The sequence below is a fragment of the Glandiceps talaboti genome, chromosome 2 (assembly GCF_964340395.1).
Source record: "Glandiceps talaboti chromosome 2, keGlaTala1.1, whole genome shotgun sequence".
In the NCBI taxonomy this organism is placed as follows: domain Eukaryota; kingdom Metazoa; phylum Hemichordata; class Enteropneusta; family Spengelidae; genus Glandiceps; species Glandiceps talaboti.
In genome coordinates this window covers 23,251,457-23,374,827 of record NC_135550.1, presented here as the reverse complement: position 1 = coordinate 23,374,827, position 123,371 = coordinate 23,251,457, and the positions used below count along the sequence as shown (strand labels likewise).

General features: G+C 35.9%; 4 protein-coding genes and 1 long non-coding RNA gene across 5 annotated transcripts; 3 read left to right on the top strand and 2 right to left on the bottom strand.

Moving 5' to 3' along the window:
* Window positions 1–24,558: 24,558 nt before the first annotated feature.
* LOC144453540 (tetratricopeptide repeat protein 9C-like) lies at window positions 24,559–27,879 on the bottom strand. Its single transcript, XM_078144853.1, has 4 exons — window positions 27,798–27,879; window positions 26,740–27,141; window positions 25,679–25,867; window positions 24,559–25,080 (listed from the first exon to the last, which is right to left on the bottom strand). Exons 2-4 carry the CDS (start codon window positions 27,086–27,088, stop codon window positions 24,959–24,961), a joined length of 660 nt encoding a protein of 219 aa, XP_078000979.1. The 5' UTR covers window positions 27,089–27,141; window positions 27,798–27,879; the 3' UTR covers window positions 24,559–24,958.
* Window positions 27,880–28,867: 988 nt separating this feature from the next.
* Window positions 28,868–31,859, top strand: LOC144453373 (uncharacterized). The gene is made up of 2 exons (XR_013482414.1): window positions 28,868–29,371; window positions 30,139–31,859. It is a non-coding gene; the product is annotated as an uncharacterized LOC144453373 (long non-coding RNA).
* A 6,169-nt stretch (window positions 31,860–38,028) lies between these two features.
* On the bottom strand, window positions 38,029–88,495 carry LOC144445718 (zinc finger FYVE domain-containing protein 26-like). The gene is made up of 42 exons (XM_078135364.1): window positions 88,299–88,495; window positions 87,131–87,209; window positions 86,456–86,548; window positions 84,887–85,537; window positions 84,373–84,540; window positions 83,869–83,957; window positions 83,282–83,460; window positions 81,816–82,961; window positions 81,202–81,276; window positions 80,426–80,601; window positions 78,702–79,755; window positions 78,384–78,486; window positions 77,826–78,055; window positions 76,653–76,885; window positions 75,816–75,982; window positions 75,100–75,185; window positions 74,615–74,715; window positions 74,018–74,110; window positions 73,251–73,476; window positions 71,747–72,666; window positions 70,760–70,981; window positions 70,485–70,550; window positions 69,788–69,967; window positions 69,108–69,203; window positions 68,056–68,218; window positions 66,311–66,532; window positions 64,841–65,100; window positions 62,874–63,013; window positions 62,055–62,110; window positions 61,008–61,216; window positions 49,494–49,654; window positions 48,758–48,934; window positions 48,259–48,424; window positions 47,654–47,749; window positions 46,776–46,835; window positions 46,118–46,264; window positions 45,469–45,666; window positions 44,521–44,786; window positions 43,700–43,856; window positions 42,932–42,991; window positions 42,035–42,268; window positions 38,029–41,374 (listed from the first exon to the last, which is right to left on the bottom strand). The coding sequence occupies exons 1-42, from the start codon at window positions 88,493–88,495 to the stop codon at window positions 41,150–41,152; spliced, it is 9,627 nt and encodes a 3,208-aa protein (XP_077991490.1). The 3' UTR covers window positions 38,029–41,149.
* A 6,027-nt stretch (window positions 88,496–94,522) lies between these two features.
* On the top strand, window positions 94,523–104,785 carry LOC144453455 (EH domain-containing protein 1-like). Its single transcript, XM_078144760.1, has 2 exons — window positions 94,523–95,518; window positions 99,031–104,785. The coding sequence occupies exons 1-2, from the start codon at window positions 94,604–94,606 to the stop codon at window positions 99,724–99,726; spliced, it is 1,611 nt and encodes a 536-aa protein (XP_078000886.1). The 5' UTR covers window positions 94,523–94,603; the 3' UTR covers window positions 99,727–104,785.
* A 2,385-nt stretch (window positions 104,786–107,170) lies between these two features.
* On the top strand, window positions 107,171–115,970 carry LOC144453456 (uncharacterized). Its single transcript, XM_078144761.1, has 11 exons — window positions 107,171–107,281; window positions 108,628–109,059; window positions 109,320–109,510; window positions 109,990–110,020; window positions 110,578–110,664; window positions 111,299–111,434; window positions 112,070–112,100; window positions 112,598–112,706; window positions 113,037–113,136; window positions 113,489–113,595; window positions 114,526–115,970. The coding sequence occupies exons 2-11, from the start codon at window positions 108,657–108,659 to the stop codon at window positions 114,729–114,731; spliced, it is 1,401 nt and encodes a 466-aa protein (XP_078000887.1). The 5' UTR covers window positions 107,171–107,281; window positions 108,628–108,656; the 3' UTR covers window positions 114,732–115,970.
* Window positions 115,971–123,371: the final 7,401 nt, after the last annotated feature.

The window sequence follows — 123,371 nt, the reverse complement described above, 5'->3', positions numbered from 1 at the left end:
TCTAGGGATGTATGGACAAAGAAATATTAAGCATACCATGATTCCATGAGTGATATGCAAATTAGGTGTAAAAATGTTCATTTTTGGTCAAAAACTTATATCTCAAAAAGTACTTGGTCACCGAGTCTGAAACTTGGTGACATGTTTCTGATTGTTATTCTTCAAAACATTTTGACAAAATTGGCCCTAGCGACCATGACCACACCCTTAGCAACAACCAAATGGCAGTATATTTTGGTCAAATAACAACATCATATGGTAGGCAAATGAGTAAACATTTTAAAAATGTATGCAAATACCCTAGCAACCATGACCGCGCCCATAGCAACAGCCAAACAGTGGTGTATTTCACAAAGATAACAACAGGGATTAATAGACAAATGAATAAACATTCAAAAAATGTATGCAAATGTGCCTAGCAACAAGACCACGCCCATAGCAACAGCCAAATGATCACATATATTGCAAAGATAACAAAGAGGATTAATAGACAATTAAATAAACATTCAAAAAAGTATGTAAATATGCCTAGCAACAAGACCACGCCCATAGCAACAGCCAAATGATGACATATATTGCGAAGATAACAATGGGGATTAATAGACAATTGAATAAACATTCAAAAAATTATGTAAATATGCCTAGCAACAAGACCACGTCCATAGCAACAGCCAAATGATAGCATATATCGTAAAGATAGCAACATGGTTGGATAGGCAACTGGATAGTCATTCACCAAATGAACACTTATTGTTAGCATGTTAGCATTTTTAAAAACTGTACAGTTGTGCTACAACGCCATTGGCGGTATTTTTTATAGACTATGTTGCAAATACAGTGGATTGAACCTTAGACTGAGATTGAACACAAGACATCTATTTTATGACCTCCTGTTATCAGATACCACACTTGGCATTGATTGTTTGAATTGGGCTTCCAAAGGGTGTTACTCTTTATATACAGTGGTTTTATCAAATTGAGTTTATTTTGAAAATCACAGTTGTGTCTATTCCTTTCACGCTGGTCATTCAAATTTCATTGTAATACCTCATATCGCGATTAAGTCGCAAACAAAATCTAATAATAAGGAAGGCTGTGCTTATGGTGAAAAGAACTGCAGCAGAATATACACAAGGTACAATAAAATATTTAGATTTTACAAAAATCACTTATCTGTAAATAAACAGACAAGTACCATGCTGTAATGATAAAAGAACCACAGATGCAAAGTATATGGCCTTCTACTTATACTATTGCCTGCAGCATTTGGGCTTAGCAGCCATATTTTCCACCATACGTTTCAGCACTTTCCCTTATAACAGCTCACATGGCATTCCATTGACAGCAGCCCTACATTACATTGACAACAGCCAGACAATGTGTGCCAGATGCACAAAATAACAACTTCCTAAAATAGTTTTCTCATTTCCTTTTCTTCCTTTTTCTCAGTTTATTGACTTCTTCAAGTAGGCCATTAGGTCGCAAGCTGTCTATCTGTTGGTTGAATCGTCTTTTCATATGGTCAATTTCAGCTGTAGCCATTTCCTGTAATAAACAATAGAATTGAACCAAATTTCATTATTTCCAGTAAATCTATATCTGAAAATCATAAACACCTACACACATATTTATGATTCTTACTGTCCAGAGTGTCTTCTATGCCAATATTGATAACAACTGGTGCTACATTTTCCTGCTGCTATACTAGTGCATACTTCTAATGCAACTACTGCTTTTTAAAGTATTTATACATAAACAATGCAATACATTTTTAGAAAAATAATATTAATTACTGTATTGAGAAAGCTGATTAAAGAGACACAGACTGTACCTTCTTATTTTTATTTCATAGTGAATATCAGTTAATCATGTTTATCTGTTCACGACATTACAAATTGTACAAATGGCATTCAGTACTGTGTTTCATATTACTGCAGAAACTCTTTATTTACAAATTACATCAATATAAATTATCATAAATTGTCGAGTTTATTACAATATTTATTGCACTTTATGTCAGCTATTACAAATTTCACCTAAATTTATTAAAAATTCCTGCAGTATTACAAATGGCTGGATCGTTATTACATTTTCCTGCAGTGCACCTAGGATCTCAATTACAAACTATACCATTTTTATATTATCTTAGAATACTTTTTAGGTCACAAATAAATTGGAGGATATCATTACCAGCTGTGTTGTCACTCTGTCCCACTTTCTCTCTTCCTCTTCCTTAGCTTGTCTTATCTTATCAGCCCTCACCTAAATGATGAAAATAAAAGTTTTATATAAACCTGGCTTGCTGATCAGGATAACTCAACTTGAATTATGCCTCTCTCATAATGTGACAGGAAACTGCAGAAGTCATGAACAGTTTTGAAGTCTCATAAAGATGTGAATTCACTTGTATATATTTTTGCGAATATGCCATAGCGAGGGCAAGAGAAATTCAGAAGAAATCATGGTATTTATTACAAAACTAACAGTTGATCAGTCAGATGATAATGACAAGGAAAACCAACGTGATGGGCTGAGACTGTGAGTATTATGCAAGCAGCAGATGATCTAGAGATTAGGAAATTTATTTTGAAGGTGAGAAGGTGAAGGTTATTTAGCACACTGACAATGGGGATGGGGGTGTTTGTTTGTTTGTTTGTTTTAGCATGTTGTCTCACCTGTCTTCTTGCTACCTCTGTATCTGAGTAATACTGTGGACATCGCTGGCTTGTTCTGTTGTGACCCTTCTGTTTGCAATTTCCACATGTTGTATTAGCCAGTCGGTCAACTGTTGTTGGCTGTACAGGTGACTTTGCTGGTGTTGAAGATGTGAATGAACTACTACTGGTATGTGACTGACTATAACTGGTTGGTGTGGAGGGAGTTGGTGGGGCAGTACTGGTAGTGGCTGTTGTCCTTCCAAGACTTATGAACAGATATAAATGTAGGAAACACCAAAGTGAGACATGTCTGTGTACATGAATCTAAGTCGAACAATTTTGTGCCATGTTTGATTGAAATATTTAATAGCAGTGTTAAACCACATAGAAACATCCACTTCAGGTCTACCTAGTGGTTGTTACATCAAACCTAAAGATGCTGAATTTGTCTGCACAGGTGTCTTTTAAGTCTTCTGCTATCTTACATGACATGTAGAAAAGAATGCATGTTCAACATTGTTTTTTGTCTTGCCTTGTTTCAGACAATTTTTCCCCCTTTCAAATGATTTCATTAGAATAGACAGCAACGATCTATTTGCTGTTGACATCTATTGTTCACTTGCAATGTAATACCATATTTGCTTGAAAAGACAAAAAGATTCTATAAGCCCATTGTACACAACAGTTCTACAAATGATGTTTTGATCTGATATACAAACAAAAGCACATACCAATGTGTCATATCGGGTAAGTTATCATCATCGCTGTCATCATCAAGAAGACTGATATTGCCAGATCTGACTGACCAAGAGTTTGGCAGGGTTCCAGTTGGTATCCTAGGTGATGTCATGGCAACAGGCATTGATGATGTTCTTGGTGTTACCATGGCTGAAGGTTTAGAGGTAAGAGATGAACCAAATGGTTTTCTTGGGGTAGATGAGGATGGAGTTCTTGTCTGGCCAATATGTACAGATGGTGACCCTATGGAAAGATATAGAATGAAAATCAGGAATTACATTAACAATTTCTTCTGAAAATTATATCTTGACTGGGTAGTACTACATGTACATTATCTTTGCGGAATTACTGTCAACATTTTTTTTAGCACTGCTGTATGACATTGTCATGAGTGCAATGACAGCTTGACTTTTAGAGTAATTTTACACTTCAGAGGGCTTATCAAGGAGAACTCAAAATAGTGTTACAATCATGAAGACCTGTTATGTTCCCATAACAATATATCACAAAGTATTGACTACATTCTAAAATCAATGTCATAGTAGTTGTTTTGTGCATTTCAGCATTTACTTCACAACACACATAGACATACAGCATGAACTGGAATGTACCATACTTGGTATTACAGACCACATACACTAGGTAGCTACTAAGGTACAGCATGTTTTGCACACAACCCATCACAGAACAACTCACTGTGTTCAAGAATGACTCATTACAGACTGGCTTTCTAACAATGACATCAGTTATTTCATTGGGCCCTGACTTGTATTTACAGGTCTAATAACTACAGCACATTTCAAGTTACTGGTCACTGGCTCTGTTTGATACAATCATGCAGAAACAAATAAGAAACTGCATGTTCTACACTAAGATACCAAGATGGCAATTTCTTGCTACATTTTGTCTATTAATTATGAAATAAACCATATAAACATACTGCAATTAGACAGATACGCGAGTGCCAATGTTTTTTTGACATTTGCATGGTGACACTTTAGTTCATTTCATTTGGACAAAACATCACAAGAAACTGTATTCATTCAATCTTGCTATCTTAACAAAGTGTAGCATGTGCAGTTTCTTATTGGTTTCTGCATGGTTGTATCAAACACAGCTGATGAACGGTAAAGTGAAACGAGGAGATGGAAACGAGCGACTGTATTCATACCTGTATGGACAGCACTAGGCCTTGACCTGCTATGCATCTGTCTTCTGTATTCTTCAAGCTGTGAACAAGAAGGAAACATTACAGCTAAAGAGACTGGGTAAATTAGTGAGGTTGGTAGAGACTTGTAATTATTTATTACCCCTTTATGGCTAGAAAGACAACCCTAATAAATCAGATCACCTACAAATTGAGTCTAGAGTATTGAGTAATACAGTTGAGGATTGGGGAGATTATGAATACAAACCTCGATGGTATTTCATTTCAAAGTTGTGAAGTTTTAAAGCTGTCACATTTTATGAGGCTAGCATTTTTCTCATATAGAAATCTACTTGAAATTTGAATATAAGAAGCCTGCTGACAACTTTAAACAATACACATAATTGTATACCCTATAATTTCACTATATCTGGAAACCTAGTAAGAAGTTCAATGAAGATAACAAGTTACTCTTGTCAAAATAAATGGAAAGCTATCGGTAATGCCATTTTACCTGCACTGCCCCAATACTAAATTTCATGAACAGTACTCTCTTAGTGTTTCTACAGTGCAACTTACCTGTCTCTGTGTGTTGATAGCAGCCATCTTAGACTTGCTGGGAGTAGATTCATTCTGTTTTCTCCTACCTAAATCTGAATTACAGTTGTTGTCTTTAACTTTGTTGTTGATGATTGCATGGTATTTTAGTGCTACATCATAGTCTGTATCTTGTTGTGTATGACCAGTGCTTGCACTTCTTGGCTTGTCATTGTTGCATTGTCTTTGTGAATCTCTCCTGTCTGCTGCATTGATCACATCTTGCCATGAAATCCTACTTGTATCTAAGGTTGGTAGTCCACTGTTTGTAGACTTCAATGCTTTAGACGAATCGGATTTTTGTCTCTCACTTTCAAACTCCTTTTGAAGTTGTCTGGCATACTCCAAATCTTGTAAGTACTGGATTTCTGCATTCTTAGCCGAGTGATTGCTACCAGTGATCGATCCACCACCGGAAGTCCCACTCTTGCCTTGTTTATACTCTTCTTGACTCAACTTTAAAACCTTAGCCAGTTGGTCACTTTCATTACCACAGCACATTTCTTTATGGGATTCTACTTCTGTTGATGATTTCTTGCTTTGCTGTTGTTTGGTTTGCATGACTGGAGTTGTATTGGTTCCCTTGCTGCCACTCACTACATCTGAAGTGATTTCTACAATATCACACAACCCCACAGTTGGACTATCATTGCTGGATGTACTCTGTCTGTTAGCTTTAGTACTACTTGTCTGTGATTGGGTAACTGGAATGAACTCATCATCTTCATAAACATACAACGATTCCTGTGAATCTGATTGGTGTACAGAATCCTGTGATTCTGTTAAATCTATCGCCATGTCAACAGCTGAGTCGGTAACATCTTCATCTTTTCTCTGATTTGAGATGCTTTGTGTTTCTGAACTTTGCAATGAGCTCAATTTGGTTGAATTTTGTTCCTTATGTGTATCTTTCACTAGAACGTCATCACCTTGGTTGGCAGTATTTCCATGACAATCTTGAAGACTCAGCTCAAGTGCTCTTTTCAAATGTTCATCTTCATTTGAATCACCACTTTGGTCATCTTTGGTCACGTTGTCTGATAGTGTAGCAACATCAAATGTAGTTTCTTTCATGTCTTTTGACAAGTTGTTCATAGAATTGAGTGGCACCAATATATCTGACTTTTGTGAATCTAACTTTGATTGTGCAGTTGCTGTTCTTGTATTAATGTCATCAATACATGCATCAGGTATGCCTGCATTCAGGAAATCATGACCCTCCTTAACATTTCCATTCCTGTGGTACTGTGGACGATCTGTTTCATTTTGAATAGATGAGTTGTTTTGTACATTCAATGTTGTGTTGAGGGCAGTGTCACTTTCTGGTTTTGTGTCAGCACTACAGGTGGTGGTTGGAGTTGGGAGATGTGCAGTTGACATGCTGGTATCGGAAACATTTAGTTTGAAACTCTCTGGTAAATCTGATCTTCCTTTTACTGGTTTCCCCTTTATAACTACAGCACTAGAAGAGCATGTCTTATCCCCTTCAACAATGGGTACACTTATTTCTGTAGTTATACTATCACTGGTACTGGTTTCTTTTGGCCTTTGTCTTTCATTTAAACTGTTAGAATTAATGCTGCTAGCAACATCTGAACAGCTGGCAGTGTTTGCAATGTTATTCTGACTAGGTGCGTTGGAATCACAGGCATTTTGTACAGTATCAATTTCAAGTCCCTGCACTTTCCCAGCAGATTCTACTTTTTTATCGCCACTGCATTGGTCATAGTTTAAATGCTCATACTGTACAGAAATATCATCATCAACACTGTGCATTGTAGCATCATCCATTGTCAGATCTTCATTCTGTGTACTATGACTATCCCTAGCCATGATTCTGTCCTGTTGACTGAATTCCACCTCTTCATTGTGTGTACCTACACTAGCAATGATGCTATCGTGTAGACTGAGTTCTAAGGCTCTCTTTAGGTCTTCATCTGCACTATCATCCTGTGGTTCCTTTGTTTGGCTTTCTTCTAAACTCAATTGAAGTGCAAGTTTCAATTCTTCATCTTCACTATCATTCATCTTTTCTTTGTCATCATCTGGATCACCCGATTGTTTTGTACGTCGTCTCCCACGTCTTACATTCGTGTGCGCTACTTCTACATTTCTATCTGTAACTTCAACATTCCTCCCTCCCCTTTTTGAACTTCCCTGCCTATATCCAGAACTTCCCCTCTCAATTCTACCGCCACTTTCTTGTACTGCATTTACATTCCTTGAAACACTTGATCTCCCATCAGTTCCCCTGACAACGGTGTCATCTGAGTTGTTTCTTCTCTTCTTTGTAGGTGTCTCTGGACTATATGACTTATTCCTGTGAGAGTCACTGCTATGATCTGAAGTATGTCTTTCTCTCCTTGCAGTGTTTAAACCTGGTAACATTTCACCATGCGCACTACCTTGTCTTGAATTCACATCGCCAAGCTGTCCAGTGGCAATATTATCATTCTGAGAGTTGATTCTTCTTTTCCTAGATCCTCTGCTATCTTGTTGGCTATCTTTCCTAGTTCTGTGTGACTGTCTAACTTCATTGGTAGTCTGTGCTGTACTCAGGGCCAATGCCTACGTGATAATATAGTGAATACAAAAAAGGGCCAGAACATAGTTAGTTTTGTTGTAAAGGTGTAAGTATACACATGTTTTTTTAGTAAAGCAGTATAAATTGTAAATACCATTGAATGAAGATATCAAATATTTGTTGAACAAGATGATCGTAATGTATAGTAACTACACTCCTAAGGTTGACTACACAGCTTAGCTTGCTAAATCTAACTACATGTACTATCAAATCTCTGTGTTAACCTTGTTTTGATAATTGTGTGATTTTTAAAATAAGCACTTTTATTTATAGCATAGGATGAGAGTTCAGCTGAGCTTGATCATTAGCTCATTCCCCACCCCGCCCCCAATCAAATCAAATCCTTACCTAGATGTTAGCTTATGAGAGTTTTAAAACAAGTGTCTTTTCAAATAGCACACCTTTTCCTAAGCTATCACTGTGACAGAAATGGTATCATTGTTTGTCAGAACGAATTATACATACCTGTGCTATCAATGCCGTTTCTGTCTGGGAGTCTGTGGCAAAATCATCACTACTTAATGAAGCATTGTCTAGGTTAGAGGTTCTATTGTCATTTATGTCCCTGTTGGTATTGGCTGCTGTCTTGGAGTTTTGTTCTCTTGGATCATATGATTTAGAGTTGTCCTGTCTTTTCTGTCTTCTGACTGTACCACTGGTGCTTGGTTTAGGGCAATGATTACCACCATTATTACCACCAGGATAAGGGTCATTGTCATCGTCATCACCACCATTGCCATCATTTCCAGTTGTTCTCATTGCACCTTTTGTATAATTGTAAGAGAATGTCTTAAAGTCACAGAAACTGTAATCAACTTCAGGAACAGTTTTGGTATTTACAACTGCCAACATCAGACCATAGACGAATGGAATCTGTTACAAACAGGGAACGTAAACAAATGAATTGGATTATTACCACTTGGCTCAGCATGTTGGAACAGCAGAGACTTGTATTACACACCATGGTTTGATAAGAACAGTTTTATGGCCTCTTTATGTGACGTGAAATGCCAGAGGAACTGGAATTTGCTTGTGACCATGAACTATGGTGTAAAGTGGCCGTAAAACTGTTTTTATCAAACGATGGAATGTAATACAATACTTCCAAGATGCTGTGCCAATAGTTATTAATCCAGTTCAGTTGTTTACAGTCCCTGTTTATGACAGGTTCCATTGTCCAGTCTGATGTCGGCAGTTGTATGTGGACATATCAAAGTTGAAAACATATTCCAAGATGAAGTTGGGGGGGCTGACGTAGACAAAAATACTGTAATGCAAAATGTTATAAGCATATGTACATTTATCAATTTCACTTGAAACCCCACATCACAGCTTTTGTCAGAATACCTTTAGAAGAATCTTCATTACCTGGCCTATGATGCTGTTCATACATTCTTTGTACTTTCTGAGTTTCTTCATCTGTCTCTGTTCTGTAGACGCACACGCCAATATGAACCTTATGGGTGAAAAAAAGCAAGATTATAGTATTATTTAGTTATAACGGTGGCTGTCTACAATTATCATATTTGGTGCTTATGAATATATACCTGAATTATGGATGGATATACCAGGTCTCTACAGGCTATTTAAGTTTCATTTTCCATCAATTCTATATTACACTACATGTATTAACTTTTATGCAGTGACTGTCATTTACTGTTACATCATTCAACATGTTTGGCACACCATTTACAACTGAAAAATTACAACAAACAGGATTCAAAAATAAATTTACAGAATATAGTGGGAGAAATTTATACCTGCATCCATAACTGCCAGAAACCAAACACATCCCAGTGAATTAAATCATGAACTGAAGCTGTCAATTCAGTCTCTACGATTTCTGTTACATAAAAATGGTAGACAGTGTTAATATCAATTCTTGTGAAAATCTTCAGTTGTCCAACATGTTAGAGATACTATAATTACCATCGTTGTTGTTTCAATTTAGTCCTAGTGTAACTGGTATCTCCTCTATCTGTATACTTAGTTCAATAGTTATAACAAGATTATGTCACCATTGTGATTGTTGCATATTTAACTTGTCATTCAGGTACCTGTGTACAATCCAGTTTTCTTACGATAGCAAGAAACCAATACTAGTATCCCAATGTCCACCCATATGACGTTGTCTACAATACCACTCTCTGTTATCTCATAACACATCACCTTTATGTGCATTCCTTCTCCATGATCTAACATTGTCTGAACTCACCAATATACGAGAATGAATATACAGTTGTCTCCTTTTCAAACATTGACTGAGTACAATTCCACAATAAAACAAAAAATTACTCACATAGTTTTATTAAAACCATTTTCTTACAATCCATAGTATCTTTGCAGTATGAAGTTGATATGTCTAGGGGAGGTATCTACCAATGTTTCTTGTGAGGTTCAACTAAAAATTATACTTTGATGTAGCAGAATCAATTGCCTATGTCAAGTACACAAGTACACAATGTCTTACCATCTGCAGTCCTTCCTGGGACAGGCTGATTGACATACATGGACAATGCTCTATCTAGTAACCTCTGTCTTCCCTAGAAGAGGAACAATTACAAAAAATGTTGTAAGGGTGAAATTTAGAAAGAATACCTTTTGTACCCAACCCCTCAATAATGGATTTTTGGTTGGTTACCCTCTTACCCTCACCTCTTTTTTTTTCATAAATTTCATTTAACATGTGACTTAAATAAGTACTATCGTTTAAGAAAAATATTTCAGATGATTTGACACTAAAAACATACATTCTTTGAAATCAAATTGAAACAGAAATTTCAAAAGTAAGTCCAAGGAGATTTTGCCCCATTTGCTTCTTTTTTATGGTTTATTTTATAGGTCTGGCTAAAGTAATATATTTCTGTGATAAAACAAGCGTATTAAGATAAAATTAGATACATCCTAGAGATTTCAGTTAAAATGTTGTGATATTTGTCAAAAAGTGTTGTTTTCATGATTTTGATACAGGCAAAATTTTTGAAGATTGTCAAGTGACCTACAACATCTGTGATGTCACTGGTGGCTTTTAGATGGTGACGGTACATGTTAACATGGGAAGTGACACTGCTTGGAGAGTGATAAAACTAGTGACATTGACGATTTCAAGACATTTGTAGGTGCCTGTATATGTGCAAGAAGAAGGGCTTTCTTTCTCGAAATTGGCAGACAAATCAACATAGTTGAAAATGTATATCGATGGTTTGAAGTGGGACCAAATTTATAGAACAGATTAGCATATGGAAAACATCCAAGCAACATTACTAACCGAATACATTATATATTAACTTAGACTGTAAGGCTTACCTTGTTATATTCGCGAAGATTCTGTATGACTAACAAAGATCTATCTCCATGGTTACGCCGTCTGAATGGAACATTTTGGATGTCGGCAGAGACTGCTTCAGCAAATTTTACTTCGTTGTGGAAATCACTGAAAGAGAACAGGTTCACTTGATTTAAGCATAGGTCTATGATTTAAGGAAGGATATCAAATTACATTGCTAAGTCTTTCACAACTAAAGCAGGAAATTCTAATCGCTTGGCTAGTTACTTTCTCTTACAATTTCTGTGTGACTGTCAAACTGATGATTGCATCTAAGATAAACAAGTATATTATATATCTTAAAACTAGTGTTGGAATGTCAGTATTCATGTAGTACCAGCTGATGGAAAGCCGTCTGGTTTATCTGATTACATTATCTTTTTGTAATTTTTCTGTCAGACACTTATGAGTTACAGGATACTCTATCCAACAGAGTTGTGAGAACTCTAACTGAATTGATGGCAATGTTCTAACTAATGGTAACTTTCATTACTTCAATTACATCTGGCATGAGTAACCATGACACACTACATTAATCTCACCAGCATGATGGTAAGATTAATGTAGGGTATAATGTTATAATATCGTGCTTAGACTCTCTCAGTCCTCGGAGCTTCGCTTTACTAAAATTAATGCTCAATGTATTTGTGAAGCTTGGGGCTTCACGAAAACACGGAGCGTTGCAGTCACACGTCAACAAATGGTTATCTCTATCATGGTCGATGAGGGCGCACAGTACAAGGATATTCGGGTACGGTCATGGAGTACGTTATGTAGATGGTATCTGTACATACAAAATAATTCATTTAGCGTTAATTTTAGTAAAGCGAATCTCTGAGGACTGTGAGAGAGTCTATATCATGCTGTACTGTGTATGAAATAATCCCAATATCCACAAGTTGATATAGGTTTATATTCTCCACATAATTCAAAGCAGTCTTACCTGGTGACCATGTCCACAAAAGGGTTGGCATCCAATTTGTACACAATACCTGTAATGTTTATGGACCATGGTGTATTTAAAAAATGGTTGAAAATATCAAAGCTGTTTGTGAACTGTAACTTACAGCTGTAAGCATGTAACTCCCGATGGACAGAATCAATGTTAATTAATGTCAATATTCATTATTTAAGAATTCTGTATGAACTTGTCTATCTATAATCACTACCGGTACTACCATAGTCATGTGAACGCAAACCAAGAAGTTCATGATTTACTTGTTACTGATCCTTTTTCTTTCTTGTGACACAAATGTTTTGTCATCTCAAACTGTCTCAAACTAACACTCCACTCAGCTCAATACAAGATACAACACAAGGGAAAAGAAGTCATGTTACTATCTTAGATTTATTGCTGACCTCATCACAATCAAAGTGGTTATACACTTCTATCACATAAATACAAAGGAAACTTTGACTGACATCATCTTTGGGGGAAATTGTAATTCTAAACTTTACAAACTGAAGATGTACCAATACCACAATATAATTTGCCACTTTGTTAGTCAAGCACAGACTATGTTATCCAGTGGAATAATTTGTTGTTGTTGTATGACTTTTTGAACACCACCACCACCATCACACATGTGTAGCCATGTAAACAGTTTAAATTTGTCATAGAAAGAGCTTGTTTTGCAACCTCAGTTAGCCATTATTACTTTACTTCATGCAAGCGTAGAATGGGAAATCAAACTTACCAGTTCTTGTTTGAGCATCATTCATTTCAATGGCAGGCACACCACGCTTTGCTCTAGCCATCACATCAAAGTCAGCATAGTTCATCAGATCTTTGTTAACACCTGAAATTGTACAATTAGAAACGATTGTGTAACTTTACAATACCCTACTTATAACAATATTATGTGCAATACACAGCCTGACAAATGATGAACTTTATGGGAAAACATGCCGCATTACAGTGGACCAACCATATCTAGCAATTAATATCTCAATCCTAGCACCAATCAATGAAAGCTTGGTTTGTAATGTGGATTGTATTGTTCACAAAGCTTGTAAATTTCCAAGAAGTTGCAACTTTTATCACCAAATGGATTACTAAAATTTTTTGTTTTTCAAATATTATATGAATGACATATGTAGGTTGGTATGTTTCTTCTTTTTTGTGAATAGTGGTCTACAAATGATAATCAGACATCTTGGAGAGTTAAAAAGATTCATGCCATCTCACTATTTTACCATGGTTTTCAAGCAGGTAAAAACTAAGCCAATATTTCATGATTGGTCAAAGATGACATCGGAGAGTAATTTGGAAATCAGCTTTGTTAGCTTTTTGAGAATTTTGACTGTACATACCAGAGTCATGGAGTTCTATTATCATTGATGTCAACTGCAGTAACCATTGTACAGTCTTTAACCAGGAACCAGTAAAACTAACCAGGAAGCCATCTCTGACTTGTAGTCGTAGCATTTCATTCTGTTCATAGATAACAATATTGTTGACATTTAACAAGAGAGAGAGAGAGAGAGAGAGAGAGAGAGAGAGAGAGAGAGAGAGAGAGAGAGAGAGAGAGAGAGAGAGAGAGAGAGAGAGAGAGAGAGAGAGATTTGAATTGATTTTGTTCTTGACTTTCTATCTGTGTACAGTGTGCTGTGTGTTTTATTTCAAATTTAATTATTTTCAGTACACAATTTAGAAAAATAAATATATGTAGAGGCCTTCTTGGGAGGGTTACCCCCATTATGGTTTACAGGACTACACTCTAAGTTACATACATAAAACAATAAATATCACAAAAGAGTTCTGAATCTTAAGTAAAGAAATTGTTTACAAATAACTCTAAATGATATTATACCAGGATATATACTCACTTGTAAGCTAACTTGTCGTTCTATGGTAGGTTTGGTTTTCATGTCATATACAGACCCTTCCAGTAAATAGAACAAATCACGGAGACCACATAACTGGAAAAGTAATATCAATGACATATCAATGACTTGAGTATCATGTAAAACAATTTATCAACATGCCCTAGTGATCTATATAACCATGCAAAATGAAGCTGGAGTGGGTATTGTTCTTAGATTTAGTTCCTATATCCATGAATACCCATTCTTTTTACCTTGACTTGGTTCATATACCTGTTTGTACCCACACTTCTTACTTTCATAGTTAATGTATGACTTTGTTCCTATACCCATGAGTACCAATACTTCTTACTAATAGTTTTGACTTGGTTCCCATATCCAGAAGTACCCACACTTCTTACCTTCATAGCATTGATGTGGTTCCCATACCCATTAGTACCCACACTTCTTACCCTTCATAGTTTTGACTTGGTTCCTATACCCATGAGTACTCATACTTCTTACCTTCATAGCTTTGACTTGGTTCCAATACCCCATTAGTACCCACACTTCTTACCCTTCATAGCTTTGACTTGGTTCCCAAACCCATTAGTACCCACACTTCTTACCCTTCATAGCTTTGACTTGGTTCCTATACCCATGAGTACTCATACTTCTTACCTTCATAGTTTTGACTTGGTTCCTATACCCCATTAGTACCCACACTTCTTACCCTTCATAGCTTTGACTTGGTTCCAATACCCATTAGTACCTACACTTCTTACCCTTCATAGCTTTGACTTGGTTCCAATACCCATTAGTACCCACACTTCTTACCCTTCATAACTTTGACTTGGTTCCAATACCCATTAGTACCCACACTTCTTACCCTTCATAGCTTTGACTTGGTTCCTATACCCCATTAGTACCCACACTTCTTACCCTTCATAGCTTTGACTTGGTTCCAATACCCATTAGTACCCACACTTCTTACCCTTCATAGCTTTGACTTGGTTCCTATACCCCATTAGTACCCACACTTCTTACCCTTCATAGCTTTGACTTGGTTCCAATACCCATTAGTACCCACACTTCTTACCCTTCATAGCTTTGACTTGGTTCCTATACCCCATTAGTACCCACACTTCTTACCCTTCATAGCTTTGACTTGGTTCCAATACCCATTAGTACCCACACTTCTTACCCTTCATAGCTTTGACTTGGTTCCAATACCCATTATTACCCACACTTCTTACCCTTCATAGCTTTGACTTGGTTCCTATACCCCATTAGTACCCACACTTCTTACCCTTCATAGCTTTGACTTGGTTCCAATACCCATTAGTACCCAAACTTCTTACCCTTCATAGCTTTGACTTGGTTCCAATACCCATTAGTACCCACACTTCTTACCCTTCATAGCTTTGACTTGGTTCCTATACCCCATTAGTACCCACACTTCTTACCCTTCATAGCTTTGACTTGGTTCCAATACCCATTAGTACCCACACTTCTTACCCTTCATAGCTTTGACTTGGTTCCAATACCCATTAGTACCCACACTTCTTACCCTTCATAGCTTTGACTTGGTTCCTATACCCATTAGTACCCACACTTCTTACCTTCATAGCTTTGACTTGGTTCCTATACCTATTTGTCGCCATACTATCTTGCAAGTCATCCCATGTCTTCCTCTCAACCACATGTGGTAAAACCTACAACACAAGCAAACCCAAAACATGTTGTTGTTTTTTTTCAAATCAAATCCTCAGACTCAGAGAAAAGTTCTCATTGGAGAAACATAGGATCTTGATTAGCAAATGTTTGAGAAAATAATGCTGACTGTCAGCAAAATTAATGTAAAACACAAAAGAGAGTCATTCCAAATGTGATTATAATTTACAAACTTATGACAGTAGCCTTTGATTTCAAATGTCACCATATAATTACATGTTAATGCAAGACACTTCACACGCAAGCTCCTATCCTGATGAAACTACTATAAATACCAGTGAAAGTTACATATGATAAGGATGGTATGTCAATACAACCTCAATCATTTATGCCATTGACATCTCATGAGCTATATAAGTACTCTAACCAAATAAACAGGTGCATGCATGGTATACAAAAATATCATGGCAAAGACTTTTCAGATACATGTAGATTTCAAAGTATCAGTGGATGCACATATTAATGTCTTTAACTTTGGTGTCAAACAACCTTCATCAAAGTTACCTGCCATATTCTATCATTGCTCACGTTATGAATGGGCTACATTTCTCAAAGATATATTATCAGGTATGTCACAGGTAACCATAACAACATACTATGCGCAATGATTTTTCAATGTGTGTTTCCAATGATTTACAAACACCAAACCTTGGTGAAAGGTTAAACACGGCTTACAATTTGTCTGTGCTGGATTATTCAATAATTTTCATACAGCAGTATCAGGTCAGAGGTCAAAGGTTATTACTATGATGACTTACCATTTCTCTATCCGGTTGATCCCCATTGTAATATCTAATATCTATATCCCTAGGTACAAGTATCCACATGAAATCTCCCACTGCTAATTCCCGCACAATTGCTGGAATATTCTTTTCTCTAGCCATAGAGAGTAGACGGTTACGCAGTGGTTCTTGTTTGTCAATTAGTAAGCATACAGTTCCAGACCTACATACAGACCTAAAAACAAAGCAATAATAAAATAAATACGGTGAGAGCAAGTCTTCACAAAACACATACATAGTAATCAGTTGAAAGTGACAAGAAGGTACTTCTCAGTTATGAGAGACAGTGATGGATTAATGTACAAAAAATTCCATTTATAGTAACTAATATCTCTCTGTTACACACTTTTTGTTGTATACAATTGCTTCGTATTATTATTATTATACAATTTTTTTAAACAACTAATGCAATTGAAGACGACGGTGCTGTCTGACAAATTTTAATTTCCATCACCTTTACAGTCTAAAGATGTTCTAAGACATACATGTTGTCACTGACCTGTGTTGTTCAGGTGCTGTAGGAATCCTATGGATGGTATATAACCGATCAACTGCCTCATGAAACTGTACACATTTACTTGCAATACGCTTACCAGCATCTTGTAATGCATATCTGTTAAGAAATAGACAATACTATCATATATCAATTATACTCAACGCAAATTTATGACATTTGTAACTCAATAATCACAGACATGAATACAGCCCATTATGAATGCCGGACACTTGACTCAATACATATACTATACCCTAGCCTAAACAAAATGAAGGAGAGAAGAAGCAAGACTGGATTCCACTGAATCATGAAAACATTTGTTTCCAAACATTTAATTAATTGTTATAATGTTCACTACTTCAATCACAAATAACTAGAAACGTACACACCTTGACCGCTGAGCGCCTTCTTTCTGTACAAAACCAAGTTTTTCTAATGTCTTATCCATACTGTCAAATCCACCATAAAAACGACCTGTATCAAGAATAAATTAATGTAAATTCTTGACCTGGAAATATATTAAGTTTACTTTGCAGCTGTTGATGTGCCACAATTAATTACCCTGGTACATCTATGATGACACAACATTGCTATTATGAAATGACTGCATTATTATGAAATACCATAGGTATAGAGATGGTCCCTAAATTTACCAATAAATCAATTTCTATGTATTTGTGTACACCTAATGAGAAATCTTATTTTGGATGCCATAGGTATAGAGATGGTCCCTAAAATTACAAATATATCAATTTTTAAGTGTTCATGTACATCTACCAAGAAATGTTATTTTGGATACCATACCTGCAGTTTTATTGGACAGATCTGTATCAGTGTATTTCTGTGCTCTGTCTTTTACTTCATCGGCCGACATACTGAGAAGTGGTGGATATTCTTCTTTACCACTATTAGGAAGGAGCAAAGACATAAACTGATAAAAATGGCTAGATACTAGCATAATACTGTTTACTTACTGGATAAAACACAATATCAAGCAATGGTGAAGTAGATATCATATAACCAATACTGTACATGATTATTTTGGACACTGAAGATTCTTAAGTAATTCGTTTAAAATATGTAGATTTCCAAAGTGAAAGAAAGAGAACTTGTGAATTAACCGATATATCTGTTGACAATAATCAACAGTTTTACTTCAATACATTATATATAACAATATCCCTGCTAACTACATCAGGTTTACTTGGTGTGAAAATACACACATTTGTTTGACTGGATAAAAACTGGTTATACTTACTTGTGTAAAGCTACTAATAATGCAAATGGTGCTCTGTATGCCTGTAAATAAAAGAATTGAAAGACGGACTATTAATTAACCAGAAAACTTAGAAGTTATGTGGTTTTTCTTTGTCATCTTGGAATTCAAAGGCTGTACTACCTTTACTAAGATTGAGTAATTTTTTGGTAAAAATTGAGGATGGGGACTTAGCTAGATTGTAATGACATCATCGGTCCAGGCTTATCAGGCCTGCCCTAATGAGCGCATACACAATGACGGATCTGTCAGTCTAGGACTGAAAGATGTATTCAAGTGATAAAAATTCATGAAATGTGATAAAAAATTTAATTCACTAACAAAATAAACTCCTCTGGGGACAAGTACTTGTGCGCAAGGCAGGCATATGCATACAATTTATAAGTTTCTCATCAAGAACTTCAAACTTTCTCAATCGACTTTACATTGTAAACTTAAAATGCCTCAACTGTTTTCAATCTCTATTAAACTGTGTTTACCTTTGGAGTGTATGAACTGGCTCTGGGTGCTTCAGCAATGTCTGATGGAAGTAATCACACAAATATATGAGGATTGATTTGTATAGGTATGGAATACAGCAAGATAAAAAAAATGTGGAAATATGGAACTTCACTGGTGATATTCTGAAATAACTTCTTTTAAAATCATCACTGAAATGACTAAGATCATAGATGTGTATGAAGATATATCTGAGCATTGCTCATGGTTTACAGTCAGTGGAATAATCAATTTCAGTTTTGGATTTACTTTTGTAAATTCACTGGTGTCCCCTCTAAATGCAGTGTAACTTTCGCCAACCCTAAGAACACAATCTTTCCACTACCATACCACTAGAGGATGCTGTGACCATACACATTACAGGAATTTTTCACTGCATTTTGACCAATATGTACCAGAAAAACACATTTGTAATATTTTCTTGGCAATCTTGACTCCTTAGAGTAACTTAAATTTTTACCTGTTATATTATGTCGTCTTCTGGATGCCCCCTGATGTATTCTGTGTGAACATTCCTCACACAATGCTAAACCATGTTCACAGTCTTTACAATATACACTAGCCCTTTCAGTTTCACAATCAGCACATACCTGTTGTTGTCTATTTCTCCTTCCACCTGTTGGCAAACCAAAAATCAATAACAACAAACAAATTTGAAGTCATCTAATATTTGCCCTCTGGTTAGAAAAAATACTGTTTAATTTTTTGTTTATACCTGCAGTGTTGTATATAACATTGCCATGATTTATAATGATTTCTCCTTTTTCCCTTTAGATTCACCACAACATTTTCATTTTGACTTGCACAGGTTATAACAAGAGCAGTTTATATAGCATTGGGCTTTCAATCTGTCTTGGTCAACAATCCACACCAGAACGACAAATTCCATAGTTACAGCTGGCCACTAGGTGGCGGTATAATCAGCTGATTATAGACATTCGGTATTTCAATGCACAATGATTGATTTATAAAATATAAGACTCAGGCATACATAAAGTAAAACAATTTCAATGAAAAGGATAAACTAATGAAGGCTTGCAAAAAGTATAACACTTACCCCCTACACGTGGTGTATTTTGCCTATCTTCTCCATTTGCAGCATTTCCTCCTCTTCCCCTCCCTGCAGCACCACCTCCCCTTCCTCCACGTGCACCCCCTCCCCTGCCTCTGTTGCCTATTGCCCCTCTTCCTCTTCCTTCTCTGTCATCTTGTAGAAATCTTTCAACACTATCATCTTCAGTTTCTATACATGAATTGTACAAAAGTCCATGTTACTATGAAATGTCAATGGGGTTCATTTAGGTCAATATCTTTTTTCACTCATAGAAAACATTGATTTGATCAGAGTCTTTGGAGATAGCTGACAGGGAAGCAGAACAACATGTTTATTACTGAACTATGAGTGGAAATAAACCAAACTGATAAAATAAGAACAATGGTACATCAATAATTGCAAAATCAACAAGATGAAAAGTATGGTATTGGTTGTATTTTCCCACAAATGCATTTTAGAAAGGTTTCATTTATTTTTGACTGCCGTTTTAAGCTCAAATTGTACAGGAATCTCCCTGTTTTTCTTTTCACAATCCCTTTTATGTGAAGAGTTTTATTCTGTTTTTATGGCTATGATAAAGATGCAAACCTACCTAATCTGTGCCCCATCCTGACAGCATGACTATGTACAAAGGCACCCACTGGGTCCATTCTGTTGATGTGTTCATAAATGAGTTCATGGTGAAATTTCTCGAGTTTTAATCTTGTGAAACGACTTATAGACAACTCCTTCTTTCCATGGCTAGCTAGAAAGTTTTCCAATTCATCAATAGTTTCAAACGGTGGAGGCTGTCTCTGTTCTTTGCTGAAAACAGGTAGAACATATTAATAAGCAACTAAATTAATGTACTAAAGAGAAGTAAAAGTTACTTTTGAAAGTAAAGTAGATTTACTTACTTATAATGCATTTCAGTAAAATATAGTACCAGGTTTTTTTGGGGAGACAATAATAGTTCCCAACAAAATGTTCTAATGATTGATCAACTGTGCAATGTCCATGAGAATACCCCTTCCAAGATTACCATGATTATCTAGACTCAACTCAAAGATTTAACTAAGGTGAACTTGAACTTGAACATAGCTCTGGAGGGTAACCAGGTAAAACAACGAATTTCAATTGATATATCTACTACTATCACTGCAAATAAAACTTAAATTGTTCCCCACTAGTATCAATATCACAAGTCATTTACTTACTTATTGCTATTGTAAAGTACACCCAAAGCAGCAGCTCTGTGGATGATAGTTTTCTTGGTCCAATTCTGAGTATCTCTACAGTTAGGTTTAGCTGCTGCCTCCTGTTCAGCATCCTTCATACACACTAACATACATGCACACCAAAAGGGATTACTAGTTGTCTCAAAAATAGCATTATCTTCTAGACGAAATCTGCCTTGATAAAATCCCACTGAGTTTTCATCTGCAAGTCTATGCCCTTTGTAATATAACTCGTCAATCTTAGCACCTGGCATTTGTCGTTTGCACATCTAAATCAGAGAAAAGAATGGAAAATTCACATATTTCATGACTTGTATCAGTGGTAACTACATGTATAACAAAACCATCATGATACTAGAAAAAGACATAGTTTGGATCAGACTTCAAATTTAGATGTGAAGACAATTATAGTCTGCCAGAGCTATAGAAAAAGTTTGGCCAATCTGTATGGCTGAGAAGATCACACTAGTGCCTGAATGTGGGATTAAAAATCCTAACCTTTGCAATTTAATATTCATTATTTGTCTCAAGTTGTAGGAACAGGAACTTGGAAGAACGTATTCTGTCGGATATTCTACTTCGCAGAAAAGAAACAAAATTACTAAGAATTTATAATCAGGTACAGCATTATATGATGCAATAAGGTTGCTTTGTTCATGAATATATATGCATTCTTCACTGACAAGTGTTCTCTCGTCGAAAAATTTCATTCTAAAGGTCAAATTGTCAAACAATTTACTACTGTTATTTAAGTGAGCTACTGAGGTAAATATTAAAGTGGCCAAATGGATGAGAGGATTGGACATTTATTTTGGTTTTTTAATTTATGAAACAATTTTATCATGGCTTTCTACTTAAAAATGAATGTAAAATAAGAGACCAAGTCTGTGTTTGTACCTCAATACATTGTAAACAGCTAAAAAATGAGTAAAAAAGTTTGGAACTGTATGTACAATAACAATTTTTTTTTTACACATTTATTAGTATTTCACAATTTATTGAATTACAAACAAGGACTTGGCATATGTTGTTTCACATTGATTGTTCAAGTAGGATGAAGTAAAAGAGTAAAAGAGTTAGAAATTCCTATGGATATAGACTCCTTTCAACCACTGGTGCCACTTTGTGGAATAATCTGCCCTTGACCATGAAAAACCATAGTCATGGTAGATTTACAATACTATTCAATGAATATTACAATTAATGTTTATGCATTTTGATTTGTGATCAGATTTTGTCTCCAGAGAGTCTTTATTTTATTTTAAAGAACACCAGTAAGTCCTTTATTTTAATATACTTTGTCAGTTTTTAGAATCCTTTTATTACTTTTTTTAAACTGTTGTATGGCACATAGAAAGTAAACGTATTGTGAATTTGCGCGGTTAAATGAATAAATTATTATTTATTATTAAATTAGTAAAATAGTAAAATCGCTTTTTAAATTAAAAATCCAAATACATGCCAATCCTCATCCATTAATATCACGTGGTCAATTATATTTGAAGATGTTTAGATCTTATTTTGCATATGAATGCTTTCCTTTCTCTGTATTTATACTCTAGAGGCTATCTATAGTTTTTAAATATCAAGATCTCTCTCAACAAGATTCAAAGCTACAGATATAGCCTCTGGACTATTACTGTATAATAATTAAAATACTTTTGCCGCAAGTTTCTAAGTTTTGCCGTGGTACTTATTAGTGTTTGCTTGTCAAAAGATTTAGTTTGTGTTGTTTTCAAACCGAGTTTTGTGCGTCCATTGATCTAGTATGCATTGTTTACAAATTAGTTTTGTGCTTCCATATATTTAATTTGTGTTGATTCCAAATTAGGTTTTGTATGATTAAAATATTTTTCCAAACTGAGATTTGCACGTTCACAGTTTTGTTACAAGTGTCGTTTCAAATTAAATTGTGCATGTGAAAAAATGTTTTGCCGTCGAAATTTAAATTTAGATGTGAAGTTTTTGTGCTGAAAATTTGTGTTGTGCCTTGTCACTTACGCCGAAGTTACGGGGCACCATGGAAGAATCACACTTCCATGGGGACACCATATAATCTCATATTTACACAGGCGAGAAAGCGACGCGATCTCCAAGCACAAGCCTTCTAAACTTTCGCAGATCATCACTGACAGCAGACTAGTTACATAAGTTAGTAGCTAGTCTAGTCCTGTTTGCAGACGGAGTTGACACCACGTACCACAGACCGGATGGCGTACCCACTCGACGAGTCGATTTATCAGTGTGTATGTATCAGTATGTTGTTTTTACCTCCCACATCACACTGAGCATTCCATCTGATTTCCATGGCATTACAAGCCGATGGTGGGAGGAAGATATGCGACAGTTGACTTACCTCTTTGATGTGATTTATATGAGTACCAGCACAATCATCCACATCTACTGTTACCCAAGGTTTTGCAGTAGTACTCGGATTATATCTACTTCGATTTCGTACGAATATCCTCATGGTTGTCTAAAAATTGAGATGTTTTCAATCCCGCGCGCTGACTACCGTCGAAGTTCATGAAGTTGTGAGACGTCTAGCGTGATCACTGATTGGCTGATTCGAAAAGGTCGCTGATCAATGAGGTCAAAACTATGGAACATACCATTCTTACATGGGGATCTACACTGGAAGCGAGAGAGAGAGAGAGAGAGAGAGAGAGAGAGAGAGAGAGAGAGAGAGAGAGGGGGGGGGGGCATTTAGCCTATCTGTCATCATTCGACTTCTTTTTCATCGATATAATTGACAAAATATATTTGAAACCTGCCACTCTAAATAGACAAACAACTATTGTTTGTTTTTTTAATTAATGTAGATTCATTGGAAACAGAGCTACATAAGTAGACTGACACTGGTCCCCTGAGCGATATTCATAGCTACTTTTGACACAAATTTACTTTGATTTCATATTGGTAAATTTAGTTTTTTCCCCTTTGCACGTGTTTCAAAAATCGTTTAGTGTTCCAAAGATAAGCTAACCCTTCATTCATTTACATGTAAGGTGTGTATAGTGGTTTTACACAATCTCCACATAACTTGCTGTCTTGCAAAATGAAATCAACACATAACAGTCAATTACAGTTCATTGGAATACTACAAGCTTGAACAAGATAGAGATAAGCAACAAACAAGTTTCACACCTTACATCACTAACTTTTTAGACAGGAAGTATTTGAACAGTTCAATGCATTGACAGTGTCAGATAACATATATACTGCTTCCAAGGACATTAGCCGATTCTGGTTCTGATGCCAACTGGGAATCTGGGCACTGAGTGGATGAGTACTGAAAAGTCACACTACCTCATATATATGATACAAGGTCACTCAAGTTACCAGGTGTGTTACTTGTGAGATGGCCATCCCAGGGAACTGAAAATCCTCTATGTTCCAATACAATCATCACAAAACAATCAATAAAAGACTGCCCAAATGTCTAACTGTTTCTGCTAGTCATTTAGATCTATTTCTTAACTATAGATAAATGATGAAGCAGACTATGGAAACAACTAGTACACAATGTCTTACTTTCTGCTCTCAGCAAGAAGGGAGATAGAATGCATGCAAGAAAAACAAAACGATTGAAGTGTTGAAATAACAAACCATTTTATTATTTGTTGTGATGGAATGTAACAGCTAGTGATTACACACCCCTTTAAACCTCCAATTTCTAACCCCTGAATCTGACCACAAACTCTCAAACTATTTGCTCACTGAGGAACTGCATTTTTGTCAAGTGTATACCTTGTAGCTATTTCATTGTATTTTAGGGACAAAGTGTTTTCTTCACTTATTAGCTTTGTCATCTAACTATTTCTAATATTTTCTGTGCAGAAGGGTAGCACATACCACATCATCACCACTTTAGTCAAGAGGGACTGAAAAGTCTGAATGTCACACTAACTCAATATAGGTATCAGCTTTTATTATGAAATCATTCAAAAATTGAAAATATGGAATTACAAAAACAAAAGATTGAAATGACAAATTTCTTTCCCATGTTTAGAAAGGATAACTAGTACATAGAATTCATCTTGTCAATTTAACTGTCCTGTTTCTCTTCAGCAAACTTTTCAAACATTCCTTGGTATCTGGCCTTTTCAGCTTGCTGCCTTTTAGTGATTGCTGAGTCACATAGTTGTAAATACTTCTTGATATTTGGATCTAAAATGACAAAAAAATGTAATATAAAATTAATGTGAGTATGAATATGAATACTGAGAATACATACATGTACTTGTTTTCAATGACACCATACTAACCAATATATCTATGTGTAATACTGTAATACTATTACAATACTGGCAACTGTTAGTATCCTAACAGTATGTAGTCTATTTCTGAAGTTTAAGACAACAAATTCAACTTTCATACACTCATGCTGTATGCAAATCTGTAATGTAAGTGTTTTTTCTAGCGTTGGAACAAAAAATGGGAAATCTGGTACAACTTGCACAGATTTTCTGTATTTTGTACCATCATTTGTTGGGAGCCTTAGTCAAAAAAACTTTGGGTACTTGGGAATACAGAAAGTCATTTGAAATGAAAGTACAAAAAGTAGTACATAATCGAACACAATGGTTTCAGTTGATGATTTCAGAACATAAAATATCAGGACTTTTTTTTGTCAAACAACTCTGTGACCTGTTTTGTAGCTTCACAATCACTGAATGACAAGACAACACCATTAATCCTCTTTCTCTGAGTACCATAAGAACATCGTTACAACACGGGAGGAAGAAGATTAGCTTTAATAACTTGCCTATATTTCCTTTACAGTGACTTTTAGCTTTCAGTAGACTCTCCTTGGAATCTTCATAAGCATTGATGTGATAGAGGACTATACCTCGTCGATATAGAGCCTTAACGTTGTCTGGTTTCTGTGATAATACACAGTTACAATAATGTAATATCTTCTCATAATTTGGATCAGGCACCTGAAGAAGACATGCTGTATATGAAGGTATAATGAAGATTAGAAAATAAGAATTAATCAGATATTTTTCATCAAGCTAAGGGGTTAATATCAGACCCTAATAAAATTAATAAAATAATTAATACAATTTGTATCTAGTGGTCAGGTGTACCTATGAAATTCATCAATATGATGAGGGTCAAAACAGATCAAAAGTTCAATGCTAAAATGTTAAACTTCTTGTGTGTTACAACCTTTGTAATCAATTTGATCTACCAAGCTGATGAACATTTTTGATCAAATTTGAATCATGTACCATGAGTGAAAACAACATTTTTGCTCCTAATATGAACACCAATGAGGTCCTCCCCACTTAGTGATTAAACATGCATACATAATTTTGTTATAATCATACAAAGTAGCCTATCATTCATTGACAATTTCCTGGAACAAGCACTGACTGGGATATCTTTCACTTTCACGTAAATTTAACATACAGGAATGCCTGTTAAAAACACAAGAAAACATTGGCTTGCCTAGGGGAACAGTGAATATAAAAGTGCCTGGAATTATAAATGGGCTCTATAAAGCTGCTCGCACACTACAAAGACTTTTGCTGGCTACCTGCTAAAGCAGTTCTCAAGTGGCTGCTCACAGAAACCACTGAGGTGCTACAGGTTCAGAAACATTTTTTGACACTGGCAATCCACTGCCTGCCTGCCTATCTACAAGGATCAAAATGCTTTGATTTTTGCCTGCGTATTTTTTCAAATGCTGGTTGATCTCATATAGTGTGTTTGCTTTGTGGTATACTGCCAGTGGATCATCAAACTCAGACCCATTGAATCCACTCCCGAGTGAAATGATTTCAAACCATACAAGTGTACACAAATGAAACGATTTCCTACCTGCAAGATTATTGTATAAGTCTGCTTCCACACTTTTCACACGTTTTTTCAATTCTTCTGACATTTCTGATTGTTGCCTTCCTGTCTGTGACTGTTCTAAGAATCCCATGTTTTGTTGCAGCAACTGTAAGTCTTTATTACTTTCGATTCCCTTTAAGTACAATAGTCCTCTGTGATATTTCCCTATTGCAGATTTGTATTCTTTGTTCTTATAACACTGATTTCCTTTCATTTTAAAGTCTTCAGCTTTGGTAAAGTAATCTTCAGGGTTTTTGACAGGTGTCCAGCTTGAATCGTTAGCAGTTGCACTTGTACCACCTGTTTCACTTTTTACTCCACTCGCTGCCATATTCACTGGTAGGACACTTTCAAGTTCTCACTAAATGAAATTTATCTGGGCATCTGTTGAGAAATATGGCACCGTTTTATATCAGACAAAGCATGGGCTTTGAAGACCAATTAGGCTGTACAAGACAAGTCTGCAAGTTCAATTTCTGGTAAATCATAAACATAAATTATAAATGAGCTGCAATGTGAGCTGTGTGATTTATTTCATGGAAATGTATTTACTATCTTACAAGCCCCTGTGTCATCAACGATATTTGTTTGTAGTTATATGTAAAAGTAACAAAAATACTTTCAATAAACTATAATTCATAACGATTGACTCAACAGAACCTTGCTGTCAATGTTTTTATTCTCATTATCATTTTAGGTAAAATTTCATGCTGTGAGCATTTGTACCTACGAAAATTAATTCAGTCATAACCACGTATACTACTGCATACTTTCAGCAAAGCATTACATGTATGTACTACACTACAACGGACAAAGTGAACATAACGGTTACACGTCTGGTCTAGCGCATCGCTACTCTATCTATGACCTTGAAGTGAACGTTCAATAGCTTTTCTCATAGTGCAGCGCAGCATGCCCTTCAAACTGGCTGTGCAGCTGCAGATGTTCTACTCCGAACTATATAATTCACTTCTCACTTCCACATACGAGATTGTGAGCTATATTGGATATGTTCTCATCACATGTGGTGCATAACCTACCAGGTAAGCAGAGCAAATGTCCACGAAATACACACGATCCAGACTGCGCGTTTTAGGTTCTTCGACTTCCGCGATCCGCTCATTCAGATTTGTTATGGCACATGCGCAGTTAACTCAAGTACGACATATTCGACGATGTTCTTTTGTTTATATTCTCCGATACCCTGTCCATACAATACCTTTCGTACTTTCACATGTTTCATGTACAGTAGTTGCCTTCAGACGAAATTACGAACCCTTCAAATCATTCATACCATTTGTTTACAGTCACATAACAATTGTTTGCATTACTACTTAAAATCACTGGACTTCAGAAAACACTGACGAAGTTACGGTGGAGCACTTCAAGGGAAAATCAAGGCAAAAAGGTAGTGTCACTTGTAAGACAAAATTTTGGTCAGTTTATTAAAAACGACTTTTCATGCACTGTCATTATTTTTATTTTTATTTTTGTTTTGGTGTGTGAACTAGGAAAATCGTGAACATCCTTTCCTAGAAGGCCGACAACACAGTGTCATGAAAATTGTGAGATAATTCCTTGTTCTATCAAGAGAGGGGGCTGTCTGCAGTCAATGCACTGGCAATTTCCTGTTTGTGTAGGTATAGGTATCAAATGACTTTATTCTGGTGCTCCTATGGGAGGCATTCAGCTCAGTTTCTAGACATGACTCAGATGTTACACTAGATTATATAACATATAATTATATTTCTATGTGAAACCATAGACACTCCACATGGAGGGTCTATGGTGAAACAAAAGGATCAACTTCCAAAGACCAAGTTACAGACTATGGCGTTTCATTGGGGCCTTTATTATGTACATCTTATTTGACTCGCCTCGACAACTTATTTGGCAACTCGACATCTTATTTGATTCGTCTCGACAACTTATTTGGCAACTCGACATCTTATTTGATTCGTCTCGACAACTTATTTGGCAACTCGACATCTTATTTGATTCGTCTCGATAACTTATTTGACTCGCCTCAACAATTTATTCGGCTCCTCGATACCTTATTTGCCTCAACAACTTATTTGGCTCCTCGATAACTTATTTGACTCGCCTCGACAACTTATTTGAGTCGTCATCTGCATATTCGCCATGTGTACATCTCATTCAAGTACTCTATCGCACGTTCTGCTGGTAGACCTAATTTGAACACCCCAAGTCACTGGAGATGTTTACCATGCCAAATAAGTTATCGAGCATCAGAAAAAGGAGTCGAGTCAAATGTGACATGTATTATTCTTCGAATACTTTTCAGTAGGCTAGAGGTACCGTTGTATCATGACCCGGAAATACATCAGACGGTATGCATACCACTCAGAAACCATACGTTGCTGCTCGAGAGTATCACAAATCTCACAATACAAGACACATCGTCATTATCCATATTTATATCAATAATCAGATATCGATCTGTGGAATATCCTAGAGGCATTCAATCAATTTGTGTCAGGATGGGTGAAACTTGAAAGAAGTGTTTACGTTCGTATGTCCACAATGAACTACGACTCGTACGACGACGACTACTACTACTACTACTAGTAATTGTAGCGAGGCACTGCCACAGGTAAGATTTTCGCCTATGTTTTCAATTGAAAACTAATTTGAAGTGCAGTGGTTATATTTACATAAACTATAGAATTTATATACTATTCCTCATATATGTAGCGTCACTTCACAATGTCAACGAAGGTGCTGACACTATTTTTGAAGGACCACCCTCCGCCTTCCCACATCCCAATCAAGTATTACATTGTGCCAGCAGTTTTGAAGTTGAAAGAAGCATCATTGCTATGTAGCACACATTTAACGAACTCACTTAGTTGTTGTATCACACTGTTGTTTATCATTTAAAAAAAAAAAACCATGTTGATAAGATACATGTCATATGTATACACAAACAGCTGGCACTGATTCAACACACATTCATACATCCCATAATGATCACATCACTTTTATAAGAAACAAATATAGAATACATGTGTGTAGTCTAGTGTTTGAATATGCTTTGCACTCCATGCACAATATAAACAGAAGTCTTTATAATTAATCATCTCTAATCTATGCTGATTAATTGTAATGTTTTTGTATTGCATGATAATATTGAGGATAAATCAATTGTCCCTAATCTTAATTGATTTTGAGATTCTCGTCCTAGAAATTATTGAGTAAAACAAACTGAGATTCACTGTGCCAAGTGTTTTCATGTGAAACAGAAATAAACATGCCATAGATGAATAGAAACAATATTTTACCATAGCTTATTTTGATATAGGCATAAAATATCTAATCAGTATTGTAGTAACCTGCTAACAAAATATCTATTTATTTTAGGTCCTGTATTGTCAGCACTTGATAAAGAAACCACTGAATCCATGAGTGATTGTTGAGATTGGTGGAAAGATAGTAGCAGCTCACTGATTACATGGCTGGTCTTGGTGAATGCTGTGCTCATGGTGTTAAACAAGCCTTAGATGAACCAAAATTAATTAACTGCAATAATAATTGATTAACTGCAACCACAGTTGCAGTTAATCAGGGTACAGACAATATTTTATTGCCATGGTCACAGTTACTCAGTCCACAGGCAATCTTATCATGCCATGGTTACACATGCTCAGTCTACAGACAATCTCACCAGGGTTGCAGTTACTCAGTGTACAGACAATTTTCAAGTTTTGCAATTCCAAAGTTTTATCATTTTCTAGCTCACCGTTTTCAGTACCTTTCTGCCATTTTTCACTGTAATAGAAAGGTGGAGTGCTTTGTTTAATCAATTTAATACATTTAGTTCTGATCTTGCTGGTTATTAAAGCACCCCATTTTTATGCAAAACCAGACATGTCTGTGAATTGTGTTTTGCATATTTTTGTGTGGTGATTATTTGTAAGAAGTTGTTTTTTGTGTGTAACAATTTAGCTGCATTATTATTTTAGCTTGAATTGAGGCATCTGTGAAAATCAAAAACAGCTACATTTGTAGACTAGACTGGGACAATGCCTACTGGTTACTTTATTAGTGACTCTGTGCAAGTCAGACAGTCACTGAACAATCATTGAAACTTAGTGTATGTCAGTCTCTGAATCCCAGTCTATGAATCCAGTTAAAAGAGTATGTGTTAGTTAATCAATGAAAATCGGTGTAAGACGGTTGCTGTATCCATTATGTAAAAAGTATATATTATAGTCAGTCATTGATAATCATTGAAACTCTACCCATGTCAGTCACTGAACTGGATTAAAATGGCCATATGGATATGAGGATTAGCTATTTATTTTGGATTTTAAATTTATAAAACAATGTGAAACAACATATGTTAAGTCCTTTGTTTGTAACTCAAATTCTGAAAGATTAATAAATGTATAACATGTTTGTTATTGTATGTACAATATCAAACTTTTTACACATTATTTTAGCTTTTTACAATGTAATGACTTACATAGACTTGGTCAGTATTATTTCACATTGAAGGAAGCCATGATAACATTGTTTCATAAATTAACAATTCAAAATAAATCCTCATCCATGTATGGCCACTTTAAGGTAGTGTGTATGATTATAGACAAAAATAGCTTGACTGAAGAATTGAAGAGTCTTTTCCTGTGTATTTTAGTCACATCACTATAAAGCAGATATGTGTGTATGCTTTTCTTTAGTGCAATCATACCGTTTCCATGCTATAAACAGTCTAGCATGTTCAAGGTAGTGGTAATCTGCTGTATTCAAAGAATTCTATAAGAAGAACCTATGGAAATCAAGATGGTGGACAATTTGAATTCATATGATTTATCCTCAGTATATTAGTGTGAGCAGCACATTCTACACTGTTGTTACAGTACTTTACTTGAGGATCTGTAGACTGAAAGATCCAGTCTTGTGTAAACTCCTTCATTACATCTGAATGGAATATTGAGTTGCTGCCCTGCAGCTTTATATCCTGAGAATTTGACATGTGTTACTGTTGTTGACTGTGAATGATCATGTAATATTCTGATGTAATACTTACCTTGTTGGGTATGCAAGTTTTTTATATTAAAATATAATTTTCAATTTGATTTATTTCATGTTTCTATACATTATGTAATGTAATGTAATGTAATGTAATGTAATGTAATGTAATGTACTGTAATGAAATGTAATGTAATGTAATGTAATGTAATGTATGGGTGGGTGGGTGGGTGAATGGATGGATGGATGGATGTACATAGGGATGTAGCTAATTTTAAATGTAGCCAGTAAAATGTGAAACATAGGCAGTACTATATTATCTAAGAGTGAGACCAATGATGGAAATATAGTGGTTGAAACAATGATTTTGTAGAGAAATCCGTAAAAAAGGAGTATACTAACCATGCATCCACCTATGGACACATGCTCATATGTATAACTGTGTGTACATGTAAGTTAAGACAATGGGCCACAAGTGAAAATAGGAAGTTAAAAGGAGATAATGAGGGGTTATTTAGAACAACAACTACAACTGTGATTAACTAGAAATATTTATTTATAAGATGAACGCCTGGTGACTTACATTTCATCTTAGCTACTATGTCTACATACTGATGTGATAGGTGTTTAGTACTTTGGCCTTGTATATATTTCAAAACAACACAAATTAATAGGTATGCCCAATTTTATTCAAATATTGCTACCCTTAGTTGACTCTAATTACTAAATGTGGGTCTCAAAATACAGTGGACTCAGGCATAGGTGGCCATTACTTATAAATTCCCAAAGATTTTTTTAATTCTTCATTCAGCCAAAGAGAATACAAGTGAGTGAGTAGGAGTCACTACACAAGTAATGAAAACAACCTCTATAAGGGCACGAGTGTCATCAGTCAGCCTGAAGAAGCATCCATGAAAGGATACAAAACTGAAGTGCAGTAGGATGAAACAGGATACTTTGCCACAAACGATTCTAATTATGCTTTAAGCTAATCAAAAATTCAAGCCAAGTTTTGTCATTGCCAACAATACTTATTGAAATTTAGTAAATACTGTACATGTACCTTTCAACCAGACTGAATATAATACAGTCATTATTGTCGTGAAATTTAAGTCCGGTATAAAACTTCACCTTTTCATTATTAGCATCAATGGTTTAGTAAAAACAGTAAATTCTGTTGAGTCCGTCTCGGTGCATTTCTCAAATTATTAATCTCTATATATAAAGTCTCATTATCTCTGCATGAGAAATATCTGTACCACTGCACTGTCTGTGTTGAAATGGTGCGATGTCCCTCTTTTAAAGTCTCGGTGTCTATTAAACTCGCTACTGGTTTAATTTTATTGCTGGAAAATATGTAGAAGGGAACCTCTCTGATGTCCACTGAGTTTTTTTTCTGACCTCTGCATGGTTTGTTCATATCTTTCCATTCTGCCTGTGGATGGGGATTGTGACACTGTATGTCTCATGTGTAGAGAAGGAACTGGATTTGTCGAGTAATACAACTTTGAAGGCTGACCTGTCAACATAAAACATCAAACAGAACAATGTTGAGTCATCATTTTTAATCTCAAAATGAACATGAAAAAAACACTCAACATAGGAACCAATAGTTGAAATTGGTGACAGAATAGCTATGTAATAGAGCCCTAAGAAATAATAAGGTGTGTGTGTGTGGGGGGGGGGGGGTACTTTTTCCAAATGGGTCCTCAGGGAGGGCCATAGTTTAGAAAATGGAAATTGGTGTGAGGAGCAGAGTGGGTCTCACAGTAGTAATGGGGGAACAACATTACAAGATATTGGTAATAATGTGGTGGAGTTGAGATGTTGACCAATCAGCCCTGGGGTTGTCAGTTGTGCACTCCATCTAGGCTTTGGTAGTTCCGGCCTTCAGCTCAGCCAATAGATCAAAACACAGGCTTTGATACAAACACAAACTGTGATGCCTTTAAAAATTATCAATGTGGTGGGATCTTACTACAGAAAAATTATCTGTTTCTAGTGGGATTGAACCCAGGACCTCCTGACGACTAATCTTGAGCTCTAACAACTATGCCACAGAGAGGCAGTTAAAAATGTTTTTCATTAAAATCTTTTTACAGGGCATGGTCATTTGTTGGAGAAAGAAAATTGAGGGAGGGTCACTTTTTACATCCCCCCCCGGCTAAAAAAAAACATAAGTAGAATTACATGTTTCTCAATTTGACAACTTTCAGTTTGGATATTATTGCTTGCATTACCTGCAATGAATGTAAAACATTTTGGAATTGAAAAATGAAAATAAACACTACTACAACTTTACACTCTACAAAATGGAAAGGGAAATAACAACTCAAAATAACAACATTGGCATTTATCACTCATCATCATCATGTCCCTGTAAACAGATTCACTTGGCAGCTCAGTATCGCATGTATTAATCTCGTTACATTTTCACAGCTGGTTATCTGGGGACATGACCTTAAAAGTTCAAAAGGGTCAAGACAAAATTGTTGGTTCGAAAAAATAAAAACTTCCAAACACTATTTCACTTTCAGTCACTGATGACATTTATCATAATAATTTGTGTTATTTATCACTCAAACATTTGCCACTATTGCACTCTGTACTGAGCCTCAGTATAATACTCATGTAACTACACTAAAGTATGTGCAGACTATTCAACCAAAATTGTTGGGGCTGACAACTAACAGTTAAACAAAACACACAATTTAGTCAACATCAGGAATGTGCTAATGATTACAGTTTAAAGTCACTTGTGAGCTTAGGGACCTGTCAGTTTCTTCAGCCTGGAAGGGGGGGGGGGATTCTTAAATTGGGCCGACAAAAAGTCACTGACCCCCCTATCTGTAAAACCAAAAACAGGCTGACCCCCCGCCCCCATATATATATATATATATATATATATATATATATATATATATATATATATATATATATATATATATATATATATATATATATATATATATATATATATATATATATATATATATATGAAGTTTAATAGCATCTTGACAGTGAAAGGTATGGGAAAACTTTAGCAGGGAATATGTATATCTCATTGGGGGGGAGGGGGGTCCTATGGGGTCTATAAGCCCTGGAGGTTTTTTACTTACATCTTGACAGTAAGAGGGGAGGAGCTTGAGACTGGGATATGTCCATCTCATGTGGGGGGGGGGGGTGTCCAAGGGGGTCTCCCTCTAGAAGCCCTGGAGGATTTTTACTCTTATAAAAGCCATTTTTTAGGCTATTCAGACCCTTTCAAGCAATAACTCAATCCATGCTTTACAAGACAGTACCATCAAGTATCAGAAACTATTCTTTATAACTTACATAGGGTTGAAATATGTTCTTAAAGTTAAACAGTTAAATGGCATCATTAAATACATGTAGTAAAGGTCAGCACATCTACTGGTAGTATCATTGGTAGGGGAGATTTGGAGTTTAAGGCAATGTTAGACTACCTTGGCAAACATTTCACATCTTTAAAAGACAATATCATCTCAAATTACAATTGGGTGAAAATATTTAAGAAAAGTTCAATACCATTATGACAGGTTGTTGGTGCATCTGATTGTTGGTTGAATGCAAGAGTGGCCTCTGGGGGTGAGGGAGTCCTTGGGGTTTTCCCCCTGGCAGATCTGCAGTTTTTGGCTTCTATTAAGACAATGTTTAGGTTATTCATTGCCTTTGAGGTAATATTTCCAAGCTTCGAATAGCTAACGTAAATGTAAGTTTTAAATGAGTTTCCCATGTCACATAAAAATGGCCCTGTAACATTGGTATAGTGGCATTAATATTGCATGTACAGTAAAGTCACTGGTATGTTAGAGAACTTTAGGAATTGTCATACCGAGTGTATAATAGAAACTGGAATCTGATGAGATGTGGTGATTTGTAGTGTCAATAACATGTAGTGTCCAAAATAGAAAGTGTATTAATCCCTTCTGACAAGTTCATAGTGACGAGTAAGGAACATTTTAGATTAACTTCTTTTATAAACTATCTATGAAGATTACCATTACAAAACCTTCAAGTTCACTTTTGCCCCAAAGTGCAATATAAGTGAAGCACTGATTGTGAAACAGCCAAGCATTTACATGACATGTTCTGTAACTAGTGTGGTAGCTAGGTAATACATGTATATGTATATTTATTGTTATGCGTGAACTAATAAGAAATATTAAAGAAATCATGTAAGAAACAGGGAGAAGAACAAATATTGACATGTACCACATTTCAGACAAGGCTATATGCCATTGTAGAAAGAGGATTTTTTTCTTCCATCACAATCCAAAACACAATGACCCCCTATCCACAATTTTGAAAACAGCATGACCCCCCCCCACTGCCAATTTCAAAAACAGGGTGACCCCCTCCCCCCACCCCCAGGCCGAAGGAACTGACCGACCCCTTAATCCTATTCAAGAATGGTGATGGGTCATAAGTAATGGTGTAATTTGGTATTTACGATATTCAAAACTATTATCAATGCTGACGGTATATTTTGAATATGACGATGCCTGAATAGAACTATTAGCTCACAAGTGACACTGACTGTGCTGTGTCACCGTGAACGTACACAGAACGATCGTCAGACAGTAATAATGGACGGGATCACAACAAATAATTAAATAATAAATAGCGTATTGAATATTTAGATAAAGTTTAAATTTCTCTACCTGTGACAAAGTACATGTAATCTCCACAGACTAGACACGCGTGACGTATCCGATACTCTGTTGTTTCCTTCTCGAGATAAAGCGGTAAGCCATCATTAAGTCCTCTCTCCTCTCGGACAGCTCTGTTTGATCTCTTTCTCCAACATATTTAGAACGTATACTTTGGTTATATAACATTTACTTCCGCGTTTCCGGGTCAACATTGTGAGGACCCACCAGTCACTCTTCCAAAAAACTACACAAAACTTTGATGACGCTCTTTGACGTAACAGCAGATTTTGTATGACGCGAAGTGACGTTTGCGCAAGAGAGCACATATTTACTGAAGGGGAGCTAGGGATGCTAAAATATCGCCTACAAGAGAACGTCATACATGTTGACTAAATAAGTTATCGAGGAGCCAAAGAAGTTGTCGAGGCGAGTCAAATAAGTTGTCGAGGAGCCAAAGAAGTTGTCGAGGCAAATAAGTTATCGAGGAGCCAAAGAAGTTGTTGAGACGAATCAAATAAGATGTCGAGTTGCCAAATAAGTTGTCGAGACGAATCAAATAAGATGTCGAGTTGCCAAATAAGTTGTCGAGGCGAGTCAAATAAGATGTCGAGTGGCCAAATAAGTTGTCGAGGCGAGTCAAATAAGATGTCGAGTTGCCAAATAAGTTGTCGAGGCGAGTCAAATAAGATGTACATAATAAAGGCCCCAATGAAACGCCATATACAGACTGTATCCCCTCACTTTTGAATCTTGGTAGTCCTATTGTCTGTAAAATTATTTACTCAATGATTTATTTTTATTTGCACTTTGTATAAAACCTAATAAAAGTTTAACATGAATTTACTGTGAAAGTTTCAGATTTGCTCCTGAAAGTCAAAGTTTTTTAAGCATACATGGGGCTGTATAGGAACTGGTAGGAATTAACTGGATGTAGCACTTTACCCAAAGGGATTCATATTTAATAACGATGTAATTAAGCTCTGAAAGTAGAGTGTCAACATTATAAAAGGGTTATGACAGTGGCAAATCATCTATCGACAAGACAGACAGACCCGAACTAAAATTACTATTGCAACATGTTAATATAAGCTATCAATGGATGTTGATATAATAGTTACTCTCGGAGTAGGGTGGGTGTCTCTGATAACAAGTTTTCCTCTAGTGGCAGCACATTCAACCTCATGTCTAACCATAGACCCTACACTAACGTACTGGTTAGGTTTACTGGACTTCCAGTGTTTATACTGTCTTGAGTATAGGGTGATGATATCCACATCAAAGTAACCAAGGTACTACTTAAAACCTATCACATGCAACAACAATAGTATTAGTTTGTGTCTGTCTTAGTTTGCTATAGCTTGCTTTTTCCATCAGGTGGAATATAAGCAACTCTTTGACAAGAAAACCAATTCCATACAGACAGTAACACACACACACACACACAAAATACATTTTCAGGACCTTGACCTGTGTGTCATAATCAAATCTGCATGGAGAAGGTTATCACAAAGTAACACTAAGTATGGTACAGAACATACACATGTACAAGTGACAACTTGACCATTTCAAATAGCAATTTATTTGTTTTACAAACCTCCACTTTCAATTACAATCAATTGATTTAAACAACACTTGCTTGAATCATGCTTGGTCAAATGATATACAAAATTTGCAATATTTTACATCACAACACAACACATACATTGATACATTTGATGGCACAGTTCATAATTTTGCACAATTGTGCTCTTGTTTGGTGATTTGAGTATGAATTGAAGAATAAGTGTATGCCTCTGTCACTAAAATATTTTGGCAGGTTTGTCAGCAACCTATATGTCTACCTCGTTTTCATCTTGTTTTGCATCTTTTCTGAAAAATATTCACACATTTTGTTCATTGGTTACTGTTTCAGTTTCATCACTGCCCCAAACAACTGAGAACTGACCACAGAAATGAATGTATTAATCAAAACTGAATTTTCTTTTTAACATTTAGTCAGTCATGCACCTGTTAAGGTGCAACAGATATACTAGTAATCACTTGCATTTTTGTAAAGTTTTGCATTGTTGGTGATAAAATATTGGATAATTGTCTCATAAAGACTGACTTAAGAATGTATTCTTGTTTTGGATGTTTTGACACATTCATACAAAGTGAAACCCATTTATAGAGAAGAACAAAATACTTCTGAAAAGAGTGATCACCTGTAAACTAGCAAATAGTCATTCTGGAAAGGAGTGTTGATTGTTACAAATCTACAAATGCATGATTCTTTATAAAGTTGAACAATTTGACTACTATGTTATAACTTTACACCTCACGTAAATTACTACATTGAAGATTATCCAGTGGATATGTGTCTAAAAGCTATTGAGTTGCCTAATCATTTACATGTAATTATGATTTTTTTTCTTCAACAGAAATCACAGAATGTGACTACTGTATTGCAGTATAACTCAAAATATGCTTAGCCTATCCTGAAGCACTATGCAACATAATATAAATGCTTGAATTCCAATCACAAGTCATAATATGCACACATTTCAAAGCTTTACTGGCCAGGTTGATTTGCTACTGTCAACTCTTTTGAAAAGTGCAAATATCAACAATATCAGTATCATTGCAATTAATAACAGTACAAATCAATAACATGCTCTCAACATGTACTTGACCCGTGTGTGCAGAAAACTATCTCATATCAAACTTAATAGAAATATTGCATGATATTTGTGTCCATGCAATCTAAGTTAGTTTATACCATGCACCAGCCAGGTTCAACAAAAAATATGGAATATATACTCTGGTCATTCAATGTCATGACAACATATGTCTACATCATTGGTTCTGCTGTGTTCGAAATATGAGTCAAACATTCAAAATTGCCATTACTTTCCGTAATGTGTAAAAGATATTACTGGCCATGGTGTAATTATATTATTCCCAAAATTTTTCTTCATTCATTCATTCATTCATTCATTCATTCAGCCTTAGTGTTACTACTCATCTAGCAATTCTTAGTGACATGGGCCCCTTAGGTCACTCATATTTTTCTTGGCTGAACAAAGAAAAATATTGGGGAATAATATCTAATTCACTTGTAGTATGCAGGTGGAGATGCGTTAATCAAAAGGACAAGTTATAGCTTCAATTTACCCCTCAAATTTCAACCATTCAATTGTCAAATAAGTATATGTTTGACAACAACTTATACCATGTCACCCAGAAAGATTAATCATTGGTTCTACATTTGTAATATATTAAGTCAAGTGATTATAACGATAAAACTCATGTTGTTTCTTTGCTAAAACCCTTGAAATGTATTTTGAGGCAACTCTTACTTATTTGTGTGTTGAGAGTAGTATTTTATAATTCTACGACTAAATTCTTTTAACAATGTATTGTTTGTAAATGGTTTTGTAGTACCGGGTAGCTTTAGCCAAATTCAGTATTTCCTTATCATATTCATAATCTTAAAGATATACTAGTATAGAAGCTTTTTCCCCACCCCTTTTCTTTTTTCTAGAAATTTCAGATAGAACTACACTGAAATGTAAAAACATATGACTGATTATATATAGGGTATAATGATTGGTCTAATATATATGTCAGTTTACAATATTTATCCATAGCTTCACTTCCTACAATTACGTTCTGTGAAGCAATACAACCATTCCATTACAGTAACAATCATTACTGAAAAGTGGCGAGGATGAAACCTGTGGAGAAGAATATATTGGTGAAACAGAGAGGACTCTGAGAGCCAGAATATGTGAACATCGTAGGCGGAACTGCACATAATCAGGTCTCCAGACATCTATACAAGGACCACCCAGGTCATTCATTCGACCCAGATAATGTAAGAATTTTGGATCGTCAGTCTGGTTTAGGAGAGTGATTAAGGAAGAGATTCATATTTAGACTTTTACAACCTGTTATGAACCGTGATGGGGGACATTTCCAACTACCAAGAATTTTGGACAACTGTCTGAAGTCATGCATGTGCTGTAACTCCAGACAACACTGATGAAGCCATGGTGGATACCTGGCAAAAGCTTTGGTGAGCTACTTGAAAGTTTTGCATATATGTTGTTTATTTGTCTTTAGGCCACTGGCCAAAATGACAATTACATGATTTTATGAAAAACAGAAAACAGTATAATGGGTTGTAAAATGTTGTAGGAACGTATAAACTTATCAAGCAATATCAGGTGTCCATATAAATTTCTTGTCTTAATTCCATAGCTGTATAAACAAAGTTACGAAGATTCCTCAACACAGTTGTGGAATAAAAATAGACCTCAGCAAATTATAGAATTTAACACGTGTTTGAAAACGTCTATAGTAATTTGGTAGAAGACATCTTAAATTTTGATATAATGCTGGACATATGAGTGTAAAATGATATTCGTCTTCGATACCTTCTAAACATATTTCACAAATCCTATCCTCAATATCAATACCAGGATAGTGAAAATTTTCATGAAAATTATATGAAGTTAAATTCATGAACAATCATTAGGTTTTGTGATTCTGAGAATAACTCCATGGTTTCATTGCTATGGTTTTTGTTTTGTGGCTCTGCGTAACAACTCCATGGTTCCACTACTGTGACTACGGTTTTTGTTTAGTGGCTCTGCGTAACAACTCCATGGTTCTTCTACTGTAACTATGGTTTTTGTTTTGTTGCTCTGCGTAACAACTCCATGGTTCCACTACTGTAACTATGGTTTTTGTTTTGTGGCTCTGAGTAGTAACTCCTGCTGTGCTAACTCTCTTTGTCGTTTCTGTTCTTGAGACTGCAGCCATCTTTCACAGATATTTCTAACAGCAGTCTGTCCCACTCTCTGAGCAGCTGTGGCAATTCTCTTGACATCATCAACTCGTTCTGCTTGTACTGCTATCAAATAGGCTGACTTCAGCTTACTGCACAGTATGTATGCATTGATCTATAATAAAGAATTGGACAGAAATGCACTGTGCACTATCAATAAAGTTTCTTTATCCAGAAAAGTCAAAGCCCTTACAACACAACGTGCATGTACATATTTGTCTCAAACTGCAAGCAAAGGTCAAACTTTCAGGAATCAATTGAATAAAACTTTTAATTCACACAACACCAGATACGTTATTTGGTGATGTTTACTGTTTGAGGGAATATTGATAGTAAACTTTCCATTGGTTGATGTTCTACTGGCTTCAATGATTGTCAACAATGATAACATAAATGATAAGAGAAGCCTTGGTTTGTATAAAATCACTTGACCTGAACTGAATACATCAACTGAAGTTCTGGTGAACCACTCCTCCTGCTGCAAGTCATATTTTATACAATATCATAAATGTATGAACTAGAGTAACACTTAATTGCAAACAAATTGTATGAATGGAAGTTTATAATGCAGTCATGCAGTTCAAGCATTGAGCTTTTGATCTGTCAGAATAACAAATTCAAAAGTTTAATACAGCTGACCTCTAGGTGGCAGTATGTTGTTAGATGTTCACCATGTGCGTTACATTACATGACTATTTGCACATGATGTCTACCTTGTGTCTTACTAAAAGTTATATGGTATTGGTATTTCAAAGTCAAGAAATTCTATACACACCTTGCTTGTATCACTTTTTAACATCTTGATAAAGTTGTCCACTTCTTTGGTTTCACCAGCCTCTTCTACCATGATATTAATGCAGCTAGAGATGATATCATCACAGGTTTGGTCATCAGACAGACCTGTGTTTCTGACACATTGTAACATCTGTTGAATCTCTTTGTATTTATGTAGCTGAGCTAACTGTTTACCAGTGTGGATGTACACCAAAGAAGCTGGTAATCGGAAATCCTGTAATAATCATAAAAACAATAGTTCAGAGTTGTCACTTATGAGTTAACATGAGCAAACAACTGCCCCCTCCCCAGCCCTGCTTACAAATGAAAAAATTACTCTTGTCCTTCAATTTACTGTACATACGAGCAGTAATACATAGAACGCATCGCAAATTTTAAGTATTCTTTCCCTGTTGTTCAGACAAATAGTATAAATGTCAAATGTTCTTATACCATATACTTGATTGAGAATCTCCTAGAATAAATGGTAAAACTTTCTATCTCACCCGATTCTAAAAATCACAGAAGAATATATATATTCTGAAATTCAAAATGACTCAAACTAACACTGAGAGATACTATGATTAAAGTTGTTATAACATACTCAAATGACAACATCATCAAATATATACACGGTAAAATTTTCTTTTGTACCCCTTCTGGAGAAAGTGTACAATAGGTAGCAAATATGTTTTGAGCCACTTGACCATAAAGGCCTCCTGAAATTTACTCAATAAGAGTATTATAATTTTGAACATGGCTGAAATGTAAACTAGTTCTCCTTTCAGTTATAGAAGGCTGAACATTTTTATTTCATGAATTAGTTGTAAGTATCTGGTCAGGCCTATGTTATCATTGGAGAGTGGGTACATTAGGCAATCTACCCAAATAAACTTACCTGTATGATTCTGAAGGCCAGGGTAAACCCTTCAGATATGTTGCTACCACTGAGTAAAACCTGTCATAAATAAGAAGCAAGACATAGCTATTTTGGTCACTTCATATGTTACATTGTTCGTTTACTTCAAGAATACCTTCACTAAGTCAGAACCCTTTACCAGGTATATTTCTGTATCAAGCTTCAAACAAAATCTTTGTAAGTTAAATTGAACTGGGTATTAAGTGGCAGTCTTTATACTGCACTCATCTCAAAGTCTAAAAACTTGAAGGAAATTAGCCCCAAAATATTCAATTCAATATGCAGCACTGAAGTCAAAAACACTACATGTATTCCAATCAATGAAATTGAACATAGAAAAATATCAGGAATATCGTTGCCAATAGTGACTAACAATGTATAAAGAAACAGTGAAATATTGCTCTTAGGGCAACAAACTATGATGAAAACATCTCAAGTAAATTAACTCGACATTCATGTGCCTTGTGCAACTTCAGTACTGCATACCAGAGGTGTATATATATGATAGAAGTAAGAAAGTTGGCAGATCACGATATTTACATCCTGAACAATAAGTGGAGACTATTAAACCAAAGGAACCTCAGCCAAACAGAAGAGAGTACATAAATGACAGAACTGAGAAAATTTGCAGATCATGAATGGATATTATGAACACAAAGTGGAAACTTATCAAAGCTACCTAAGTCTAAAGAAAGGGGATACATAAGAGATGCAGGCAGATGAAATGAACACAAAAAGGAAACTTACCAAAGTGACAACCTCAGCTTTGACTTTATTGTTACCAAATAATGTAGGAAGTCCTTTCTTGGGAGCAGAGAGCTGACGTGCACCACTACCTTTACCTGACTGACATCGATGTAAATACTTGGTCACATCAATTTGAAGGGTAATTGTGTTGATATGTCTACATATAAAATTAAACAAACAACTCAATAATCAGTAAAAACATGTTTTGTCTTTAATGTTTACAGCCTGTAATATTCACATTCAAGAGTGAAGCTAAGAATGAACAATTCCCTTCAGGTTATTATTCTCTGTCATTTTGCAGCTTGTCATTATCTCTGAGGCATAAAAACGAGAAGTTAACAAATTTACATGATCAAGCAAATAGCTAGTCCCTATACGGTATAGTTACAATTTTAATACAGTATAGCAAAAGATGAGCATTCACAGGTCAATTTTTACTTGTTCTATTTTTCATTAAAAACATTTCTGAAAACCTAACGTTTGTGTTTTTGATTGATATTCCTAGAACATTAACCATTTTTCATCAAAATAGAGAAATTGAAGGTTTGAGAATATGAAACTGTCAGGCAACATTTTGTTAGACATTACCTTTGTGAGTTCTGAATATGACAACACTGTACAAAGCTGATTCCATCTGTACTAGGAGTTTCAGCATTACAAGTTGGATTATTCCATTTTGATGAGGGATGGTGTATGGAATGTAATCTAATAAGTTCTGATAGTAACAACACAAATTTGTTTCCAGTTGTAGTTTCAGCAGTACAAATTGGACTATTCCATTCTGATAAAGGGGTTTATAAACTAGCTGATCTGATACCTACTTTGTAAGTTCTGAGGGTGACAACACTAATCTGATTCCAGTTGTAGTTTCAGTACTGCTTGTTGGACTACTCCATTCTGATAAAGAGGGTTTCCTGCCTCCAACTGCCCCAGCTTTGTGACCCATAACCAAGTTCTTGTCATTCAAAACATCCTTCAAATGAGTCTTGGCATTGTTGAGATGGTGCAGTCGATCAAACAGGTCGGCGTAGGATACAGCACCAGTTTGGAAAAACTTTATACAAGTCATTGCTGCCCGAATGTAATCCTAATGGACACAAGTACAGTGTTATCAATATTGTTGTTTCACTCTTTTTTGTACAAAACTTACACTTTGTACAAAGACTAATGTGATATGATATAGTTAAAGAGCTATCCTTGACCAATGGATACCAACATGTAGACTAAATAAATATCGTGAGAATGAATGTTCATGGACTCTGGGTTCATTCTGAGTAATGAAATTTCTACTCACAGAGTCAAAAAATTCTTGATAGCGAATCCCAAATTTTCATTGATGTCTCATCAGCATTGTCAGGGGTATACTACAATGGGCTACTGTCACATGTCTCGAAAGAGATTTGAAATGAGTTTGACAGAAACAGATGGTGACAACACTAAGTGTGAGGATTGTAACTCTGACTATATTGGTGAGACAGCTAGACCACTGGGAACATGTTAGTGGTCGTCAACCATTATCAGCTATAGGAGAACACTTGAAGATGTCACAACATAAGTGTCTTCATGTCATGAAGAGTGTCAAGATCTTGGGACAAAGAAGAGCAACTTTACAGATGCAGATTGAAGGAAGCCATATGCATTCATCTAAGGAAGCTGACTCTAAACCTGGATGCAGGCATGGAGATCTCTCAAGCTCAAAATACGTGTGACACGGGACAATAGCCCATTGTAGTACACCCCCGACGATAAATAAATATTGCCATACATACCTTCATAAAAATCTGGAAATGGTAGAGGACATGTGAATATGATTTCCTGTTGAGATAGCGACATGTAGCATTTAGATACAAGGTCCATTTCTCTAAGGATGGGTCATGTTGTTGCATTTGTTCTTGCAGAGTTGACAAGTCTCCCTTCTTGATGTAGGGCAGTAATAAGCCTTCCATGAATACGTCAGCTGAACAATGCTGTGTAACAAATAATGACATAACAAAACAAGAAACATTGCTAAAATACTTTAAACATAGGATATTTCGGCCACAAGAAAATTGTGAAATTTTAGTCTTGAACTTGTTCTTAAAGACTACTTTTTATGACTTGGTAAGCCCAGTGCACTGTTTATATACTAATGAGACATTTCAGTCACTACTTACTGGTATTTTCATATTTTTTTTTTCCAGGAAAATAGGCGAAAATAATTCATACATGACAAGGAAATGTACAAATGACATTGATTAGTGTGGTACAAGATGAAGCCATTCAAAAGTTTCATTCGGATTTATTAATAAATAGGGGAAAGGTATGACATCTGGTGTCTGTATTGTTTAAAGTATAATATGGAATCAACCAGAAAACACAGGATATATTTTCTAATCATGCTATGTCACAACATTATGATGTAGAAGGCTATAAACTCACCATTTCAATAATGTACTGCAGTGCTTGAGGTAAATATTTGTGCTTTCTGTAGAATTCTACCACAGTAAGATGATTACCATAGGTTTGAAGGTAATAGATACACTCGTCAAAGCTGCATTTATCGATCTCATTCTGAATAAGAAAGCCCTGCATGGACAAAATCATTACAGTTCATAGCACTTTAACTTTCTTTAACTTCTCATCAGGTCTAGGAGTATGTATCCTTTATACATGAAATGATGCATTATGAAAGCATTATACTCATCAACACCTGGGACAGAGTGAGTTATGATAACATGTAACATAACAATCATGAACTGTAAACAAAGCTGAAATTGCTACAACAACGATACACATGAATATACACACAGACAAACATCTACACCCCACACTACCACACACACACACACACACACACACACACACACACACACACACACACACACACACACACACACACAGACACACACCTTGTAGTTTCAGATAAAAGACAAAAGATAGAAACATAAAGAGATGAAGACTGGATAGAAGGCTATAATCCATATGACTTTGTCTCCCGAGTCCTTGACATCAGAGCTATACTGTAACATTGACATCAAGAAACTCACAATCTAACAATACAGCATGGTTTATTTAAAACAGACAGTCAACTGATTACCTTGGTTGGATCATTAATTAAGTCTTTGATGGATGACAATGGGGCAAGTAATGCTTCAGTCTGGAAAGTGAAAAAGGTGAATTTATTTATAATTACATGAAATTTACTGATTTTACAATATGTAATGGAGAAACCCAGAAACAATACGTACAAGTTACTTTTATTTGAAAATGACAACCACTCCACGATTTCCAATCTTAATTTCAGTTTCTGAAAGACAGTCATGAAGATGAAAAATGACAAACCATCACGTCTCCTGTTTATTTTCTTAATAAAATATTACATGTACTACCATTTTAGAATATGAAATAACCAAAAAAAACAACCCAATAAATAAGTAAGGTTATTCACAACTTTGTGGAAATGTTACAGTTCACATGATTGCAGGTGTAAACTTTAGCCACACACAGTAAATAGATTTCATACAGAACAGACAATGCAAAAGTGTTTACACTTATGACCACCTGAACTGTAACATTTGCACAAAGTTGTCAATAAACTTATTCATTTATTACATTTATGGGGTTTTTTTTGCAGAAAAATATCTGTATTCCGATAAAATAAACCCAATACATTTTCACAAGAATGGAGATATAAAAATCACACTGTAAAAAACATATGCTTAATATACATGGGGCATTCTTTTTTATTTCAGTAGATCTCTTGAACACACATCACATACCTCTCATCTTTGAAATAAATTATGTGTGCTTATCCATCTACATTCAGGAACCTATTTTAATAAATCCATCATAAAGACTTAAGTACTTTCCTGATTATACATGGATTTTTTTTAAAAACATGATGGTATGAAATAAAAGACAAAAAAAACTCTGATACAAATCACCTTTATTTCCCTGTGTTTACAAGTAACTTACCTTTGGGGTACCAGTCTCTGGCCTTTCCTCCAAGAAACTGATGATATCACTCAGTAATGGTGGCTGTTTTTGGATCTGATTTCGGTCAGAAGGTACCTGAGATAACAAAATAACATTATAATGTAAAGATACACTAAAAACATGTCACCATTATGATAGAATGTTTCAATGTCAGTGATTCTAAGTTTTTCTACTGTCTGGTTTCTATTAAACAGACATTGAATAATATTAACTTTTCAAAAACAAGTTTGTGCTACTGCCAGATTGCATAATTTTACATCAAATACATCGAGTTGAGCACTACATCTACTGTATCTGCAACTCAAAGGCATTGTTATTATTGATGATTAATATTTATCTCTCATGTGTTTTGTGTTTCAGAATTCTTGGTAGCTTCAATAGCATTTCATCTCATGCTAGAGGGTTAAAGAACAAGAAGGTCGACTTATTCTCACATATGCCAATAATAATGCATCTGGAGTGTGTTGAGCAGAAGTAATGGTGTTGACCAAGAAAACAAATGATGGTTGATATACTGTATGCCGAGGTGATGCAAATTCTACTGCAGGTACCAAACAATTTCAATTTACAGGAAGTTCCTTTACCTTGAGACATCTGGAGAATTTCTCCCTAGCTTGTTGATATTCCCCCGTGGTTAAGTGTGCCATACCCCATGCTGCCCAGACTGCTGTTCCATCAATTCCACACTTTGTACACATTTCTAAGGCTAGATCTAACCTTTCATCCTGCAGCAGTTTATCTCTGATACGTCTGTGTAATACAGAGAGCAGTAAATCAAGACATTTATATTATACCACTATCAGCCACTACAGATTTATAGACTATAACATTTCATTTACCGTTCTTTGGAATTTGATAACAATTTCTGAATCATGCTGCACACAATGTTATAACATATCAGGTACTGGTTCATTCCTTATAGTATAAATTTGACATTATAGCAAAATCCAGAACAAAATCCATGTCTATTTTTGTGGGTTAAATTTCATAGCTATACTCAGAAACTTTACATGTAATATGTCGTGATGAAAATGCTTATCGGCCAGCATTTGAAGAAATGACCATAATTAAGTTTCGTCTCACCTTGCAGACTCTGGCTTGGTCAGTTCCTCTATTGTTGGTATATTTTTATAATTTGATGACAACATCATAGTAAGGACATCAACTCTGCTTAGATATGTGTCACAGAGTGAAACACCAGCACTCTCACCACACTTCATGTATCTGACTTTGGCATTCAATAACAAAGTCTGAATCATGCTGAAAAACACAATGTATTAACATATCAGATAAATTCTCTTCTCTTCTTGTCAACCTTTGCAATACATGCTCTCAGTGATCAGGATTTCAATGCCAGGTTCTCAGTGTTATTTTATCAGTGAAGCCATACAGATAACATTGGATCATTTTTTGTTTTGTTTGGGACGAACATTTTCTCTGCCAGAAAACTGTTGTAACTCAAAATGAGGCCTTAAAGATATCTGTCCATTATGTCAAAAAATCCAAATGTCACAATTTGTCATTATACCACAGGATCAGGAAAGACGATGCATCTTAAAGATATCTTTTTGCAAAGAAAAGGTTTTCTTTTTTAGTATCACATCATTTCAATTTCATTAGATAACACTCAAAAATATTTAAGTGAATGACGTGAAGCCACTGCAATGTGTAAATATAGGGAAAACACTGATTCGTGGATGCATTTACCGGAATACTCAAATCTAACACAACAACATATCTTTTCAGATTCACATGTGAGTCCCTAAGACATGGTAAAGGTTGAGTGTGTTGAGGTAATCATGTGTTTATTTTTTTTTACCTGATGACTAGATTTGAATCCACTTCTGGATTGGGTACACCAGGTTTGATAGGTTTCAGATAGCCAGACACATCACGACATAACACAAGTATCTGTTGTGCACAGGTCAAAGGGTTGCTATGGAGATCCAAGATAGATAGACATAGTGATGTACTTGGTGCCTGAAAATAATCAAAATGAGATTATTCATAAGTCAATGTGCAAGATTTCATTTGTTTAACAATTATAGCACCTAAAATAAGCCACCCATACATTCCCCCCCCCACACACACACACACTCACATACACACACACACAAATGAAACTTACTTTCCAGACACTAAAACTCTACTGAACTTTTCCTTGGTCTTGGTGACCAAGACTCCCTCTGGCTTCTGCCTGCCCAAGATAGTCTGGAAGAATACAGTGTCAGTTATTTGAACACAAGACTCATACAATTTCTGACTGGATGAAAATGATTTCTAATTTTCATTATTAAACTCTTTAATTAACATTCCAGTTATCATGATATAAAATTTTTGAAACTCATATTCATTAGAAGATAAAACAAAATACTCTCAGCAAGAGTTGCTACTATGTGATTGTGACATGTGCCCTGCCTATTCCATCGCATTACTATTCATGAGCAGGTACATGAATATTAATTAGGGGTTGGGTTATTCATTATACTTGACTTGTAACTTTAGTGTACCACATGTAGCAATAAAGAATGTAGTGTTTTGAGTATACTCTACGACTCTGGTTATCTTTCCTTACCCACTACGCCAAACACCGGTCAACTCGCTACCAAGACCAGGATTAAGAACTTGATAAGGTTACATTGGTGATCAGCGCTGGGATTTTTTCATGAAAGACGGACTTTTCATGGAATTGTGAAGAAACCAGAGTGAGTACACTCTACGGACAAAACTGAACTTTGCTACAGAAACTAAGAAATCCAACGGAGTCAGTAGATACTTCAGAAGGAAGTGCTGTAAATTGGATGAAAACAAAGATCTTGGTGATCCTGAAAATTAACTGCTGTTTGCTGAGAAACTCGGTGTAGTTTGGTCTGCAGTCAAGAGGTGGAGTTTAATACAGTACTGTGTGGAATTCTGGTGTGAGCTTATACACGTGGTAAAGTCACAGAAGCCGGAAGCTGTATTTGAAACTCATCTAAAGCTGAGACACAGTGGAACAGTAGTGGAAGACCATTGAAGGGCGTTCGATCTTTGGGATAGTACAACACATGTGGGGTTTGCTATCTGGAACCATTGAAAGAAGACTTCATCGTCAGAGGGAAATAGTTATCCAAGGTGCAACGTGTGATAAAGGACTTGCTCAGAGGTTGCAGTTGAGAGGACTTAAAATGTGGAGTTGGCAGACTCTCTAATTCCTGAGCAACGTACAGAGTTGTTGCGTATGCTCAAGGAGTTCAGTGACGTACTGACTGATGTACCAGGGTGTACAGATCAAGTAGTACATGATATACAGGTTACTGATCCGACTCCTATTCGCCAATGGCCTTACCGACTACCTCAGGCAGTCCAAGAAACGGTAAAGGAGGAATTGGATAAAATGCTGAAAGCAGGCATTATTAGAGAGTCTAAAAGTCCATGGGCATCTCCGATTGTGTTAGTAAAGAAAAAGGATGGTACGATGAGATTCTGTGTAGACTATCGGAAACTCAATAGTGTCACAGTATTTGACGCGTACCCGATGCCCAGGGTCGATGACCTGTTGGAAAAGGTTGGGGGATCAAAGTATATCTCAACCATAGATCTCACAAAAGGGTATTGGCAAATTCCACTGAGTAAGAGTGCTCAGGAGAAATCTGCCTTCGTAACCCCATATGGGTTGTATGAGTTCACAGTCATGCCCTTTGGAATGAAGAATGCACCAGCCACTTTTCAGAGACTGATGAATAAGTTGCTGGACCAACCTCGTGAAGAGGCATATATTGATGATATGTCCCCTCATGATCCAACATGGGAAGACCATATAAAACACCTACGTAGCCTATTTGGGAGATTACGTAAAGCAAGACTGACAGCTAAGCCGTCTAAGTGTTTTATAGGGGGATCCCAAGCATCCTTTATAGGACATAAGGCCGGGAATGGCCTGATAAAGCCAATGGAAGACAAGGTTAAGGCGGTGGCGGAATTCCCTAAACCGGAAACAAAACAAGATGTTAAATCATTTCTAGGTTTGGCAGGATACTACCGCAAGTTTATCGCAAACTTCTCTTCTATTGCATACCCTTTGACTGAATTGACTCGTAAAGGGAAAGCAACCGTTGTCGTGTGGACGCAAGTATGTGAAGAAGCCTTCGTTAAATTGAAAGAATGTCTGGCTTCATCACCAGTCTTGCGTGTGCCTGACTATGATCGACCCTTCATAGTTCAGACGGATGCATCTGACTATGGTATTGGGGCCGTGCTATGTCAAATAGATGTTCAGGGGGAAGAACATCCGGTTCAGTACATAAGCAGGAAACTTCTTCCCCGTGAAATAAACTACCCCACAATAGAGAAAGAATGCTTAGCTATTGTTTGGGCTGTGGAAACTCTGAGACCATATCTGTATGGAAGAGAATTCACAGTACAAACCGACCACAATCCACTAACCTGGTTAGGTAGTATCTCAGGTAAAAATCGCAGGTTAGTACGTTGGAGCCTTGTCCTGCAAGAGTATCAGTTCACCATAGAGCATAAGCGGGGAATTGATAACGGGAATGCTGATGCACTATCCAGGGCATGGCATGAGTTATGTGAGATAGAGTGCGAGTAGTTAGCATGTGTGAGGTTGAGCAGGCTATGATACAATAGTACAATCTTACCACTGGGTGTATTTTGGCGAAACATTAGAGTGACCCTGTGTACACTCAGATCTATATTATCCTGCTTGACCAACATGGAATAGCAGTAGTGTTATGTAATTTAGGTTACTGCCTTTATGATGAAGAACCCGGTTTTCATCAAAAGAAGGGGGGAGGTATGTGACATGTGCCCTGCCTATTCCATCGCAATACTATTCATGAGCAGGTACATGAATATTAATTAGGGGTTGGGTTATTCATTATACTTGACTTGTAACTTTAGTGTACCACATGTAGCAATAAAGAATGTAGTGTTTTGAGTATACTCTACGACTCTGGTTATCTTTCCTTACCCACTACGCCAAACACCGGTCAACTCGCTACCAAGACCAGGATTAAGAACTTGATAAGGTTACAGTGATTTTACAACAGAGGTTATGTTGTGGGTCAGCCTCTCCTTGCAATGATTTTCTTATAATCATTGACTCTGTATTCTTCTACACTCTCTGGGGCCGGTGGAAGCCAAACAGAGGCTGGCTAACCTAGACTAAATGTGTCCTAAGCTGAACTGAAGTACCCATAGTCCTTTTCAAGCATGACCTTTGCATTAGATTTTTTAATTATTAACCAAATACTGATGATATATAATCACTGTGACGGCAGTTTTTTAGGCAAAGCAACAAGCCTGCTACCAGAAAATTCCACAATATCTAAGCAGAGAACTACTGTCTGAAGTCATCATTTTAGAAAGAGTCAGTAAATTGTGACAAGATTGTTGCTCAACTCAAGTCCTCCGATGGAAACCTTGATCTCTATATCCCTGCCCTTACAGAATATTCATCTGTTAAACGAACAAATGAACCTTCTCCTCCACTGAGAAAGTATGATAGATTGAATTTTGAAGTCTGTACAAAGAATTTCAATGGGGATCTTATTTACAACAGTGAGGGGTTGGAAGCCACACTTAAAGACAGTGAAGGTGAAGTTCACAAGTTAGAGTTAGAGAGTTTAAAAGGGCTGAAAACTACAATGACAGACAGTGACAGTGACAGTGAAGTTCATTCATCAGAGTATGTGAGTTTAGACTCTGAGCAGTCACTGCAACATGAACGAACACACAGAGTTACATTTCAAGTTGTTAAGACAGGTTTTCATGAATTATCAGTAAAGTTACGAAATAAAGATATCTCAGGGTCACCATGTACTGAGAATATAGTACCATATTATAAAGTCAGTAAAACACTCTATGCAGATGCAAGCATTCAAAGTGATACGCCATATTATAAATTTTCAATAGCTGTCACAAGAGAGGGTAAAGCTGTAATTTTTGGTTATGACAGGACTAACAACAATGGGTCTACTGCTTCCTTATACATATTAAATCAAGAGCTAAGGAAGGAAAAAAGTATGACGACATCCCTAACATGCCAACAGTGTCGACGTTCTAGTTCAAAGGAAATCATCATTTCTGCTAACAATACATGTTTGTTGACAGGTTGTTTCCTCCATCCTCTGCTGGAATATGACTTGGATGGCAACTTTATCAAAGTCATAGGAGAAAAGGAGATGCCAATACATGTACACAGTCTTGCCCTGAATGACAAAACTAACACACTATATGTAACTGATAAAGATAGTCGGGTGCACGTGTTTCAATGTTGTGATAGTGAGTACATTTATGTACAACGTTTCACGATAAATGCACAGTATAGAAAAGATATCTGTGTAACAATTAACAGCATAGGACATCTGATACTGATTGGAGTGGGCTATAACATTCTTAATGTTATCACAGTAAGTGTAAGCAGTGATGGCAAGCATAAACATGAATCTATTACTACCTCTCACACAAACTTAAGTTCATTTATACGTGCTTCAGTTGACAAACATGACAATATCTATGTCTGTGACGGTGGAAAAAATCCTTATGAAGTGCTGAAATTCACACCATCAGGTGAATATGCATGCACAATACTTACAGACAGAGACCATGGATTGTACAGCCCACAGGGAATTGTTGTTACTGATGACATACCACAGAAAATCTTAGTTGTTGACAGTAGTAGTTATCTACATTGCTACGAAGAAGCCTAAATATCGATCAACTTTCACTTGTAGATATTTCATCTTGTATGCCATGGTAAGAATTGTACAGGATAAGAACAATGTGAAATGGATGATATTAAAGTTAGACTGACATCACAGTTTATTAATATACAAATAGAGTCTTTGTAGTAATGATTTGATCTCTAACCAAGACAAACTATTTAAACAGATGTGTCAAATGGTCTAGTAAATTAACTTTGACTAATACCCTAGATTGAACACTTTTTCTAACACCTGGCCTAGACTGAACACTTTAATTAAGATATTAGCAGAGATGAAATATTTTGACTAAGATTTAGCTAGACTGAACACTTTCATTCAGATTTGGCCCAGACAGAACACTTTGACTAAGATTTTGGTCTAGACTGAACATTTTGACTGAGATTTTGGCCTAGACTGAACACTTTGACTAAGATTTTGGTCTAGATTGAACTCTTTGACTAAGATTTTGGCCTAGACTGAACACTTTGACTGAGATTTTGGCCTAAACTGAACACTTTGACTATCAGATATTGACTGGGCTGAACACTTTGACTGAGATTTTGGTCTAGACTGAACACTTTGAATAAGATTTTGACCTAGACTGAACACTTTGACTAAGATTTTGGCCTAGACTGAATACTTGGACTAAGATTTTGGTCTAGATTGAACACTTTGACTAAGATTTTGGTCTAGATTGAACTCTTTGACTAAGATTTTGGCCTAGACACCTGGCCTAGACTGAACACTTTTTCTAACACTTGGCCTGGACTGAACACTTTTTCTAACACCTGGCCTAGACTGAACACTTTTTCTAACACCTGGCCTAGACTGAACACTTTGATTAAGATTTTAGCGGAAGTGAAACATTCTAACTAAGATTTAGCTAGACTGAACACTTTCATTCAGATTTTGGCCTAGACGGAACACTTTGACTAAGATTTTGGTCTAGACTGAACATTTTGACTGAGATTTTTTCAACACTTTGACAGTGAGGTAACTCACCCACAAAGTCTTACAGCCAACAATTGTTTTAGGAGACCCTTGACTAAATTTGGAAGACTTTGACAGCACTGAGATTTTGGAGTAGACTAGACACATTTTCACTGTTTGTGTAAATAAGTAATATTAGTTTAATCATCTAAAGTATAGTTTTATTTATTGATGTCACCAATGTTATTAACAAGACAGATCTGTGACCCGGGGGGGGGGGGGGGGGGGGGGGGGGGTTAACCACTGGCCAGGTCTGGTAGGGGTGTGTGGCCAATGCTGTCAACCCCAGACCCCATTTTAGACCAATTTTGACCCAAAACCAATACCCCGTTTTAGACCGTTCAACTTTTTAGAAGACCCCATTTTAGACCAATGTTGCGCGCATGGTTGAACGATGAACGCAATGTTGCGCACGCGCAGTTAACATAAAAATGCAGTATGGGCCGATATCGAATACCAAGCATTTCAGGGGGTGTGCATGCTATCTCAACCAGTGAATTAGCGGGAGGGAAATTCCCAAACTCATCGAGAATTTATTAAGTACATTAGCTCCTTCCAGGACCCCATTTTAGACCAAACAAAATATAAAATTGTGAAATGTGGACCCCATTTTAGACTCATTAGCTCCCAAAAGACAGTACCCATTTTAGACCGAAAGAGCGAAAAGAAGAGTGAAAAACCCTACCCCACAGGGTGGCACATATACGTATATCCAATAGGTGGGAGTACCCCCCCCCCCCATCTGTGAGTATATTTCATAATCAATATCATAACACATCATTTTCACACAGCCTTGAGTGACTGACTTATACCAAAGCCATATCTCAAATGATATGATAACAAGTCTTTTAAATTAGCAAATTGTAGAACTGATAGTCATAATGATATGAAAGTGAATATATACAAGTGTAAATATCATTAGACATTTCTCCTATGTAGACCTGTTTGCATGCAAATGATCTTGTCATTGTGCTTGATAATACACTTGTAGTAAGCCATTCAATTATCAACTCCCACTCTCCACCCCCTAAGACACACAGAGATGGAATTTACTTTCACAACAGGACAAAGTACCACTGAACTTTTCCTAAGAGTGTAAGATGCACTGAAATACCCACAATCCCTTTCAAGAGTAATCTTAGCATTAGATTTTTAATCATTAACCATATTACTGATGATATCAAAATCACAGCATTTTTTGAGGCTGAATGACACCCATGCAATAATGACTGTGAAATCTGTGATTTACAAACTTATCAGATGTTATGGGAAGTGGACAGTCTTAACAAATCTCAACTAAATTCAACTGTACTGAACTTTGCTCACCCAGCAGATATTTACATTATTGTATACGCCCTCAGTGGTATGTTTTTAGTTGTAGTCATCAACAGCCACAGAGACTCTGCACTGTAAGACAACAATCGCTACATTTCACAAGTCTCCATAAAGAGGAAAGAGAAAAGGAAGAACAAGTCAATGAGGTGAGTCCATGTGCATTTTTATAATACTTACTTCTTACTACTAGATTTATGACTTTCAATATTTTTAAGATTTGAGGTTTCTTATAAGTTTGATGAGACTTGAAAAGACTTTGAACGGATCATCCACTACACACACTTGCAGTTTAATGAGTACTGATAGGGGACATAATCTATTTTTTCTCCTTAGTTCCACCACAATTCTTTAATACACCATATACTCTAACAATACTAGACACTGATTATTATTTGAGTGTGGTTGACACACTTTATCTTCACGACAGTACAATTAACTCAACTATGTGTTGTAAATAACAAAGTACTAAACTTGTTGTTTTGTTCAAGGAGTGTCAACAGGTGAGTTATATAATAATCAATGATGTATGTCATATGATGTTCAAAGTGGTTAAATGTTGACTGGGTATAAGATGTATGATCTTCAGTGAATGACTTTCAAACAAGATATAAACCAACCACATGACATATTTTTCTTGCTATATTTGAAATTACTATACACAAACCTAGTCTAGTGCTATCCTTCATTGAAATTCAAGATCTCTGTTAGAGATGATTTGATACCATGTTGGCATCCAGACTAGCACAGACCTGATTATAGTGTGTGTCACACCTAGGACATTAGATAATAATTGGTCAAAGTCTATCTACTATCAGAAAATTACAAAAAATTTAAACAAAGTCTGGCCTCAACATTTTAGATTGAGTCAGTTACAGATTATTATTATTCTTGTCCCAATCTTAGGATGGAAGTGCTAATAAAATAACACTACTCTCAAATTCTTGTCATAATGGCAACAACAATTCAGACTGGAAACAAGAAACACAATATTTGATGAAATAAAAAAGTGGAAATTAGTAACTCTGCACAGACTTTGGACACTACTGTGTAGGATATAACTTAGAATCCACACTCTCTCTCATTTATCAAACTCATTGTTAAACTCTGGCTGAAAAGACAACGGCATTCTTCTTCTTCCATTCAACAGAATACTGTGTCACTTTTCATTATTGAACTTACAGAAAAGATGGCAGTGAACTTTGACCTCACCACAGAATTAAAGACATCATCTGAAAAGACCAACTATGCCAGGTTATGTAGACTTCTGATTGATGGTGGTACCAGAGCTTTAAGAGAAGTTTTTAATAAGATTCATCCACCTGATACTCTGACAGATGTACTTACTCAGTATAACAACAAAACAAGTCTGAGCAAATTGAAACCTCTAATTATCAACCAGAAACAGTGGAACATGCTGTACCCAATGACTGGAACAGTCAGTTCAATGAACTTTGACATCAGCCTACTCACTGTTCTACTCAGGAATATCTGTAATCTACAGAAACCAAAGACTGGATGGGATAACTTGCCACCAATATCTGATAGAAGTAAAGAAGCTGATATAGCACGCATTAAGTTTTATCGTAATAAACTTTGTCATGGTAAAACCACTAGCGTCACTGAGTTCCATTTCCATGGTTACTGGAATGACATTGCTGATGCACTCAAACGTCTTGGTGCCAAACAAGATGACATAGACGAACTGAAAACAACTCCCATGGACAGTGAGTTACAAAGACAGTATGTTGTAGATCTTAGTGCTTGGAAGTGTAAAGAAGAAGAAGCTGAGGATCTGGTACAAACCATTCTAAAGATGATAGATTTTAGGGAACAAGATAAAATTTATTGTGATAAACACAAAAATGACCACCTAAGCATGTATTGCAAAGATTGTATTAAACCAATTTGTTCAGTGTGTTCACAAACCAAACATCGAAATCATAAAATAGATGATATAGATGACGAAGCAAAGTTATGCCGTGATAAAATGGCTAGATTCATTCCAAAGTTAGAAGAAGCACTTTCTGAAGCACAGGATAGCTTACAGTCTGCACAGGCAACAGCTAAGCTACTAACACAGGACTTTGAAGAGAAACAAGAATGAATAAGACATCTGACAAATGCAGGACACAAACAGAGAAAACTCACTAATAAACTAAGACATCAGTATGACAAAATGAAAGCAGATATTAATAAAGATGTAAAGATTTTGGATGAGAATGTAAAAAAGATGTCAGAAACACTCAACTATCTACAACAGCTTTCTCAACAAGAAAGTAATACCAAACTCCTAACAGAGTATAAGTGTATGCATGGACGTTTAGAACAAATATACAAGAACCAGTATTTTCATCATTCAAATTCTCCGGAACATTCAAGTTGTCATTTACAGACTACATTTCAAAAGCATTACGATATTGTTGCCGAGCTTCAGTATTCTGATGGAAAACTTGATTTGTATATTCCTGCTCTTCCGTCACATTCAAGAGTTTGTGACAAAAGAGAACGTGAACTCCCTCTGAGAAAGTATGACATGTTGAGTTGTGATATTTGTGCAAAGAATTACAATGGTGATCTCATTTATGGTTCTGAAGGGTTAGAAGCTACACTGAAAGACAGTGATGGTGAAGTACAGAAGTTAGACATAGAATGTTTAGACTCTGAGCAGTCATTGCAACGTGAACGAACACACAGAGTTACATTTCAAGTTGTTAAAACAGGTGTTCATGAATTATCGGTAAGGTTACGAAATAAAGATATCACAGGGTCACCATGTACTGAGAATATAGTGCCATATTATAACGTCAAAAGAATACAATATGAAGGTAAAAGCTTTCATGGTTACACTAATAGTAGGAATTGGTATTATAGACGTTACAAACCTTCAATAGCAGTCACCAGTGAAGGCAAAGTTGTAGTTGTTGGCTATGATCAATGTGAAAATCCTAATCCTTTCATGTACATGTACATATTCAATCAACAACTGAGTAAAGAAACACATGTACAATTATCACTGAAATGTACTCAGTGCTGTCCAAGGAAAGTTATTATCTCGGCTAATAATACATGTTTGATGACTGGTTGTACTGAACATCCTGTACTTGAGTATGATTTAGATGGAAACCTTATCAAAGTTGTAGGAGTCAAGGAGATAGGAACAAATACATACAGCCTTGCCATGAATGACAAAACAAAGACATTGTATGTGACTGATATTGAACATATGGTACACATGTTTCAATGTCATAGCAGTGATTATAATTATGTAAAGTGTTTCAGTGTACCTCTAATCAATAGCATAGCGAAACTAAGAAGTAATTATGTCAGTCTTTTTGTTACCATTAACAGCCAAGGTCATGTGATATTGGTTAAATCTCGTACTAAATTTCCAACCATCATGATGGTATTGAGTGCTGATGGAGAACAGTTACTTGCATGTAACGCAGTTGGTGGTTATATAAGGGATGAGAAAGATATTTCAGTTGACAAATATGACAACATCTACATTTGTTGTTTAAATTTGACAAAGAAATACACACACGTTCAGGTAGATTTGTGTGTGAAATACTCTCGGACAGAAATCACAGAGTACATATGCAGTGTGGGATTGCTGTCACCAATGACATACCACAGAGAATATTAGTTGTTGAGCATAACAATATTCTAACTTGCTATGAAGAAGCCTAATTCTGACAGGGTTAGAGTTATCAACCGATATGTTGTTCATAATGCTATCACACGTTCCAACATCTGATGTAACAGTAATAGGAAGAATTGTCAGCTTCAGGGTAATTTGAAAAATTTATCCACATTTGTTATAAAATATATTGCAACTGACACAGGCAAACATAGATGGTTCAGACAGACAGCCAGCCAGACAGAGACATACAGACAGACAGACAGACAGACAGACAGACAGACAGACAGACAGCCAGCCAGCCAGACAGACAGCCAGACAGACAGACTGACAGACAGACAGACAGACAGGCAACCAGCCAGCCTGACAGCCAGACAGACAGACAGACAGACAACCAGCCAGCCAGACAGACAGACAGACAGACAGACAGACAGACAGACAAATAAATAAATAAATAAATAAATAAATAAATAAATAAATACGATCCCTATTGTAGCACTACCAAATCTTTCTTCAACAGCACTGAAAATAAGCACCTCCTTCCTATATGTACTCCCATACATATTCCTTCTCTATATACCTTTACATTGTAAAATGTTAGAATAAATATAAGTTTGAGAATAAAATATTTAATATTATACTGTTGATTGTTGTGACTAACACATACCTGTTCATAATAAAACTCATCCCTAATTGTAGCATTGTAGATATCATCTGTTAATAGTTTCCATGTCTTGAGTGGTTTTTGTTGAGACATCCAATCTTGAGGTTCCATCAGTTCTGTTATTTCCTCTGGTACAACAGGAGTCACTGCACTACCATGACTAGATAAATATGGTGTCAGTACCTTGGGACTGCTTCTTCGAAGACCACCATCTGACAGATCAAATACATCAATTGGGATCAATCATTACTGTTGAAACATCATCATTGATGAAGCCATCATTTTCACAGTTCATTGGCACAATTAATGATTTTCAGTAAGTACACAATACAAGCTTCAAATGTCAGTTTGGTACATGTATAATCAATGTTAAATATCAATATTACCGTATATTTTGTATGATACCTATAACTCAGAATTTTGCATTCCGACATTTAATGTGTGTAGGAACAAAAATGTAAAGGCTTTACACTAGAGGGACAGTCTAGCCAACTTTACATAGGAGCTCGAATACATCAACTTGTACAAATCATCACCAAGGCACTGCTTGTCATCATGGCGTATCTTTGGGCATACATTTTTAGAGGGACAGTCTAGCAAAGTTAAAAAATACTACCGGTACAGAGTTATTAAAAAGAGTAAAAGTTGTAGATAATAAAGTCGCTAAACTTAGTACAACCTCCAAGATATTTTTGATAATTCTACAACTATTCATTTTTCAATATAATGATTCTAAATCATCACATGATTAATTTTACAGTCTTTCAACTGACTTGGCAACTAGTAATCAAATGGGGTTTGGTTTTTTCAACAATCCTCCAGACCAAACCATAGATGAATTATAAGTTCACTTTGCACTAAAAAGCAAGTCTTAGATGGCTTGTATCTTAGTTCATAGTCTTTCAAAGGACTTGACAACAATGTCCTCATATATTTGATGTGATTTCACTGTTATGTGTAGTCTTTGGGCATTCTTACATTTCTCTTTTCAAAATTCTATATTTTACACAAGGTCTGAATTTCTTAATTTTTATCTGTCTATTAACTAACCTGTTAATTTCTCTTGTAGTTTTTCCTCCAATTCTTCTGGTGAGATAGCATATGACCTGTAGAGATTATAATAATACAAGTCATGTCATATATACTTCACAAAATATTCAAAGCTAGCACTAAACTTTCCCTACTTTGAAATGTTTCTCTTCTGTGAAACTAAACCATATTATGGGATGGTTCAGTGAACAGGTAATGTGACAACTGACTTGATGTTACTTTGTTCTCAAAGTTTCAGTCCATCTCAAAGTTCATGTACTCACTTGTTGGACTTAAGGGAAAAACCATTCCAGAAAATACATATTTCATATTTCATATTTCATAATCTTTGTGTTCTGGAGAGTCATTTCATGATTTCACATCACATAATTTTCACTCAGTTGTCAATAAACACTAAATTGAAAGTCTGTTTCACCTCTACTGTTCTTTCAAAGGTGCACCATTGCATCATGGGTCTTAGCAGAGATGAATATTTATTAGATGCACACTGAATATTCACTTCTTATTAAAATTATAATTTTCAAAGAATTGAATTACAGTCAATGAAACAAAGATTTCTTAAATTTCTCTTAAATTTACATTTATAGTATAGTTAATACTATGTACAGGAACTTCAAACACATTTCATGGTTTTCAGATTGAAACGAATACAATTGTGTATAAAATGCAGTCAATGTCATTGCATGATACTTGTTGATGATGAATTTCCTACAGCTGTGATATCGCTAACCAGAGGTAACTTCAATGAGAATTGAAATAATATGCTTGCTCTCTCTCCCCAATATTGTCTCTTTGATGAAATTAAACCAGAATACTTACTTTTTAGTGACAAATTGATCAAAGCAGTCATCACATATCCTGACTGGAACATCTCCATATCCAGGGACAATAGACGTACGTTCAGAGCAAGTAGAACATACAACCCTACCACAACGACGACAATGATGCCGACGATTGAACTAGGGTACAAAACAACATTGAATTATTAAAGTGAGCTTGTGAATAGCTTGTAAATTAAAAAATGGGATTCCATGTCATGTTAGCTTGGTCAAATTTCATTAAATTTCTCATTCCATTCACTTGCAATTTAAGCAGAAACCAGACTTTACAAGCCATTGAGAATGACATAGTCCCCGCTATGATTGGGTTTTAAGGAATTAGCACTACTCTGATCACGCAACAACACTTGTGAACCTAAATCAAACAGACTTAGATATGTTGTGTCTGCTTGTCGGACATGGAACATGCCTACAACAATAAAGGATTGGTCGGGTATGGGGGATCATATCAATATGAAAATGGATATGCAAATGTATGTCATAGAACACTGTCCTAATACCAACTCTGAATGAGATCTGTTCAAGCATGTCTGAGTTATGGCTTTGGACATGGAAAATTCACAAACAAAATGGCTGCCAGGCAGCCATATTGGATCGTATCATGATGAAAATGGATATGCACATGTATGTCATAGAACACTGTCCTAATACCAACTTCGAATGAGATCTGTTCAAGCATGTCTGAGTTATGGCTTTGGACATGGAAAATTTGCAAACAAAATGGCTGCCAGGCAGCCATATTGGATCGTATCACAATGAAAATGGATATGCACATGTATGTCATAGAACACTGTCCTAATACCAACTTTGAATGAGATCTGTTCAAGCATGTCTGAGTTATGGCTTTGGACATGGAAAATTTGCAAACAAAATGGCTGCCAGGCAGCCATATTGGATCGTATCACAATGAAAATGGATATGCACATGTATGTCATAGAACACTGTCCTAATACCAACTTTGAATGAGATCTGTTCAAGCATGTCTAAGTTATGGCTTTGGACATGAAAATTCACAAACAAAATGGCTGCCAGGCGGCCATATTGGATCATATCATGACAACAATGAATATGCACATATATGCCATAGAACACTGTCCTAATACCAACTCTGAATGAGATTTGTTCAAGCATGTCTGAGTTATGGCTTTAGACAGGGAAAATTCACAAACAAAATGGCTGCTAGGCGGCCATATTGGATCGTATCATAAAACAAATTGACGTGCATATGTATGCCATAGCATGTTGCCCCTGTACCAAGTTTGAAAAAAATCGGTACAGGCATCTCCAAGAAACGGCTGCGGACGGACGGACGGACGGACGGACGGACGGACGGACGCACGGACGCATTAAAAAAATAAGTAGGATGGTTCATATCATTATGCAAAAGCTGTTACTAGTGTTTACAAAAATCAACAGTTACCGTATGTATAATGTAGTTTTCTAATTAGGTCTAAAAAAAATTATTGTTTGGTTCCGGTTACACGACCTCACCTATCTTTTCACTGGTGACCCTAAACTTTTTTTTTTATGTATTCGAGAAAAAAATAACAAAATCACAAAAATTGTGAAGTCTCACAAGAAATAATGGTTGTGGAAACTGACATCAATTTAAAGAGACAAAATAAAACTTCTTCCAATCTATAATAGCTGTACATCTGATAGGAAGAAATAAACAACACAGAGACCATTTGGAAAACAATGGAAAACCTGACTTGACATTCACACACACACACACACACACACACACACACACACACACACACACACACACACACACACACACACAAATAAAAATAAAAAATAAAAAATAAAATAAAAATCTACCTACCCCATCTATTCTAAAATTGCGTGTAACTGGAACCACACAATTTTTTTATTAGGCCTTACCAAACTTTGTATTATCAGACTGTGAGAGAGTGACAGCACTGTCTAGTACCCAACACTTACCATACTAAACCGTTCAACTTTACACACCATACAAGTAGTCACAGCACTATCTGGTACCCAATCTGCCTGTCTTGGGGGAACTAGAGGTAGATTTTTCACCTCATTGCTTCTTTGCCCAAATGCATCCATGGATGATTTCTTTGTAGCAGACCCAACTGGACTGGTTCTTGTACTGCTACGTTTACTGTGTGACCCACCAGGACTCATTCTACCTTCATATGAACTACTGGGTCTTGTGTAACTTGGAGTTGGACTTCTCCCTTTTTATCACAAATGAGAATGGTGTAGTCAACAGTAAGACAGTAAAAGTTAAGCCATCATTTAAACCACTTTCTCAGATAACAAAATTGATATTTTTTGAGACCATACAAAATTTTTCCTAAAATGTACTGTTGTAAAACTATTTTTAATGAATGTAAATATATTGCATTAAATACTATAATAATATTTTCATTTCAACCATTTCTGAAATTGATATTGACAGAACCATTCGCTAGAAATAGTTTGATTAAACTGAGCTATATGAATTGAATTCTATCTTTTTGTATATGAGAGCTAATACACAATACACTCATTACCATGCTCATTCAAACATACATATACTGCACTAGCACATACACAGATGCACTAAAGTAACTACAAACACACACAAGCATGTATACACACATCCACGGTACATACCTATGTGCCCTCTAAGCAAATTTGACACAACAATAATGCACATTCCAACAATTTGTTGTGGCTCATACTCACAGACTTTGGTGTTCCCTATTCCTACTATGTGGTGACAAACATGTGATAACTCAGTTTCTATCATTTTAATCTGCGACAAAACATTCTGCTTGTCACTAGAAGGCACACTGATACACACATGCACAGTGATGATGCACATCAGTGTGTCCTCTAAGCCAATTTGACGTGTCACTGACGCACACAATTTCTAGTGGCGCACCAAAATTTGGTGTACCCCTATCTCTTACTACGGTATGTTGTGACTCACAAGAAATGCCAGTTTTTATCATTTTGACTCATGACAACAAAATTTGGCTATCATTAGAGGGCACACTGATGCACATATATAAAAATATACACACAAACACACACACACACACACACACACACACACACACACACACACACACACACACACAAGCACATGAACATACAATACATACACAAACATACACAAATGCATGCATGCATGCAAAGCCCCCTACATACAGCTCAAAATAACATTACCTGGTGATCCATTTATTGATGGTAATACAGTGTATTGATATGACAACTCACATGTTATGACCTGAAAGGTATCTTCCTCCACCAATTCAATACATGTGATGTCACAATTTTCCGTATAACAATATACTAATGATGATTTTCCATAGATGAACAAAGAAAATATTACATGAAAACTTATTGATCACACACAAACGTGATATTTTATATTTTAATAATGATATATGCAAATACCTTTATCATGGGTTCTCCTTATTTGCCTTGGTGGAGATGTTGTCATAGATTTTGTGGGTGAAGTGGACACTGGCACAGCAACTGATGATGTCATAGATTTTGTGGGTGATGATGTCATTGGCGCAGCGGCTGATGATGTCAATGAAGATGAATGGATGGATATAGGCTGCTCATAACACATCGGATTGGCAACAACACTTTGAATGAATGTGCTTTCAAGTTCTGCATGCAAATTACAGAGAGTTGACAAGAATTTTTCAGAGTTGGCTTTAAAGATATCGCTTAGAGTTAAGTTGTACATTTGTGGAGAAGATTGTGCTGCACTGAGCAAATTTTGCCTGACAGTATGCTCTGCTGAGCACGGCTTTTCAATTCAAGAATTATAATTATTATGAAAATTATCTGCATTTGTCAATGGATGTATATATTGATATTAATGCCATGCAGTGTTAGTTCTTGCTATTTACAACAGTAGTAGTACTTTACATACATGAATTTTCATTGCAACGAAATGGTAATGAAATCAGATTTATAATACCAAAATTACAAACGACAGATAGTATTGGAAGTAGAAACAAGTCTTCTTAGAAGACGTAGGCCCCTCAAATAGACACTTTAATGTATTAACGTTTTTGAGTTAATTGGTACACATGTAAATCATGATTACTCACTACAAATATGGCTGCCATTGAGTTAAAAGTGATATGAGCACCAAAAGTAATGCATGTGTATGTTTATCTGATTCTGCATTATCTATAGATGTGATCTAAAAGACAATAGCCACATATAGTTGCTACAAAGTGTCTGCAATATGTAAGTTATAACTTAATTTTATTGGTCTATGAATAGAGTCTATCATTGAAGTTGTTTAGTTATGCAGTATTAAATATAGTGACTGTCTTGTACAAATATGGCTGCGATTCAGTATACTTCTTTTCTTCAATATTACTTGTAAACATGATTTTTTTTTAAAAATTGGCAATATGTAAACACTACAATGTGTCTGTGGGAGGCAGTAATTGGCTTGATTTTGATAATTAGCTCTGAATGTCAAGGTCGAAGGTCAAGGTCTTCAAAGATAGCTTGCACCTGATAATATGGGTTAGACACTTGAATGGAGTCGCTATGTATTACAGTTTTTGAGTTATGCAGTAACTAAATGATTTTTAAACTACAAATGTGGCTACAATTCGGTCAAATTTGAATAATAGCAAAAAACAAATATTTTGCCTTTGTGTCAGGTTTAAAAGAAATCAGATACTGAATGTCTGACAAAATGATGTATTACGGATGGACGGCACCCACTGTAATAGCATCCCCTTCGGGGGCTAAATACATTCCAAAGTTCACCAAAGTTTTCTTGCCACTGATATATTTTTTTTTCAATCTGGACAAACTTGGAATTCACTGTCCCAGTGCAGTGAATATATCCTTTTATTTGAAGACCTTTTTTTTTTGAGCTCTCCAAGAAACTAGTTATTTTGTGTTGTTTTGCCACTTTCGTAAATCTTACTGAAACTTTATATATGGTTTTTGCTATTACTAATAGTTTTTTATGTTTACAATGAACATCTATTTACTTACTGACTAGATGGAAAAAAAAAAAAAATTAGTTTATTATATTAATTTTCTGTGTGATGATGAAAATTGTAAATGATTTTCAGTTGTATATGTTCTGAGTCTCATGCTAATGTGATAAGTACACACAGTGTGTTTGACTCCTAGCCCCTCCATATAACCTCTACCTGATATCAGCTGTTGATCCTGCACCACTGGAAAGTCCAGTGCTTTGCCTGCATACTCCAATATAAGACTATCCAGAGATTCCTCATTGCAATCCAGTGACAAACACTCTGGTCCCGATATATCACTTTGTAGAGATTCCAACACTTTGCATGCTAAGTCAACCTAGTTACGGATAAAGAAATATCATCATGTTGAACTTTGATTCAAAATGTTTGAAAAACCTAAAGATTACAATTATTATTTTCACGCATGTATTTTCTAAATCTGAAAAGACCACATTGTACCAAGTAAGCTAAATAACACACATAGTACATCATTTATGTTTTTATCAGTTGAAGAATAATCCCTAGCAAAAGTAAACTGTGACAGAACAACTAATATTTCTCTTTTACAATATGAAGACACAACACATTGTAACTAGCGATAGGCTAAAAACGAATATCTCCTGATTCCCACCATTTTTGCTTGTCGTAGAGGGTGCTAGAACAAGGTCAAGCATAGATTACATTATAATATACCTGGTGATAATGCTGTGCCATGATTCGCTAGAATCAGTCACGTGATAGGAAAATAGAATGACTATTTCCCTAGGGAAATAGTTCCATCAACTTTTACATGGTCACGTGACCACCGCTCGTTCAAAGCAGGTCAAAATGGCAGCTTCTGACGATGTCGTCTGCCACCGCGAGTTCACAGCATGAGGTATATTATAAAACACATATTGCCTGGCCTATATTTGGGCTATAGCACCCGTTCATTATCCCCTCGTGACTGTGAGTTACCAGAATCACATGCTATTTCATATAGCAAATAGCATATGATTCTGGTAACTCACAGTCCCTCAGAGTTAATAAACGGGTGCTATAGCCCTCATGGCCAGGCAATATGTGTTCATTGTCATATCTACTGAGGTTTGCGATATGTAAAATTTGTTTCTAGCCATGGAAATAGCTATTTCTTTTGGTATTTGACAGATTTTCACATCATGTTAGAACACAATGGGACACAAAATCAATCAAAAATACATATACTTCAAGTATTTTCACTTTACCTTGATGTTCATAAAGAGCTGTTCTAGGATTAGTTTTGGTTTGGAAACCAACTCTTCATAATCTTGTTGAACTGGTTCCGGTAAACACAACAATGCCTATGATATGGTGAAGAAAAATCATGGCACATAAGACTCGTCAAGTAATGTATATGCTAACTATCGATGTATAAACATTTGCAATGATAGTAAATACATATACCGTGTTTAGTGACTAACATTTAATATGAAATAAAGTTTGGGATACAACACTTCAGAAGAAAATAATGAATGTGAGTATATATTTTATGTTTTGAAATCACAATAAATAACATTTTTGAAACTAATTTATTTCACTTGAATTTTAGTTGAACTAAAGTGAACAGAGGAAATCATATTTAAAAGAACCTACCAGAGAGGGCGCTATATAAGAAAGAACTCATTTTGAGTGAACTAGACAGTATGTCAATGCCTTAAAGTCTGTGTTTACTGCTTTACAATGATCCAATACAAATATGAATATCTGTCTTTATGATACAAGATTTCTGAAGAAAAACAATTCTAGGAAAAGCAGATCAAACTCGGCAAATCATTTTCAGTTTTGGATTAAAAAGTGATCTAAATCATCCTGTATATTTTGTATATTTTAGCAGCTATCTGTCCTTATCCTAGCAATAAAACTTAAATTTGAGTGGTATGCTGACCTTTGCTCCCATGTGAATACACTGTAATTCTGCCATTTGTTCAACTGACAGTTGAGAAGAAAGTCTTGTTAACATGTACTCTGACAGAAACACTGTACATGGAAAGTTACCACTCAGAGAGGGTAGGACAGCCTCACATACAGCCTTACAAGCACTTTCATCCGAGTATTCCTCCAGTATCTGTAATTTAAACAATTTCATAATTTCAACACTTCCGTCCTATACAAAGCTGTCAAGATGTAAGGCAGAAATTTCAATAATGTAAGTTACACAGCTACTACTTGCACTGTTGTCATTCTGATCACTGATTGGCTGTTTAAGTTGTTGGGAGGTCAAAGGTCATAGCTGAGTATGAAGTTGGTGTGAGAGGTCATGAGAACTGATTTGGCATACGGTAGGAAATACATCACTGTAAACAATTACTGTGATGTCACATTATTTCTGAACTATGTAAATCTCACTGACTTTTTTGGATGATCAAAATCACCAGGTTTCAATACAATCTATAACAATGCAAGGGATATATTCATAATTATATCATTGCATTTGTGGGATAGTAATTCCTTGGTTCAAGCATAATGAGAGTATAGGTAACACGTTTATACAAGATAAACTAGTAAAGATAACTACAGTCACATTTCTATAGTTTATATCATTTAGATATCATACCTGTAGAACTACAGAAAATTGACATTACCTGATATGCCTTCATTATATTACTGTGATCTGATAACACATGTGCTAGATATTTCTCTTCAATACTCTGCAAGATGCATAAAATACATAATACAGTGTCAGTTATCAATGGCTAATGGTATTCATATAGGTAAAAATGAAACTTCTTGCTCAGCTGATTCTTTGAATTTAACACTAAAACAATGATGGTATGATTTCATCGTCACTGATCAGACAATAAAGAGACACTGAGGAAGCTAGATAGATTCCAATTCCTAGAACTATTAGTGGACATACCTCTTTAAGATTGGCCGGCACTCTATGACTCTGAGTCCACTGCCTGGCTATATTAAACTCTTGACAATGTACCAGAATATCAATGACTCGATCTGGATTATTCTTGATTTCCATGGCAACAAATGTCCACTTTGTTTCAGAAGTTAGATGTGGATCACCAGTCAAGAACAGGTTTGATTCATGTAGACTTTCAGAATACTTCTGACTGGAACATTCCAATACCTGGGAACAGCAGCAGGAAAAAATAATAACGAAATGTTGACACATAAGTTTAAAGCAAGCCAGTCATCTGGCACACACACACACACACACACACACACACACACACACACACACACACACACACACACACACACACACACACACACACACACACACACACACACACACACACACACACCCACACCCACACCCACACCCACACACACACACACACACACACACACACACATACACACACACACATTTCGTGGTTCCAAAAGCCTGGCTAGTAACTTGGGGCACTCAAACAGTATATCCCATAATTGAAATGTGAGCAATGGCTCTATACAGGGGCATGCCCTCAGCCCTTGCCTCCTTGTACACATTCCTTTAGAGTTACAGGTATTTTGATCAGTGTTCAAGTTCATCTTGCCTGAAACCCTGCTCAGATCAAACACCTGTTTGGCTATTTTGTGAGTACACCATTCCAAAGTTCAGACAATCATGTTGAATTTTGTTTATCTGCATGAACTAAGAATTCATTTGGGGGGAAATCTTTCCCTCCAAGTGGAAATTTATATGATCCAGGAAACGCTTTCCAAAGTCATAACTTATCACATTCAAAAAGAATTTATTAATATTATATTGGTTGGGATTATTGAAGGAGTACTATCAAAACTTTATTGAAGAATGTCTTGGTACTATAGATTTATTCCAGATACTTAGATGTGGGTGACAGGGTGTGGTGGGGTGGGGGTGCAGGTTTATCATAATGTCTACACTGACCTTTTGGTATACTCTCATATCATCCAATGTCTTCTGAAGTGCATCAACCAATGATTTATTTGTTGGTGGATGAGCTAGACCTTCTAATAATAATTCAATGCAGGCACCAACAGACCACTGTTTGAGACCAGCTAACACTGTGTGTGCATACAATTCCCGGTCAGTAAGTCTGAGTAGATACTTCCACCTGTTATCACTGTCTCCATCATTGGGTCTTCCCTTCACTTTACTGGCACAGCACAGAATGAAATCTACCAACACTGTAACGTCTGTTACTTTCCCATCATCGAATGTGATAGAATCTATAAGTTTGACCGCATCCTGCCATCTGTGACTACATACCAACTCATTCAGTGATGATCGTATCAGTGACTGAAACTTTGATGTATCCATTCCTGATAATATACATTTACCCAGGTCCCTCTTTTGATTCTCCATCAGAGTGCGTTTCTTCCTCTGTCCATCTTTCTCATTTGCTGTAAACAGGGCTGTCACATGTGTACTTATGTATCTCTGTAGAGCACTGTATTTGTCCACGGTATTTAGGATCTTTTCAAGTGGAGTGCTTCCACTCTCATCTTTCTCATCATCATCATCAGCAACTTCTACTCCAACTTCTACTCCAGCCTCATCCTCTTCAGTACTTTGTTGTACTGATGACAACATGAACACCAATGGAGTGACAAAGTTAGACTTTCGTTTCAGATATTTGATGGTGGTATCTGTCATGGTATAAGGTGGGAGTGCCTCACCATTAGGTGATGGTATGTCTCTTGGTAAAGAAGAGTGTCTTCTTTTTGGTGAGTTCCAAGGGCTAAGTTCAAGACTTTCTTCTAGTACATACCCATAGCGGTAGTCAAATGCTGATGTCTTAACTTGGAATGGTGATGGTTTTCGCACTTCTTCCTGTTGTTGGAGTCCTAAAAAAATGAAAGTTGGTGACGGGATTAGTAGCCATACACTTCACGGATGCTCAGACCAGCATTGATAATACCATGCTTTGAGAAGCTCAGGTTATTTAAATTTGCAGATTGTTGGCTGATACCAACATGTTGTCTCACATATCAAAGATCATATTAATGTAGAAACGCAATACTATAAACATGGAAATACTCAACAATCAAACTGATCAATTTACACACAAACAGATTTCTTAAGGAGTGTTGAGAGTAATTACAAGTTGTCAATTATTATTACACCAAGAATAACACTGTCAAGGCTTCAGATTATTTCAATATCAAAATGCATACATCAACAGCTATAAACACCAATTTAGGTTTTACAATGAAGGATGCTTCATTAGAGGCTTGATAATTTACCATTTACATAAAGACATCTTTACACATATTATTTATTCCAGGAAATGTATATGAGTGCAAATGATATCATTTTGACCTGTAGCTTTATGGTTGTTGGATTTTCTGTACATATATTCTTTCTGTATCATCCATACATAATTCAACTATTTCTCAGTGTTTTAAAATAGATTGTGAATTAGTGTTACCTGGGAAGATACTTCTCCTTGACAGCCTGGCACTCTGTTCATACTCTATTTGTCTGGCAGCACTACTGTACATCAAACTCTCTAGCTTGGATCTCAACTCTGCCTTGGTGAATGGTGCAACAAAGTTGAGAACCCCTTCATTGAGGAGACTGCTGTCCACATCCTGACTGTCATCTCTAGTAACAAAGTCATTACAGAACCAATGCAGCAGTTCTGGTATGATCACCTAGCAACAAACAGACCAATTAGAATGATTAGTTGGTATCACCTAGCAACAAACAGACCAATGAGAAAGGTTAGTTGGTATCACTTACCAACAAACAGACCAATGAGAATGATTAGTTGGTATCACTTAGCTACAAATAGACCAACAAGAATGTTTGGTATCACCTAGCAACACACAGACCAATGGGAATAGTTACTACTTGGTATACAAAGTAACAAACAGACAAGTAAAAATGATTAGTTGATATCACCAGTGACAGATGGAAAATGAAGAAAAGTTAGTTGGCATGATCATGCAACAACAAACAAACCAAAAAGTAAACACCTTTTATAAGTTCATAGACCATACAGCATTGTACAGACCAATAACAAGCAACAAGTTGACCAATCACAATGGTTTACTGTATGATATAGCTGTGATGGGCCCAATTACTCTAGTATGGAATGCATGTAGTATACTTTCATTCTTGAATGGGAAAGTAAATGTCACAAATCTAAATCTAAGATTACACATAATATAATTCATATCATGCTGGTCTTACCTGCTGTTTTTCAATATTCACTTTTATATTTGCATTCAGATAGGAAGACATTGAGTCCAACAGCTGACCTTGTAACTCTTTGGGTTTTAATACCTACGAGAGAACACAATAAAAACAATTTAAAATATCACCAAAAAAGCATTTACCAGTAGTTCTGTTCAGCTTCATTTCAGTCATTGTGCATAGTTTTTATCACTCAGTCTGGTATTTTGAACTTGAAACTTGAAACTCTCATATCAATCATACTGTAAGAAGGAACTACAATGTATCAATATACAAGAATACCTTGAATGTTCCATAATAGTGACGATGAGAAACTCATAATTTGTCAACACTGAAATCAGTTCCCCTATCCTTTGTTTTATGTCGTATGTCCTTTCGAAATAAATTATTTGAGAGAATGCTTTGACCCCCAAATGTACAAAGTTTGATAATTTGAGCATACTGTTGGGTAACTTGCAAAGTTTTTTGTTCACTTTCAGAACTGCAGACTAATACAAATACTTGTTATTTAGAACAAGAGAATACAATTTGTTTTGATATTACACAATTTGGATTGATGATAAAATTGCATAAAGTATGATATGACATCCATACCTTGAGTGGTGGTGATGATCTGTTACCTGTGTTGATAACAAATAACAACTTTGGGTCTGGTGGTGGAGTGAACTGATTCCATACATCACTTTCATTTAAACCTGAAGGGCATAATGAAGACGTTATCACACAAGATTTCATTACCAATGGATGTAATTCTACTACCCGATAAAATATAATAGCTAGTTTAATATGACATCTGTGACTTGGTGTTGTTGAAAGGTTATCGGTTGGCTGAGCAATTAGCTCAGCCACCTCTTACCACTGCAGTCTGGGTTTTAACCTGCCAAGCATTGGCTGGGTTTGATTTAAAATCAACCAGCTCTGTATGAAAGAAAGGTCAGTTTGACCTTTCTGAACAATGCAGGTACTTTGGTGTCCTCCTGCTTTAACAACAATATTTCAACTTCCGACTTTGATTTGGATCAATAAAGCAGTTTTATTAACTACACTGGGGGTTTTGACTGTTAAGAAAAGGCACTTACCATACAGCCTACTGTTTAGAACATTGTCTAACACATTGGGGGGTAGAAGACCATTCCTTAGAATGATGTATCGTAAGTCCAAGGCACTGAAATACAAGGAAAATGGTATCAATTTAATGTGACACACATGCAGGTTTGTCATATTACACAAGTCATGTACCTAAGTCATGGTAAAGTTATGAAATATGGCTGACAAGACAAACTTGTCACTTCTTTGACATAACTATCCTTACTACCATGGGAACACACTTAGTCTCTTTGTATTAATGAATTTTAAAGAAATACCTCAAAATGATGATATAGCTGCTGCAGTAGAATACATAAATACTGAAGATCACAACTAATTAACCAGAAATCTAGTGTAACCATTAGCATTTTTGAATTGATGGATTTTTCATTGTTGTAGATCTATCTCAATTCTATATTATTACTCAACTACAGAATTAACATCATTCATTGAGCATTTGGTCAGTAAAACAGTCCATATACACAAATACACAGGAGTGCAAAAGTTAGTCAATACTTGGTGGGGTGTAAAATAATTATCAACAGGAGTTCTTGGAGTAATCTTTCTCACAAAGCACACACAAAATCTCACAGCTATTCAGTGTACAGGTTCTGAAATGCAGAAATGTTTTTTCTGAATGTTAATATTTTTTTTGAATCCTTTTGCAAATAATGACAAGTTAGCAATCCTGTTTGGAGGATGTTATTACCTCACGGTTCCCAGCTGTGCAATGTTGTATGCTATTTTAGACATATATGTCAGGTGGTCTAGTGTCGTAGATGAGGAGGTGTATGGTATCAAGGTGTCTTCATCAACCTTCACTTCTACTTGTTTAGTGATGGAGGAGTGTCTGGTGTGATGTGGTACAAAAACTTCCTGTATTGTGTAAAAGTAGAAATGTGGAATGAAAATATCATGAAAATCTCTGAGTTGGCACATTAAGAAATAGTCTGTGAGGTATGTCATATCAGAAGGTATTCAATGGTGTCTCAAAAGACTATCTGCAACTTAGAAATGTGACTCGCATAAAGTCAAAAATAGCTTCAGTGACCAGTTGTACTATCTGCGATCAGTCGTTCTTCCTATCTGTGATCCATCATGTTTTAACTACCACATATGACCACAAAATTGTTGTGATCAGCGAATATTGTATGATAGTAGTATGATCGGTCACATAGCCAGTTGCAGAAGCCACTTTTGTGTTTGTGCCAGTCATGTTTCCAAGTCACAGATCCCCTTTCTAGATATCATTATAAATGAAGTCATGGTATGGTAAACTCATACATTGGCCAACCCCTTCCCATTGAGAGCAGAACCACATGACATATCTGATAGCCAAACAAAGAAGTTGATGTAACACTTGCACTCTTCAATCATAGGACACAGGAAGAACTACTATTTGCATAATTATGGTGAAAACTCCATACTACTGATTGTACGTTTTCTGCGGAGGAAGAAACCTGATCATGTAGCAATAAATCACTCTTCATATAACAAAAGCGTACCACAATAAATTGAAGATCAGTAAGAAAACAAGTGAACCAACCTCTTTACTCTTCTTATATCTTGATATACTCTCCAAGGATGCATGTATTAACATCATATTGAGTAAATTAGTATAAAAACATATCTTCTCAGCTCTATTTTGTAGTTGTGTTAGATCAACTTGTGCAAAGGCTTGAGTACCATGGATTATGTCTTTATATTCCTCTGTGTTAATCATACTAACAGCAGCTACAATATCAAATACTGGGGTACCACTGGTATGCAGGGCATGCACTGTTGGATAAAAATGAATGAATTACACACATTGGCAAATAGTGGTAACTTAAAGTACTTCAAAGGACAACTTACACTGAGTTGCAAATTTACCAAACATGAAAGTGGTTCAACTAGAGGCCTACCTCAGATTAGGATTAAAGATTAGAGGTGAAAAAAAAATTTTTGGCTGAGCTATAGAAAAAGTTAGTCAAGGACAAATGATCCTAGCTATCAATAGAGTACCACTGATTGGATAGCTTTACTGCAAAGACTCAGTGATTGACCCCTGGGTCTTTACATATCATTAATTAATTAATTTCTCTGTACAGAGATAATAAAGTTTTCTTGTTTTGTTTTATTTTTTGGGTTGTTTTTTAACTGTTGATGTGACATGTAAGTTTGCACTTGAAAAATCAGGGTGGCTATCAACATAAGATTTACAATTACAACAAATGTCATCTGTAGGATGATCACACTGCCATCTAGTAGTCAGTTGTAACGATATAATAGTCAGTCTGCAAAGGGTCTTCTAATGGGGATAAATTAAATTCTTCATGGTGCTTTCTAAAGTTGAACTATTTGACAGTATAAATAACTTTGAAATTCAAAATTTACCACTATGTAAATACTTGCAAAAATTCATTCAATTCAGCAGACTTGATCTAAACAATCAATAAATGTTATTAAAGTAAACAATTTAGTTGGTGCATAAGAATAGGAATGTCCTTGTTTATAACTGACTTCTTTTATAAGCATTGCATGTTGAAACAACCCTAACAAAAGTTTGGGGTAAAAAACTCATATATTGGGACACAATTTCTTTAGTTTTGACTACACTTGGTAGTCGCAACCGCAATTTTCAATAGAAATTAGGTTAAACTTTACAGTGAAGAGAAGCCACTTTTCATTTGTTAAAGTTTTCCCATAGCAGATATAGATGAATGCCAGTGAAGTTTACCTCTCATCAAAGCCAGCATCCTTGTCAACAAATCACTAGCAATGGATTCAGGATGCCTTCTATCGTTCACGTTACCATCCATGGCATTCAGGACCAGTCTACCACAGGAGTCCAGCTCAGCTTTCTGTGTCCTTGGTGATGTCCCTGGAGTCAATGGAATACTGGGACAACACATCTGTACAACAGTCTGCACCAAGTTGAGTTTCAGCTGACCAGCAACAGATTCTAACCTAGTACAGTAGAATAGAAATTGATACTTGATTCTAACCAGTTTTCAAAATGTTACCAAAGCACACATGAAGTACTGATTTGAAGTAACAACTTATAATTTCACATGATCTTCATAATCAGTATACAGTTTGTACCAACATGCATCCATCTTCAACAAACAAGTCTCAAATTATCTAGTACATCTGGCAATATTTGGTTGGGTTTTGTAAGTTGGTAAACCTATTGGTCAAGGAGTTCTGAATTTTTTCATTATTGGTGAAACTCCTCTCCTATGTGCTACACACCATATATTGAGTGTTACTATGTACAAGAAGAACACTATGTTACCTGGTTGGTGGTATTTGTTGGTCAAATATCATCCTGCCTAGCATTGTTGTTAGACCTTCTTCTAAAACTGTAAATGGATTGGGTGATTTCACTTTGCTGGACCCTGTCAATACCAGAATATAAGTTAGGTAAGAATTCTGCCCATCTCAAGAGACTGCCTTGGGTATGTTTCTTGACAAGTGTTTGCTAAGATTTTTATTTATCAAAATGGACTATATTGCATTAATATTGGTACAGTCTTTATTCCAATATGATCATATTGACAATGATAGCTAACTAGCAACATTCTAAATTGGCCAATCTGATTGGGCGACTTACCAGCCATAACATTAGTACTGTCCAATACCAGTGAAGCTAACACATCCACATGTTGATATAAACTTCTCAAGTAGTCAGCTTTGGTTCCACCACTATCACCATCAGTCTTTTCCATGATCACTTCCCCATACACCATGTGTGTGTTTTTATCATATGTCTCCAGTAGCTGTGACATAGTTTGTCTGACCACAGATCTACTAACAGACTGTGATACAGCTGCAATGGCAGCACTCTTCCTTGCTTTCTCTGGAGAACTGGGCCTTCCAGTTGTTTTGATGACCACATCACTTTCTGGCTCTGTGTACTCTTTTAACACATTTTGTAACTTCTTGATGACTAAGGCCTGCTCATTACAGCTGTTTACATGTGCTTGAAGAGTTGCTGCTGTAATGGGATATGTACCTGTGGTCAGGATATTTCTCAAACATCTTTGGAAGTGTTTCTGAAGTGATGTTTGTCTAATTGGTACACTGCTTTCATAAGTACTTGCATTGAGAAGATTCCAGATTTGTTGAATGATGGTTTTAGGACCTACTAGCACTTTTCCTTCCTTCTCTGAGACAACTTTCTTGGTACTCTGTCTTCCAGTAGAGGGCATTCTTTCCCTGGACCCCATTTCTATACTTTCAGCTTGTAGCTGGTCTGTGCATACTTCTAACAAGTCCCTGCAGTAATGCCAACTACTACTAGCAGTACAGGCCAGATCTAACTTGATCAGGGTAGCGATATCAGAGTTTGTGGCAAACTTGGCCACCACAGCATTGCTGGCATCCCTGGTGTCTTCATTGATAATGATGGGAAGTTCTGACGTACTCAGCAACTCGTCCACTATTCCCATAGCAGACGGTGAGGCCATTCCTGCTGCAGCTACATCTGCAATACTACCTAGGTCTGACTTGATCAGTGGAGTTCTATGATGTATAGAAGATCTCTCACTCACTTTCTCTTTCTTAGGTCCCAAACTTTGTAACTTTTTCATAGCAATTTGAAAATGCTGTGCAAATGATGCTTCTATCACTTCAGCTCTGTCTTCAATGTTCAGTAACTTTGTGACCTGTGAAAACAAATCTGAGTTCTCATATCTACATACAGATACCCCTGATACTAATACTGACAACAGGCCAAGTTTTAGAGGTGATATTAAAAATGCATAATTTATATTCCAATCATTTTCAGCCAAGACAACTGAACCTGTTATGCAGCTCCACAATAAGATACAAGATATTGACAAATATTCTTCCTGACTTTGCATATAACATAAAATTAAATAAATCTGAATATTTTCATTTCATCTGCCAAGATAACAGTAATATATCAGGGTCCATGTTGATATTATATTTGTCTTCAACTCTGATATGATGTCTATTATATTTCTTAATGCTACAACTTCACTGGGCAAAATAGTGCTAATGACACTGAAACATAATTTAGGAAATTACAATCTAGTTAAAGCATACTATTACAGGCAGAGAGATACAAGTTTCTGTGAATAGTTCCCATCGATATCAAACCAGACACTTCCTCTGTTTATAATTTGATACTCAATGGATAATGACAGCATATAGTATGTGTTCCTTGCATATAACCTCCTGAAATCACACACAGCTGTAGCTTTGAATATATACCTAACAGTGTTTTATAAGTACACTATGATGTGTAGTGAAATAAATCTGTACAACTAGAAGTCCTTAGAGCTAAGTCTAGATTCTTGATAAGCTACTCACTTGTCTAGCTTGAGGATAGTTGGCTTTCCTTAGACACATTCTAAGCAGTGTATTAGGTGATGCTAGCAGTCTTGATATTATGCCTCCACTTGACTTGTGAAGACCTCTACCACTGCCTCTCTTTCTGTGTCTGCGTTTTTTCCTCCTCCTTCTATCCCTGTTGTTTGCACTGGCATCTGTATTTACAAGATACACGAATTGTAATCATGGTAATCTGATGAAATATGATCAAGTCAGACATTGCTAAGTCATACCCCCTTAGTCCCACCTCAATTGCCAAGTCATACCTCATCAAGGCCAAGTCATACCTCATCAAGTCTTACCTCCTGATACCAAAGTCTCATTTTTCCAAATCACACATCCCTATGCCACACTGCACCAAGTCATACCTCCCTAAGTCACACCTTGGCAAGTCATATTTCCCTCAGTGTCACCTCATGAAACCATACCTTCCTACGGCACACTGCACCAAGCCATACTGTACCAAGTCATACCTTCCCAAGTTACAATTACAACCACATCATGACTAATACTTTCATCTCAATTTTTTTGTACTAGCTGACAACTGTTTACAAGTAATTTTTCTAAGTCACAGCAGCTTTGATAAAACACACAATACATCACCAAGTACGAGACAGTCACCGGGATTTTTCTTTACACCCTAAGAAATGTGATTTAGAAAGGGTAAACTGACTAATGTATACACATGATGTGAAATATAGAGATTACCATGTAACAGGTATCTGGTAATGAAAACAGACATCACAGATATTTACCAGATGTTGGTTGTTCTTGACTCTTCTGTGAACCAGTTGTATATGAACCACTCTCAACTCCTGAACTGTCTCTCACTAAATGCAGATATCAAATTGTGTGAAAGAAAAACAGTACAATTTATTAGTCACAAGATTCAGATTTGTTAAATGGTGACAGAAATATCCTTATGAAAAAACAGAGACACTGAAAGATATTTCTTAAAATGAACAACATGGAAACATGACATGTAAGAAAAGGGGAAAACTATCCAAACAGGGTTGACAAAAGAAAAGACTGGTATGATCTGCTAAACATTGATTCTGTAACTTACATGTGTGGAGTACATGTGTGATACTGATCAATAAGATATTTGTCAGCCCCCAAATCTTCTATCACATGTAATTTACAACTGCCTTCTAACAGGATTGACATCAAGTAACGATAACGATAAAGTCGACAGGGGTTGATTTTAACTTCTATGTTTGGGTAGTCAGATTTAGCAAAGTGAACTGTTTCAGATACAGCCCTTGCCTACTCCCTTATAAACTTGATAGTCTAAATAAGATGTTTAGTAGTCTATGTGCCATGGACTACTGCTAACTTCAAGCCTTGATATACATAATATTTTACATACAAGAAGAACTTCTGCTCTTCAAGTCACTGGACATCCTTCTCCTTCTCCTGGACAATCTGTTCTCACCATCTGAGTCACCATAGTAACTGAGACTGTCGTCCTCAGTGTAACTATCATAGGTATCATCTATAGGACATGTCAGTTCCTCTTTGTGTTCATTCGATGTGTTTGATACCAGCTGATACCTCCACTGAGCTTCATTGATGTACTGACTAAGTCTAGCAAGCCTTTGCTGTAAACTGTTCACAGGTACGGAACATTTGATGTGATTTGCTAGATCTGTCTGAGTCTCTATGACTTCTTCTCCTTTGTAGGTTTCAGACTGAACATACTTTGCAGTGCTGAGATCAACCAGGCAATCTTTAAGAGTGTTTAGAACATCACCAGTCACTTGTCTGTTAGCAATGTAACCTGTCTTGTGTTCCTGACAAACACTGGTAGAGCTCCTCGGACTGATATTATCAGATTTCAACTTATCTGAATCACTATGAAATGATCCATTTTTCTTCTCCCGACCATTGCTCATTCGTTGTATTGCAAAATCAGGAACTGTCACTTCTACAAACTCACTACTCATTTCTCCACTCATTTCCAAAGACCTCTCTAGGACAGGAGTCATTGGAGAAGTAGCACTCTCTCCACTAGACCGTGTTCTTGGATACTCATCCACATGCCCCTCTTCTGAGTCACTTACATTTTCTACCTGTACTGAGTTGCTGTCTTTTAGATCATTATGAGTGACAAAAAGCAGGGAAAATATATTTTCCAATGTCTCTACCCTGTATGTCAATGGATACAACTGTGCAAGATGTTGACGAACTGCTTGTAGTTTCTTCCTTACTTGGTTGTTATAAATATCTGTAAATATTTGAGTTTCAGATTTGGTATCGTTTTCACAAGACTCTCTTGACACTGAGTTTAATTTTGAAGCTGTTGGGGATTCTAGTTGCACTGCGACTGAGTTGTTGTCATATCCACTAGGTCCTTGTTTACAGAAACACATTACATCCAGTACTAGTTTGAGGGCACAGTAACTTCTGTAGATGATTGCATCTCTTTCTTGTTCAATAGATAACTGCTTGTCTTCCTCCTCTGTCGGTGCAAATCTTACTGACTTCTTCTCTTTCCCGTCATCACCTTTGCTTTCTACGGGAAAAAACATTGACATCAGAGCAGTGAGTGTACAGAGAAAATAACATAAACAAAACAGATTTGTTACAGAGCTATATAACAGTACAGCTGGGTGAGAAGTTTATTCAAGGGTCTATTCTTGTACCAAGTAATGTTTCACTAAACTGAAAAAAATGAAGGAGATATTTTCAATTCCCATGCAAATTAGCATAATTCTAAAATCCCATGTATAGCTGAAAATAAAACACTTGCATCAATAACAAGTAAGATTATCTCCAAAAATCATCTTTTGTATTTTTCTCTTGTTTACATCCTCTGTTTATAATTGAACTTACCATGTGTAGCTGGTAGTACAGGCCTTTCTTGGAGAATATCAAGAACCAGCTTCTCATCAAGATCAGCTAGGTACAAGGATTTGTGTAGGACATAGAGAATGGAGTGGTTTTCTAAACCATGGAACATATGACTGGCTCTCTGGTGCTGTGAACTAGAATCACTAGCTGTAACTATTGGTCTGTTAAAAAAAAAAGAATGACACAACATAGTCATTATAATGAACATTTATGCTTGATGTTTTCATACCGTAAGCTAGCTGAAAGTGCTGTTACCTGTAATATTGTTGTCTCCTACACTTTATAAAATCCTTGAAAAGTACATTATCCTTTCTGAGATTAATGGCATAAAATTACATCCACGACATAACAATCTCTGTCCTATCTGATTCCCATTCAAGCAGCTATTAAAGTAAAAGTAAACGTCATACATGTTGAAATTGTTATGTAAATTTATATCATCAATACCAATAACTATTGTTTTTATTCTGTATCGTTAAATCAGTCCCTAAATATGGAACACAGATCTCTTAAGAATTCTGATGACAAGTCTTAATGGAAGAAGAGTACTTGAATAAAAGACTACTCACTGTGCTTTCTGCAAACACCATTGCACTAATTGTACTTGATAAGCAAGTTTATTACAGGCTTGCTCTAACACAGGTTGGGTCTTGACTTCCTGAAAGTGACCAAGACATGAACATTTTAATGTATACATCTAATGCTGCCTAATCGTTTTGATATGGAAAGTAAAACAGTTGTTGCTATGAAAATGATGCATGCTTGCATAAAATTTGGCGAAGTAATTGCTTGTTTGATCCACAAGGCATTCAGTAACTGTGTGGCCGTACAACAGTTTGTACAATAACTCCATTACTTACTTGTTTGATCCACAAGGCATTCAGTAACTGTGTGGCCGTACAACAGTTTGTACAATAACTCCATTACTTACTTGTTTGATCCACAAGGCATTCAGTAACTGTGTGGCCATACAACAGTTTGTACAATAACTCCATTACTTACTCGTTTGATCCACAAGGCATTCAGTAACTGTGTGGCCATACAACAGTTTGTACAATAACTCCATTACTTACTTGTTTGATCCACAAGGCATTCAGTAACTGTGTGGCTGTACAACAATTTGTACAATAATTCCATCCTAACAAAAGAACCAAAGGTTTCAATGGCTCCAAATTTTCAGGTGATAGCAATGCTGTCAACTCTTCAAACAATCCTTCTTTGATTAACTGCAAAGCTGTTTGCTGGATTTAAAATAAATATGTAATGCATTATTATCATATATGTATTGGTGATTACTTGTACTGGTCAGTGTGTGTGCATACTAGTGGTACTGAAAACATTATTGCACTTCGCTGTAGACATATGATATGCAAATGAATACACAAGTATTAAATGAACATTCTTGGATTTATAGGTATAGGATGTGCCACTTGTACCCTATACAGCAAAATTTTGCTATTTAACAAAGTGACCATTCCACTCAGCTTCAAAAAATTAGCCTTCAAACAGCACCCTGTGTTAGTCAACATCAAGAATCCTCTTTCAGAAAGTGTGAGACAAGGCTAAACAGAAGTAGTGTTTACTTACTACTATATTTTCCAATGCATGACTTTCTGACTTCAGACATCGATAAAACATGTCCTTCCAGTAATTCTCTATATTCTTATGTTGTGATACCTGCAGACTGATGTCTATGTTGTCTTTCACATAAGACATTGACAAATCACTGTGTTTCACAATCTCTTGACGGAATTCATTTTCAACGTCAAAGAACTGCTGAATCAAATAAACTGTGTCTCTACCCATCAATGCTGAATATACATCACAGTACTGAACAATAGATGGCTTTTCTGCCAAGAGTCTCAAAATTTCCCTGAACAGTGGCCGGATTTGAAGAGCTCTCATGTTTGGGGCAGGATCTAGTAATTTTAGTGTATCGCACATATGTCTTACAATTCCAGACACTGAAAAGTCCTCCAGTGATTCATTCCTCAGTGCTTGCAGGTCCTTATGTATACAGTCTACATAAGTCTGTTGTAATTTCTGGTTGTTTTCAAAGTGTTCCTCATTTCCCTTGAGGCTTATGTAATTGATAATTGTGTACCCTAAAACAGGATCTTTCTCTACAATCCTTCCAAGTGCTTCTAAACATTCAGAATCTAGGGTTGGTATCACATCTACAAAGCCAGCACCAGCATCTTGATATGTTAATAGATGGTTATGGTAGTTATACAGACCCTACCGACAAAAAGACAAAATTTATTTTTATCAATTTAAGTGTATGCATATTCATGGGTTTCCAAATTTTGTATTGTTCCAGAACTTCCTGTATAACAATATTTCATGTAATACATTATAGCATTATTATATTTTATGTAATTTACATTAGTACCACTGTGGTAAATCTATCAATGTAAATTTCAGCTAGCATGGATAAAATCAGATGAGTATTTTGACAGACACTGATACAATGATAGATGGATGAGTTAGTGATCAAATAGAAATGTAATAAGATCACATAAATAGACTGAGATTGTCAGAAATAATTCTGTATGTAAAAATTTCCACCTCAGTGAACCCTCCAGCTGCACTTGTCAAAAGGACATAGTCTGGAACTCGTGCATATTTTTGTCATTTTTGTTTTACACTAAAAGGTTATGTATGTTTTACTACTTAATGAAGCTTGCCTAAACATCAGTAGTCACTACCTCAACTTTAACACTATAAACTGGCATAATACTGCACCTACATACAACATTAGCTTTAGTTCACTGCTGTACAAAGTTGTCATTTTATCATGGTGGGTCATTCTTTCAGTTCTGAGGTTCATTGTGTGTAGCAACATCATAAGGTGTATTTTAATGCAGTTCAGAGCATGTACCCTCAGTAAATTAAACCTTGATTAGTTTTATGTAAATATATATTGAGTACCCAGTTGTGGAGAAAAGTGTTCAGTTCCAGCACATTTAACTTTAGGAGCTTACTTGTGGATCATAAATACATCTGTAACACTTAACTCTTGTTATATTTTGGTAGTAAACCTCAGCTTTTGACATTGTTCACATCACAAACATAATGCAGGTCTTAATATATTTTCCAAAGCTATTCAGGAAAGTTTGTAGGATTTCATAGTAAGTGTTTTGGTGAAAGCCTTACCTTCAGTACACTTGCTGATATATCCATGGAACACGAACTAAATAATAGTAGCCGAAATTCCACATCTCTGTGAAGGAGCCTTGGAAGTGAATCCTGTCAAAAAAAATAACACAGCTTACATCATATCATGACTGATTTTCACATAATTAATGAATGAAACATTCCTAGAAATATGTCAACACTATAATATTCTAGTCTGTCCAGTCATATTGCATTTAATTTCTTTGTCCATATATCACATTTTTACACCTGATTCACAGACCAAGTTTCAGATTATCAACCCAAATCTTTTTCTCAGAGAAGCTCTTTGAGTTGCAGTCAAACTACTAAAAGCAAATCAAGTTTGGATATTTAATTAAAGGAAGAGTCAGCTATTACCCATCAGTATATGCAAGTTGGCAGGCTAGCAACTAACGCATGAATTTCATAAACACCAGCAGTAAGCAGTATCATCTGAGTATAACAGACAGTCTCACCCACCAGACTAGTGACTATATCACGTCTTGCTAATTCTACAGTGCACTAAGTGAAGGGGTGACCAAGTCACTCTGCTCTGACTGCCAAGGTACACCTAGCTCCTTTTACAAATGAACAAAGTGTCATAGTTTTCTGTAAATCAGTATATGGAAGTCTTAATGTTTGCAAGGAGAGCAGCTGAAAAGCAAAACACTTTACCTTTCCAAAATAATGTTCACAGTCTTGTAAACACAACCAGGATAAATGGTTAGGTGATGGAAGACTAGCAGAACCATAACTGGAAAGGGGAAAACAACAACCAATTAAACAACAAAGAAACAAACAGTGACACATTATGATATATAACATGAACTCTAACAACAATTTACAGATTTTGTCAAAACAGCATAAGGATCCATCAATTAATATTTTGTTTGCTGTCCTTGAATTTCCCCCAAATCCTACCAGGCAGACAGGGGAAAAAACAAACACAGAAAAAAACCCACAATGCTAGCATGTCATGTAAAATTCAATTTTCTGCTTGTGTAGGATCTACTAGACTGGTGAAATGTAAATGTCAAAGTTCAAAACTTTTGTCTTGAACAACCATTTAGATACATAAATAGTATGAAATACGGCCTTGCATGGAAATTTGAGCAAAACAAAATGTGTTTGTTTTATCTAAATCTACCAACAAACCTACTCGCATACAGACGGCAAAAAAAAGAGAATGGTACTTGTGTGATGTTATGAATTATTTAAATGTGCTTGTATGCGAGGACCTGGGATTTAACCCTGTGCCTTTTAGGAAACCATGTCAGATAAGAATTAAACATCTTAGAAAATAGTTGTCTGGCAGAACTACAAAAAAGAACACCCTATTTAATCTGTATGTCTTCACTGATAGCATTTAAATGAGGCATATATGTATTAATTATGATATGATAAATAGACAAATAATAGATCACAATGATATATGAGTCATCATATTTTCTGGTTTGCCGTCATACATATTTGCTACATTGTTATACCACCTTTTCAAGAATCTCTCTCAACTTCACTCTTGAGAAATGAGAAATACTAAGACATTATAAACTATTGTTTACTTTCCTCATTTGATTGATCAATACATCATTGATGTCAAGTGATCACTCTAAATCATCAATTTGCATTTGCGAACTGGCCATGGCTCTACAGACCGATGAGAAAGATCTCAATCACTTATAATAACATGTGTAACGTGAGGGGCACAACCACAGGCACTTGAATCACTCTGTATGATTTTTAAAAAATGTATAGTAGAAAGAGTATTGATTCAAGTGCCTGTGGGCACAACTAGCGACCGCAATCTCTTACCAAAACTACAAATGTATGCATTCACATATACCTGCATTCATATGGACATTCCACGGCTGTGTTGAGGATGTCTTTGATGGTCGTTTTCGACACTTCATTCTGATGTGATTGACACTGTTTTATACATGAACGAGCTAACTCCCATTGGCCAAGTCTCAGGTTGTTGCAGAAAAACCGGAAGCGTTGTTCGGCCGAAACCGCCTCCTCTTTGCCAAAGGGATGCGTCATGTTCAGGGTCTATACAGACATTTAGTTGCGTATCTGTGAATCTTCTCTCATTCCGAATAATACTGCCCACCAATGAACATGTCGTGCACTACAAAATTCCACGATATATAACTTGTGAACTTGCATGTCGACCAAACTTCAATCCAAGGGTCACGGAATGACCTTCGAGTCAAGAAAGCTTCGGATTCCGTTAACATTCGTATTCGAGCATAGGAAGCCTCAATACTAGCACTTGCTCATACCACAGGGTCCAGGATCAAGGAGGAATACATCATTTGTTTTCATGAATTTCGGGACTTCTAATATTAGTTTAAGTTATTTTTTCTCTATATTTCAAATACAGTTTTAAATGTTACAATCAAAACAATCGTTTCCTCTGACAGTCTTTTCCTATTTCCTACCGTCCTTACCACTGTCTTATCATCATGAGGAGTAACAATATTTTGAGAATCTGCCTTTATTTATAGTAAAACACATTCATGATTTATAGTATCGTCTTTACTGAGTAAAGCAGAAGAAAGAAGTAAAAATATAAAAATATGAAGAAGAAAAACTGTGCATATCGATTCTCAAATATTGCTCCTGCTCCCTATGATATAATCACCTCCCTGAATAGCAGTAGCTGGCAAACTGGGTATAATAGTAAAGCACCACTCGAGACGGAAACATGCAATCTTGAAAACTAGAATTCTTCAGTGACATGTTGAGAAATTGAAGGAAAAAAATCAAACAAAACTCTTTTCTTGGATGGTGACGTATACCGTAAAAGAGGATGTGGTTTATGATTATGGAAACAAGTTATATGCATGGTTGTATTCTTCAGTTCGCAATATTCTCAGAAACGTGACGTTTCGATCTGGTCTTTAAAAATTAATTTTTATTGATTTACTTTCATACTTTTGGAAATGAAAAAAAAAACCATAAGCTTAATTATACAACCCATGACACCAAAGTAAAGTGTTTTCTGTATGTACCACAGTCGTTTATAGCATCCATAGCAATCATAATTTAAACAAACTATATTTTAATGTTTTTAATGTTACGATGAATATTAAAGGGACAAACTCTGAAAATTTGAAGTCAATATCTTTATTTTTAACAAAGTTACAACAATATTTCTACAATAAAGAATTGGATGAAAAATAGCCTATGCAACAAGTTGAACTGACTACATCAGAAAGGCCGCATGCTAGGCTAGTAAATATTACCCTTTACATTATATGAATGCTATAAACAAGTGTAGCACATAGAGAAAGTGTTTTACTTCAGCGTTACCCGTTGTGTAGAGATATAACATTGTTTTGCAAATGTTCTTTATACGTTGGTTTTTGTTTCTTTTTCAACTTTAACGTTTAATGTATGTATGTATGTATGTATGTATGTATGTATGTATGTATGTATGTATGTATGTATGTATGTATGTATGTATGTATGTATGTATGTATGTATGTATGTATGTATGTATGTATGTATGTATGTATGTATGTATGTATGTATGTATGTATGTATGTATGTATGTATGTATGTATGTATGTATGTATGTATGTATGTACGGACGTACGTACGCACGTACGTACGTATGTATGCGTCTTATCCAGACTTCACACACAAACACAGACACACACATGACACAAGTCATAGTGTAGGGGGAAGCGTTGCCCGAGTAATGTGTGCACGGCCACGCAAACCTTTATTGAACAGTACAAGTACAAGTCTGACTGAAAAAGCCGTGAAACGAAATTGTTTGCCGGCGCAAAAGATTGTACAAGAACGAAAGTAAATTTGCCGAAAAGGCATACGGAATCTACAAGGCTGGAAACGTCCAGAGAGCACAGAGCCGCCCAGGAAAAAACAGAAATAAAAACCCTGTAATTCTAAGGAAAAAAGTTCTGGAAACCTGTACCCAAAAGCAATGCTACATGTGCTGAAAAAAGTTGGGCATCTTTTTACAGAAAGGTGACGTTTGTGGAACGAAAATAAAAAGCTGATCTAGAACTTCGGCTCGGACATGCAAAACGAAATAAGTTATTTCGAAAAATTGAAAGTGGATATGCACAACGTACTGGTGGCAATGCTAGACTGATGAATACTGTCACACTTTCACTACGTTGCACAGAACACCTGTGTAAAGCTGGCCTCCTATTGGCCAGTAGTTACGTCATGCCAAGACAATAATTTCCCGCTTTACTTCGAACCACGAGAAATTTAATATATGTGTACATGTGTGTGAGTGTGTGTGCGTGTGGTGTTTCAATGGAACACTCAACCTCAATTTGTATAATGTTTGTTGCACCATTAATGATGACGGTAAAATAGTGAGGGGGTATGAAAAAATGTTGTGTCAAGGGGGGGGGAGTTACGAAAAAAAAAACTTTAAGCCAGGAAGGGGGTCACTCAAATTTTGTGGATTTTCGAAGCAATTCCACCGCCGCCACAACCACCACCACCACCACCACCACCACCACCACCACCACCACCACCCCATGTCGTAAATAATGACGGCTATCTTAGGTATTTTCGAATGTTCACAAACCGTGACCAGTGTCTGCGGTGACAGTATTTTGTGAATATTCGCACCTGAACTGACAAATATACCATTGTTGGACATTACATAACTGCCCCCAATAAACACTATGAACATGATGAGGGACTGTGTTACTGGTTAGAAACTTGATGTTGAATTGATTAGCAAAGTCATGATGTAAATGATACCCGTATGGGAACCAGACTAATTAGCTCTTAGAATGAAATATTAGATAGCTCACAAGTGACTGTGAATAATAATATTACTGTAATTTAGTTAGGGCTTACACTCGATTTCCGTCAAAAATCAATAAACCAGATTTCAGCGTATCTAAAATCCCGAAAGTTTGACTTTTACAACTGAGTATGTCCTTATAACTTACGATGAATGAAGTCGGTGATAGGTTGCGTAATATACTATACCAAAGTACTTCACACCACATGATATATGAAACCACAGTGGCATCCAGACTTAGGGGTAGACCATTTGATATCCTGGGGGGGGGGCTTGGAAGATTGGTGGAGAGTCATTATTTTTTCCCCACCTGCTTGCCTGTGAATTATTATTTTTCTCCTTCGCCTATGCTGGTAACTTTTTTTTCTTTCCTTCTTTGAGATATCTGGATTTTTTACGCCTATGTTGAACACCTACTTTTGTTGCTACAATTTTCTGTTTGGTTTTCGCACAGGGTAATAAAGAGAGTAAAAAGATGCTGTTCTATCACACACAGATTATATTCAGAAAACTACATATTTCAATACATGTTTGATTTTCAATTAAATAAACATCATTGTCAGTTTTTATGCCATGGTATGTATGATGACACACTGAAAACGCAAATCGGAAACTTGATTGGTGAGCTCAAACATTCAGACAGACCGGTCAGTTCTCCAGCCTGGGGGAGTAGGGTGGTCAGTGTTTTATTCTATTGGGCCGACAAAAAGTCACTGACCACTGTGAATAAAGTAGTTTCATAGCATCTTGACAGTAAGCTGTAGAGGGAAGAGCTTTGAGACTGGGATATGTCCACCTCTTGTTCGAGTGTGTGTATGGGGTGGGGTTGGTTCTAGGGGGTCTCCCCCTAGAAGCCCTGGAGGATTTTTACTCCTGAAGCCAATTTTTAGGCTATTCACAGACACTTTCAGACAATAATTTCCAAGCTTTACAAGACAGCTCTAACATATAAAATGCAGCTACATAAGGTTGAAACATTTTTTTAAAATAAAGTTTTATAGCATCTTGACAGTAAGAGGTGGAGGAAAGAACTTTGATTTGAGACTGGGATATGTCTGCCTCTAATGGGGGGGGGGGGGTTCTAGGGGGTCTCCCCTAGAAGCTCTTAAAGTTTTTTTTACCAATTTTGGTGAATCTTATTGTTGGTTTAACAAATGAGTGGCCTATGGGGTAAGGGAGTCCAAGGGGTCCCCCGGTAGACCTGGAGTTTTTGTTTCCATTTAGGCAATTTTTAGGTTATTCATAGCCTCTGAGGTAATATTGCCAAACTTAAAAAAGCTAAAGTAAATATAACTTTTAAAATAAATTTTCCATGTTATAAAAGTGGACCTGTAACATTGGTATAGGGGCATTGATATTGCATGTAGTGTCCGAAATAGGAAGTATATTATATTCATCCCTTCTGACAAATCCATACTGAAGAGACTAGAACAATTTAGATTTAATCTAAGTTGTTGTAGTTGTTCTTTTATAAACTATCTAATAGATGAAGATTACCATTAAAAAATCTTCAAGTTCACTTTTGCCCCAAAGTGCAAGATAAGTGACGCACTGATTGTGAAATAGCCAAACTATGATATTTACATGGCATGTTCTGTAAGTAGTGTGGTAGCTAGGTAATACATGTATATGTATAATTTTATGTATAGTTATGTTTGAACCCTTACATGAAGTAATATTTAAAAAAATATGAAAGAAACAGAGACAAGAACAAATATATATGTACCACAGGCCAACGAAACGGACTGGTCCCTGACATGTACATGTTTGAAAATGTTTGTCATGATCTGACAAGTGTCCTGGTTGGAGAGGTACTAGCAGGTTGAACAATACACTCGAACTTGTGCATCATTTCCCTGCCAAGACATTTTTTGTAGCAGCAGTGGTCCATCTTTTTTTCATATCCGGATTTTTTTTCGAGCAACTCCATTTGACATCTTTCCCCGAAATCTTCCAAGCCCCCCCCCCCAGGATATCAAATGGTCCACCCCTTGCCGCATGATACATTTAATAGCCGGGAGTTTTCCAACTGTGGATGAAATGCAGTCACTTGTCTAAAGAATGCCTATACGGTATCTTAATGATGGTGATCAATCCCCGGAGCTTGAATTTATACTAAAGGTTACAAAATAGTAAAACAAGGTAAATATACAGACTGGTATACAATGAGAGGGTGACGGATCAACTCGTCCCAATTTCAACTCGTCCCACTCAACTCGTCCAATTTTCAACTCGCCCCAATTTCAACTCGCCCCAATTTCAACTCGCCCCATTTTCAACTCGCCCCAACTCTTTGCAATATAATTTACCTGTGCATATATGGAATCGAAGCTAGTAGTACTCAGTTTGGAGGGTCTGTGGTATCTCGTATTCCACTAATGAAGTAACACTTGCGCTGTAAACACATACTACAATACTTAGTTAGTTGCGTTAACTAGGGAGAGGAGACACGTCTCCAAAACCCGTACGCGCGGAAGTCGTAAGCGTGTCAGTCACTAATATTCTCCCTGGTTATTATCATTATTATTTCTTATTTGGGTTGTAAACATTAAGTCCTAATGTGAAAAGTGATATTCCATGACTGAGGAAATTTAAAGTTGTTGTGCTAGTATAAGTTCTAGATCTACCAAACACTTAGCCAAAACCCACACCACTTTCTGCTACGAAATGTTACATTTACTACGCTTCGACTGGCTACGTAGGTAAAATCATGTAAATGTTTCGGTCCCTGTACTTCGAGTCCATGTATCGTTTAGATTTATAAACGTTTCCTAGTGTTGTTGGGGCGAGTTGAAAATGGGACGAGTTAAAAATGGGGCGAGTTGAAATTGGGGCGAGTTAAAATGGGACGAGTTGAAAATGGGACGAAGTGAATCGCTAAGCCCCAAGTAAAAGAAATAATTACAATTTTACTGTATTTATTGTGAAATGTAACTTTAAGTTACGAAGTCTCGACTACTTTATTCTCTGATATTTGTCTAGCATGAATGTGAATCCAACACGATGTTCAGATATTCGATAACCCTTGACCTTAATATACAGATATTTATATTTAAAAAGTGTCAGTTTCGCAAGGGTATGAATCCTTTGCCTATTTAGTACTTTATAAATGAAAGAAATATATGTTTAATGGATACTTTGGTCACAAATGTGCCAAATACGTTAATGAATGATAAATATACAGTTTGTTTTATACAATGTGCGAACGAGGCCATAACAGTCACGCGAATGTGGCATATCATGACGTCACATCCACTTTAACTTCCAACATTACACTGAAGGGCTGGAGAGGACGTACACGTCGGTGTGATATTTCGTTATTTTTCGGGGACAACTAGTCAACAGTTACCATGTTTAGCTGGCTGTCGAAGGACGAGTCGCGGAGGAAGCATCCACAGGTATTTAATACTGTGGCAGACGGTTTAAGAACTGTTTATAAGAATACCATTTTCCCGTTAGAGGATCACTACAAATTTCATGATTTTCATTCACCGGCTCTCGATGACCCTGATTTCGATGCCAAGCCCATGGTCCTTCTCGTTGGGCAGTATTCAACGGGAAAAACGACATTTATAAAGTATTTACTTGAAAGAGATTTCCCTGGCATGAGAATCGGTCCCGAACCGACAACCGATTGTTTCATCGCCGTAATGAATGGCGATTCGGAAGGGGTCATCCCAGGAAACGCCCTCGTTGTCGATCCGAAGAAGCAGTTCCGACCGCTGTCGAGATTCGGTAATGCTTTTCTCAATCGATTTCAATGTTCTCTGGTTTGTAGTGAAGTGATGAATAGTATAAGCATCATCGATACGCCAGGTATTTTAGCTGGAGAGAAACAACGTGTTGACCGTGGATATGATTTTACCGGTGTTATGGAATGGTTTGCTGAGCGTGTTGATCGCATCATATTGCTTTTCGATGCTCACAAACTAGACATTTCCGACGAGTTTCGTCGCATTATTGAAGTCCTGCGCGGAAATGATGACAAAATTCGCATTGTCCTAAACAAAGCTGATATGGTAGACCATCAACAACTCATGAGAGTGTACGGTGCATTAATGTGGTCTTTGGGGAAAGTTCTTGCCACCCCGGAAGTGTCTCGAGTCTACATAGGATCCTTCTGGGACAAACCACTACACCATGACATGAATAGACGTCTATTTGAGGCAGAAGAACAGGATTTGTTTCATGATATTCAGAGTTTACCAAGAAATGCAGCTCTGAGGAAATTGAATGATTTGATCAAGAGGGCTCGACTTGCAAAGGTAAGAAAAACAGTAACATCTTTGGAATGTGCATCGTATTGTGCATAGCAACAATATTATCTGGGGCCGACTCGGTCTAAACTCATACCACTAAATTGAGGTCTAAAGACATCAACTGTCTTCCTTACTTGCAAAAGAAGGAAATAGACTAATTTTGCCTTGATAATATGTGTACTTCCTTATGACATAGCATTATTATTTCTTTTATGTTTTTATTGTCAATATGTAAAACATACTGATGTAGACAGCCGCAGTCAATTTTCTGTGATTAGCTACAACAAATAAAGTTTATCATGCACCTGAAAGTCTGTTAAGAAAACTAAAACCGAGTTTGCATATGAGGAAACCAAGAAGAACATATTATTAGTTTCCTTTAGTGGCGTAAGTTTACACATACATGTACAGTGATGTAAAACAGAACAGGAGCAGTTTCCTGTAAATGACAGTTGTCACATGGTGTATACATGTAATATGTAACTTGTGAATCACTGTCAGTCATTGTTACAGTATCAAGTGTTAGACCATAATTTAGACACAAGTCTGAATGTTGTCATTTCCTGTATAAACTATACTAGTCAACTGTATAAAACTGAGTCTGACAGTCGATAAATTTAAATTACCACTTGTGCAGTGTTTTGTAAATATTATTTAAAATACAAATATAAATACTAATCAGTTCAAAGCCGCTGATTTCTAGAAAAGCCTAATATGAATTATTGCCTTGAAATAGGATATACATATACTTAACTTTACAGACTAGATTTAGTTCCCGATTTGTACATTGATGTACCTTTCCTTGTTAGAATATTTACAATTGCTGTTTTGTGAAAAGTACACGAAATAGTCATGTTACAATTTATTTCCAGTAGTTTGTCTGTTTGAAGCTGTGTAGTTGATTATATATTAACCATATGTAAATGAAAATAGAATGCATTGTTGGTTTTGAGGGTCTGTCTCATGCTCTGTATGTACAGTTAGTCATAGCGATATGAATCATTGTAGTGTTTTGATAACAACCAGGTAAAGGTTGGGAAGAACTTGGCATTATTGTGTGGACATTAATTAATTGTGACAGTGTCAGTCTGTTCCCTTTGAGGTGAATAATAGTAAATTAAATCAATAGCCCTCAAACATCTATAGATCTAAATGAATATGATAATGGTAGAGTAAGTAAGAGAGAGAGAAAACTATCAGAGTTTAGAAATATGTAGAATATTTCAACAGATGTAATTGTTTGACTGGACTGTTGTACCTTGAAGTCATCTCCAAGGACTGTAAGTGTAATAGCTAATTATAGAACAAGACTGCAATCATCTGATCAGTGTCATACCCTGTGTCATACCATCAGATTGTTGGGGAAGGACTACCACTGTAAACATAAAGTCAATCAATGAAGAATTGATATGATTGTCTATTGTACATGACATGTTTTGTACAGTCACACAAAGCCAGGAATGAGGATGACCTTGAGACTCATAAAATGAGGTCACCATGAATAGGCAGAAGACAATGTGATGCACCTTTTTGCTAATGACAGCATTGTTTAATTGATTGACCTGTGAGGTCATTTCCTTGAAATACCTTCAATGATCACACTTGTTAGTGCAGTGTGTTATACTTTGACATTGGGTGGATAATAAGCACACTGAGGTAGAAGTACTGTAATCAATTTATTTAAGTAACAGGGCATGTATTATCTCAAGAGTGAAAGTGTGGTTAGATAACCTAAATTCCATTGCAGTGAAGTCAGTCTAATACTAATAGTACAGTAGCTGTTGTTGGTGTGATGGCTATAATTCACAATGTTAATGGTACACCTCCCACTACTAAAATCAGGAAAGCTTACCAAAGACCTACTTTGAAGTTTACAAGGTCCTCTATTACTGTGAATACTGTAACACACACAGATGACAACTGACAAGACGGACATTCCTACTAGAATGATATGATCATGGGGGCCACTCATTTTAGTAGGGCTACAGATGTAAAAAATCTCAGAACAATTCAAAGTGGACAGATGTCAGCAGATTACCATAATAGTTAACATGTTTGCTTCAAAATGTCAAACATGTTGCTTCTCTTATGTTAGTAAATGAAAGTAAAACTTAAAAGTGTGTTTTTTTTGTAGCAGCTTCTAGCCCTACACACTTGTAAACATCTGACAAGTACTAGTGAAAGATAATTTACTTTGAAATATATTTTAACATGTTGGAGAGTTTGACATAAAAATAAAATAGATATCAGTTAAAAGAGCTCTGATTTATAACCTGTTTACTTGTCAGTGATGTAGATAAGTTATCTATAATATAGGTGACAGAAAGAGGATGCCTTATTCTTCATCACTGTGCATGTGTTTTCTCACTACAGATATGAAAATATTCACATAATACATAATGTTCTTAGCTTATTTCAGCTTTGTGACTACAAACTGACTAAGTGACTAATCTACTATAAATTATAGCATTGCTAACATACATGATGATGTAGTAACAACTAACTGGTGTATGTAGCATTTAATTATTTGTGCCTACTTCATTCCCATAGTCCTGATAACCTTGGGTAGGAACATTGCAAATTAAGCTTGCATCAACTCACAATGCTCATATATCTGGGCAATATCGCCATCAGTTGGTACTTGTAAATTCTTGACAATCTGTAGGATAACGAGTTTCTATAAAGTATGCTTTGCCACTTGTCATTCCCATTAAACCAGACATTGTTGGGTAAATACACTATTACTGAAAATTTATCATCAGGATTTAAAATATGTATTATGCCAAGGATACATTTGTAAAAGAGAAATAAAGAAATATATTGATGTAAAGCATAGACCTTATTTGATATCCTCTAGGACATCATCTGTTGTGAAACTAAAGTAGTGATGTACAAGAGCTACAGCCCCTGATTATCTTTTCTGCTGAAATTTGGTAAAATATTCCCCCGTTTATGCACATGTACTCTAGTACAGCCGTTTCCATAAACTATTATTGGATTACTTAGTATTGAAATTTCTATTCAAAGAGTCAAAAAAATTCTAGAAAACAAATCCCCAAAAATGTATTTGACTCTGTAAGTTGAAAATGCATCTGAACCCAGAGTCCATGACCATTCATTCTCATATTATTGGATTACTATACATAATTGCATGAAACAAAAATATCAAAATATTTTATGAAAACTTTGACTGTGTTTATCAGCCTGCTGCATGTCCTGTTGAATACGGATTTACATCAAACTTTCCCTGTTGTCCTTCATTGTTTTCAACTAGTGAATTTGTTTTGCAAGATCTAAAATTGACGTTTTGAAATGTTCAAAATAATTTCGTCATTGTTACTGCCAAATTTCAAGCTGATGAGTTGAGGTAACTATGTTTTGGACCAATACAAATCTGTGATTACATCATACATGGAAGCATAAAAGTTGATCAGGAAGTGTGTGATAAAGAACTTGTTTTCATGTACAGTCAAGACACAATTTAATTTAATGTTTTCTTTTTTTTTTTTTGCTTGTAGGTACATGCATATATCATCAGTTACCTTCGTAAAGAGATGCCTTCAGTCTTTGGAAAAGACTCTAAGAAAAACCAGTTGATCAAGGAGCTTAGTGAAATTTACAAGAAGATCCAACGAGAACATCAGATATCCCCTGGAGACTTCCCACCCCTCCATAAAATGCAAGAAATGTTGCGGGATCATGACTTCAGCAAGTTCAACCACATGAAACCAAGACTGATTGAGAAGGTGGATAACATGTTAGCAAATGACATGACACGCCTGATGCAAATGATACCTACAGAAGAAGCTGTTAAGTCACAAGAACCAGCTGTTCGGGGTGGAGCATTCTCCAATGACCCATCACCATTTGGAGCAGGATACGGTGAAGGTGCTGACTTCGGCAGAAATGAACATGAAGAATGGATTGTGAGTAGAGAGATGGGCAAATACGAGACCACATTTGGTTCGCTGAATCCAGTTGATGGCAAAATCTCTGGAGTTGCAGCCAAGAAATACATGATTCAATCCAAGCTTCCTAACACAGTACTGGGAAAGATCTGGAAATTGGCAGACATTGACAGAGACGGAATGTTAGACTTAGAGGAGTTTGGACTAGCACAGCATCTGATTAACATCAAATTAGAGGGTAATGATATACCTGGGGAATTACCCCCTCACCTTATCCCACCTTCTAAAAAAGGATTCACAGCTTGATAGCCAGAATGAATACAATCAGTGCAGTCACAGTGTCACTATATTGATTTATGCTTTGATGCTGATTTTCATTCTTGATGGTTCCCGTAAGGTGGAGAGTGGGCTTGGAATGACAATCATTACGGTGGCTATCAGTTCTCATGTCAGATTGATAGTCGTGTGGGATTCTATGACCAAGCAATGTATGTATCCAGTGTGAATTACTAGTAGGGGTACAGAACTCAATTTGGAACTGCTGCATGCATCTTTACTATAAAGACAACTGTGATTTGAAATATTTAATAATCAACCAAATCCATGTGCAAATACAGAAGACAGATATGTCAGATCACAGGGCATATCTCGTATCTTAAGTGTACAGTTGGTGTAGCTGGGCTAGACATAGAGGTATATTTAGTGGTAGTGCTAATTTGGAGAGTTTATATTATTACAGAACTAAATACTTGACATGTACATGGTATACTCCTCAGACCTATATGAATTGTAGGATCTGGTGAGTAGTAGTATATACAGGGGAACACTGATTAACAGAAACTGGGTGTCAAAAATTTGTTCCAAAAATATAATTTTTTTGTTTTATTCATTGTTGTTGGTGTTGCTCCAACAATCTTCACTTTACACTGAATCATACAGTTTAAATATACGTAGATATTTGATTTAGTTCTAGTAGATCACAAAGTGATGCTGGACATGTTGTGTTCAGATATGTCATAGCCAACAGTACTTAATTAGTTGGTTGGTAATGTTTCTATAGTACCATAGTTAGTATTTATCACTTTGTACTTCAAAGATTTGATTTGAAAGAAAATGTGTGATTTCCACAACCAACCCTACCTTGTATACTCAGCTGCCATCTATGTTTCTTTCTCTTTCTAAAAACTGCCTCATAACCAAAGCTATGACAAATTTTGGAAGTAATGCGGCTATGTAGTGAAAAACTCTGTACATTAGTGATAGTTACGGAATAATGTTGCTAATATTATTCTTAGACCACAAGACTCGCATGTCATTTTACAATATTGTACGTATTCAAGGAAATACAGTGCAAAATAAAAACAATGTCTACTTATCTACCTACACCAGCTTTGTCCACTCCGTCAAAATTCAAAATCTCACATCATTTGATGTGTGTGTATGGGTGGGGTGGTTTAGTTTCTGCTGTCTAATTCTGCATGCCTTAACACAACTGTCCTCATGACAGTGTTTTGATAATCAGTGTTTCACCGTGTCACATTATTTTGATAAAAGAAACAGATTGTTTGTGATGTCAGATGAGAAACGTTTATAATTTTACTGACAAAATAGACCTTAGAATACTTTATATTAGAGCATGCCTACAACAATACATTATGCAGAGATTTTATATATTATTGTATTAAAAGTAGCAATAATTTATCTTATATAATTCAAAGTATTATGATTTTATCCTTTAAAAGCTTTTGCGATGAACCTTTTTATTTTATGGCTGCAAAGAAACAGCCATGTTTGTCCTTTCTCATTTATTTGTATGTCTTCTTTGAGCGATTTGTTTTTGACCATACCCAGATGCTGGGTGCTCTCAGCATGTTTGTGATCAATGTATGAACATTCATTAGTCATATGATGATGATAATTCTATTGGATGGTAAAATCACAACAATGTTGTTAAAACTGTTAGAATAACTTTATATATTGATGAAATTATGTATTTGTGTATGATTTCCAAGTTTAACTGGACTAGAATGAATTCAAAAGGCTGATTTAGCTCAGTTTTAGTTTTGTTTTAAAGTTGCTGTATGGTTCAAGGCTTTTGTTGGTTTTCAAAGAGTTTTGTTGCACTATGGAAAGGATAGAAAGGCAGTCTATCTTTTTAGGACTTGTTTGGCAATTCTTACATTTCCTATAACATTTTGAATTAATTATGAAGGGGAAGGGGGAGTTTTTTAAAATTTGAAGTTACTTATTTAACACTGTTGGGAAACATGATGAACTTAGAATTTAGTATTCAAGTGTTAAACAAAATTTAGTATTCCATAGATAAACTCTTTCAGGGCCTGCATTTTAACTTCTATGCTGGGTTTCCCGATTTTGCAAAGTGAACCGTTTTGAGTCCAGATATTAATTCCATTATTGATTACCACCATATAAATTTGATAGTCAAGATATGGTATTTAGTAGTCTGTGTGCCCTGGACTACATAGTACTGCTCATTGCAGTTTTATGTCTTCTTGACCTTTCATACCCAAAAGAGAAAATTATGGAATACGGAAACAGTATAAGCTTCTTTTCCAGTTAACAAATCGTCTAAATAAACGATGTTGTCAACTGAAAGTAGTAAAAGATTACATGAAGTGTACTCATCAACATAAAACCATGCGTTCTGTGTTTGAGAAAGTACAGGGCGTAACCCACTACTTCAAGTACCCTGGGGCGAAATCTTATAAAATGTCATACCACACTGATATGAATTGAGAGATAAAAATAGATTAATGCCTGGTTTATTTCTCAACCATATGGCAACTTTAATGATTCCAGTGTGGCATCAACTGTTATTATAATATGTATTGTAAAATTTGTGATTAGAGCCACGGTTTTAATAAAAGACCTCCCTCTATATGTTTCAAACAATTTATTCGACAGAGGTAAGCTTGGTATCATTTGTGTTGGTTGTTGGTTGTGGATGTTGTCTATGGAGAATACAGTCAAATTGTCAAAGTTGTGTTATATTGCTTTATATTACCCACAACATGTGTGAATTTAGAGTTTAAATCTGGTGTTTTTGCTAAGGTGTGTGAGTCTTGTCAAACATGCTTAGATTTCTGTGTTTTGTAGCAAGAGTTGAGTGTGAAGAACCCCAGTAAAATACCTACTAGTACTTACTGCCCATAACAAAAACATTGTATACATGTATACCTATAAGCCATGATTTTATTTTGGAATTTCATGAATGATTTGTTACAGTTGGTATTTGGGTAACTAATGATAAGACTTTTGTTTGAAACTGCCACATTTGACATTTGATGACATCTTGAATTCTTCAAACTTTTGTAATTAAGATACTCAGAAATGTTTTGATGTCACTAAACCATTGGCCATGATTTAGTGTCTAGCTATAAATGGCTATGCTATGCATACAGCACATCTTGTATAGTCTAGTTATGAATAATAGCATCATGTCTGGTATAATCTGTTTATGACTGATATTTAACATAAAGCACATCTGGTACCATTATATAATGGACAATAACACAGCACACCTAGTATAGTCTGGCTAGGTATACGGAAAATAACATGGCACATTTGGTATAGTCGACAATAACACAGCACCTCTGATATAGTCTGGTTTGATATGGACAATAATACAGCACCTCTGATATAGTCTGGTTACGGACAATAACAGCACCTCTGGTATAATCTGGTTTGATATGGACAATAACACAGCACCTCTAATATAATCTGGTTTGATATGGAAAATAACACAGCACCTCTGATATAATCTGGTTACAGACAATAACAGCACCTCTGATATAGTCTGGTTTGATATGGACAATAACACAGCACCTCTAATATAGTCTGGTTTGATATGGACAATAATACAGCACCTCTGATATAGTCTGGTTTGATATGGACAATAACAGCACCTCTGATATAGTCTGGTTTGATATGGACAATAACACTGCACCTCTGGTATCTGGTTTGATATGGACAATAACACTGCACCTCTAATATAATCTGGTTACGGACAATAACAGCACCTCTGGTATAATCTGGTTTGATATGGACAATAACACAGCACCTCTGATATAATCTGGTTTGATATGGACAATAACACTGCACCTCTGGTATAATCTGGTTTGATATGGACAATAACACAGCACCTCTGATATAATCTAGTTTGATATGGAAAATAACACAATAATATTATTGATAACATCAGGCAATGTATGGTTGCTACAACTGATTCAGTAAGCCACCCCCCCCCCCCAAGTTATTATCAAGACTTCCATGGTATATTTACATAATTACATGTACTAGTAAATGATCACATGCTTCATTTGTAAACCCCTGTATTCATCTCTGTTATGCATGTACCTTTACATAATGACTTCATTTGAATAACATGGTTGTAGGCACTTCACACTGCAACTAATCAGGTTACTTGGTGCATATTTTCAAATTATAATTACCAAATTCTTTAGACAAGCTGTTTATACGAAGACTAGGAGGCTCGACAGCTAATTATGTATCTGAACAGCGCAGTGAACAGGCCAAGTGTTGTGAGACTACCTTTAAAAAGTGTCGCTAGCCAAAGTGATTGCTACTGGAACCATCACAAAAACTTCTACTGAAAAGTATTTTATTGTGATCAGAAATTACATAAGAATGGGAAACTCCAAGTTTCAAATGTTGGTGCAAATTTTATCTTGTTGTTTTGATATCTTCCAGAGAGTACCATCATACTTGTGTTATTTTTCAAATCATACTGTATTTATGTATCCTCTACACACAAGGCTTGTCTTGTGTTTAGAGAGGAAGTCAGAACACAAAACATTAGAAAACAAAAACTGCAATGTACCAGTACAAAGCTGTAATGTGATTTTACAGAAATGTCATGTCTGTTTCTTGACTCAATCTCTTTGTATTATAACTGGCATTGTAATTAATTTTTGACACTTTTAGTACTCAGTAAATTGTGCCAAACTGTCGTCGATCTTATGTTATTTTTTTTTTATAGAAATTCAACGATTGTCATCAAGTATAGCATGAAGATTTAATTTTGGATCATCTTAATCAAAATGTGACTTAAGTTTGAAGTCATGTACAATGCACTGTATGTTGTTTACATGTAATAGAATTTATATGTAATAGAATTCAATATATTATAAAATCACATGGGAGGTGTCTTGTTTTGATTGACAGTTGGCACAGTGGGCTAACATATGTAAAAGTCAGACCTTTTTTTTATTGGACGTGGTATTATTGAACCTGTAAATTAGAAATGCATGATTTCCTTTTTATTTCTCAGGCCATACTACAAATGTTTAAATGCTGGAATTCCATCAGTAAAGTATTACATCTAACCTGAACTTGTGATGTTGTGTCAGTCTGTGCTTAGAATATGTGATGATGTTTGGCGCATGGAAAATAGAAGGGGGAATGGGAATGGGGATTGGTAATTGGATTTCATGTATTTTTGTTATTTACCTTTACTCCTTAATTTACAATGTGCAAAAAATAGTAAAAAGACATACACTTGTTCAAATATCATTCTGATTGAAATATGATGCTGGAACCATCTCGTGGAATTGCACTTACTTCCAGAAAGAACAAAATAAAAAAACAAACGACAATATATGAAGGCATATACTAGTATTAAAAGGTAAGTAAAGGAATTGAGCTGTACTTCTACATCATATTAAGCCACAGTGCTATGCTACCAGTGTTGCCAATCATGCTGACAAAGGTCAAAGGTCAAAGGTCAGTGAATATGAACACAATTGTCAGTTGTCAAATTTGAGTCTAAAATGTATATGTCATATTGTCACTGCCCTACTTTCATCTGGTGAATAACTTGTACTGGATTCTAATCTGTAGCCTAGGGTGGGACACTTTTCCACCCACATGGTGATAAAACACTTAGATATAAGATACAGTGTCAACATTAGCTTTTACTACTTTTAAGAGTAATTATCTTTACTGTTCATGGATACACATAATTAAAACACTATTAAAAGTACATGTTGTATTACAGCTGTAATGATCTATATCTTCCGGATGATTTATTGAATATAATATATTATATAATTGATGATGAGCTATTCTGTGAGATAGTTAAGTGAAATATGTGAATTTATCAGAATAGGTTCTAATTTAAGTTTATAGGTTTTCCACACTTGGGGTCCATCTGTCAGATTATGTGTATACACTGCCTGTTTCAAGTTCCTGTTCAAGGGCTCCATTTGACAACCACACAGAAGCCAATAAGTGCATCTTCTATGCTAAGATAGTAAAGTTGCAATTTCTTGCTACATTTTGTCTAAATGAAGTAAATCAATTAACCACACCACAACTACATGCAGACATGTGGGTGCCAATGTTTTGATGTCTGCATTTGATGTCTGTATGGTGGCTGCGTTTAATCGTTCATTTCATGTTGACAAAATGAAGCAAGACACTATTCATTCAATCTCACTATCTTAAAGTGTAGCATGCCAAGTATTATTGGTTTCTGTGAGGTTGTATCAAAAGAGATAGTGAATGGTAACTAGAAACAGACTGTATATTAAACAGTGTACTTGCTGACATATATACAACATAAACAGATTTAGAGATATTCCCAAATCACAACAGTTTGACATATGACAAGCATCAGTTTGTTGTAAAATGTAGACAATAAAATACCATAAACACATCAGCTTCCACTATCTATAGATGTATATACAGACCTGTATACTGAAATATGGAACTATGTTTATATACTGGTATACATGTATTTGTTGTGTTTTCATTTATTGCATAAATTATGTATTGTGAGTAAACGTGTATGTGTATGTTTATTTTTACTTATTTAGGGTTATTATTTATTTGGATCATGATGTTTGTATATGTATGGTTATTTTTTGTTTGTTTGAAACACAGTTAATTTATTGCTTCAACACCTGTAGATACAAATGACACTGTCAAGCTGGATAACCAAGTCTCTGGGTTAGCAAATGTGAAAGTGTCATCCAAACTTTTGTTATGTAAGGTATATCTCACAAAAGCAGGAAATGAATTCAGGAAAACCTACAACATAGAGAGTGGAAGTGAATGGTATGGTATGGTATGGTATGGTATGGTATGGTCTTTGTATTTTGTGCTAAAAGAGACGATATAAATATCCACTACATTTTGTATAAAAATTCATTATAAATGATAAATCACTTGTCAACATCCTTCACCATACTGACATTTTTTTTATTTGTATAAGAGACTGACTTCAGATAAAAGATGCCATGTCATGTCGTTGTATGCACAGGGGCGTGTAATATTTCATAGATTGTTGTTTTCCAGGTCTACAGACTAAATATAACAACCTTTTGAATATATATTCCTACCTGTATAGGTAAAGAGTATACGTAGTACTATAGATCGATACATTTGTAGAAGCAAGATTCGTACGATATTTTCCTAAGAAAACGGCATTCTAAGCAATAAGAAAACAACAATCTATGAAATATTACACGCCCCTGTGGTTGTATGAATGATTCGTGCAATATTTTTATATCGTTAATGGATTAATTAATTAATTGATTGATTGATTCATTGATTGATTGATTCATTAATTAATTAATATATTTATTTTTTATGATGGTGATGTACTAGGTGAGTAGACTGTGTTTACTTGTGACATCGACAGTTGTCACCCCCACGGACACAAGAAAGACACCCTGAAAAGTGTCCGTAGAGGGCGGTATACTCATCGGAAGTAGCAGGGAAATACCTGTCTTGCTCAGCTGGCGATCGCGAACAACCTTTATTTTCTCCAGGACTGCTGCAATATTTAAACCATATTGAATCGAGTACACATGTAATGGTATGTATTTAGGTCTTGTTGTAGAAAGTTTTGAAACTTTTGTGTTTAATAGGACGACTGTACAGTGTATAGAAGTCAAAGGAAAACCTACACACTGCTCGTACGCTGCGCGTTGTCGCTGTAATGTCGGTGATATTGTCATAATGTCAACAACATTTTCCTTCGTTGAGAAATGGATGTGACGCTGCTATCAAAGACAGACATGCGACAGTTGGCAACCGAATGAACAATAAGTTATAAGGATGTGTTGTTTTTCGAATCGACATAGTGCGTTAGTCGATACTTGACTTGTAGACATTACCAATACTATAACAATTGTGTCAGTCGACCCCCCCACCCCCACCCCCCACCGCGCAAATGACAATTGTTTATTTTCAGCACCACTGGAAAAAGATATTGCCGGGAGCTACCACCCCAATCTCTGCTTAGATGGATCCTCGATGATAATTTGCTCACCCATTATTCTAAATGATGAAGGTTAAAACCATGGCATGCCATGCTATCTCTTATGAAATGCCATTGCACACTTGGTATCAAGGTAACTGTAGATGGTGAAGACAGAAGATACCAGTACGCCATGACGTTCAGCCCTAAGTCAGTCTTCTCTCCCTCTTCTGGGTGCTGGCTGTTAGACATGACACAACATGTCGTATCCTACAGATTATAGATGATAGCGTACCCGATTACTTCATGTTTGCTGTACATGTAAATGAAATCCCTAGACTGTATGACGTCACCGGTCCTGACTTTGGCCAAAAAAAGAGAGAAAAGAATTGTTACTGGTCATGACATTTTTGTCAAAAGTGGTGTGACAACTCAAATTTTTATTTAGTACTTTAATTTAGCAAGTGTGTATGTGGGGCAGATGTCATTTGCTTGTTCATGATTGGCTCTGCTATCTTCACTGAAGTAGGGAGGGCTATTCTTGTGTTTCCCCAGGATCTGCAGACTTCTAAAGTCTTGTATATTAAAACTTATCTGAGGTCTTGCTCTAAGAAATTCAAGTAAAGTCTATGTTCATAATAAATTAATCACTAGTTCAGTTTTTGTAAGAAGTAAAATGTATATGGTTATAATATCTCCTTTCCAAAATTTGTATTCAGACATATAATTATCACTTTCAATTTAAATTGACAACTGTATAAATTAATTGTTATTTGTGAGGTGCATTTTGTTACTAGATATTAAACAAGAGATAACTGAGAATGGAGGATTGGAATATATGCTAACTTTCTAAATCACACACATTTACTTCAGAAATCCATGTATCATGAAAGTCACTGATGCATTAGTGACTTTCCTGCTACATGTATTTCTATGTTTATTTTATGTCTTTTATTTCCCAGAAATAGTGTATTAGTCTAAGATAACACAAATGGATCAAGAAAGTGATGGTGATAGCAAACTAAGTTCAGCACCAGATGAAAGCAAGACACATAGTGATACAAGGGAGGATTCAGTGATGAACTCTGACCCCAAAGATGCAAATGATTCAGAAAAACCTGACACTGAAAGTGAAGAAGCTAGGCCAGATGTGTATGGTGGAGGAGATAGTGGCTTAGAGAGGGGTGGAAGAAATGGTGCTGGAGATGGCCTAGAGGGGGTTGTCAAGGATGATACTGAGACAGTATTGGGTAATGAAGGTGCAGGTGATGGTGATATGACAAATACGGAGACAGGAGACAAGCCACAAAGTAACACAGACCCTGACCTTGACAAAGAGGAAGAGGAAAGAAAAGCAGAAAATGTAACTCCAACTGTTGATGAAGATGACAGTGGTAAGATCACTGTCAGAATTTTTGACTTTATATCTAAATTTTTAATTCAACCTTCAAGCCATGGTAATACAGGAAAGTATCATGATAAAGTGCTGTACCAGTATGTGCTGTTGTGACAGTGAACACCTTTTTAAAGAAAAATTGCAGGGTAGAACCCTTTTCATTTATTATCATAGTTTAGGAAAAAACAAAAATGATGGTAAGAAACCCACATGTTTCTAGAAACATAGTTTTAATGATCCTAAATTTTTGCCCTATAGAATCTGCAGATACATCAGAGTTCACTCATCCAGAGACTCTAGACTCACATGGTAAAAGTAAACTTTTTGAAAGAGGCAAACAGTTTGAACAGAAAGGCAAGAGAGACCATGCATTGAGTTGTTATCTAGGTTGTCTGACTGGATTGACACAGAGTAATCAGTTCCCTATGTTACCAGCATGTCTACACCAGGTAAATAACTATATTGTAGTATTATGTATACTTGTAGTACACACCGTGACATGTCCCAGTGTTGCACAGCAAATGGCGGTTGCATTGTCAACTAGTCATAGCATTCTGCTACCTTTCTTTCAGATCACTTGATTGTTCAGAACTCACTGAATTATTTTAGCCATATTTTGTTGACTACTTCATGTGATAGTCCTCATTTTTCCACATGTAGGGCGCCCTCTTGTGACCCTTCTTTTGAATCGGTTATTGCAATTGACATATTTCCTAAAGGACACAGAGTATATAATTAAAGGTTGTAAAGCCAACACCCAGATGCAATAGGCTTCATATGCTAATAGTATGTTAATTATATGCATGAATTATGAAGTTGTAAAATGGAGGTATGCCATAAAGTTGTATCAAGGGTGAAAATGTCAGAAACTTTGAATAAATGATGTAACTTCATTTATTGGCAAGTTTCTATTTGTTTTGTCTTTCAGATAGCAGATATTTATTTTGAAAAGGAAGAATGTATCCTTTTATGGGAAGTAGTAACATCTACCTATACTCCTTTAAAGTTACTAAAGATGGTTCAGATATGTAATTTAGTAATTTCCAGTGAACTACTGTAACGCTGACAGTATTGATGTGCAAATAATGTATAGAGGGGTTTGGGTTTAAGTGAGAAGCTACGTCTACACTACCTATATGTTCCAATCTCATGCAGTCCTGTGATTGGTCTAACACAAATCACATGGGGGTACAATTACCATAGATTACCATTCCTTGTATTTGTATACTATACACAAGTTAAAACGTAATGTCACTATCACATGACTGAAAGTGGTACATATATATGTATGGCCATCCAGTCATTTGCAGTATAGGCCAATACACACCCAAAGTACCAAAATACAAAGTACAAATTCTATGTGATCTGGCTTTTTGGAAATATCTTGTAACTCAGAATCTCAGGTGAAATAGTTAGCAGCTGCTCATGACCAAGCAATAGTGTACACATCTTTTTTAAAAAAAGTTTTACATGAACTAACATTGTACAAAATATGACTTGACTTGTATTTAATCAGATGAGAAAGCCGTGCAGTTCATTCAGGCTGAAAAATTATACTATGAAACTGCCTTGGTTGATATCACACAACTTAAACAAAAACTGGGTGAGTAACTCTCTCTAATTATTTGAATCTTTTGAAATAAAACTAAATGTGTACATGTGTATTTACCCATGGGATAGTTAAGAAGCTGAAAAGTGCAGAGTTGGTTCACTGTACATTGTTGGTTAGAGTAAACTACAACTAAAAGTACAGAGTTGAGCACTACACACACAGCTTGATAAATAAGTTATATAAAACATACTACCAAATATTCTTTTAATGTCAGTACATATCATAAAGAGATTACAAAATTACAGTCAAGTATTTTCTTCATTTTGTAATATATGGCTTCTCAGGATCCAGAACAGATTTGATAACAGACAGACAGAAGACACAGACCAACAGACAGCGAGCAAGACAAGGACAGACACATACTTGGTATTACAAATAACGCCTTCTCTTATGGGCATGAAAACGATAAAGTTATGGGCCATGGCGTCTTAATCATGACATACTCAGCCATTTTTATAGCAGACAGACAAGACACACACACACACACACACACACACACACACACACACACACACACACACACACAATCTATGGATTTTGTATCTGATTTGTCTTCTCTTGTCTTCATGCTGATCAAAGGAAAGCTAATAAGTAAATTGATGTGAATTTTGTTACATGATTTCAGAACAAGAAAACCAAGATAAATCAGTGAGCCAAGACAACACTGATAATGGTAATGATGATGATAAAGAGAAGAGAGAAGATGTAATGAAAGCCACAGAATTTGAAAATCTTGCAAAGTTATGTCTTCAAGAAGGAAAGTAAGTTAAGATGTTCACATTACTTTTATTCACTATTTGAAAACAAATTTGTATGTATCACTTTAATTGATGATAAATGTCCAGATTTCAAAGAATTACAAAGATTTGAGTAAGTCCAAATCAAATGGATCTCAAGACTAACATTCAGGTAGAATTTCTTAAATAAAACTTTGCTCTTCTATCTATCAGTGCACACACACACACACACACACACACACACACACACACACACACACACACACACACACACACACACACACACACACACACACACACACACTTCCTATACTGTCACCTCCCCCTGTAAGGAATATCTTACAAGTGTTCAAAGTACTGCACAATTTTTACCCTGGCATAGATATCTCATGGTGCAGTGGTTAAAATCCTACCCAAGGACTTTAGCATTTCAGAAACAAATTGAAGTGTCAATGACCCATTCCTTCTAATCATTTGTTCATTTCGACACCATTATTTGATAATTTGTGTCAAGTTTCAGATATTGTTGTATTCTTATATAAAGGGAACCCACAAAACAAGAACTAAATGAAATGACATTACATGTAGCAATAGAGTCTTTGTTACTTATACTATGGTAATCTGTAAACTCAGTCAATATTGTTTTCTATCTACCACAGCACACAGCTTGCACTGGAGTATTGTGGCAAGGTAAGCAAGTCTTGACAATTCTATACAATTCAGCTGTTGTACCACAGAACTATACAGGTAGTTGATGTTTGCAGTTCACCTATAGTAATATATCCATGTTGAACACAATACCAGTACCGATGTACAATTTATTGTCTTAACAGACAAGTGTGTATTGACTCAGACCTCCACTAATTTGAGGAACCAGGACATGAAAAAAAAGAATGGTATTTCAGTCATTACCTTTTGAAGCACATTTGGAAGCTGTAAATTGCCTTGGGTATAAATTTGCTAGGAAATGTATATGGCTTTCTAAATATCAATGTATGTGACAGATGAGAGATTGGGTTCAAATGAACATGGTGTTATATAACTTGGGAGATACTAGTATTTCACTCTAATACCAAATACATTTTTGTACTGAATTATTCAATGGAATATGCAAAGTCTGAAAGTTTTTAAAGGAATAGAGCAGAACCATAGTTTACATTTGATCCACCACTTTGTGACTTATGTAGGCAACCAAGATTCTCCAAGCTGTGTATGGAGAAGATCACCCCAAGACAATAAAAAGTTTTGATTTGTATACCGTTATCTATGCTGAAGTTGGCAAAAAGCAATATGCAGGTAATGTTTAAAATATCAAGTTTCCAAGTTTGTCTCCACATTTACCACAACAGTAGAGAAGTTTGTTTTAAAGTTGCACTAAATTTTTAGAGATCATATTATAGTAAGCTACCTTGTCTGGAAATACTATTCTAATGTATTTGCAACATTGAATAATAAGGCTGCTACAATAGTAAAGTAATTCTAGTTTGTGTGCCATGACACTTCATCCGATACGTAAAATCACAACCACAAAATCTGGTTCAAATCTGCTCAGTGGAAGATGTATATCTGTTGACAGATATATATGATTGTAAAATAATGTATGGAAATATGGACTTGTCTTCCTAGATGCAATGAAGAAGTTTGGGATAGATGGAAACAAAACTGGACAATCTCCTGAACAAGATCAAAAGTCATCATCTGAAAAGGAATCCACTGTAAGATTCAGGTACTGATGCGCTTTAGATATGTCTACTGTGAATAAAATGTAGTGTTTCTTCTATTGCAATCCATGTTGACTGTATTTATCAAATCTTGCACATTTTGGTTGTGTACCTTAGAACCTTATCTGGATTGATCTGGAAAATGTCCTTGTGAAGCAATAAAGCTGTGTGTTTTTGTGCTTTCTTGTACATTGAACAGTTGCATGCTCATTTGTATTCAGAAACACAATACTATTTGTATTGTCCAGCAGTGAAAATACCAATAGTATTTGCAAACACCAATACACTAGTAATCACTGGTAAATATGTAATATATTGAATAATTGTTTTGATGGTTTTTTTTTTTTGGAATGATAGAGGTAAAGAGAAACCAAAGAAGGATGATACAGAAAGAGAGAAATCATCAGGGTTAACTGAGACAGAACCACAAATAGAGTATGAACCAATTGATCCTGAGCAGCAAGGTGAGATACCATAATTTTTAGGCCTCGACAGGCACTGCTGGAGGGGGCTTGTATGTTGGATTCTGTCCATGCATGTGTTCACCCTCATATCTCTGCCAGACTTGCATGCAACTGATTTCAACCAAACCTGGCACAAAGGTAACTTACTATGTGAGCTGTATGCACATCACTTTGTTTTGCCACTGAATCAAATATGGCCGAATGGCAGCCATTGTAACTTTGGAGGCATAATATGTAGTGAGTCCATTCAAGTGCCTATCATATCATAAAATATGAGCTTTCTGTTGAGACCTTAACCTTTCCCCATGAAAGTCTTCTCCAAGGTCAAATGGCCAAATTTGGGTTATCTTCTCCAATCCTGGCTGGCATTTACATCGTGTAACAACAGCAAATCTTCCTACTATGATAGCATTTTCTATAGAAAATTATTCAGTGACTTTAAAATTTGTGTGTGTGTGTGTGTGTGTGTGTGTGTGTGTGTGTGTGTGTGTGTGTGTGTGTGTGTGTCAATACATGTAGGATAGATGGGTGTTATTTTTATAAGTGTAAACTTTGAAATAATGGTTGTTTTCATACTCTCTTTAGTATATGTTGTTGTAACATATCATAAATCTAGTGTAGACATATACCATATCATAAATCTAGTGTAGACATATAACATATCATAAATCTAGTGTAGACATATAACATATCATAAATCTAGTGTAGACATATAACATATCATAAATCTAGTGTAGACATATAACATATCATAAATCTAGTGTAGACATATAACATATCATAAATCTAGTGTAAACATATAACATATCATAAATCTAGTGTAGACATATAACATATCATAAATCTAGTGTAGACATATAACATATCATAAATCTAGTGTAGACATATAACATATTAAATATAATATCCCAATTTTCCAATCCTTTTCAGATGACTACGTGTCTACCGTGCTGATGATGTTGGTATTCTTCCTGGTAACCGTCCTATTATCTTTACTAGTCACATACATGTATTGTTCTTACACTCAGTCAACAACATGTGCTAGCATCAAATCAGAACTGATTTATTATTATATGAGAATGAAATATCATTATTATTATTATTTCAAATCAAATCAAGGTAATACATACATGTAACATGGTTGCCACACTGTACATATCTCTATTATGTTATTGTATATGCCATTGTACAAGTAACCACAAGGGTGTTGCTGCCAAGTTGATCTTGGACACTACATGAATGTCGAAATGGGATTTTAATGTAAGATTGTATTTGCAAATAGGTGTCATTAATTCAAATAATTTAATATGCATGTAGGATGTAATGAGTAAATACAGAAAACTAGTATAATTGGAATAGCAAAGATTTCATGGAAATTTAAATCTACAAAGATGTAATTAATGCATCTACTTTTGTATATTTCTTTTTATATTATTTATATTTTCCCATCAGGATGTACTAGTCTGTTCTGTATTTAAAAAAAGATATAGATTTACTGACTTCTGATATTTTGTACTTACACCATGCATGCTAGGAGGGGTAATATCACAATTTATTGCTTGTCTAAAGTAGTAGTTTGTACTTAAATCATACTGGGAGAGCTGATATTAAAAGGACATGGTCAGCAATGCCTGAGTATTTTTCATTATTTTTGTTTCTAAAAAACAACCACTGGCTAAACTCTTACATTATAAACTGCTGTGGTATGGTAGTCTAACATACACGAATAAAATGACATCAATTTTATTCATATAGTATACAGTATCACAGCACTTAATACGATGCGAGTTTTACCAGAGACTACTAGTCATTAAACAAGTGACAGTGAAAGGTACCTTTTATTTCAAACAAAAATGACAAAAAACACTCACACATTGCAGACCATGTCTCTTTAATTTATTGTCCCCAAAAATGTAGTACAAGTTTACCATACATATGGAATATGTATTACTATTGCATTACTTCAGGTTCAAAACTTCATTTTGAAGCATTCGGTATTTCCTTATTGTTTTTCAGTCAACCTGTGTGCTTAGCTTTTGAAGAACAATTAGTATTATTGTGACCATTTTCCTGCAGTTTTGGTTTTGAAAGTTAAGATTTATACATATACCATTTGTACCATATAAATGACAACAATTTGTATGTTTCCTGATACATATCTGTATTTCTAATTTTATTAATAATTATGTTTGCTGATTGTTTGACAGTGACCAATGCAACTATAAAACCTTGAATCAGATATTGTTGAATAAGAGTGATGTACTACACACACACACACACACACACACACACACTGAACAGTGAGATATTTACTACCAGTAGTACTTTGTATAGCAAGTTTATCTATGCATAGATTTGTATAACTTTATATGACCTGAGCAATAAAAATGCTTTCTTGGTACAATAGTTGTTAAAACCTAGAACACTTTGAATCCACCTGTGTGTGCTGTGTGTCATTATGACAAGTTGTTGTTGTTGTTGTTGTTTGTTTGTTTATTAAAATGTCCAATGTGGACTTGTCAAATAATACAGTTGTTAGTATAGACTTGTATAGTATAGTATACTACGAAAGCATCACATACAGCCCTTAGCCCAGTTAGGCCTAAAAAAATTGTTGCTTCCAGTAACCCGACCCCCACCTAGTTTTTCATTGCTGGCCCTTAACTTTTTATTTTTACATATTTGAGGAAAAAAAATTAAATAAAATGTGGTATGGCTGATGAGAAGAAACCAGTAACACAGTGACCATATGGAAAATAATGGAAAACATAACTGCCTATACACTCACACATGGGGAAAAAAATATCTACCAACCCCCACCTATTCTAAAATTGAACGTCATTGGAACCACACAATTTTTTTAGGCCTTACAGTAATTTTATCACAATTTCTTTGGGGAATATGATTCTCTGTTGCAACAAAAACATCTAGCGTTTTTACATCAGTGGTACAAGTTTTACCATTGTTTATCCGATATCCCTCATTACAGGAAATTCATCAATCTACTTTCTCTCTCCTTAAACCTATTCTAGCTGTAACTGGGTATTGTTTTTTCAATCAGACAACCAACCATAGATTTACTGAAAATTGCTAAAATACAAATAATTAGACATTGTACTTTAGATCTAACAAAATTTTTTTTTTTAAACTTCCAGTTACAGCTAGTGTAGCTTTAACCCAAAATTTGGTGTAGTATGAATGAAAACGATGCTACGCAACATAGACATAGTTTGTCATCTGGTTAAAGAGCCTAGAAATAGAAAGGAAATGAATGCAACAGAATCCAACTCTTAATTTGACATAACACAAATATTGCATTCTAAATCATAAACTCTCTATGATTATGAAGAAGTCAGAGGAGATTCAATTACACATTACAACATACCCATAGCTTGTACTCGTACACGTGTAGTGGCATCATACATGTGGTGCAGGGCAGATGACAATGTCCAAACAAGTTTATGCTTCTAATAAGCACACAGAGATATATCAACTTGCAAGGTAAACACTTTGTAAAGTTGTTGAGTACCCATCCTTGTAAAATACCATGAAACTAACCATATAAGTACAGTACTGGTACTCTGAGTATCATGTCTCATTCCATCATAGAATCAAAATTCCTGTCATTCCAACTTTCCTGGTGTAAATGCAAGTGAAAATCTATCGATCTCAATGGTATCTCTTTGGCAGGATTTTCAGTTTGATTCTGGAAATTTTTAGCACAGCAAACATTCTCCCCATTTTAATGTATGTATCCAAATACTTTCCTGTATCACACTTCCCAGATGACAAAATATCACAAAATAAAGCATTGGCTTAGAAGACCATCTGGCAGCATCCACACCAACCCCACATTCATTCATTCATTCATTCATAAAGCGAATTTGTACAAAATGCTGGGTATTTGACAAAAAGTCAGTCAATAACATTGTTTATTTCATAATATACAAATGTACATAAATAAATTACTAGGGTGTTCTAATTGTAATCTATACATTCACTGCTAGTTGGCACATTTCCAGTCTTTAAAAACTCTAGTATTTAATATTTTGAACTGAACAGAATCAGTCACTGAATTTATAAAGCACCAGTTTCTTTGACAGGCACTGTACCATTAAAAGTGTCTGGAGGATAAATTTATCTATTTATTTGTTATCTTTATATACATACCTCATACTGTTTTGAACAATGGTTTCAAAAGTTGATATTTTAGAGAGCAACCCTATACTAGGGTGATATTTTAGGGGGGGCGATAATTACAGCCACACATTCTCAGCAGGATAGCAGAAATATACACTCGACTACTCTTGTGTAATTTCTGCCATCCTGCCTCGAATTTCACACTCTGTTGTTAAGGTCATGATATCATCCCAAGGCATAGCCTTATACATATGCATAACAGGTGTGTACAGCCGAATATGTTAATAAAATGCAAAAACAGGGCCAAACCATTCAACTGAAAAAGTCTGGTATCACCTTCTGTGACTGATTTGAAAAGATTTGCAGGTTGTCTCATTATGTTTTAGGGGCGTTTTCCCTTTTGGAGTGTGTTTTTCTCACTTGATGTGTATATCGGATATTGCATTCCTACCTTGGTGTAGTCCATGATATCATAGACAACACTGAAGTAGAAATGGAGATATAGTTGTGGCTGTGGTGGCCAATATTCAAACTGTTCCAAGTATAAATATGTACAAAACACATACACACACACACACACACATAAACAAGTAGAAGCAAAGCATATATATGATGTAGCAAAGTACTAACACCTACAAATGATAATCCTTGCTGCAGTGTTCTGTGCATGTTCTAGTGGTTTTATATATCCGTATGGTAGGCCATAAACTGTAGAAGGTAACTTACAAATGACTGACTTTAATAAATACAAGTAAACATTACAAAAATTGAATTATTCGAAAATTATCAACAATTTTGAAGGGAAATCCATAAAAAAATATGTACATAAAGTCTCTGTATGTATGCACCACATCCCAGTATAGAGTAGTTGCAATCTGCAGGAACGCATTTACATCTCACAATAGAAGAACCTCCTGAAAGACAAACATACAATAATATCATTTATTGACTATGAAGTTGTCTTTAAATTATTGCCTCTATGAAGTGTGTCAAATCTGCAGTAGAGAAACCCATCCCTTTGATGCTAGACTACTTGTAAATATTCCTAGACTACATATTAAACACATTACTTAGTTACTATCTAGATTACGTGAAGCTCCTCTAAGATTTCGTTAAATGACAGCAATTTCACAGAAAAGCCTTAAAAAGTAGTGATGAGCCTTTGACAGTCACTTCACAACTAATTCTTTGACTAATATCAGTGGTAGGTATGACATCTTAGCGACGATCCAAATATCGCTAGCTGCATTAACGAAATAGCTACTGAGAAACAAAATTCTCTGTAGTTGCAATACTAGAAGCTATGTCCAACTAGGGTTTCACACCAATGTTACATTCACTTATTTATAGTTTGCATTCTGGGAGGAATGGGTTTAAATATGGCAAGTAATTGTAAAATATTTTCTATGTTATTTGAAGTAATGCGTGAATAACTTCAGCAATCCGACAAACATAGGCATAAAACCATAGGAATGCATGGTATTAATTAAACTGTGTTTTAATATCACTAAAAAACAAAGCTCTGTATTCGTTGAAACTCTTGCCCATTCTATACCATGCATTCCCATGGTGTTATGCCCATGCCTGTCACCGTGTTGCAGCAGCTGAAGTTATTCATGCATTTCTTCAAACAACATGGAAAATATAGTAATTTCTAGATAACAAAACATTTCAAACATTGATATCAGACTGAATGTGGGGAAACTACATCCGCATAAAGACTGATTTCAGATTTTCAACATACATACAGTGTATGAACACAGAAATATCACACAGCATGACACTAGAAAAGAATTGATGTCAATAAAACTCACATCTGAGTATCTGTCTATATCTTCATACTGGGCTATCCTTCGTGATCTACCTGCACCTTGCTTACCAGTAATAGTGTCCTGAAATAAACAACCAGATCTTTCAGTACATAATATGTTTTGTAAAGTCATTTAGCAGAACATTCCAGTCAATAATATTAAACAATAATACACAGAGAAGACTTATTATGATATATCAGTAGTGTCAATTCAAATGATTAACTGTGGAAAACAAATACACCTGACATCATGCAAACTATAGAACATGAACACACTATGGAGTACTAGGTTTTCAAGGGTTGTAATTTTCAATGGAAAGCATAATTCACCATGCTACTTGGATTCAATTATCATTGATTTCAGATGTGATACATTCTCATCTAGTATTTTTCTATGTTTAAGTATGCTGATGAGTAGTTGTACTGCAGTATTCACATTTAATTCATTATCACTGGAGAATATTCACTGACCACAGATCATACATTGTATGTAAGTCTTAGGAAAACGTTTTGTCACTTGGACTTCATGCTAATGGAACATAGATGAATGTGAAAATAAATTCTGAATGGAAGTACAGCTTGAATAATGAAGGCATTATGACTACAATATATATTTCTCTGTCTTCTGCCTTGAAGGAACGTCATGGAAACTCATACATCTTAGACTGCCATCATGGTTACAACCTGCCATTATCCAGCAGCCAATTGACCAATCACAGAGTTCCTTTTATGGTGTCAATGTTGACTGCTTTTCCAACATGGCAGCCTCCGTTACTGAATTTAACTCTGAAGTTGTTGAAAGTTTCTTTGACATAAAGATATTGGCACATCTTCAAAAACAAAGCATGCAACATAATTGTGTAATGTGATAAGCCCTCGGGTAGCAGAAAGTCAATTTGCCATATTTAAACACAACAACACACCCCATTTGGCATTGAATTGTTGGCAGCCAATCAAATGACCCATATGAGGGCAGTCTAAGATATGAGTTTTAATGGCTCCCTTCATAGTCATAATGCTTTGATTATTCAAGATGATAAATATAAGTGATAATATTTGACAGCAAGTATTATTCAAGTGTTTTCATTACCGTGTCATCCTCAGAACTGTATACCAATGGTGATACATCACTCTCTTCATCATAATTGGGTACTTTTCTCTTTCTAAAGTAACATGGGCCACTGGTAATACTTGTAATGGATATATAACTGTCTGCACTATCACTGTCATCACCACATTCACTATCTATATCTGATTGTGCTGGTGTAATCTGTCTAGGTGTAACCTGTCTTACAGATTTCTGTTGTTTCTTTGATTGTGGTGTTTTCATAGTCAGTATGTCTTCTGTGTAATCTTGTGGTCTTGTTTCTTGTTGTCTTGGTCTTGGCACAGTAATTCCTTTCCCTTTAGTTACTTTTTGTTTTTTATTTTGTCTGGCGTACTGGCTAACAGACGCCTTATCCAAGTCAGAATTTTCTGTTCTTTTTCTCTTTGTATCACTCCTGACAGCAGTACGGCTGCCTTTGGTCAGCTGTCTATGCACACCTTGCTGTTCAGTGTCATTTGAGGTACTTTGTTGTTTTGTAGTGAATTCAGAAAGCTTTCTTTTCCTAGAGCTGGATGTGACATTTTCCTCTGAGTCTGAATCATTCCTGTGTGCTCCTTTTGTTTTTCCTATTACAGTCTTTTGTACATTCCTCTTGTGACCTACATTTGACCTAGCCTTACCAACAGCAGCCATTGACTTTTCATTCTTGGCAATTTTCATTTGTGCAATGGGTGTTCCTCTCTGTTTCCTCTGATTTGTTATTTGATTACTATCTTGTTTTGATATATGGTATTCTACATCAGAAGGACTATCATCATCATCCTCATCCTCATCACTGAAGTCAGGAAAATCAAACTCAGATTTCTGTTGACATCTTGCCGGCCTCACTAGCTGTTCTTTTCTACTTCTTTGTTGTTTTCTTTTGTCAACAACCTTGTCTCTGTTTTCTTCACACTCAGACACTGATTGGTCATCTTGGCTATACCTTTTTTGTTGTCTTTTGTGCTTTATATGCTGTATTTCATTTGCACTTTTGTTGGATTGCTTAGATGTTTTCATTGTTATGGCCTCCTCTTCTGATGTTTTGTGCAATCTTTGGTCTGGTGCTTCATGTGGTCTTTCCCCTCTTTTTCTGTGCAATTTATCGTCTGTTACTGTGGGTAACTTTGTTGCTATGTGTGACTTTTGCTCTGTTGCTATGTGTGATCTATCCTCTTTTACCATGGCTGATCTAGACTTTGTTGTTATATGTGCTCTTTCTACTCTTGTTCTGTGTAATGGTTGCTCTGTTGCTATGGGTGATTTATTCACTGTTGCTATGTGTGATCTATCATCTGTTGTCATGTAGGATATATCCTCTGTTGGTCTGCATAATCCACTCTCTTTTGCTACATGTGATCTATCCTTGGTTGCTCTGTGTGGTATTTCCTCTGTTGCTATGGGTGATCTATCTTCTGTTGCTCTGCATGATCTACGCTCTGTTGCTTTGCGTGATCTACTCTCTGTTGCTATGTGTGGCATTTCCTCTGTTCTGTGTGACCTTTGCTCTGTTGCTCTATGTGATCTATCCTTGGTTGCTACATGTGACCTACCCTGTGTTGCCATGTCCTCTGCCGCTAAGTTCAATCTGCCCTTCCTTGCTACTTGTGATCTCCCTTCAGATGGGCAAGTTCTGTTGACAGATCTAAATACATTGAGATTTGTTTCATCTTCATGTTCACTGTTAGCCATATTTTCACTTAGTCCTATCTGACCTATAATTGTTGCCTGTTCTTTCACCTGTTTCTGTCCTGATCTGTTTGTTCCAGTCTTCATCTTTGCCTGTTGTCTATTTCCTGTCTCTCTGTAAACATTTCTTTCATTGACAGCAGATTGATGACTTGTTACAGTGTCTACCGGGTCTCTTCTCATAGCTAGACTTCTCACATTTCCTGTAGATTTGACTTTGGCCACTTTAGTTTGTTGGTTATTGTTATGGTTGGTACCTGTTTGGCTTGACCCTCTGATTGGTGACACTAGTTGTATATCATGAGGCTGCTGGGCTATTGCACCATAGTCTAAAGATATGTCATACATATCATATCCACTATTCATGTTTCTGGAGTACTGTTTTTCAGGTAATTCAGTTTTTGTTTTTCTCACAGCATTTGTGTGTCTAGTCCTGTCTTCTTGTAGCTGTCCGGAATTGGAATTTGGTTTTACTTTAATCACTGGTTTCTTGGCATTTTGAGTTTTGTCATCAACAGTTCTGATATTGGAAGATTTCTGGGTTCTTGATGTCTGTGGTAATTCTTGATGTATAGTGTTGGTCCATGAACCACCTGCGGTAGTGGTGGTGGTGGTGGTGGTACAAGAATTCCTGGCAGTTGTGGTTTGCTGGTTTGTAGATTGGCTCTCACTCTTCACATCGTTGGCCACCTGATGTCCATTCATTTTGGTGGACTTCAGAGGTCTACTGTTATTAAATCTGTTCTGTCCTACACTTTGATTAACACTGTTTCTGTTAGCAATCAATCCATCCTGCAATCTGTCACACTCATCTGGTGAGTTTTGACTTTCATCTTTTACAGCCATAGGTAAGGTTTCAGCGTCAGTTGCCTTCACTGACTGGACTTGCAGACATTTTGTACCATGGAATATTAATTTACCACTTGACAGGTTTTCCGACTTTACTTTATTTACTTGCCGGACTTCCAGACACTTTGTACCATGGCGTAGCAATTCAATACTTGATAGATTTTCCGACTTGACTTTATCATTGATATGTGGTGAAGCAGG

What these genes read in the sequence shown, in the direction of transcription:
- LOC144453540 (XM_078144853.1), bottom strand. Translation starts at nt 27,088, where the DNA reads ATGGCAGCGAGTGGAGTAAAAAGTGAAACAGGTGGTACAAGTGCAACT. An exon ending in CTTATACAATAATCTTGCAG is followed by an intron (nt 25,868 to 26,739) that starts GTAGGAAATCGT and finishes CTTCATATACAG; the next exon opens with CATGTCTTCTTCAGGTGCCT. An exon ending in TCACTGTAAAGGAAATATAG is followed by an intron (nt 25,081 to 25,678) that starts GCAAGTTATTAA and finishes TTGTCATTTTAG; the next exon opens with ATCCAAATATCAAGAAGTAT.
- LOC144445718 (XM_078135364.1), bottom strand. Translation starts at nt 88,495, where the DNA reads ATGACGCATCCCTTTGGCAAAGAGGAGGCGGTTTCGGCCGAACAACGC. An exon ending in CAACAAATACCACCAACCAG is followed by an intron (nt 78,056 to 78,383) that starts GTAACATAGTGT and finishes CTACTGTACTAG; the next exon opens with GTTAGAATCTGTTGCTGGTC. An exon ending in AAGGAGAAGTATCTTCCCAG is followed by an intron (nt 72,667 to 73,250) that starts GTAACACTAATT and finishes TCATTTTTTTAG; the next exon opens with GACTCCAACAACAGGAAGAA.
- LOC144453455 (XM_078144760.1), top strand. Translation starts at nt 94,604, where the DNA reads ATGTTTAGCTGGCTGTCGAAGGACGAGTCGCGGAGGAAGCATCCACAG. An exon ending in AGAGGGCTCGACTTGCAAAG is followed by an intron (nt 95,519 to 99,030) that starts GTAAGAAAAACA and finishes TTTTGCTTGTAG; the next exon opens with GTACATGCATATATCATCAG.
- LOC144453456 (XM_078144761.1), top strand. Translation starts at nt 108,657, where the DNA reads ATGGATCAAGAAAGTGATGGTGATAGCAAACTAAGTTCAGCACCAGAT. An exon ending in TTATTTTGAAAAGGAAGAAT is followed by an intron (nt 110,021 to 110,577) that starts GTATCCTTTTAT and finishes GTATTTAATCAG; the next exon opens with ATGAGAAAGCCGTGCAGTTC. An exon ending in TGGCAAAAAGCAATATGCAG is followed by an intron (nt 112,707 to 113,036) that starts GTAATGTTTAAA and finishes TTGTCTTCCTAG; the next exon opens with ATGCAATGAAGAAGTTTGGG.